This window comes from Triturus cristatus, chromosome 1_1, assembly GCF_964204655.1.
Source record: "Triturus cristatus chromosome 1_1, aTriCri1.1, whole genome shotgun sequence".
Lineage (NCBI taxonomy): Eukaryota > Metazoa > Chordata > Amphibia > Caudata > Salamandridae > Triturus > Triturus cristatus.
In genome coordinates, this window is record NC_140579.1 from 1177505034 (window position 1) to 1177649212 (window position 144179).

The 144179-nt window shown below is 44.6% G+C and overlaps 1 long non-coding RNA gene across 1 annotated transcript; it reads left to right on the forward strand.

The window, feature by feature from the left end:
- Positions 1-461: 461 nt before the first annotated feature.
- Positions 462-77244, forward strand: LOC146871814 (uncharacterized). The gene is made up of 3 exons (XR_014981109.1): positions 462-521; positions 27920-28026; positions 76710-77244. It is a non-coding gene; the product is annotated as an uncharacterized LOC146871814 (long non-coding RNA).
- Positions 77245-144179: the final 66935 nt, after the last annotated feature.

Genomic DNA, 144179 nt, shown 5'->3' on the forward strand with positions numbered 1-144179 from the left:
CATTTTAGGTTCACCAGCAACAGGTAGAAAATGTGGTGGTGCTGCAATATTAGGCATAACTGTAAATAAATGGTAATGGTAACGGTAATTGAAGTAAAAGGAAAAACTAGTTGTAACAGATAGTAGAATGGTGAGTGAGTCACCGTTAATGTAACTGAGTCACCATTAATGAAATTGACCCACTGGTAATCCAAGGTGTGTGAGTCACCGTGGAAGCTTGCTTACAAAACGAAGAAACGGGTGTGCGAGTCACTGAAAATAGTGTCGCAATACAAGATTTAGCAAATAAAGTATAAATGTACCTGAGGTAATGCGGTCTCAAACGTTGGTTGAAGACGCTTTGAAAATCGGCAAAAAATGACTCACTAAAGATGGCTGCCGTGCGTGTGGCGTCATGACGGTCAGTCCCACAATGCCCAGTGGCGCACACTACGTCACATCAAATAGTCAGGAAGAATGCCGATAAGATGAGAATCCCCGTGTTCTACAGGACTCTAGATGACAACAATGGATATGTTGACGTGAGTAATTATTCTTTGAATACTTGTGTTAACGGAAATTCATGCCCGGTAGCAGGAGATGTGTCAAACCATCCAAAACAGAGCAAAAGAAAAAAATACTTCCACAACAGTTGCGATGCTAGGCAACAGACGCCGAACTCCCGCTAGTGCAATCAAGACACACAACCCCAAAAAAAACAGCCGCAGGTGCAATCAGAGCACAGCAACATTAAAAGATGAATTCACACATTCACGTAGGTCTCGATACGTAGACTCTCCCGCAGGTGCAATCAAATCACTACAATATCAAGACAGCCGCTGGTGCATTCACGCACATAGCCATTATTAAAAAAAATACCTGTGATATCTAGTTGTCTTCGTTTCTTTTTTTTTTTTTTAAACCAATAGTGTGAGCGCTGTCTTCCTCCACGCTCCTGCTCGTCGCCAATCGTGAAGTAAGTACCGTGGACACAGCGTAGGTCATCAAGATGTATTTATTGGGAGGAAACAGCTTATACAACCACAGCATAGACATCTCTTCCCACTTCTGCCCAACCGCCCATATAGAATCTCCTTGGCAAGGAATGCAAGAACATTCCAAGACCGTGTTCCAACATGTAGACACTGGAGACACTACACCTATCATGTCCTCTGCTCATTTCTGAGGCTGCTAAGTCAGCAGTAAATTCAGAACTGCCCGCCATCTGAACAGCATCCTCTCCTGGACGCGGCCCAAGCAGGCTTCCGTCCTGCGCACTGAACCGAACCTGTCCTAATAGCAGCTCTTGATGATCCCGGCTTCATTTCCGTCTCAGGAGGGCCCGCAGCTTTGCTCCTCCTTCATTCCTTTCCACGGTGTCTGATACAGTCTCCCGCCCCAGTCTCATTTTCCGTCTCTGAGATCTGGGGCGACAGAGATGCGGTGACTTGGCTAGCATTATTTCGTTATCACCTTCATGTAATAACCGCATTAAGACCTTGCTATACATCACCTCAGATGGAACTTGGTGGAGCCCCACAGATGACCTCCCTGAGCGCGACTGTTTTCAGTCTCTATATGGCTCTCTTGCCACGCCTCATCAGAGCGCACCATTATCTGTTCTTCTGCTGCGCTGATGACGTCCTGCGCAGTCATCAATCATCATGTGAATCGCAGCCACCTGTACACTCAAATGTAAACCTGCCTTGTCAATATTGGGATGCAAACCTCTGTAAAACAAACACTGACGCAACTGAGCGCACCACTATTTGAGATGTCTGTAGACTCTGGTCAGACACCATTGGGGCTGTTAGCTAAGGCTGCCCACCATCCCTGTATCTCAAGCACACAAGCTAGAAAACATCTTACGAGCATCACCTTTCCTGTAAGCCACTACTTGCAGTCACCTTGATTGTGAATCAAGGACCCGCATGGATCTGCACCCTCTGCCATTGGCCTGCCATAAACTGTTACCAAAGCTCTTATTTCTGCTTGCCTCGATGACGCCATCTAATGCTCTTTCGATGAGCCCACCCCCAATATCTTTGAGACCAGTTCCTGGTCATTCAATGCAAGCAGTTTGCCTGCTACTGGGTCTTTAACGCTAAGACCCTATCTCTGTCTGGCTTTAGAAATATGCTCCCCCTCACTCCTTCAGTTCAGCCTCAACCAATCTTCAGGTTCCTTGTCACATTCTAATAATCAGATTTCGGAGGTGGCGGCAGAGACCTTTAGTAACAGACAGTCACATTGTGGGATTCCTTGCCTTCGACCATGAAGACAATTCCTGCCTCTTCTTGGCTTCCATTCTCCACTATGCCTTGTCCTGTGTGGTTACCCACTCCTTCTAGTACCGAGATACCTCAATAAGGTCACAGTTTGTGCTATATAAAAGCAGTTCCCGTCCATTCCCACATGTACTTCTGCTTGAAAAAAACGAATCCCAGGATATTACCTTAGTTCATCTTCTAAAACTTGATTAATCACTGCTACTTGCCTCATGGATTCCGCAGCGGAAAACAACTGGTGCCCTAGTCTCAAGACCTACTTCATGTCATTTCATGGGTTTAATCCCTTCTGCATTGGTTAAGTACATTTGTTTATATTTACTACATATGAAGAACAGCAAGGAATAAGCACATATATTTGTGCCCCTGGGGTTTCTGTTGCAACTTGGTATCCGTAGAAAAATTGAATAACTTTGCCCCCATGCCCTTGGCCAATCTGCCCCAAAGTTTAAAAATATAAAGTTCACTATACCGACCTTCATTTTTGCAAACTTTGGTACAGAATGGTGAAGAGGGGCAAACATTTTTGGAAGGGTTCTCAAAGAAAAAGTTCAAAAGGACTGAAAGAAAGTATGCCTGGTTGGGAAGGAGTGTAATGTTGGCTTCATTCACTACCATTTGCTTGTCTGGTGCACTGTCTCTGTACTGCCTCTCTGCCCATTCCAAATGCACTTGTTATGTATCTATCTGGCAGGTGATCTTAATTTTCCTAAGAACAAGCATTTGCAATGCAATAGGTCTCGCATTTGCGAGAGTTTAAGCTATTGGCATTGTAAATGACAATGCCTTTTATTTATGCTTTAAAAACCAACACGGAAATAAAAGGCATTGCCATTTACAATGTCAATAGTTCAAACTCTCACAACTGTGAGACCTATTGCATTGCAAATGCTTGTTTTTTTAATGAAAGCTGAAAGTGAATCCTTTCAATGAACAGACTGCATTTCAAGAGCTAACATGTACCATCAAAGAAGAGTGTTTTGAAAATGAGTCAGAAATGAAGCTCCTGTTGCAAGTGGTGAACTTGAAAGGCATACCCAGCAAAAATGTTGCATAGTAGATTGTTTTAACAAAGGCCCAGTATTAATATAGCATCTGTAAGAAAGCATGTGTTAGCACTGAGCTTCTCTTTGTGGACAAAAAAGCTGCAAATTTAACATCATCATGACAGCAGAGTAAAACAAATAAATGTGCCAGGGTGATGTGTGAATTACATTTTATCTTTAGGACATCTTAATTAATCTAGACATCGCATGCTTTCTAACCAAAAAACAGCAATTAACCCACCAATAAAAATGGCTGGCTGTACGTCTTATTGTACTTTTTGAAGAATTGATGGCATAAGGTTCTCCAAGCAGCAAAAGCTGTCACATCCAGACAAAACGTGAACATGGTCCCACTGAACCCCTGACACCGCCTGTTCCAATGCCTCAGGAAATGTTAAACTACAAACTAAGTTGATCAATTCAAATGAGAGGAAGATTAAAGAGTTTTCTGCAAGTTTTCGATGACAATTTTTAAGTTGGAGAAACTTCTTTCCCTAACCTGAAAAATAATCTCGTACAGGTATAAAGTACAACAATACTGGATGTTGGTTAATCCTAGTCAAGATCGATATTGTATAGGATAGAGTGTGTGAGTGAAATTATTCTGATGGACCGCAGGGAAGGCGCAAGGGAGCGGCCTTGAGTGCTTGGTACGGTAACTGCGCCCTGTCATCCTGTGCATAGTACTCAAAATTAGGATTGCCAATTTTATCAGAGAAAAATACAGCCCATTTGTTCATGATTTGAGATTCTGGTAGAAATCCCAGGAATATACAGTTTATGTTGGTAAAATACTAGCAGGTGTCAATGGAGGGCACACATTCGGTGGTGGCCTTCACTCTGGCACCAAAGTCCATGAAACCAAGCAGGAGGCTGGCAGGCACACATCCTTAGCTGAGAGCCACCAAAGCTCTTTGACCCACGTAATTTAGGCCACCGGCCCCCTATTAATGGTATTACAGGCACATTTTCCCAATATGGTGACTTATCCTTTACCATATTACTAAATATTTTAGATCTGCAAATTCTATTGTTCCACTGATTCTGTTTTAGTTCTCTACCTGCATAGTACTACAAATAGTACTATGTGCCTTGAAATACTCTGAGTACTAACTTTATTCCCGGCCCTACTAAGTGTACATTTCTAGAACCTCTTCGACCTTACCCCGCTCATCACAAGCACACTTTTTTTGTTTCTCCGCTGGCCCTCGTTGCCTTTGCCTACAAAAAAAGAGGTACTCAACAAGTGCAATAGGTTAATTTTGCTTTTCTTATTTCTTACATGGACATTCACGTTTCAATTTATTATTCTATTAAATACAAACCAGATAAAAATACAAAATTTCCGTAGACTATCCTTGGAGGCGTGTTATCAGCACACATGATTTTTTAAAGCATTTCTGTAGCCAAGAAAGACATTCATTAGGCGATATTGCTCTGAATTCCTCGCCCTCACTTAGGTGGAGCTAAATGGGATACTCATGACCCAAGGTGCTAGTCTTTCCAGCTAGTAACACTATACCTGCAATTTAAACATTTTTTAAATGCTCCCCAAATAACGGACTTGAAATGAAAACAGGGGTTTGTATTAACTTAAATAACCTAGTGATCTAAACAGTCTGTGAAAAGAACATTTCAGCCTTGGGACCTTCAAGAAGGCCTCTGTAACATAAGTGAGCCTCTGTTTTACTGGGCTGTCTTAAAACAATAATGCGTTTCCTGTGCAAGACATTAATTAAAGAGGTTATCAAAATAAGACAAACTAATATAATTTGTGATTGTGTAAAATGAAGGCAGTGGCGCACCACAGAGGCTTAGTGAATCACAGGCGGGAAACAGCCTCCTGGCTAAGCAAACACGAGGCTTTGCACACAGTCATTGAGTGGATATACAATTCAGCAAACCGGAATTCGCTCTATGTTTACATGGGTGAGATAAAGGCCTCACAGGAACCATCTGGGGAAAGTCCTGGAGTGCTTTACCTACTCCCCACAGAAGGGAACGCTCAAAGCGAATACCTCATATTCAGGCGGAAGCTCTTTTTAACCAACCAACTAGCTCCCTAAGGCATCCCAAATTAAGTATTCCCCAAAATTTACAGGTAAAGGGCAGTCAAAACAGTTAACTAACGCAACGCGCCTTTTCATAATAACAAACTTGTCTTAAAAAAAACATGGTTCACATCAGTCAAAAGCATACCTCATAATCCGAAATCCTCACTTTATAGGGACATACAGACTGGCCATATGCCTTCGTCCGGCGCTGTTCTTGTAATTAAGCGGACTATGGAAGGGTTTCCACGGCTCTGCCCTTCAAAGATCTCTTGCACCCACAAACACACATCTTCCCAATATATGCCAAATCTAGCAGAAGGGTCAGAGAGCTTTTTCAAATGACTCCAGTCCCGCTTCAAACGCTTACTTCACGGTTGACTTTTGTGTGACGTCGGTGTCAGATTGCAGCTTTGTTACGTCACGGAGGGTGCTTTAATGCAGTTATTTCTCCCGCAGTTCGCTGATACCAACCAGGGGTTCAGCAACAACGGATCATGTTACACTGTCTGCCCGGCTTCGAACATCTCAAACAGGGGGCGGGAAGTACACAAGGCAGTTACCTGACCTGAGACAGTAAAAAAACGTATTTGGACACTTTGAAAGCTCTGTCTGAACCCACTCACATTAGAAGCAGCGTGTAAAACAAGCACGCAAGTGGTGCGCGCACGCCACAGCGAGACATCTGTTTTGCATTATCGGGCATGACAATGCAAAACAGATGTCGGCCGTGCGGGTAACAGACACCAATAGGCCATGGGCGGGGCAAATGCAGGACATGTGCCCGCATTTGCCCAATTGCGTGCTGTCTTTGTTAGAAAGACACACGCAACGCCCAATAGCCTGCAACAATAACAAAACCACACGCATGAGCGTGTCGTCAGCTTTCAGAAGCCCCTACAAGAAGTCTCGCGCTGCGCGAGCAGTGCTACGCACTGCAATGCTAGGCGCAAGACCTAAAAATCGAGAATGTGAATCCTTGGTAGGAAACGGTGGTAGTTTCACTTGATCCAAGGGCAATCCCTACTTTTCATTAAACTCTGAGATGATCCTGGGAGCCACAGTGTCATCCCAGAACCTATGGGTACGGAAGAGAAAAGAGAGAGACAAACACAGGGCTAGAGTTGGGAATTGGGATGACTCTGGGACCCAGTAATCATGAGGTTTAATTCCGGAAAGAAACAGACAGCGCCTCTAAAGGAAGTGATGAAAAAAGTTAAGTATAACAAGTGACATACAATAAGTACTTATACAAGGGTGTCAGTAATGCACTCAAGGAATATCTCACCCACTCTTCGTAGTTGTATGCTCCGAGTCCAAAGAAGACCAGCAACCAACCTTGAACCTGGATGAGAATAAAAGTATGTGAACAAGCACAGTAAGGAAGGGAAAAGGAATAAACAGTTATTAACCAACAAAAAGGAACCAGAGGGAACCCAAAAAGGAGACGATAACAAAGCGAAGGGGAGCACAAAACACTGGAGGTTGCCAGGCACTGACCAAAGGTAATTGCACTCTTAATACTTTCACTGCCTTGATGACCCAGAAATGACTCAACAGCCTGAAAGTATAGCCCCATCATTCCACATGTGTCAAGAAACGCTTCAACTTGCCAATTGGGCTTGTCCCTTGTTCTGCCAGACACTATCATTGGGGAGTGTGTGACACAGCCTTGCCTGTGCTTGTTGCTGCAGTGGGAACCATTTCGCTCAGGGAATAATACTCTGCTAGGTACTTTTTCATGCGGATGGTCCTTTCATGTTAACCCTAACTATTCTGCTTACCAGTTGGTTATAAATACAATGACCTGTTATGTTATGTTAAAAATATTTGTGGGGCGCACGTAGACCAGATGGTTTCTTGGCACTAAGTGTAGAGGGTATCCTGCTGCTCGTTGATTCATTCATATGCCTGTTGAAACAGCCAATGACCTCTGCTGCCCGCCCCCCCTTGCGTACAACTTCCTCAACGCAAATAAAAAGACTGGGGTAGGTTCACAACAGCATTTTTGATTGCAGGAAGTCGTCTGATTTGGGTCAACCACAGGACACTTTTGGAGTAGGTTCTAAACAGGCTGTTTTGAACTCCTCTGATCAGAAGGGAATGGATTTTCACTCGTCAGCGAAGCTGGTTTTAAATAACTTGACTCACTGGAGTGCCTTGTGAAAACATCCTTAGACACCATGAGAAGAAAAATTGAAGACATCGACTCTACATTGAAGAATGTTTTGGTTTTGGCTAAGCCTTCATTGACTGACTCTAATGGGTATGACTGTGATCTTCAAAATAAGAGGCATGCAATCTTGTCTTTAGTTGAGCACAATGAAGGGAAGAGGGGTACTATAAATAGCGAAATAACTCAGAAAAGGGCCTCATAAGATCCTGTTTCAATATAGCCTGTGTGTCTCCATAAAGAGGAGAAAGAGAGAACCATAGAGGTTCAAAGTAGATTGCCTTTAGTACCTGATCATAATTGTCATTTGGGAGCAAAATATATATTACATTTACCCCCTGATGTAACCCCTACGTGCTAATATTGAAAGGCATTTCTCGCTGTATTACCTCAAGGCCGGAATTCTGGGGATATTCGAAAAACAGACAGCTGACTGGTTTTTGCGAAGGGTCAGTTCTGTGCAAGTTCTGTACAATGAAATAATTATGATAAGGAGGGATAAGTGGCTAGGCAATAAAAAGAAAATGACTAAAAGGTACTGTACTGTTTTCAACTTCCTTTCCCCTCTTATTGTAATTTTTTTGTTAAAAAGACTCCCTTCATCCCATAATATTTCCAGGAACAACAATATTGAGGTTGTCCTGCTGGGTATTTTTATAGACCGTGTCACCCTGAGGAGCTGCAAAACAATTATTCTCCTACTGCTAGAATCAACAGCCTTTTGCAAATTAAGGGTGTTAATACTAGCTATAGACCCCCCCCCACACCTTCCCAGAATCCTTGGGTAATATAGGTTGACATTTAAAATCAGTAATGAGGGGGGCTACATGATGAGTGGAGCAATATTATGAGTGTTGGTGTGCAATGTTTGAGTACTATGGCTTATGGCACTGGGGTAATAAGCAAATCATCTACTATTTCTACAAGGAAACCTACAAAGATTATAATTGTCTCGTAGGATGCAGTAGGAATCACTGGGAAAACTAACTTGTTAGACTGGCAGAAACGTGGATGCAGCCCGGGTAGTCAGCTTACAAGAAACTTGGTCCACTTACAAGAACCTTGGTCCATGGACCACATTTGTATAGAAGGATTAATTTCAGTGGTTACACATGCATCCCCATCAGTGGTGGGCAGAGCAAAAGGTGGCCTTGTAATTTTAGTATTGATCTTATTTTCTGGTTTCTCCCTTCTACCAATGTATTTCATTGACAGTAGAGGATATTCCTGACTTACTGAACATTAATATTTATAATAGTATTTTGGATCAGACTCGATGCAAGGTGATTCTTGGTCTGGAAAAGGATTTAGATATTTTTTATGAATAAATGCACAAGAGGCCATTTTATAATTGGTGAGATAGTTAATATTATCACTTTTTTCTATCCTGCTATGGAAGTATGTGGAGTAATTGATGAAAATGTGACGGACTTGTTCACTTTGTGCATAGTGATTATGGAGAATCTTTAAACTGTATGTTAACTAAATACAATGCGGAGATTGTACAGCAGATTCCCTCTCCCTCACTAACTCTTCTTCCAACAGTTATTGGTAGGAGTGCCTCATCAACAATAGATCATATCATCTCCTCATTGAACCCATTAATATCTTGTGTAGAGCTTCAGATTAAGGAGAACTGTATTAGCAACCATATTTCTTTGATACTGACATTACAGACTCTATTACGCCAGGAAACTATAGCAGTAACAGTTCAGAATACTGAAATACATGGGATCAGGATGAAAAGGTCAGGAGTTAATGCAGATGATTTTACAGGTACTATAGTCACTATTTGTATTCAGGATACCATGATCGGTTTAGACCTGGCTGCAGATTATCCTTGTGTAAAACAAGCTCTTGTAAATATATCGAGAGCAATTAATTCCTTCCTAACGATACGAGGACACCTGAGGTCCCAAAGGATGGTTTGATAAGACATGCACAACTGTTAACAGAAATGTAATTAGCACTCCACACAAAACCAAGTGAAATTTAATTATTAATATAAAAATATAAGCAAGTTCTTTTACCCAGAACAAATCAGCTACAGGAAGAAGTATGGTCTAAATTGTTGTAGGCCGTTGATAACAATGATTTTATTTTGTTTTGGAAAACAATAAACACCCATTTTTTACGAGACAAAGTGCTTTCTTCAATAGATTCCTTGATATCCTCACACAACTAGATAGATCATTTCACTATGATTTTCAACCCCTTGAATGAGGGTAATACTTTATCTGAAAATGACCCGCTACCCTTGGAGATTAAAGTTGTTTTTACAGTTAAGGAAGTTACCATAGCGTTAAATAAAAGTGCTAATGGAAAGGCCGCTGACCTAGACGGTGCCCCAGTGGACATATATAAAAACCTTCTTAAACTATTGGCTCCACTTTTAATCATGGTTCTAAATGCAGCAGGAGCAGGGTTTTTTTCCCACCGTCATGGTCAGAAACAGTAATAATCCCTATTTACAAGAAAGGTAACAGAGGAGATCCATCCTGCTATCGCTCTATTTTCCTCCTTGAATCTTCGGCCAAACAACTAGGCATGGTTACTCTTGAGAGGCTTGAGCTCTGAGCGGAAGATAAATCTATATTAACTCTAACCCAGATCAGTTTCAGGAAGGGATTTGGAACCACAGAGCAAGCATTGAATCTTACTTTGCTAGTGGGAAAATATATGAGACCCAAAGGTAGTACTCTGCATCTCTGTTTCAAGGATTTGAGTAGCGCATTTGACTCAGTCAATTATAATCTCCTGGTGAGTCAAACATGAGATCAATAGGAATGCGGGAGAAATTAGCTGTTTTATTCACTAGTATGTATGTAAATCTAACTGCAAGGGTACGCTTGGGTCCCAAAGGAGAGTGCACTCAATCTTTTGAAATAAAGAGGGACGTAAGGCAGGGTTGTGTGCTGGCCCCGTTCCTCTTTTCCCTTTATATTAATGGGGTGGATGGAGAACTTCAGGCCCTTACCTCCGATTGCCATAAAATGGGGTTGTGGAAGGTCCTTGTCTTACTATATGCAGATGATGCTGTATAAGTTTCGCAAACAGATTACAAAAGCTTATTGACAATTTCACTGCATAAATGGAGGACGGAGACCTATGGGTCAAATGAAAAAAAGGTTTTCAATGGTCTATGGGAAAGGAAGGCATAAGTCACGCCCACATTATATACATGGAGAGTACTTAGTGAGAATTTCAACATTCCTATATTTGGGCATTCAGTTCTCGGATTAAGACATGTGGACCAACCATAGGAAACATGTTAGTACAAACCTAACAAGATCAACAGAAGGAGTCTTCAGGTTTGACGAAAAACTAGGGTCTAAACTGATAAAGGAAATGCTGGCCATATACAGAAGCAAATGCCTTGCTGGGGCCCTATACGGAGCTTCAATTGGTTCTAAATGTAGCTTTATATATCTATACCCAGGTTCTGATGGAATCTTGATCTTAATGGGGCCCTATATGGGGCAGGTCTGTGGTGCTCCGGTGCAAATACGATTATTCAAAGGTAATAAAATAAGTTTCTTAGACGTTTATTAGCCTTGCCACATTCCATCTTTGTGTCCAGTATCCATAAGGATCTAGGTATGTCTCACATTGGAGATATTATGTATGTAAAACTAGCACTGTTGTGGAGGGCGGCGTGGTCTAAACCTGTGACCTTGTTTACTAGAGACATCATAAAAGATTGTCACACCTTGGAACATGCTTTAGAGATCCCTTGGCGTTGCAACATTTGAGCTTTTTTAAACAAGTTATATGATTGTGATTTTTCACGTACTCCAACGGCAATAGCCCGCTACTCAAAAAAACAAATCCTGTTAGATCAGGAGAGAGCGGCTTCAGAGCAGAATGATCATTATTTAAATGCATACCTTCCATTGAATATTTGGATGGAATTGAACCGTGTTTGCTTATGGTCAAGAATTTGCATCATAGATTTATCTTAACTCACTATCAAGAAGGCGTTATACATAATTTGATGGTCTCTCCTAAAATGAGTCAAAGGAACAAGGAAAAGCTCCCATGCCACTGTGATGGGACAATGATACAAACTACGTTGCACTATAATTCAATTTCGAAACTTTTATTTGAATCAGAGAAAATGTTTTTTAAATCTACTTTTTATTTCTAGAAACAGTTTAAATTATACGTCAGCATTTTTATATTTTAGTAAGCTGAATGAATTATTGGTATGTAATGCATTGGTACTTTAACTATTGTGCTTAATTCAAATGAAAAAATGTTTACCTTATTCGGAGTACATTAATTTTGAATCATTTGAAGTTCAATATTGATTGTCATACTAAATTTGTATAATTTATTGGTGGGTCATGAATTTTAATTCTTCTGATGTTTCAAATTGACTGCGTTCTGCATTTTTGATAATAGATTTTAATTATTTGTTTACCACTGTTCTTTCATGTTTTACCTACTTATAAACCGAATAAACATAAATTGAATTGAATTGAATGTTGGTAGTAGTTCTCTTTTACGAACCTTTGAGACTCAGCCCCAAAACTTTCAACCCTATATTAGTAAAAGTGAGAGGAGGGCACAGCCATTTCTATTTATACTAATTCTTTATGATTATTCCATGAACAGTCCCATTTTATTCCCATTTTAGATGTTTTGGGGGTAATTTACAAAGGCTTGTAAGCTTGTGTAAATTGTGATTATTACTCTGTTCTCACCATCTTGAAATAGTGATTGTGCACTCAGGGATTAAAAATAATATTATCCTCTGTTTTGCTGCTATCTTGCAATACCAATAACGAACATGTACTCAGCTGACAGAAAACGTTACTTGCAGTGATGGAGTTTCTACAACACAAAACGCAGCATCACTTGAAATTCGCTAGTTCAGATACCAATGGAACCAACCTATCTGCCAAACCTCACTGTGGGCTAATCAAGACCTCTCAAACCAGTGACATCAAGTATGACATCACTGATGTTGTCAAAATTGTTAGGAAGATAACATGTCACCACCAAAGGCAGTTTATAGAGTAGACGGACACCTTGCTAAGGAAAGAAAAGAAAATGCTCATATAGCAGGAAACCACTAATCACCTATAGACCACATATATGATTGCACTTTATTGACATATGTCAGGCATCAATCAATCAATCAGCATTTGTTAAGCGTGACTACTCACCCGTAAGGGTCTCAAGGCGCTGGGGGGTAGGGGGTTGCAGGTTCCAGTCCATCAAGGAGGGGGTCTGTCGAAGAGCCAAGTTTTGAGGTTTCTGGTGAAGATGGGGAGCGATGTTATCTGTCTGAGGTGGAGCGGAAGGGCGTTCCAGGCTCTGGCTGCGAGGAAGGAGAAGGAGCGGCCTCCCGATCTGGTCTTTCTGGTGTGGGGAACACGGCGTAGGAGAGATGGGCTGATCGTAGGGTCCTTCGAGGTGCGTGGAATTTGAGTTGGTTGTTCAGGTATGCTGGTCTGGTGTTGTGGAGGGCCTTGAGTGCGTGGGTGAGTATCTTAAAGGTGATTCTGGCCTCGATGGGGAGCCAGTGGTGTGTGTGCAGGTGCTGGGAGATGTGGCAGTGTCTTGGCAGGTTGAGGACCAGTCTTGCGGCGGAGCTCTGGATGTTCTGTAGCTTGCGGGTGAGGGTTTTGTTTATTCCGGCATAGAGTGCGTTGCCGTAGTCGAGTCTGCTGGTGACGAGGGCGTGAGTGACAGTCTTTCTGTGCTCGAGGGGGATCCATTTGAAGGTCTTACGTAGGAGGCGGTTGGTGTGGAAGCAGGAGGAAGCGACGGAGTTGATCTGGTGGTCCATTTTGAGCTCAGAGTCCAAGATGATTCCAAGGTTGCGTGCGCGGTCCGTGGGGGTGGGTGGGCTTCCGAGTCAGGGGGGCCACCATGTGTCGTTCCAGACGTCGGGGTTTGGGCCCATGATGAGTACTTCTGTTTTACCGGTGTTGTGTTGTAGGCAGCTGCTTCTCATCCATTTGGCGACGGCTTTCATGCTGTAACTTCTAAACTCTTGTACTGATGGTCCAACTATTGATAAATCCCCTATTGTTACTAAAAGTAGTCGCTCAATCATTCAAACACATGGACATAACCACACACTTACTATGTCATTGATATACGCGATTTATCTTTTATACCTGTTGCCAGAGCGGGATTTAAAGTGGTGGCATAACTTAAGCGCTATATATAAATATGATAGATTACAAAACAATATCTTCACTGGTAAATTTAATTTGTTTTTAGGTTTTTTTGTTCTAGACACTACACAACTCCAACTACTTCTTCAGGCTGCTCAACCTTAACTGAATTTTAAATACTTTTCCATACACACATAGATATTTTTGTCTGTGTATTTACAGAGACAGATACAAATAGAGAGGCCGTAATTACGCTGAAGACAATAATACAGTAATCATGGTGACAGACCGGGCCTTTGCAGAGCAATAATGCCCTGGGAGGGCAGCGGAATGCCCCTGGACGCTGACACCCCAGGGCATGATCTCACTGCTAAGAGCCTGTTGTGCAGGATCATTAGTGCCGTTTTAAATCTGTAAATAAAAATTGCTTTTGACAAGTTTATCTCTCTCCCTGAGTTCTCGGCTTCACAAAAGCGAGTTGCCACGGCAACCCAGCCTTGTTTACCTTATCAGCCGGTTTGGAGCCATCGGTTAGCCTGTGCACATCATAAAAGATTTATAATGGCACTTAGGCTATGTTAAATTGAATGTAAAAGCAGTGCGGCTACAGACGGGTGGGAAAGAGAGAATGAGGGCTCCTGACAGGGCAAGGAGGCAGGCGCAGGAAGCGGACTTCCCTTCTTGCTAATAGACGATGGTAAGCCTTTGACAGGGTGATAGGACTGAGGAAGAGTCAGTCATGACATGCCTGTGTCTCCGGAGAGCTAGACTGAGCAGGCGAATAGCTGTCAATAGTGCAGCAGGTGCAGTTGATGGAGCAAGGTTTCGTACTTAAAGAAACTTGCTTGTATGCAATCCTCTCAAATAACATGTAACCACGTAACCGAAAACGTTTTGTAAATACTAACATTGCATTAAACACGACATACAGTATCCAGGGCAAGCTTTCCTATGTGTATTACTAACCAGTAACCCGAGAGTCTTAATATGGCCGCCAAAAAACGCGGGTACTTCATTGCGCATGCGTCTACTGCATCTACGTAGTATGACGCATTCTGTCGCTTGGCAGCTGCGCAATAGCTTTAAATATGGCCGCTTGAAACTCACATATTAACGCATATGCTACTGCTTGAACTAAAACTCGTAAGTTCTACTAAACACTAATGCATAAGATTTAAATAAGTAAATGGGGATAGAGTAGAGATAAGTGGTATACAGTGAAATCATTTATTGTCACATTCTAACGTGTCTTTTTCTGACTTTATTATTAGTTCACGATTGGGCCTCGAAGGGTAACTGAAAATCCCTACCCACTTGATGTTCACGCAGGCGCACAAGAACCTACTGAAAACCCTGTGACAGCACCACTTGAAACTCAGTCAAGGCCACATTGAACTGAGACGCCTGGGAAAGGGAACTGTTGACGTGAACACAGGAAGAAAAGAAAATATTGTTGCAAAAATGTATTGATCATACTGTGAAATGCGGGTGGGAATAAAGCTATGGGAAAGTAAATTAAGGGGCGGAAACATAGAACAATGGTTCACAGTAAAATTATTACATTTAATATGGTGTGATGAACTCACCTCCTCGCCCTAACCAATTAGAATAGGGGAAAACACAAAAATTGCAATTCTGGGGGGAGGCACATGAATATAGAATAGTACAATTGAGGTAAGTTAGCTAGAGACTTTGTCAGACTTGTCAGATCTGCTATTCCGACTCGTCACCGACCCAACGTGTATGCTGCTACTCTCTCTGAGACGCTGTCTCAGATCCTGCTGTTGCCAGAAACTCTGCTCGGGAAATTGAGATACTGATCGCTAATCTAATCATCTAGAAGGGGATTTCGGATGAGGGACACCCGAGGAGAGTAGTTTCAGAGAGGGGTGTGACGCTGGCGTTGCACTTAGAAGAGGTCACCTTCTCAGTCCTGAATCTGTCCAATTCTCTATCTGCATCCTGTCCTGGCAGATTCTATTTGGCTTATCTTCAAAGAGTTGGGTTCATCTATCACCTTAGGTAAATATAAATCTGTGAAAACTGTCATTGTACCTGCTCTCTCTCTTTTCCTTTTTCAGGTACCGTCTTCATTGATCATTATTATGATTTGTTTGACTTAATTTTGCCTCTTGTAATAATGTGTTTAAGTTGTGATTGATTTTGACTCACAAAATTATTAATTTAGATAAAGGTTTTCCAAACTTTCTGAGGTTGTGGTTATTTCAAGTATAAGATAAATGTCATTTTCTACCTTAAACTATCTCAGAAACCTGATTCATCAAGAAAGGAATTATTAAGGAGATAAAATTGGTAAGACTTGGTAAAGGTGAAATTAAAATTGCAGGTAAAACTCAAAAGTTTATATCAGCGGGGTTTGCTAGCTCATTTGTTTGAATGATTTGGGCCCAGGTGAGTATTTAGGTATGTGTGTGTTTAACCCGAGCTGGTGACCCGTGCTCTATCAGTTTTTAGGTCTCGGCTAGCGAAGGCTGCGCTTGCGCAGTCTCGCTTGCGAGATTTGATGTTTTTCAGTAGTGTGGCTTGAACCCGCCCCTCTTCTCCATTGGCTGGCTTCCTAAACGGAGGCCAGCCATTGGAGGAGAGGGGCGTCTGTCCATTTAAGCTCCGTCTTTTCGGATTCGGGGGCGTGTTTTTTAGTTTCTTTCTCTCCTCTGGAATGTAAACATTCCAGCCAATGGGAAGAGGAGAGAAAGAAAAACATGCCCCCGAATCCGAAAATGACGCTGCGTTTCTCCGAGGCATTTCTGCTTGACCTCGGAGAAAGATGGTTACAAAGTCGGCGAGCTCCTGCGGGGTCCTGGGGTCGGTGTCAGCAATGCCTTCTGCACGGAGAAGCTTGTGGAAACTTGCCTGCCACATAATTCAACCGTCTCAAAGGGGCTGGGGCCGGGCCAGGCCTCTTGCAGAGCAGATGGTGAATTTGAATAGCAGGGCTCAGCCCTGCCTGCCCCCCTGATGGAGGTCTATTGACTCTGTTCCCCGCGCCCCCCGCAGTTCACCCCCAGCAGAGGCCTTTGCAGCTCCCAGGTTCCTGCAGAGACGTCATGCACACTGCAAACGTGTGTGTGGGGGGTGAATTATGGGCAGGATGAGGACAAAGGGGTGCTGAAAGTCACACTCGTGCACATACACACTTACAGCGGCGAGTGTGACACATTTGGCAACGACATCCGGAGAAATAAGCGCGGCTGCTCCTGCCCCCAAATACACTCAGCTTGTGATGACAACAGAGGGGGAGATGACCCCCCTCCTCACCCCTACAGGCTTCCCATCAGGGAGCTTCTAAGAGCCATGTGGTAAGCCCCGCCCTTCATTTGCATTTAGAGAGCGACAACCAATGAGGAAGCCGGCGAGGATTTATAGTGCCATTAGGTCCTTTCATTCACAAACCCCTACAGTGCGCGCTCCGGAGCTCAATAGGGGAGGGAAAGGGGAGTGTCTCGTCCCCTCCGGTCACCTCGAGGCTGCCTGTCTGCTCAGGGGAGGGCTCGCAGAAACCTGAAGGCGATTTTGGGTGTTGTACGGGGTCTTCTGCAGCCATTGCGTCCCCCGGACTATGGAATAAGCACCAAGGCAGCAACATGAAGGTCAGTGTGAGTACATGGTGTAGCATTTTTTATTATCATTTACTTCTGTTGATGTTAATATATATAGCGCCCGTCGCTCTTTCCAATCGCACCCTAGCGATACACCTTCGATTTTATTAATATAGTGTGGAATTTAAAGTTACGTATGCTGTGCCAGCTGTCAAGTGCCAAGAAGCAGTTCATTGTTCACTGTTCGACAACAATGTGCAAGTCAGTGTATATGTTTCTCAGTTGAGTTGCACAAAGGGGAACGCTCTTTCAGCCATCCATTTACGATGTGTGTATTTTTATTTTTAAGTATTATTATTTTATGTTTTCAGTTTAATCAGACTGAATTAGTTTTCCATTTAGGAAGATTCTTCCTACTCTGGCTGAAGCGCGCAGTTTCATTCTACCTGGGTTATTTCTGCTTCGGCGCAACTTCGTGCATTAATTACAACGTCACCTTTAAAATGCAGGCAAAATGTTCATGGGGAATTTGATGCAACACATTGCGCTTTGAAAGATTAAGTGCGTCTCGCAATAAAGTGGGTTCGCAAAGTGCTAATTTCTCAGACTAACGTTATCAGCACGGACTGATTCAGAGGGATGTGACTTGAACAGGTCTGTGGCGTGTGTCTGTTGGCGGCGTCTAGGAGTAGGTATGCGTGTGAAGTAAGGGACAAGCTTTGATTATATGCTATGAAAATGTGTATAGCGCTTCCTTCGCTTGGCGAGGCGCTGCAGCACTTTGCAGAAGGGGCAGTACGTTACTCTGCGTTGTCAGAGCTCCTTCCTCATTTACACTCACAAATGGGGGCTTTGTTTTGTGTTGCCAAGGCTGATACTAAGTTGTGTTGTTTCCCTTCCTTGAAAAACAGGATGTTACTACCTCCTGTCAGTTTCAGAATGAATGTCTTTCTTTTCTGGAGTGCTGTAAGAATTCTTAGAAAAAATGCTTTTATTTGTATTTCTTTACATCAGCAAAGAGATGAAAAGACGGTACTGAAAACTAACAAGACAGGAATCAGATGCAAAAAAAGTGCAGTTTAGAACTTCTGTGAAGTTTTTGGTGCAGGGATAGCTTAGTGAGTTTAGTGGCACTGCCGAGAGTGTACATGCTATTTTTTATGTAATCTGCTTGAAAAAGATTCCAATATTACATTTGGGACGGTTAAGGCTCCCCATTAATCTCGTAGTGATGTTGGTGCAATATGGTACCTGCAAAGCCATTTGAATTATGCAACAGGAAAGGAGCCAATTATGTTGCAGGATTGACTAAATTATGGGGCACTACAAGGCACATTATGCATCATAATGCGGTGCATTTTGTGATGGTATTGCTTAATTAGTTTGTCATTTTTACATGTTAAAACTGCATGGACAAAGGTTTTACACCATTAGTACCAGTTTAACATGCGATCACAGCCATAAGCAACAAAGAGACCAGTTAACATTTGAACAGGAGGTGAAGTGGGTGCCACCTCTGCTTTGGCTCCCAAAATCAATGTGTATGTGTCTAGATCTATGTTTGTGTGTGTGTGGCTCTATGTGTGTCTGTGGTTCTGTATGTGGGTGTTCGGCTGTGGGTGTGTGGCTGTGTGTGTGTATGTGGCTCTGTGTATGTATGTGTGGCTCTGTGTGTGTGGGAGGCTCTGTGTGTGTGTGGGAGGCTCTGTGTGTGTGTGGGTGGCTCTGTGTGTGTGTGTGGGAGGCTCTATGTGTGTGTGAGAGGCTCTATGTGTGTGGGTGGCCCTGTGTATGTGGCTCTGTGTGTGTGGCTCTGTGTGTGTGGCTCTTTTTGTAGGTGGCTCTATGCGTGGTGGCTCTGTCTGTGTGTGGGTAACTCTGTGTGTGTGTGTGTGTAGGTGGCTCTGTGGGTGGCTCTATTTGTGTGTGGGTTGCTCTATGTGAGTGGCTCTGTGTGTGTGGGTGGCTCTGTGTGTGTGGGTGGCTTTGTGTGTGTGGCTCTGTGTGTGGGTGCAAATGCAATAGGTCTCGCATTTTAGAGTGATTAAGCTATTGACATTGTAAATAACAATGCAGTTTCTTTAAATGTTTTAAAAACAAAAACATAAACAAAAATAATATCATGAGCAATGCCAATAGCTTTAACTTTAACAGTGCTGAGACCATTGCATTGTAAATGCTTGTTCTTTGGTAGCAGAGGCATGGTTAGGTTCTAGTTAGGTCGGTAGAAAATATTGTGGATTGAAATACTTTGATTTATGCATTAACAACCACTATTTGTTAAATGTTATGTATTGTTTCATGTTGTCTGGAAATTCCCGGGAATATTGAATAGTGGGTGGTGAATGGAACCCATACCGCAGTGAGGTTACTTGTCTGGATCAGGAAAGTGCTGAAAGTTATGCAGGACTAGAAGCACTGATATAGGGATTATTTTGTTTCGTATAAAAGTGAGAGTAATTGGTAGCAAAGGAGTCCACTGGTGAAACTTTGGTCTTATATCACCTATAATGGGTAATACTGAAGGAGTAGCAGGTTCTGTGATGCTTGCGTGAAGAGTAAGCGGAAAATTTTACTCGTAGTGTATGAAGAGTAAGCGGAAGGGTTTGACTCGTAGTGTGTGAAGAGTAAGCAGAAAAGGTTTGCTCGCAGTAAAAAGTTGACTATTCTTTGAATTTAGAAGATCAGACACAGTAGCGAATGTTGCTACGTTGTTGATTAATGAAAACTATATGAAGATTGTGAGAAAAATAAGTTTTCGTATTACCTTGCAAAGGAGGGGTCAGTTGCGGGTGCTGCACTGAAGTCACAGAGGGCCGCGCTGGGATTGGTTGAAACAGCGGGCGTGTGACTGTTGTGAAGAATTGTAAAGGAGCGGTCAGTAGTGAGGAGTGATACTGATGTCACTGAGAGTTGCGCTAGTATTGGCTAAACGCATAGCAAAACAGAATCTGATTGGTGAGAAGAAAAAAGAACCCGTGCTGGTATTGGTCAGTTATTAAATTAAAAGCAAACATTTAATTAGTTGAAAATAAAAGCCATAATAATAATTGATACTGGGTCTTGCATGTGGAGACACGATCCTACATTAATAGGGAATCGTCCAGACAGAAAGTATTTAGGTTTTGCCTACGAACAGTACATAAAAGAAAGATCACGCAAAATGTATGGAGAGAAAAGGAAATTGTCATTTATGTAGAGAATTAAGAATTATTTTAAAAAGGATGAACCCATTAAGACTAGAGAGGGAATTCTTATTCCTCCTCCGAAAACTCCCGCATCCTATATGATGGTAGAAAGAGGTTATCATATTTGTGTATGGATAGAAAATTTGGATAGAATATACAAAAGATGATGGAATATTGGCGTTCCCAGAGAACGGAACATTTAATGGAAGAATTTTGCATAACGTACGCACTAGAATGAATGAGTTAGAACCAAGACCCAGATTAACTCAGTCCTAGAAGAATGGGAAACTGAGGCATTTGAGAGAGATTGACTTAGGAGTGACAGAAATTTGAGCAGATATTATCCAAAGTTTCCATGTGAAACTCTAGATAAGCTGATGAAACAATGGAGACAGGCCGTTTTAACTGAAGGGTTATATCCTGTATTGGTGACAGAAGAACAAACAGGAGGCAAGTGCACAGAAAAGAAAAAGCATTTGACGTTAACTGGTTGCGGGGAATCAGAAGATGATTTTTTAGAAGATATTTTAATGAAAAATCCTCCACCTTATCAAGAAAGACCTAATAGAACTACCCCGAGTGCTCCGATTCTAGACACACCCAAAGTGCCACAAATAGTACATGAAAGAACAATGGAAAGGGTACTTCAGGAAAAGGAAAGAGAAGCGATAAATAAAAATAAAAACAAATTAATACAGAAAATAACACAGTTAAACGCACATCCCGAAGCTCTGACTATACCAGTGACCATAGGTCCTGTAGTTCCACTGTACGGGGATAAATCGAATTGTCCTAAAACACCTGTCATGACAACACCTAATATTGAGCCAAGAAAAGAGAAGTTAGTAATTGATGACCAAGCTAGTGATTGCGAGTCTGTAATTTCATTAATGGACTTACCGATAAGAGGGCAAATAAATGACCCTCCCAGAAGAGTCACCCCAAGTTGCTCAAAAGAGGTACGAATCGAGACAGCAAACCAGATCGAAAAATGTCACAATTGTAACCCCAGAAGAAATAGAAAGATGGGCACAAGAAATAGAGAAACCAAATTCACCACCGAAAATATTAGACATATTCAAACTGAAAGTTGAATTCGAAGAAATGATAGCTGGGAATGTAGGATTAGATAGGTTAAATACCTATAACGAGGAAGAATTGCTATCCATTTGCAGAAGCATAATACGAAATACAAAAACATTTCTTGAAAAATTGGTAAATTTGGCCTCTGAAATGGGAATAGAAATAGGCCGATCCACAGTATTGCAAAAACCTTATAGAGCAGAATTTTCTGATAAGGATTTAGAAAATATGAATGAATCAGGAAGAAAATTACAGGTTAAAGAATTAATGATGATGTTGCAGAAATGGGGAGATTTGGACAGGTGGGGAGTTCTGTGGTTGAAGAAGAAAGAGGAAGCCCAGGCAAATCGGGTCACATCTGAATATTTAGTAAAAGAAACAGAAAAGGAAGAAAAGTTGTACCCAATGAGAGAGGTTCCAGGAGGGGGATATGTACATGTCCCATGGACCCGACAGGATATGTTATCATTTACAAATGATTTTCCAAAGTTGAGAGAAAAACCAGTGGAATGGTATAGGGAAGTTGAAAGGTTTGTGAAAGTATCGAAAGTTTTGTTGAAAGATTTAGATGGTCTCTTTGATATAGTGGTGCCTGCTGATTTGTGGACTGAAAGTAAAATCACAGTTGATTGGCCTAATGAGGAGTACCTGAGAAACGAGAAAACAGGAGCTCCCTCAGAGGAGGTCATGAAGAAATATAACCAAGTAATCTAAAACAAATTAGATAAAAATAGATACAACAACTCAGGAAAAAGATGTGTCTGTATATGCGTATTATGAGCGCCTCCTACAGGTGTTCAAACAGTGGATTTGAGAGTATTGGGGACAAGGATATGACACATTTTGTGTATCGATTTGTGTCTGGGTTAAGAAAAGAAATATCTGAAATGATTAAGCAGCATATTTTGTGCTGGCAAGCAAAGCCAATAGACGAGATTTTAAGATATGCAAAATATTGTGGAGATGAAATTGACAATAGACGAAAGAATTTAGAAGAAAAAGTGATATGGGTGCAAGTGAAATTGGCAGAACAGCAAGAACTCCAGTTACAGAATCAGGCAGGAAATACTGGAAGGGGGCAAAGTCAGGGGGAAAATAATGGGGGTAAACCGAAAGGGCGGTTGAGTAGGGAAGAGGCCAAAAAGAGGTTTCCCTGCCATGGGTGCGGAAAATTGGGGCATTGGAAGAACGAGTGTAAAAGCATTCAAAATAATAATGGCCCAAATCAAAATTTAAATCCACAGATGCAGAATGAGGTGCTAATGAATCAACCCCAGCAGGTTATAAACCTACAGAGTCAATTGCCACCTGCCCCTCTGCCAAATTTTGTGAGTCAAGCCAAGTACAGTGCGGACACAGGATTCCAAGAAGGAAATGGTAAGAAAAACTGTCTTTTGCGGGATACATATTTTGGAGATCAATGACGGTGCCTGAGAGGAGGGGGAGAGGAGTGCGTACTTGGCGCATCCTTACCGGTAGATCAGTCAGGTCAGTACATTGACGGAAAGGTAGAAGGAAATGACAATACCTTTTTGTTGGACACTGGTGTTACCCGTTCTACTGTGAGAACAGCAGACATCCCAAACCTACCCCTCTCGGGAGAAGCGATCCAAGCAGTGGGTGTTTCTAATAAACAGATTAGGACCCCTGTTACAAAACCAATGGAAGTGTGTATTGGAAACGTTAAAGAAATGCACAAATTTGTAGTGTGCGATTCTAGTCCTGTAAATTTATTGGGAAGGGACTTGTGCAAAATTAATTGCACCATATTTTGCACACCGGACGTGGTGCCATTCAGACCCCTGATGAAGATGGAATATATAAAATTATGTTAGTCAAGCAAGGAACAGGGGTAGATGAATTATATTCAGTGATGACCAAAGACGACTTACCCGATGAAGTCAGCACAACAGTGAATCCTGAAGTATGGGATTTTACAGGAAGAGAAGTAGGGTTAATGACAGACGTAGACCCTGTTAAAGTGACTGTGAAGGAAGGTGCAGTCTATCCAAATACTCGACAATACAAGATGAGTCTAGAAGTAAAGGCAGGTGTTGCGGCAGAAATTGATTGAATGGTCGAACAGGGCATTTTAAAGGAAATCATGAGTAGTCCCTGTAATTCACCTATAATTGGCATTAAGAAACCAAGCGGAAAATATAGGGTAGTTCAAGATTTAAGAAAGATAAACAAGATTGTTGTGCCATGTTGCCCTATAGTACCCAACACTGCAGTGATTTTGCACCAAATACCATGGAACGCAAGATGGTTCACTGTAATTGATTTATGCCATGCTTTTTTCTCCATCCCATTACATCCTGATAGTCAGTTTTTATTTTCCTTTAAATTTGAGGATCGTATCTATGTTTGGAATCGCGTTCCTCAAGGCTACACAGAAAGTCCTTCAATTTTTAACCAAATTTTGAAAAAATGCTTTGAGACATTGATGCTGCCTCGGGAATCAGTTTTGGTGCAGTATATTGATGACCTATTGGTCGCATCTAAAACAAGAAGTGATTGTGTAACTGATTCCATTGCCTTACTGAACCATCTAGCAAAGGGTGGACATAAAGTGTCCTCTTGTAATTCTGCCAAAGCGAAGTAAAGTATTTAGGACACCAAACAGAACGAGGATCAAGAAGAGTGACCACTGAGAGAATAAAGATAATAAAGCAAATGAAACTACCACAGACACAAAAGGAAATAAGAATGTTTCTTGGTGTTGTGGGATACTGCAGGCAATGGATTGTAGGGTTTTCTCTACTGGCAAAACCCTTGATACAAATGACTAAGAAACGAGCAAAAGACCCAGTAGAGTGGGATGATCTGAGCATGCAATCTTTTGTAAAATTGCTAAATTGTTTATGTGAAGCACCTGCTCTAGGTATGCCAGATTATTCGAAAGAATTCGCATTGTTCTGTTGTGAGAGAGAAAACTGTGCCCTCTCAGTTTTAACACAGAGACATGGTCTGATGCAATGTCCAGTGGCATATTTTTCTGCTACCCTAGATCCTGTAGCATCTGCATTGCCAGGATGCTTAAAAGATGTGGCTGCAACGTGTGTTATTATAGAACAAAGTGAGTCAACTGTAATGGGGCATCCTGTTAAGGTATACGTCCCTCATGCAGTTGAAATTCTGCTAACAAGAACACAAACTCAGTATCTCACTCCGAGCAGATTAACCAAATATGAAAGGATCATATTGGGAGCAGAAAATGTGACCATAATCAGATGTACAATCTTAACCCAGCAACCTTGTTGCCAGACCCATACAATGAGGAAGTGAAAGATGAAGCTGAACACGAATGTCTTGATGTAACAGAACTCAGTACCAAACCCCGACCAGACATACAGTATGAACATTTGCTTAGCACAAACCTTTTGTAGATAGCTCATGTATGCGCCATGAGGAAGGAGGGTTAAGTGCTGCTTATGCTATATGTACATTGACTGGAATAGTCGAAGCATCCTATTTACCTGGAGTCAAGTCTGCACAAGTAGCTGAATTGATAGCTTTAATTAAAGCCTGCCAAAAATGGGAAAAATTGGAGAGTAACCATTTACACTGATAGTCATTATGGTTATGGGATTGTGCATGACTTTGGCCAGCTCTGGGTGCAGCGGGATATCCTGACTTCTTCAGGGTCTCCCATTAAAAACGGAAATGTTGTTAAAGAGTTGCTTGAAGCAATACAGTTGCCAAAAGAGGTGGCAGTGGTAAAATGTGCCACACACAAGTCAGGAAATGACCGTGTGACTGCAGGCAATCGATATGCTGACCAGGTTGCCCAACACTGTGCCAAGTTTCAAATGGCAGTAAACAGGAAAGTTGAAAATTGTGGAATCACCTGCCAACTTATGCTATTGTCAGGATTACAAATATGGAGAGAGATAAGAGAACTCCAAGATGAAGCAGAGACAAACGAAAGAGAAGAGTGGGAGAAAATTGGTTCTCAGAAAAGGGCAGAAGATGGTGTATGGGTTTACTTAGATGACAGACTTGTATTGCCAGACTGTATGCTTGCACCCATTGCTAGGATGTATCATGGAGACACCCACATAGGTAGAGATGCAATGATTAGACTCTTTAGATGGGATTGGTTTAATTCAAGGTTCAGGAACATTGCAGAGAGCTTTTGCCAAAGATGCTTAACATGTCAGCAAATGAATCCTGGCAAGAGAACAATGGTCTATACAGGGAAAATTGGAAAAGCTGAAGGTCCCTTTATAAGACTTCAGATTGATTTCATTCAGTTGCCTGTCTGTCGAGGATTAAAATATGTACTTGTCATCGTTTGTCTATTTTCTTTTTTTTTTGTAAAACATTTTTTATTATTAAGAAATCATCATCAGCAATACAATGACATTTCAGAGGAAGTAGTACATTAGGCTTCATGGGAACGGTAGGTGAATCACAATATTCAGAATAAAATGTGGAAGGTCTAGGGTGAAGGAGGATCTTCGATATTGGGAGTCAGGGGAGGTTGACATATGTCCCCTCGATAAGAGTTCCACAAGCCCCAAACACGAGTCCATTTTTTGGGACATACACAGTCAAAACATTGCCCAATCCAAGTCTTTTTCCCAGTCTCGCACTATAGGAGGGAGTGGTGCTCCCCATCGCTGGGCAATGTTTCTCTTGGCTAGCATTAGTTCCAACGTGACCCATTGTATCATGCAGACATTCAAATCTGTTGGCTCCCAAATGTTTAATAGGCACCTGGGGGCTTCCATACGAAGTTGCACGGACAAGACAGCATTAATGATGTCATGAATGTTGCGCCAATAGGATTGGATCAGCTCGCATTCCCAGACTATATGAAGGAAGATTCCCAGCTGGCCACATCCTCGTCTACAGTCTCCCTCGTCTGCCCACCCCATCCGCACTAATTGAGGCCCTGTAACATATACCCTATGTAAGAACTTTAGTTGGACAAGTCGGAGACGAGCTGGTATTGCCACCACTCTGGGAGAGGAGATAGCCTCCTGCCACTCCGAGAGAAGTCATTGAGATGGATGACGTCCATCTCAATGACTTCTCTCGGAGAGGATCCGAGATGATATTGACCAGCTTTTTGTATATCAGTGAAATGGTACTGTCAGGAATATGGCCGTCTAATATTCTATCTTCTAGTGGGGATGATACCGGTATCGTGACCCCGGGCTGTAGGTGAGTGCATAATGCGTGTCTGACCAGCGTGTAGCTGAAGCGTTCCTTGTCAGCAAACTTGTACTGGTGCTGCAATGCGGTGAATGACTTAATGTCTGATTTTTCCCCAGATCGCCTATATGGGAAATACCTATGAGATCCCACTTGTCGAACCCCTTACTCCTCCACAAAGTGCCCAGTTGTTCGGAATCTCATAGAAGTGTTGCAAGCGTTAGCTTACGCCCCCAACAAAGGCATTTAGTGGCCGCATGCCAGACGTGTATTGCGTGTTTAGTAGGGCCCGTAAGTGGATAGTGCCGGGGCCTGGAGTAGAGGGCTCTGTTAAAGTTCCCTCCAGAGAGAAGCCATCTATCCATGCTATAACCTGGGTCTCCAGGCCGGGCGTAAGTGCAGTGGTTAATGGAGGACAGGTGAGCCGCCCAATAGTACAATTTGATATTGGGAAGGCTAATGCCCCCGTCATACCAGTTCAAGGAAAGCTCACCTAGAGCGATACGTGGTTTGCCGTTCCACAATAGATCCCTTTGGAGGCTCTCTACTTCTCTGAAATAGAACGCGGGTATCGGGTCCAAGGAGTTCTCGAGGGCATACAAGAACCGGGGTAAAGACATCATTTTGAAGAGGGCAGGCTTCCCTAGCAGGGAAAGGGGGAGCGACTTCCATCTATCAATATCTTTACGTAGCATAAGCAAGGGGGGGCGGAGGTTGTGAGAGTAACGGAGAGAGGGATCAAATGAGAGGAAAATACCATTGTTTGTCCATTTTCAAAGTCGGTGGAGGCATACAGCACCAGAAGAAATGACAGCTTGACAGTGGCCAAACTCCTATTAAGAGAGTTCATACCGCGTTTCGGTTTTCCAGTAACTATTGAATCAGACCGAGGGTCTCATTTTAATAATGAAATAATTAGATTAATGCGAAGCCTTCAAAATTGAACAAAAGCTGCACTGTGCTTACCGCCCAGAGGCATCTGGAGTGGTAGAACAATTGAATGGCACAATTAAGTCAAGGCTGGGAAAGGTGTGAGCATCCACCCCACTGGAATGGCCTGATGCTTTACCTCTTGTTCTGATGGGACTTAGAAGTATTCCAGACAACAATACTGGATTGAGTCCCCATGAAATAATCATGGGAAGAACAATGAGGCAGGCATGTATACCAGGACACAAGCTGTTAAATATAACTGATGATTTGATACTGGAGTATTGCAAAGAGTTGGCTGACGAAGTATGTTCTATATCTCACCAGGTTGGAGAAGACACAGTCCACGGGCAGCCGAACCCAGCGCACGATCTGAATCCCGGTGACTGGGTTGTAGTGAAGAATCAAACTTGAGAATCGTGCCTAGCACCAAGGTGAGAAAAACCACATCAGGTTATATTGGTTACAACAACAGCAGTAAAATGTGCAGGTTTGCCTAATTGGATTCATGCAAGCCATACTAAAATAGTACCAGCACCAGACAAAGAAGAATCTCAACCAACTCAAGCAGGAGAAGGGGCGGAAGGTTATACAGCTGAAGGATCACGAATAATAAATCCTGAAGTTGTTGAGAAGGAACAACCACGCACCAGTCAAGATGACTGGATCCCAATAGTTTAGATACCTGAAGAAATTTAAAGGACAAGGAGCCAAACTAGATTAGCTAGTCATGAAAACAGCGAGGACCAGGTAGGAACAGAAGAACACGCTCAGGTAAGTGAAACCACGATTGTTAGGGAACCTGAGCAGGACCAAATAAGGAAAGAGCAATCTACTCAGACAGACAAAGTTGAAGTTACAGCCCCAGTGTCTGAGGAGGGACAGATAGGTCTTAGAAAAAATGTTCAGGCAGAAGAAAATTACGAAACAGAAAGACCTGAGCAGGACCAGACAGGTGAAGTCAAACAAGTTAAGGTAAAGAAAGAAGAAAAGCCAATTAGAACTGAACTTGAACAGGGTCAGATTAGGGAAGAAGAACTCATCCAGGCAGAAGACATCAAAATAAGAAGCCCTGGACAAGGCCAGGTAGAGAGGAATTCAGAAAACGAAAATAAACAAGTTGTGCAACAACTTAGTGAAAATAAAAGAACACTTGAAGAAAGTGAAAGCGCAGTGCAAGCTAAAAGAATCAGGAGAGGCGATAATTGGCCTAGTGTCATCAAGAGAGTGAAGTACCATTTTAAACCCATAACAGAGGAACCAGAACAAGTAGACGAAGTATCCAGTCAATCTGGACCGTCAACTGAAGTGCCAAAATGTAGAAGTCGAAGATTGAAAATAATAAATAACAAATTCAAGGGTCCCGAATGGATATATGTTATTCTTGAAGATTTCGAAAATTTGAAGATAATTGGAGAAGATGATGAAAGCTTAAATGCTGAACCAATTGATGAAGTGAGACCAACCTAAAAATAATTTCCCTTTATATTCAGTCACAAAGTTAAATACCAAAGTAAAGAAGTGAAATCTTCTTATCCCAATTGCTAAATGGCTGACAATAGAGCTGCTGGAAAACCGAATTGTGTAAAGAAATGTTGTAGAATATGTATAGGTATTATATTTTTAGTACTCATAATATGGTTAGTACTAACTGTGGCCATTCCTTATTTGATGGTTCCAAATGTACAAAAAAGCACTAATACCCATGGAAAGGTAGATACCATCAAAGGAGACAAAGTAGAATCAGAAGCACCAGATGAGTTAGATTCACATCACACTGTTAATAAAAATGATACAGATTTGAATGTTTTTACCAACTTGTTAGTACAATATGTAGAAACCATGGAGGTTTGTGATTGTTATGTATGTATGAAATTACCCGCATCCGTAGCAGAAGGAGTAACATATCATCATTTACCATTGACATATGGTATTTCATGTAGCGTTTCAGCTAGTTTATTTTATAGAACAGGGAAATTGCAGTATTATTATTCTAATGTAGATGTAATTTTTCTGAGTTTCCTATGCAAAAAAGCATGAACCCTGTCCTTAGTACGAGAGACTCACAGATTATGGGTGAATATTCTCTAACAATGAAAGCAATAGATATAGCCGAAGCACACAAGCACAATTTAACTTGTAAATTGCACGAAGAAGAGAAAATATTTTTGAATTTAGTTGAGGGAAGGAGACAGGATTTTCAAAAGAGAGCTGCTGAACCTAAACCTCAGATACCTAAATGGGCTGATGAGGAAGAGCATTATGCAAATGGTAAGACTCATGCTGCAATGTGTTTGGATCTTGAAAAGAAGGGAAAAATCTGTCTTCATAGGTTAAAGACTGAATATCAATCAATCAATCAATCAATCATGGTATTTGCAAAGCGCACTACTTACCCGTGAGGGTCTCAAGGCGCTGAGGGGGAAGGGGGAGTTGCGCTTCTGCTCGAAGAGTTCTTCTGAAGGCGAGTAGGTCTTCGGTCTGCCGTAGTTGGGTAGGTAGGGTGTTCCACGTCTTGGTGGCGAGGTAGGAGAAGGATCTGCCGCCGGAGGTTGTTCGTTGGATGCGGGGGACGGCGGCTGGCGGGTGGGGGTGTGGAAGCTGAGTCTGCTGTTCAGGTAGGCTGGTCCGGTGTCGTGGAGTGCTTTGTGTGCGTGGGTGAGGAGTTTGAAGGTGATCCTCTTGTCGACGGGGAGCCAGTGTAGGTTTGTCAGGTGGGGGGCGATGTGGCTGCGGCGGGGGACGTTGACGATCAGTCGGGCGGAGGCATTTTGGATGCGCTGTAGTCGTCGTAGGTGTTTGGCTGGGATTCCGGCGTAGAGTGCGTTGCCGTAGTCCAGCCTGCTGCTGACGAGGGCCTGTGTCACCGTTCTTCTTGTTTCGGTCGGGATCCACTTGTAGATCCTGCAAAGCGTGCGGAGGGTGTTGTAGCAGGAGGAGGAGACGGCGTTGACCTGTTTGGGCATGGAGGGAGGAGTCGAGGATGAATCCTAGATTGCGTGCGTGGTCGGTGAGTGTCGTGCTGTCCCGAGAGTGGTCGGCCACCATGAGTCATCCCAGGCCAAGGGGTTGGGTCCGAGGATGAGGACCTCCGTCTTGTCCGGGTTTAGTTTCAGCCGGCTGCGCCTCATCCAGTCGGCGATGGCCTTCATTCCGTCGTGGATGTTGGTTTTGGCGGTGCGTGGGTCCTTGGTGAGGGAGAGGATGAGCTGAGTGTCGTCGGCGTAGGATATGATGTTGAGGTTGTGGTGGCGGGCCACTTGTGCGAGGGGGGCCATGTAGATGTTGAACAGCGTTGGGCTGAGGGAGGAGCCCTGGGGGACGCCGCAGATGATGTCGGTGACTTGGATCGGAAGGGTGGGAGTCGGACGCTCTGGGATCTGTCGGAGAGGAAGGATGTGGTCCAGTCGAGGGCCTTCTCTTGGATACCGGCTTCTTGGAGGCGAGTTTCTAGAGTGCGATGGCAGACCGTGTCGAAGGCGGCCGAGAGGTCTAGGTGGATGAGGGCTGATGTTTCGCCGTTGTCTAATTGGCGCCTGATGTCGTCTGTGGCGGCGATGAGGGCAGTCTCGGTGCTGTGGTTTTGTCTGAATCCGGATTTGGACGGGTCCAGTATGTTGTTGTCTTCGAGGTGGCGGGTCAGTTGCATGTTGACGATTTCTCGATGACCTTCGCCGGGAACGGGAGCAGGGAGATGGGCCAGAAGTTCTTGAGGTCCTTGGGGTCCGCCTTGGGCTTCTTGAGGAGGGCGTTGATTTCGGCGTGCTTTCAGCTTTCCGGGAATGTCGCTGTTTGGAAAGAGATGTTGATGACCTTCCGTAGTTGGGGGGGATGGCTGCGTCTGCCTTGTTGAATATGTGGTGTGGGCACGGGTCTGTCGGAGATCCTGAGTGGATGGAGTTCATGACCTTGCGTGTCTCGTCGTCGCTGACGTTGGACCAGGAGGTAAGGCGGTTGGCGTTGTTGGTGTTCGGAGGAGGGGTGGAGTCTGGCGTGGTCGGGTCGGTCGTGGTGTTAAAACTGTAGTGGATGTCAGCGATCTTGCGGTGGAAGAAGATGGCCAGTGAGTCGCACAGTTCCTGTGAGGGCAGGATGTCGTTGGTGTTGGCGCTGGGGTTGGATAGTTCTTTAACGATGCGGAAGAGCTCTTTGCTGTCGTGTGCGTTGTTATCCAGGCGGTCTTTGAAGGAGGACCTCTTGGCTGATCTGTTGAGGTGGTGGTGTCTGCGGGTGGTGTCCATGTGGGCTGCGTTGTTGACCGTTGTACATTCGTGGAGCCATTTCTTCTCCAGTTTCCGGCATGCGCGCTTGGAGGCCAGGAGCTCGTCGGTGAACCAGGTGGCTCTCTTGCTGGCGTGGCTGTCGGAGGGTTTCTTCAGTGGGGCGAGAGTGTTGGCACAGTCGTCGATCCACTGTCTGAGGTTGCGGGCTGCGGCGTCTGGGTTGGTGGGGTCGGTGGGTGGGTTCTGGGAGAGGGTGGTGAGCAGCTGGTCTTCGGTGACTTTGCTCCAGCCGCGGCGAGGCAGCTGTTAGGTGTGGTGGTGCGTGGTTGGTTTTTTGAAGGTGAAGTGAATGCAGCGGTGGTCGGTCCAGTGGGGTTCGGTGGTGTGGTTGAAGGTGACGTGGGTGCTTGTGGAGAAGACGGCGTCCAGCATGTGGCCGGCGGCGTGGGTGGGTGCAGTGACGAGTTGTCTGAAGCCGAGGTTGGCGAGGTTGCCGATCAGCGTGGTGGAGTTCATGTCGTTGTTGTTCTCGAGGTGGAAGTTCAGGTCCCCGAGGAGGATGTAGTCCGTGGAGGCGAGTGCGTGGGTGCTGGCGAGGTCAGCGATGGAGTCGCTGAACTGGGCCCGGGGTCCGGGGGGTCTGTAGACGAGCGTTCCTCTGAGGGTGGTGTTGGGGTCGGTGTGGATCCGGAAGTGCAGGTGTTCGGTGGCGTTGAGGGTGTCGTCTACGTGGGTGGTGACCTTGAGGGTGGACTTGTGGACGATGGCAATTCCTCCTCCGATGCCGTTGGCGCTGTCCCTGCGGGTGATCTTGTAGCCTTCTGGGTTGGCAATGGTGATGTCTGGAGCAGAGCAGAGGAGTCGTTCCACCACGTTTTGGTCAGGAAGGCTGTGTCCGGGGCAGTGGCGTTGAGCAGGTCCCAGAGCTCGATGACGTGTCTGCGTGCGGAGCGGGTGTTGAGGAGTATGCAGCGGAGGTGGTTGGGTCTGGTCCTTGATGGTTTGGTGGTTCTGTCGCAGGTGAAGCTGCAGCTGCGGCAGGAAAAGGGTCCGTGGGTGCGTTTCGGGGCGGCCTGGTTGCAGCGTTGGTCTCGGCCGGTGTTGAGAGCGTGGAGGGAGTCGGCGTCGTAGCTGAGGCTGGGTATGGTGTGGTGGGGTGTGCGGGATCCAGGGGTTCTGGTGCGGGGCGCGGTCCAGTCGCGGACGGGCGCAGACAAGCTTGCCTCTGGCACTCCACCGGCGTGCCAGCGGCGCGGCCGCGCAGCGTCCTGCATTAAAAAGGGGTGGAGGGAGGGAGGTGTAGCTGGGAGGCGGGTGGCGGGAAGCGAATGGGAGAGGAGGGGGGCGGGGCCGCAGGGGACGCAGCGGCGGGAAAGGAATGCGGGGAGCACAGCAGAAGGAAACAGGCCACAAATTTGATAAGAATACGAAAAACAGTCCCTAAGGCAGCGCACAGAGAAAACAGGCAACAAATACAATAAAAGTACGAGTAACAGTCAGTAAAGCAGCGCACAGAGAAAACAGGCAACAAATACACTACAAATACGGGAGACAGGCAACAGATCAGACCGAATTCTTACCGCCCACCACTGGGCCACCAGGGATGAGGCGCAGGCGGGAGCCTGCGGGTGGAGGAGGGCCTCGACTTCCCGGCAGCAGCGAGGGGCAGCAGCCAGAGGACACAGCACCAACAGGGAATGCTGGGGCGGTGGGGGGAGCGTCCCGGCCTGAGAACAGGTCAAGGTTCGCACCCTCATCGCGCAGCGTCCTGCATTAAGAAGGGGTGGAGGGAGGGAGGAGTAGCTGGGAGGCGGGTGGCGGGAAGCGAATGGGAGAGGAGGGGGGCGGGGCCGTAGGGGACGCAGCGGCGGGAAAGGAATGCGGGGAGCACAGCAGAAGGAAACAGGCAACAAATACGATAAGAATACGAAAAACAGTCACTAAGGCAGCGCACAGAGAAAACAGGCAACAAATACAATAAAAGTACGAGAAACAGTCAGTAAAACAGCGCACAGAGAAAACAGGCAACAAATACAATAAAAGTACGAGAAACAGTCAGTAAAGCAGCGCACAGAGAAAACAGGCAACAAATACACTACAAATACGGGAGACAGGCAGCAGATCAGACCGAATACTTACCACCCACCACTGGGCCACCAGGGAGGAGGCGCAGGCAGGAGCCTGCGGGTGGAGGAGGGCCTCGAACTCCCGGCAGCAGCGAGGGGCAGCAGCCAGAGGACACAGCACCAACAGGGAACGCTGGGGCGGTGGGGGGAGCGTCCTGGCCTGAGAACAGGTATCAATATAACAATATGTTTATTGGTTCCAGTGAATGTGAACATAATTTCTTAGTAATTGGGGGATGGGGACTGAAAGGAGGGACGGATCCAGTATTTCCTGGAATCTATTATGTGTGTGGCAATAAAGCCTATTTTAGGCTGCCTGACCACTGGTATGGGAGTTGCTATTTTGGAATAGTATTCCCTAAAGTTTATCATATAAAGAGAATCACTGGAAGCAATTAAGGCAATAATGAACTAACACGTGTGTAAAAAGAGCTAGCTACATACAGTATCCAGGGGAAGCTTTCCTAAGTGTATTACTAACAAGTAACCCGAGTGTCTTAATATGGCCGCCAAAAAATGCGGGAACTTCATTGCGCATGCGTCTACTGCATCTACGTAGTATGATGTATTCTGTCGCTTGATGGGAAAACTTTGCAGCTGCGCAAGAGCTTTAAATATGGACGCTTGAAACTCACATATTAACGCATATGCTACTGCTTGAACTAAAACTCGTAGGTTCTACTAAACACTAATGCAAAAGATTTAATTAAGTAAATGGGGATAGAGTAGAGATAAGAGGTATACAGTGAAATCGTGTATTTTTCTGACTTTATTATTAGTTCGCGATTGGGCCTCGGAGGGTAACTGAAAATCCCTGCCCACTTGATGTTCACGCAGGTGCACAAGAACCTACTGAAAACCCTGTGACAGCACAACTTGAAACCCAGCCAAGGCCACATTGAACTGAGACACCTGGGAAAGGGAACTGTTGACCTGAACACAGGAAGAAAAGAAAATATTGTTGCAAAAATGTATTGATCATTGTTAGACCTGCCAGCCCTTTGGCTGCTCCCGCCTCATTTTATTTTCTTCCCTTACCCCCTCATTTTTTTTTCCCTGTCCACTAACTTCTTTTTGGTGTTGATGTAGAGGCTCTGGGCGCCCCATTCTCACTATCTGAGGGAGAGGCGCAAGGTGCTTCACTAAAAAAAATGGAGGAAGGGGGAGAGTTGTTTCACAAAATGGTGGTCCCAACTGTCGCCTCAGAGCCTGGGCCATAGACTGCCATGAGAGGTTCCGGAACCTTCCGGACCACTCTGGCCAGTCAGGCCCCAGGTTATAAATAAAGGTGAAGGGGGGTCGGCCATTTTAGGAGGTAGATGAGCTGTGAGGTAGACAGGAGTAAGGCACCTGAGTGGGGAGGTGGCTGCGCTAGAGAGGGAATTGACAGGTCTTAGAGTCTGCGTGACTTCCCTCATCAGCTGATACCACCCTCGACCTCTTGACCTGTCCCTGACTCCAGCCACTGATTTGGGGAATCATCTCTATCTTAGAGGCTTCTGTTTAGTCAGAATCCCGGAAGGAAGACCAGGTGAGGAGCCACCGTCCTGGACTACACCTCACTCCTCCCTGTTGTTGCCTGAGACTTTGAAAACATACAGGCCAAACGACCAACCACCGTTCTGGACGGTTCAGGAGGTGACTGTGCCCAAGTAACAAACGAGTGGTTGGCTTACTTGTCCGTTCCGGTGCGTACCTTGCACCCTTAATTTCAGCCCCCCCCCCCTTTGAGGAACTGGGAAGCGCTGTGCCAGCTAAGCGCTATACTGCCAGAACTTACAACTGTCCCCCAGCGCTGTGCCAGCGAAGCGCTGGGTAGCCCTACTACCTGATAGTGCTCCCCAGGGCTGAGTCCGCAAGGCGCTGTGTGCCCCAGGAACTGGATGTGCCGCTCGGCGCTGTGGCGGATAGCGGACGGTACCCAAGATTACCACCGTGGCCCCTGCACTGTAGAAGAAGAAGCACCACGCGTGGTAGACTCACCGCCGCTGGCCGGGTCTCTGCGTGCCTGTGCTTTGCCCCTGAGGAGCGCTGTGACCGAAAATCACCGCCGCAACCCCGAGATTGAGAGATCACCTAATGTCGCGGGGGAGTGGTCTGTTGTGAACCGGGAGGTCTGTTGAGAGGGTCGGGGCTCCCTGGTGTGGGCCGGCGAGGGAGTGACGCGTCTGAGCAGCTGAGGAGAGACGCCGCTAGGAAGAGAGCGTCGTGAGGCCTTGAAGCCGTTTCACCAGTAACTTGTGACAGGAGCCGACGCCGAAGCGCCGCCCCCCTGTTGCCAGTAGTAGTAGGAAGCTGCGCCTCCGCACGCTGCATTGCTTCAGGCGGCTGCGTCGCGCCTCCCAGCTGCTGCGGAGGGGGAACAGGACCGCGCCTGGCCTACGGAACCGAGTAGGGACCAGGAACGACTCTGCGCCAGTGTTAATTGGAACGGGAGAGCGAGGTTTCTTCCCGTGACGAGACTCACAAGCCGGGAAGTCCTTGGGGGAGGTGGTCGGTGGGTGTGCCCCATTTCCGCCCCCCTTGGTTGCAGAGATCTCCCCGTGTCAGCACAGTGAGCCCGTCTGTCCCGAGGAAAGTGGGAACTCGACTCAGGCTCCGCCGACCTTCCCGTGAGGAGGACTACGAGGTTGACAGTAAGCTGGGTATAATCAGAAGGGAGGAAATGCACGGGGGTTTATGAACTTAATGCCAGATACTAGGGTAAAAGAAATTACCAGTGCCATGAGGTACACACTTGCGAGGCTGTAGTAAATATATTGGGAACTCCCAGAATAGAGCTAGAAGTAAGGTTCAAATGTATTAGTCTGGTTCCCAGTAACAGGGAAGGTTTATGGGTAATGCTCAAATGGATTAGTTTGTCTACCAGTTACTGAAAAGCTTCAGGTGCAATGCTCAAATGTAACAGGTTGATTCCCAGAAACCAAATAAATCACCAGTATAGCGCCTAAGGTTTAAGATTGATCATATGCGATAGACTAAGATTCAGGAAGTAAAGCGTCTAGTGTAATCAACTGACTGAAGAGCCACTTGTGGGCCTGTTGGCCGTCTGAAGTTCTGTACTAAGAAAATGTTACGTGGGGCGATATATGTGGGGATTTAATTTGGCATACTAGAATCTAGGCGCTGGATTGACACATCTGATAGTATTTAGGTATTTGCTATACTGTAGTAAAGAAAGGAATTATACTGTTGTTCTGAATACCATGAAATGTTTAATCCTGAAATGTGATGGATAACGTAAATTGAGAGCACTTAAAAAGGAAAGATAAAACTTCTTTTCTAAACCTTTCCACTGTTTCGGTGTAGCGTCATTTTTGAGTGGTGAGGCGCTGAAGTGTGAGTTGGGTGTGATGCAAGCACGACATGCAATTTTGGAGAAAAAGCCTTTCTGCCTGAGCCAAGCTACCCCAAGGACGTCAGGTCCAACAAGTTGGTGTTAAGCGGTGGGTCTGTGCTTGCGCCACACCCTACACCTGATTGTTGTTTTTTTTTTTTTTTTATTGGAGTTTTCTCCAGGTGGTCTTCCTGATTGGAATTTTTCGAAATTGTTCTGTCCTGTGGTGTGACTTCTTTTAAAAGGAAGGGTCTCCTAACGTGAAGTTCTTTTCCGCAGTGTTGGGGCCCACCTGGCAGGATGGAGTTTGAGTGTAGGTTGGAAGAGTATACCGTAACCCAGCTAAAGGAATTCTGCCAGGAGAGGGGGGTATTTTTCAAGCAGGGGGCAAAGAAAATAGAACTCCAAACTAGCTTGAGAGCCTGGGTTATGGCCCACCCTAGAGGAAAACGGGAGGAGGAGGGGCCAGGACCGGACACCACAGAAGGGACAGAATCCCTTTTCCCCCCTGAGAGCGGCAATATGGATGTAGGACCTAGTGCCCCTTCAAGAGCGGGTAGTAGCGCTTCGGGGGGAAGCCTGTCTTCAGCTGATTTAGTCGACAGGAGGGAGGAGAGACAATTCAAAATGGATTTAGCCCGCTTGGAGAAGGAGAGGGAGGAGCGGAGGTTCCTCCATGAGCTCCATTTGAAGGAATTGGATCTCAAGGCCCTACAGTTTGGAACCCCCAGCAGTCCCGTTGGTGGCAGCGTACACAGAGAGATCACCAGGGAGCCCAGACCCTATCTGCCAAAGGATGTAGTCGCCAGTTACGGTGTCGGGGATGACATTGCTAAATGGTTGACTGCCTATGAGGTCTCCTTACGAGCCCATGGGATCCCCAAAGTTCAGTGGGGGGGTGGCCTATATAGGTATATGCCTCCGGTGGGGAGGGACGCCCTTTTAGCTTTGGAACAGCGAGAGCAGACCAACTACCCCACCATGAAGGTCGCCTTGATTAGTAAGTTTGGGCTGACCCCTGAGAAATATAGGCAGAGATTTCGGGGTAGTCAAAAGCTGGCCACCCAAAATTGGGTGGACTTCCTGGACTACGCCAAGAAGGCCTTGGAGGGCTGGGTACAGGGCAGTGAGGTGAAAGACTACGAGGGGTTGTATAACCTGATTTTAAGGGAGCACCTCCTCGAGAAAAGTTTTCCGGAACTGCGTCAACACCTGGTGGACAGCAAGCTAACTAATCCTAGGAAGCTTGCAGAGGAGGCGGATATCTGGGCAAGTACCCGGGTATCCTCAAAAGGGACTGGAGGGAATTTCCAGGGGGCTGGTCAGGGCGCCCCCTAGAAGAAAGAGGGGGGAGACAAAAAGAAGGAGTTCTCTAAAGGCCCCCAATAGAGTTCGCAAGGAAGGGGATTAGGATTCCCTCCTTAGGTCGGCCCCCACAAACCCCCTTATCCTGACCGTGGTCAGTAGCCTAGGGTTGTCCGTTGTTATGAGTGTGGTGAGATTGGGCACTACAAGGGGGATGCCAAGTGTCCCAAGAGACCACACCCTCCCATTGGAGGAAAGACCCCTGGGGTGGCGAGCGTAGTGCTCGGGGAGGAGTTGCCCCTAGATAAGGGAGGTGAGTGGGCAGGGCTAACATTAGTGTCCCTAGGGGATTGTGAGATGGTTCCTAAGATCCAGGTGCCCTCAAATACTACTAAGTACAGGCAATGGGTCACCATCAATGCCCAGAGGGTGGAGGCTCTGAGGGACACAGGAGCCAGCATGACAATGGTAAGGAGTCAGCTGGTGTCCCCAGAGCAGGTGGTTCCCAACGTAGTCCACCCGGTTGTGATGGCTGACAACCGAGAGGGTCACTATCCGGTGGCTCAGGTTCCCTTTGAGTGGGGAGGGGTTGCAGGTCCTCTACGGGTTGAGGTAAGCCCTGCCATGCCGGTCGACTGTCTGTTGGGAAATGACCTTGAACATACGGCATGGAAGGAGGTCGAGTTCAAGGCCCACATGGAAATGTTGGGAACACCCGAGTGGACTTGTGCCAGCACACGGTCCGTGACTGCCCGAAGAGGGGGTTCACAGAGGTTGGAGCCTGGGACAAAGGCCCAACCAGCTGCCAAGAGGGATAAACGGGGACAAGGAAAGCCGGCCCCGGCATCTGCACCTCAGAAGGTGGATGGGGCAACTGAAGTGGTCCCGGAGTCTACAGAGGGGGAGGTGACTTCCCTGGAGGGCTTACCTACCCCTGCGGAATGGCAGGTGGAGGGAGGACCTACTAGGGAGGAGTTATGTCGGGCCCAGAAAGAGTGTCCTACCCTTGAGGGTTTGCGGCGGCAGGCCGAGGCCCAGGCAGCGGGTAACGATTCGGGGAACTTCCACATATATTGGGAAGATGGTCTCCTCTATAGCGAACCCAAGGCTCCGGTGCATGGATCATCCCGGGCCTTGGTGGTTCCCCAGCGTTACCGAGCCTTTCATTTAGGACTGGCTCACGAAATACCCTTGGCAGGACACTTGGGACAGGACAAGACTTTTGCTCGGCTTCTCCCTCATTTCTACTGGCCTCAGATGAGGATTACGTCCGACACTTTTTGTAGGACGTGTGTAACCTGCCAAGCTAGTCGGAAAACAGGGGTGAAGCTGGAGGCTCCCCTGGAACCACTGCCTGTCGTTGGCATCCCCTTTGAGAGGGTGGGCATCGACATTGTTGGGCCATTAGATCCACCAACGTCTGCCGGTCACAGGTTCATCCTGGTTCTGGTGGATCATGCCACCCGGTACCCAGAGGCTATTCCTCTGAGGACCATGACTGCACCTGCGGTGGCACGGGCTCTGATGGGGATTTTCACCCGGATGGGGTTCCCCAAGGAAGTTGTGTCGGAACAGAGGTACCAACTTCATGTCGGCATATATGCGGGCTATGTGGAAAGAGTGTGGAGTCACTTACCGGTTCTCTACCCCTTATCACCCCCAGACCAATGGTCTGGTGGAAAGGTTTAACAAAACCATAAAGGGCATGATCAGGAGTCTGCCCGAGAGCCTGCGGAGGAAATGGGACGTCCTCCTACCTTGTTTGCTGTTTTCCTACAGGGAGGTACCACAGAAGGGAGTGGGCTTCAGCCCCTTCGAGCTGTTGTACGGACACCCTGTGCGTGGACCCCTCAGCCTGGTGAAGGATGGATGGGAAAGGACTCCCAGAAAACTTCCCCCGGATGTGGTGAGCTATATGCTGGCCTTTCGTAGCCAAATGGCTCGGTTGTGGAAGCAGGCTTCCGAAAATCTAGAAGCCAGCCAGACGGTCATGAAGGAATGGTATGACCGAAATGCTCATCCGGTGGAGCTGGAGCCCGGCCAGAAGGTGTGGGTTATGGAGCCTGGAGAGCTTAGCGCCCTCCAGGATCGCTGGTCAGGCCCCTTTGAGGTGATTGAGAAGAAGGGCAATGTCACCTATGTGGTGGACCTTAAGACCCCCAGGCAGCCCCATCGAGTGCTCCATGTCAACCGCCTCAAACCCCACCAAGAGAGACCAGAGGTCACTTTGATGATGGTGACTGATGGATCAGAGGAGGAGGACAGTGAATCTCTTCCTGATCTTTTTGCGTCCCAGGAAAAGGATGGATCGGTGGAGGGAGTGATCCTTTCACCATCCCTAACTCCCAAACAGCGGAGGGACTGCCGCCAGGTTTTGGAGCAGTATGCTTCCTTGTTCTCACTTATCCCGGGAAGGACTCATCTGTGTACCCATGATGTGGACACAGGGGACAGCCCACCTGTGAAGTCCAAGTCCTACCGTTTATCGGATAAAGTGAAGGCTAGCATCCATGGAGAAGTCACCAAGATGCTAGAGCTGGGAGTAATTGAACCGTCACGCAGTCCCTGGTCCAGTCCGGTGGTACTGGTACCCAAAGCTGCCCCGCCGGGCACTACCCCAGAACTCCGGTTCTGTGTGGATTACAGGGGACTGAACTCTGTGACAAAGAACGATGCTCATCCTATCCCGAGGGCGGATGAGCTCATTGACCGGTTGGGAGCCGCACAATATCTGAGTACCTTTGACCTTACATCCGGGTACTGGCAGATCTCCCTGACAGATGGAGCAAAGGAAAGGTCAGCCTTCTCCACACCTGAGGGTCACTACCAGTTCTGTGTGATGCCCTTTGGGCTCAAGAACGCCCCTGCCACTTTTCAGCGGCTGGTGAACCAGGTCCTCTCTGGGATGGAGGCCTTTTCGGTTGCGTACCTGGATGACATCGCTGTCTTCAGCAGCAGCTGGGAGGATCATTTGTGTCACCTTCAGGCTGTCCTTCAGGCTTTGCAGCAGGCGGGTCTGACGATCAAGGCCATTAAGTGCCAGATCGGGCAGGGGTCGGTAGTGTACCTAGGTCACTTGGTGGGTCGGGGCAAGGTGCAACCCCTCCAGGCCAAGATTGAAACCATCATGGCCTGGAAACCCCCCAAGACCCAGACGGAGGTCCGAGCCTTTCTGGGCCTCACTGGCTACTACCGACGCTTCGTCAAGGGATATGGAACTATCGTGGCTCCCTTGACTGAGCTCACTTCTAAAAAGCATCCTCGACGGGTAATCTGGACCGAGGGGTGTCAACAAGCCTTTGACACCTTGAAACAGGCAATGTGTGCGGCACCTGTCCTCAGGGCCCCTGACTTCTCCAGGGAGTTCATCGTCCAAACGGATGCGTCGGAGCATGGCATCGGGGCAGTGCTGTCGCAACTCAATGAGGAGGGTCTGGATCAACCTGTGGTTTTCCTGTCTAGGAGACTACTCCCCCGGGAACAGAGGTGGAGTGCGATTGAGAGGGAGGCTTTTGCGGTGGTGTGGGCTCTGAAGAAGCTGCGGCCATACCTGTTTGGCTCGCACTTCCTGGTTCAGACCGACCACCGGCCCCTCAGGTGGCTGATGCAAAAGAGGGGCGAGAATCCCAAGTTATTGAGGTGGTCCATCTCCCTACAGGGAATGGACTTTAGGGTGGAACATCGCCCAGGGGTGGACCACGCCAATGCTGACGGTCTCTCCAGGTATTTCCGCCTTAGTGAAGAGAACTTCCAAGGGATTGGGTAGCTCTCCCCACTTTCAGCTGGGGGAGACGCGTGTTAGACCTGCCAGCCCTTTGGCTGCTCCCGCCTCATTTTATTTTCTTCCCTTACCCCCTCATTTTTTTTTCCCTGTCCACTAACTTCTTTTTGGTGTTGATGTAGAGGCTCTGGGCGCCCGATTCTGACTATCTGAGGGAGAGGCGCAAGATGCTTCACTAAAAAAAATGGAGGAAGGGGGAGAGTGGTTTCACAAAATGGTGGTCCCAACTGTCGCCTCAGAGCCTGGGCCATAGACTGCCATGAGAGGTTCCGGAACCTTCCGGACCACTCTGGCCAGTCAGGCCCCAGGTTATAAATAAAGGTGAAGGGGGGTCGGCCATTTTAGGAGGTAGATGAGCTGTGAGGTAGACAGGAGTAAGGCACCTGAGTGGGGAGGTGGCTGCGCTAGAGAGGGAATTGACAGGTCTTAGGGTCTGCGTGACTTCCCTCATCAGCTGATACCACCCTCGACCTCTTGACCTGTCCCTGACTCCAGCCACTGATTTGGGGAATCATCTCTATCTTAGAGGCTTCTGTTTAGTCAGAATCCCGGAAGGAAGACCAGGTGAGGAGCCACCGTCCTGGACTACACCTCACTCCTCCCTGTTGTTGCCTGAGACTTTGAAAACATACAGGCCAAACGACCAACCACCGTTCTGGACGGTTCAGGAGGTGACTGTGCCCAAGTAACAAACGAGTGGTTGGCTTACTTGTCCGTTCCAGTGCGTACCTTGCACCCTTAATTTCAGCCCCCCCCCTTTGAGGAACTGGGAAGCGCTGTGCCAGCTAAGCGCTATACTGCCAGAACTTACAACTGTCCCCCAGCGCGGTGCCAGCAAAGCGCTGGGTAGCCCTACTACCTGATAGTGCTCCCCAGGGCTGAGTCCGCAAGGCGCGTGTGTGCCCCAGGAACTGGATGTGCCACTCGGCGCTGTGGCGGATAGCGGCCAGTACCCAAGATTACCACCGTGACCCCTGCACTGTAGAAGAAGAAGCACCACGCGTGGTAGACTCACCGCCGCTGGCCGGGTCTCTGTGTGCCTGTGCTTTGCCCCTGAGGAGCGCTGTGACCGAAAATCACCGCCGCAACCCCGAGATTGAGAGATCACCTAATGTCACGGGGGAGTGGTCTGTTGTGAACCGGGAGGTCTGTTGAGAGGGTCGGGGCTCCCTGGTGTGGGCCGGCGAGGGAGTGACGCGTCTGAGCAGCTGAGGAGAGACGCCGCTAGGAAGAGAGGGTCGTGAGGCCTTGAAGCCGTTTCACCAGTAACTCGTGACAGGAGCCGACGCCGAAGCGCCGCCCCCCTGTTGCCAGTAGTAGGAGGAGGCCGCGCCTCCGCACGCCGCGTTGCTTCAGGCGGCTGCGGCGCGCCTCCCAGCTGCTGCGGAGGGGGAACAGGACCGCGCCTGGCCTACGGAACCGAGTAGGGACCAGGAGCGACTAATTTTAATTGGAACGGGAGAGCGAGGTTTCTTCCCATGACGAGACTCACAAGCCGGGAAGTCCTTGGGGGAGGTGGTCGGTGGGTGTGTCCCATTTCCGCCCCCCTTGGTTGCAGAGATCTCCCTGTGTCAGCACAGTGAGCCCGTCTGTCCCGAGGAAAGTGGGAACTCGACTCAGGCTCCACCGACCTTCCCGTGAGGAGGACTTCGAGGTTGACAGTAAGCTGGGGATAATCAGAAGGGAGGAAATGCACGGGGGTTTATGAACCTAATGCCAGATACTATGGTAAAAGAAATTACCAGTGCCATGGGGTACACACTTGCGAGGCTGTAGTAAATATATTGGGAACTCCCAGAATAGAGTTAGAAGTAAGGTTCAAATGTATTAGTCTGGTTCCCAGTAACAGGGAAGGTTTATGGGTAATGCTCAAATGGATTAGTTTGTCTACCAGTTACTGAAAAGCTTCAGGTGCAATGCTCAAATGTAACAGGTTGATTCCCAGCAACCAAATAAATCACCAGTATAGCGCCTAAGGTTTAAGATTGATCATATGCGATAGACTAAGATTCAGGAAGTAAAGCGTCTAGTGTAATCAACTGACTGAAGAGCCACATGTGGGCCTGTTGGCCGTCTGAAGTTCTGTACTAAGAAAATGTTACGTGGGGCGATATATGTGGGGATTTAATTTGGCATACTAGAATCTAGGCGCTGGATTGACACATCTGATAGTTTTTAGGTATTTGCTATACTGGAATAAAGAAAGGAATTGTACTGTTGTTCTGAATACCATGAAATGTTTAATCCTGAAATGTGATGGATAACGTAAATTGAGAGCACTTAAAAAGGAAAGATAAAACTTCTTTTCTAAACCTTTCCACTGTTTCGGTGTAGCGTCATTTTTGAGTGGTGAGGCGCTGAAGTGTGAGTTGGGTGTGATGCAAGCACGACATGCAATTTTGGAGAAAAAGCCTTTCTGCCTGAGCCAAGCTACCCCAAGGACGTCAGGTCCAACAATCATAATGTGAAATGCTGGTGGGAATAAAGCTATGGGAAAGTAAATTAAGGGGCAGAAACATAGAACAATGGTCCACAGTAAAATTATTACTTTTAATATGGTGTGATGACCTCACCTCCTCGCCCTGACCAATCAGAATAGGGGAAAACTCAAAAATTGCAATTTGGGGGGGGGGGGGGGGGTACATGAATATAGAATAGTATAATTGAGGTAAGTTAGCTAGAGACTTTGTCAGACTTAGTTATCAAACAAAGGGATCCACCTCTAAAGAAATGGGGAAAGAATATATAAACCTGGGTATAAGTCACTAAGGTGGTGATGTGTGCGTGTCCCACTATGGTTGGACACACACTGTGCTTTCCGGGTGTGTGAGGGGTATTTAAACAAACACAGTGTGTGTCCAACCATAGTGGGACACGCACACATCACCACCTTAGTGACTTATACCCAGGTTTATATATTCTTTCCCCTTTTCTTTAGAGGTGGATCTCTATGTTTGATAACTGATTCTGTATGGAGGACGTATCCACCTCCAATGCCCGTGTAGGGTTTTTCCTCTGCACTCCCTAATCTTGTTATTGATAACTTTGTCAGACTTGTCAGATCCGCTATTCCGACTCGTCACCGACCCAACGTATATGCTGCTACTCTGTCCGAGACGATGTCTCAGACCCTGCTGCTGCCAGAAACTCTGCTCGAGAAATTGAGATACGGATCACTAATCTAATCATCTAGAAGGGGATTTTGGAAGAGGGACACCCGAGGAGAGTGGTATCAGAGAGGGGTGCGACGCTGGCGTTGCACTTAGAAGAGGTCACCTTCTCAGATCCGAATCTGTCCAATTCTCTGTCTGCATCCTGTCCTGGCAGATCCTATCTGGCTTATCTTCAAAGAGTTGGGTTCATCTATCACCTTAGGTGAATATAAATCTGTGAAGACTGTCATTGTACCTGCTCTCTCTCTTTTCCTTTTTCAGGTACCGTCTTCATTGATTATTATTATGATTATGTTTTGTTTGACTTAATTTTGCCTCTTGTAATAATGTGTTTAAGCTGTGATTGATTTTGACAAAATTATTAATTTAGATAAAGGTTTTCCAAACTTTCTGAGGTTGTGGTTATTTCAAGTAAAAGATAAATGTCATTTTCTTCCTTAAACTACCTCAGAAACCTGATTCATCGAGAAAGGAGATAAAATTGGTAAGACTTTGTAAAGGTAAAATGAAAATTGCAGGTAAAACTCCAAAATTTATATCAGCTGGGTTTGCTAGCTCATTTGTGTGAATGATTTGGGCCCAGGTAAGTATTTAGGTATGTGTGTGTTTAACCCGAGCTGGTGACCCGCGCTCTATCACAGTGGCACTGTGGCCACTGCAGTGTTGTCAAATTATATAGGTGATTTTTCAATATCAAACTGGGGGCGGGGAGCCCCTTATCCCTGTCCGCGTTAGGATCAATGGCGTCCTCACTAACGCACTGGGACAGTCAGTAGTAACTCAGGCGGCCGTGATCAAAATCTGATGGCGTCATATTTTTGTGCCTCACGTGGCAAGGGCTGCAGGCCTCGTTCCGGTTATCTGGCTCAGTGGCACCACCTTCTATAGTAAACACTATGGGGCTTATTTACAAGCCCCTTGCGCCGCTGGTACCTGACTTTTTCCTATATTAAAAGTGACGCACCAGCGGTGCAAGAGACTTGTAAATAAGCCCCAATCAGTGTAAGCATACCTGTAGCCGCACTAGCAAACCGTCGAATGGGCTCTGAGGCTGGCCATCAAACCCTGCTACGTCATTTACTACTCTAGAGACTGAGTGAGTTCAGTGAAATAATGGTCTCTAACATATCCGCGGACCAAACTATGTTTCTACACTAAAATAGCTGAAAACAGGCTTTAAAGTGATTAAAACGATTCTAACCGCCATGGAGACGCTCAGTCCGTCAAGGCAGCACTATGAGGACTGACTCTCTTCACAGGCAGTTGGTCTCACGCTTTCTCTTTCTCTCTCTTTGCGTCAGTCTCGTTCTTTCTCGGTCTCTCTCCACAGTTCCCTCTTTTTTTCTTTCTCTACCTCGTCTCTCGCCGTCTTTCCTTTTCGTCTTTTCTTTTTTTGAGTGCATTTTCTCTCCTTCTCTTCCTTTCTCTCATAAAAGCAATCAATTAGCATTGAAAGGGCAAATGGCTGAAGCAGCCCCACCCAAACAATATTTGACCATCTGGCCCTTGAATTACATGCAGATTTCGGAAGTCGGTGCAACAACCACGGCAATACACTGCTTTGACTGAAATTCCAGTTGACCAAGTTACAAATGGTGTTTACTCAGGGCTTTAAGTGGGCCAGGTCTCACCGGTGCTGAGCACAGGTAGTTTTTTAAAGGGGGCCTCGAAATGGGTCTCTATCGGGCTCTGTTTTGTACCCTGGCACTTTTTTACGGACTGCAGTGACAGCGGGAAAAAATGGACCACCTGTGTCAGGGCACAAAATAGAGCCCAATAGAGACCCATTTCGAGACAGCAGACACATCGATGTGCACGTGCTCACACTGCTCACTTCTCAGGAGTGGAGAAGTTACGGCATGACATCATGCCAGGGGAGCCTTGTAGGGGAAGGGAAATCCTTTAAAGACAGTCATTTTCTCTCTGGATTTCCCTTCTCTTTTTGAAACTCAGGTGCAGCAACATCATTGTGGTGTCACCAGGGCTTTAAGTGGATGCTTTTTCAATATTATATACAAGCCATAGTTGCTGCTTATTTGTCTTATGCAACGAACAACCATTGACAAAGCCAATTGTCATGAGTTGTTGTAGGTGCAGGGCTTTAAGTGGGAAAAAAAACTGGGGGTGCTCTAAAAGGGACGGAGCAAACCTCTTAAAGGGGTGTGGCCTGTCCAAGTAGGGGTGTGGTCTAAATCAAGATCACTAGCATTGTGTGCTTAAGAAAATCATACATTTTTATATCATTGCACAGTATAATGAATATCCTGAGGCACTGCCATCCATCTACCACACTGCATCAATGCATAGTGTAAGTCATATTCTACCTAACTGCATCACTACTCAGATAACCCTCAGCACTGCCATTCTTCTGCTTCACTGCATCACTACATGGAACACAGAATGCTCCTAGGAATTGCTACCCTTCTACCTCACTACTTAGAATAAGGCTACCCGGGCATTACCATCCTTTTACCTCACAGCACTGAACTGGGAAGCGCTCGGTTCTTTTTTTAATACACCAGGTTTGCAAAACCCAATTTCTGACGGGGGAATAACCACGGCAGGCATAGCAGAATAGTGGCCCAATTAAAGGTACAAATTAACTTTGAATTCTTATATGCTACCGTGTCGAACAAGTCTGAAAGTGTTTTAAAAACAATAGCGCTGACCCGGGGCTCTTCACGACCTTAAGCACACAGTTGGCATGAAAATTGCCAGATTCGTCCTAGGTTACGAGTGTGATTTTGAACCGGTGCTGGATTTTCATCAATTTGAACAAAGCATGCCTGGACCTGTAGAAGCTTTTTCGCCAATAAAACATGTGCCTGCAAGTCCCACCTTTCAGAGTGTTGTACACTGAAAAAGAGTGGCTGAATTTACCCTTATGACATGGAACCAGTCGACTGCTGTGTGCAGAATAATTTTTGCTTTTGTCTGCCACTCCCCCCGAACTAGCAAAAATATAAATCCCTCTCCAATTTTGCCTTTATGGATACATTTCATAAAATATGGCAAAGAATACTGATCTAACACGATGAAACATAAAATCACATTATTTAGATTATTTAGATTACTATACAAATGCTAAACCTTTATTTTTAAATAAGCATTAGTAACATTTAGAAGATAAGTACCTCCCTAATGGCTCTGCGCACACACGTACGTATTTGCTTTGACATTCAGCATACAATTAAGTTTGGTTTGTTTTCTTTTTTGCTACTGTTATGATGTGGCCATCGGCCATCTTGATTACCATTCTAAAAACGACCGATGTGTCTGCAAGAACTGGGAAGCAACATGCACGTGTAGGCATCACATGCATGTACATAGAAACATCACAACACATGACGGACATTTTTTTAACATTTTATTTTACCATGTCCACATCACCGTCAGCCATGCTGGAGTGCTAAACTAAAATAAAAAAATGTGTATTATGCAATAAAAAGTGATGCTTGCAGACATATAGGTCTTAGCAACTGTCAATCCCTCAGTAATTAAATAAACAAGCATTGGCCTAGCCAATAGGCCTCACCATTGGGACCTTATAAGTGTTTTAGCCATGCAACAGTTGATGTTGTTGCACCAAGGATATTGTGCAACATAACTAAATACTTATAAGGTTCCAAAAGCAAGACCTATTGGCTATGCCAATGCTTGTTTTGTAATAGCGTTTGACATAAAATATTGCAAAGAAATTCGATTGCTTGATCTTGTAAAGTCCCGGTGATGCTATATACGCAGCATACCATAAAACTCGCTATAAACTTAAAGCGCTTGTACTAGACAACATTCCCCATAGAAATGATCTTACCAATAGGAACCCCACGCATTGTACCTGTCCGAAAAACTTGATCCCCAATGACAGCTGTTTCATAGTCTAAAACCCATGGACAAAGCTCTCCATGGACAAGCAGGTATGTACTACTGATATAGTAGGATACTATATCAGTTATATAGAAAACCCAACTCCCGAATGCAGCACACCTAATAGTAGGCAAAGGGGCATCTTCTTGCAGAACCCCTCAAGGCTTGGGTAATGATTAGTGATGGGCAGGCCACCACATTCACAGGGAGAGCCGCACCAGTGGTCTGCTTAGTCTTAAGAGCCGAAGTCCGCGCCACGCCATCGTAACCCCAAATCCTCCCGGACAATCGCGGTTCACTTCCGCCTCTGATGGAAAATCATTGCAGCGTCTTTGTCTGGTCACAGGACGAGGCTGCGAGCTAGGTAACTGATACTGGAGACCAGGGGAGGGTGGGCCTGACCCCCCCCACCCCGGGGGCCTCCATGCAACATAACCTGATTAATGCGCTGCAGCTGTACGCACAGACCTCACCTTTGTGTTCGGGAATTCAATTCTACTTGTGAAAAGTAAAACCTGTCATCTATATTTCTCCAGTTCACCAGGGTATGAGACAGTGTTACTAGCTGGGGCTGCTAGTAGTATATGAAAGGTCTACAATCCTGCTGCTTCCACGTGTGTTTTGCAGGGCATCATAACTGCGGAAGGGGGAGGGGCGAGGGACAGGGGGCTGGGCACTGTGTGGAATTCAATGAAGAATTTATATTTTGTACTTACCAATTCCAAGCGATCAAAGCATATTGCTTTCAGTGCTGATATCTGTACTGCTTTGTGTGTTTTGTTTTTACTCAAAAAGCGATAACTCATCATCTGAAATGAACAAGCATTGGCCGCGCGGCAGTGAAAGTGACGCGGCCGCGAAAGTGATCGCGCACTGCGCTTAATGAGCATGACGAGGAAAGCCAGATGGCGCCTCTGCTCATAAGCGCGCGCCCGCGCGCGTAACCGCAAGCTCGAGGTCGGCCATTGTAGCATTTTCCGAGCCCACTTACTAAAAGTCTCGCCAGAGCAGCGCATGCGCTGGCTCAGGCGAGACCTAAAAAACAAATCTTGCAGACTGTGATGGGGGAATGGGCGGAGGAGCACTAAAAATAGCAAGCAGGGGTCCAAATCAAAGTGTAGGTCGATTTCAACTTCTAACTTCCTGGAGCTGTTAGGGCTGGGGAAGGATCACGCAGACTAGTTCCTCTCTCTGCGCTTCACTTGTTGCTGGATTACACTGCAGCCTTGACGCTCAGTGTGAAAGGTCAGGGCAGGGTCGTGCTGGAGCTGCCTGCCTGTGGCCATCTCTCCTATTCATCCCAGGATGTCAAGGCTGGTACCATGACGTTGCTCCTGCGCTGCTAAAAGAGAAGGGAAATCCTGAGAGAAAATGGCTCTCTTTAAAGGATGTTCCTTGACGTCATGCCTTGACCTCCACTACTAAGCAGTGAGCAAAATGAGCATGCGCACATCAATGTGCATGCTCTCACTGCAGACCAAGAAAAAAAAGAAAAAGGACTACCTTTGCGAGGCCCGAAAATAAAGACCCGTATCGAGGCCCCCTGAAAATAACGGCCGGTACTCAGACCTGGACAGACCCAGCCCACTAAAAGCCCTGTGTAGGTGTAATGTTACTTGTTGAATCATATATCTGGATACAATGACAGTGTTGGAAAACGAGGCAGCATCTGTGAGGCCTGCAAAAATAACATGACTACATTTGTCCTTCACTGGGAACCAAACACCCAATTGTAGCGCCTGACTCTCAGAAGCTAGCGTTGCAGAGCAGTCTGAGGCTTACTCAAGGGAGGTGGTGTGGGCTAGTAATCGCCATTTGCAGGTGCACAAAAATAACACTCAATAATTGATTGTCCAGTCTGTACTTTGCTTTATAGAAGTAAGAGTACATTTATTAAACACACACACCACTCAATACTATGCACCAATTTACAAATATACATAAGCTGTTGGAATTACTTTGTGACATTGCATAACATCTCCACCCCTCCCGCAGGGGGGGTAGGGTCTAGAACCACCACTCCCATGTATGCACATCAACGTGCCCCCAATGCAGTTAGTTGAACATAACCTGGAGCGAGGGCCCTGCGCACTGGCACCATCCCAGAGGCGACCCACCCCATTACCTCAACAGGCATTAAAAAGGGGTAAACCTGCCTTGGTGACACATGACCCTGACTGAGCATCTCCTACTGACCATAAAGTATGCACCTCTATATCTTAAGGGCTAGCAGTTTGGGGTCTTCACCTAAGCGCAGCAGCAAGAATCCATGTTTACGCACACTTTAGAATGACAGTACTCATCACCTTGGTTGATCATTTGAATGCATTGCAATTACAGCCCCTAAGGGCATCACAGATGAAATCACAGGATTGCGCATATAAAGCCAGACACCCTAGCAGGACTGTCTGGCAACATAGCCCCACTTGGCTTATGACATCTCCTTACACATGTGACTTACAGTCCCTTCAAAAGAAGTACTCCGGGCAACTACACTTCTCCTGCAGTGCGCCTCTTCACTTTAAAAGGAATCACAGGTAAAAGCATGAGATTACGTAAATACAGCCAGACCCCCTAGCAGGAAGGTCCAGCAACATAACTCCATTTAGCTTAACATCACCTTACACATGTGACTTACAGTCCCTTCAAAAGAAGTACTCCTGGCAACTACACTTCTCCTGCAGTGCACCTCTTCACTTTAAAAGGAATCACAGGTAAAAGCATGGGATTACGTAAATACAGCCAGACCCCCTAGCAGGAAGGTCCAGCAACATAACTCCATTTAGCTTAACATCACCTTACACAGGTACTTCACTTTACACGTGTGACTTTCAGTCCACCTAAAAAGAAATAACCAATAGTAAATGCATTTTGGTGCAATTACACCACTTCACCTCCAGGGGATGCCCTTCTCCAGACATCCCCAACTCAGCCCTTCACTCCATGATGCACTTCATAGTACACCCTCAGCTGTAGAACATAAGTTCCAGCCTAGAAGGTGTTAAAGGCTGGCTGAGCCCTTGAGGGGTTATTCTTTCAGATGCCCAGTGAAACTTAGGGGTGGACTGTTCTTCTTTATGCTGGGGGAGACTGCGGTGCTCCTGCAGCCCCCCTGCACCCCTTTTCACACATGAGGGTGACCCCCTCCTCTGGGGGCCACAAAGCACCAAAACGGCAGATTTCCAAATGCCTGGCGAGGCATTATGGGGCGCTTCATGCTCTTCTTTACCAGCCCCAGCCACTGGGAACACTCTCCTCTGCCCTCTGAGTCTCTGAGAGGGTAGATTCAGCAGTGTGCTGTCTTTACTGGCTCCCTGCTCCAGCCTTTCGTTAGGCTCTCCTTCTGGGCCTCTCTCCCTGTGCAGAGGCCCCTGCTTCTGTGCACCAGTCCTGGGCTCTTCTTCTGGTGCTGATAGGGTCCTGGGGGCAGTCAGGGGGTCTCTCCTTCTAACTGCCCATTGCGCCAGGCTCCAGCACCTTCACCTTCAGCAGACCACACCCCAGAGAGACCTTCTCTTCCTGTGCAAGCACTTTTTAAAAGTTGAGTAGGGGGCTGGCAGGAAGTCTCTGTTGGTCCTATCAAACAGCGACACATCACGTCCCTGCCCCTGCTCCCTCCTTCTTGTCCAGCCTCTGAGCTTGTTCAAAATGGCGTCGTCCAGGGTTTCTGCCACATGTCTCGGAAGCACCTTCCCCCAAGCTGCCTTCCCTCCTTGGTGCAGCCTGGTGCCTGGCACCCAGCGACAGCGGTTGATGGATTGGCCTGTAGCCCCACCCATCTTCTCTTCGTGGAGAGGAGGCCCTCGCTTGTGGAAGAAAGGTTATCAATCCATCCAGCTGAGGTCAGCCCTCAGCCTGGGTGTGGTCATGGCTGGCTCAGAGAAATATGACAGTTCTGGATGACCCAAAAGCAGTACAAATATGACTTTGGACTCTGCAGAATACTTATTTTCACATTCGCTACATTGGACTTAAGTGCGTGTCTGGAATCTGTAGGCCTAACGGAAGTTAATCTAGCCATGGGCCCCACATTCCCTTAGGGGAATAATGAAGTGAAAACAGTAAAACACACTGACTTTCTCTGGCATGTTTCTTTCCAGCCTATAAAGCCTATTCCATGTACACACGTGTCTGCATATAACCAGCCCGGTGTCCCTTACTGCAGCTGCTGCGCAGTGGCCTGGTCAAGCCAGGGGAACACCAGTAAAATCCCCATGCAGTCTCTTACATCCTGAGTTCACTGTGGGTGAGTCCCAACTTATGAGGCTCCCCCACAGTAAAAGCTCAACAATTAGGTGCTCAAAAAACGAAAAATCCGGGCGGCCCATAGTGTCAGAACCACCTTCTAACAGACAGAAACAGCAAAATACAAGTCGGGTGGCACACTATGCTAACCACAGATTTTTAGCTTACATGTTTTTAAGCCACGTCCTTAATTACATTGGCCACACCCCTTTGAGAGACCCTCAGTTTTTTCATCCCACTTAAAGCCCTGTGTTTACTGGGTCCCGCAACTGGCTCGTGAGTTTTCAGGCTAGTATCAAACTGCTTTGGAGACAGCCCCCCCACCCCCGTTGAGATTCTAGTAACATCGTGCCAGTGGAAAGGTGCACATTGATAAGTTGGTATTTGTATTTAACAAGTAACGTGCTCGGTTTATGTCAGCTGGTCATAAGTAACCCAGTGTCCTGTCCACAGATGCTTGTAATGCAAGTGGGTAAAGTAGAGCCTTTCTACTTAGCGCATTTGAATCTCACCCTGTCAATTACTCTGCCGTACGTGCATATTAGGAATGAGAGCGCACAGTTTCCCCGCGCCATTCCTGGAGCCTTTGAATGATTTCTTTGTGTTCCAGGCTATATTTCGAGCCGCCCCCGCTTTTCCCGCCCTCGTCCCTCCCTGGACATCTCTGATGCTCCGGGTCACATGAGAGGAGATTGCTCACAGGATATGTCTCTCTTAGTAAATAGAGCCTCGTGACTCCTGATCAAGCAGAGCATGAAAGACACCTCTGTTGTCTCAGGTTGATCATATCACCATGGCATTAGTGACAGGGCCTCCCCAGCTCCTGAGGGCTGCTGGGAATAAAAAACCGACTACAAAACACCCAGGACGATACAAGCTGGGCTTTCAGAAAGATGTATATGATCTGCAGCCAGTAATCTGAGAGAGATTCGAAGGGCTGGTGTAAATCAGTCACAAGCCAGTCATGCAGCCCGGAATGCGATTGACATAACCCCAACCCTGCCAGCCTTTCAGAGGCCAGGCTTGTCTGGAATGTTTACAGATTTGTTAGGTGCTCCCACCCCATCACTGTGTGGACGATCCTTATTCTACTTCGCTAATCACCTTCCCAGTAAGGGACCTTTCTGACAAAGGCCCCGATGAAAAGCTCGCAAGGCCCACAGCGTGACAGACAGCAGCGCCATAATACAGTTGTGAATTGTCAAAAGATACTGCATATATTGTGAGCTCTGGTCCGGGGAGGCAGATGACTAGGCAACTAGGCCTTTGTAGTGCAAGGCCAACTCACAGGCAATTTTAATGGATATATATATCCACCACTTGCTTTTAGCAAAGCAATTCATAATCTTGTTATGGCTTGTGAATTTGTGATGGATGTGATTCATTTCTCTTTATAAAGCATCATAATATGCAGACTTTAAATCATTTCATGTGACTAAGATCAACGTGCAAGGGTAGTATTCATCTATTTCCCCCCTATTTCTGTACTTTATGATCTGGTCTCTCACTGCTACTCTAGTTCTCTAGTTCAGGGAGAGCATGCCTCCCACCAGGCCCACTGTTACTCTAGCCTGTCTTCCCCAGATGCTCAGTGCTGTCCAGCCCTTCTGGACCCTCAGGGTGCTATTGTCCTACCTTTATCCCTGCAACAACATTGTGGAGTTTAACTTGAGTCTCAGAATCCACTCTTCCCCTTGGTGTGTGAGTTTACACAAGGATCGCCACTTTATGGGTGAGTTTATGTTCTACCCCAGGATCCGTCTTGCCCCATGATAAGTGGGTTTATGTTCTATACCAGGATACATTCTACCCCTTGATAGGGTGTATATGTTTTACACCAGGCTTTTTCTCTGCCCCTTAAAGTGCGTTTAAGTGAATTTATGTTTTATACCAGGATCAGATCTGACCCTTGATAGGTGAGTTGATGTTCTATAACAATTTGTTATCCTGTCCTTAACTGCCAACAGGATTGTGGGGTTTAAGTTCTCAGAATCTGCTCTTCCGCTTGATAGGTGAGTTTATGTACTATACTAGGAACCACTTGGCCTCCTGATAAGTTCATGTTCTATACAAGGATCTGCTCGTCCTCTTGAGAGGCGAGTTAATGTTCTGTATTAGGATCTTCTCTGCACTTTGGTAGGTGGGTTTATGTTCAGTTCATGAAACCACAAATAAAGGAGAGGAGAAGGGTGTCACACCGAACATCCCTGCATTGTCTTAGCATAAACACACAAATTAGTACGGTGACTGTTTTGGAGGAAACTGTGAAGTGTATTTCCTATATCTATTTGGTTAGTACAATACACGTTTACAGATTTCCCTTAGGCGTAAAACGAAACTTTTGTTTTTAAGCTAGGAAAGGACATCCTTAATGGAAGAGGAAACCACACACACTTAATAGTGTCATGCTTCATCATAGGGATCCTCTCCCCACCCGGGTAGGGCAATACCACAGAGGTGGATTCAACCTCCTCGAAGACTGTAGCGGAAGAAGGGAGTTTTTAAATAAATCTTACTGGACAAAACTGACAGGGAAGGGGATCCAGATTGAAAATGAAAATAAAAATACCTTAGTGTTCCCACGGCAATTCCTTTATTTGACGGGACACTAGGTAAGATTAAAACCTAAAACAAATGGGTATATGGAGATCAATGACTCACACCCATTACCTATCTGTCAACATGTTTCTGCACATCTATGTTAGCCTATGCGGTCTGGGCATTCTTCAGGACATATGGATCCCTAGTGGTCATTTAAAAAAGAAATTATGTGTACCTTACTATCATTGGATGTTCTTGAGTGGAAGTCTAATTTAAGTAATACATTCAGGTGGGTCCTACCTGGTAATTGATGAATAGGAACTTGATACCCTAGGTTTTAGGGGATACCGGCATCTTGGTCACAGAGGTGGTGGTGTCCTTTGTAGTCTTACATTCGTTTAAAAGGTACGCCACTCCATACTACCTATGCACAGCCCACTCTGTGCCGTCACCATACTAATTTGTGTGCTTATGGGTTTATGTTCTGTACCAGGATCCGTTCTTCCCCTTGATAGGTTTCTTTAGATTCTGTACCAGGATCCCTTCTTCACCTTGATTGATTACTTTTGGTTCTACCCCAGGATTCGTTCTTCCCATTGATAGGGGAGTTTATGTTCCACACCAGGATCACTTCTTCCCCTTGATTGGTCACTTAAAGTTCTGTTCCAGGATCTGTTCTTCTCCTTGATAGGTTACTCTATGTTCTCTGCCAGGATCTTCTCTCCCCCTTCATAGATGAGTTTATGTTCTACACCAGGATTACACTCTGCCCTTTTATTGGTGAGTGTATGCCCTTGCATAGAACCACTGTAATGAAGGGTAGTGGGTTATATGTTTGATTCAAGAATACACTCTGCCCTACAATATGATTTTTATGTTGTGTCCCAGAATTCATTCTCCAGAATTATAGGTACGTTTGATCTCAGTCCGCTCTACCCCAGATTGGTGGAATAGAGTTATGTTCTGTCTCAGAATTTTGCTCTGCCCGGGACCGGGGAGTATAGTCATTCCTCAGAATACTTTCTAAGAATTTTGAAGTTTACGTTTTGTCCGTTTTCAAACCACAAAAAATAATGCATGGAACTGCTTGAGACAACTCTTCCTAATTCCCCTAGGCAGTATTCATTTCTAAAATTGTGTTTAGAGGGAGACATATGCAGTGACCAGCCTGCAGAAGGGGGGAGAGTCACAGATAGTGAGAGGCTTGCAGGAAGAGAAAGAGTCACAGGCGGTCACAGGCATGAAGAAGGTTGGGAAGCCACAGGCAGTAACAGGCCTGCAGGAGAAGGAACTGCAGGTAGTGAGTAGCCTGCAGGAGCTGAGGGAGTCAGAAGTAATAGCCGACCTGCAGGAAGGTACAGAGTCACATGCAGTTACAGGCCTCAAGGAGGATATGAAGTCCCAGGCAGTGACCGGTGCAGGTGAAGGAGTTGCAGACAGCGAGCGGCCTGCAGGAAGAGAAGGAGTCATAGGCAGCGACCAGCCTGCAGGAGAAGAGGGAGTCAAAGATTGTGAGTTAAAGTTAAATTCCCTGAAACGTTTGTGCTCCGGGTTCAGAAAATCATATATGTGGCCCTGAATATAGGGTCTGTCGCCAAATGTTTGTACCGGGACTCACTACACATTTACTAAAAACAAACTTTGACAAAGTCTATAGGTCTGTAAGTCTATAAGTCTCGCCTTAGGGCATTGGCTTTGCCTCTGCCTTTTGACAATATTGTACAGAATCGGCAAGATGAAAGACGAAGAAAAAAAAAGTCACAACGATGAACATCCGCGTCATTTTGTAGGTGTGCGCATGCATGAAAAGGTGTGTGCTGGTATTCTTCTAAGGCATGGGAGCAAGAATCAATTTGCTACCTTCTCCTCCTCCCAACCCCCCCAAAACAATGTAAAGGGTTTTAAACAAGCATTTGCAATGCAATAGGTCTCGCATTTACGCAAGTTTAAGCTATTGGTATTGTAAATGACACTGCCTTTTATTTATGTTTTAAATTAAAAAATAAAAGGCATTGTTATTTGTAATGTTAATAGCTCAAACTCGCGTAAATGCGAGACCTATTGCATTGCAAATGCTTGTTAATATTGTAGTGCAGCAGCAGTAGGCTAGCGTTAGGGCAAATATTCTCTGATACCCTCCCATTTCTTATATGTGAGGTCCTGTTTTAATGTAAAAGAAAGTTTTTTATGGATGTTGCACGAAACAAACAATATTTCCCTGCAAAATGTCCACGATACACTCACACATCACCCACATTAAAAAATAAATAAAGGTAAAACAGTATTTCAAACCATCTATCGTCAGGGTAAGCCTCTGTGCAGAACAGAGCTGGCTAAATCAGGGGCCCCCTGAAAGGTAGGGGCCCCAGGCCAGAGCCCACTTTGCCCATGCCTTAAGGCGTCTCTGGTGGCCGCCATAAACTGAGCTCACATTCAGTAAACACAGCTGGTCTCCACCCTCCCAAACCCGGGCACCTGAAAATATACAATAAAGGAGTGCCCAGGAAGGAATGGGCACGGAAGGAAGCCGCTGTGCTCTCCTGCTCCCCTGCTGCCTTTTCAGCCTCTGCAGCCCCCACACGGCCTGTGGAGGCAACACAGTGCAATGTGTCACCGTCGCTGCATCCATCCATGCTGGCGTCTGTTCAACCAACATGACCCTCTCGTGCCAGCCTTCCCCCACAGTGGGGGGATTGGAGTGAGTGTATGACATGGGCAGTGACACACTTCATACACCATCAGAAATACCATTGAAGGTATACAGGATTTAGAGTTCTGAAAGCATTAAAGACAGACGGGGCACATGCAAGGGACCTAAGAAATGAGTGTATTCAATGAGATCGAACAGGTGGTTTTCAGATTTCTCTTAAACGATGCACAGTAGGTTCTCACAGAGCCAGAAGTTTTCTAAACGGTTTGAACTAACAATTCCTGCGAGCAAGGGTTGTGTCTCCTCAGATTACGTGGTGTCTTTACCTGGACGTGTTGTAGTGAGTAAGGAGGGGGGTTCTGCTGTGACCAGGCCGATTTTACTCAGGGGATAAAAGCAACGACCAGCTCCAAGTGCAAGGGTCAGAAAAGGGCCTTTAATTGAGAAGTGAATTAAGTTGAGTGATCTGTGTGCTACACCTTTACTTGTGTCTACCTAGCACAGAGTATCGTGTAAATGGGGCCAGAAGCCAACTGGCTTCCTGTCAATCACAACAGTGCGCACAGTGACCATTCACAAAGCCATTTACGACCCTAACTTTTAAGCAGGATTGTAAATGTAGTGACACCCATAAATTGACTTACTTGCACATATTATGCAAGGATGGTGTAATATTAAGCTATAGCAATTCTGCTCTCAGCGGCAGAGAGAGGGTGTTTCAAGGTGGCGAGGCCATGCAAAGTTCAAGAACATCCTCAAACGTTTTCTTGGCCTATCCCCAACTCCGATACGGTTGGAGATTTGCAACTGGTATGTGTGGGAGCAAGTAAACACAGAAGGTGAGCATGCGGAGGGAACACCTCCATAACAAAGGGGACCTAGTGCCAGGATTCAGCATGAGCAAATGCACTTTTGCCAAGCACCAACACATTGTGTAAATTCACACTCTGGGCAATTACAAATATGTAAATACTTGCACACGTGGGTACTCATGGAAAGGTATGACAGTCAAAGCTTCTCAGGAGTACTATTGCATTTTATTTTTCTTTTAATAAATGCATACGTCTACTCCAAGAGCGGGAGCAGATGGGAGTAGATTTATGAACGTATTCAACAACTTTGCAATACACCGTACTGTTGGTGCTCTTCTTCACTATCCCGGCTATTCTATGGCATATTTCGAACTGCGACATTTTATCTGCCCTGCAATTCTTACCAGGCAATGCACAAATACAATAATATTGATCCCTTTTGTACTTTAAACCTTTTTAATTTTCAATGTTTGCACCTTAGCCGACCTGATGCACCTCTACTTACCTGTCTGTACCTTGTATACTGAAATCTGCTGTAAACTCCTAACTAACGAGAACACCTTTTCTTTATGTCTCCAGTCAATAAAAGCTTGACCACTGCCTGGGTTTCTTCACTCTCTTATTGTACAGTGCTCCGACACTTTGTTGGATGAAGTTCGCGCTACACAAATTAAATAAAAAGACAATAAATACATTTGTCCCAGGAGTTTAATACCTGTGATATGGTAGGTAGAAAACCCCTTTATTGTATAGTTACTGGGGCGGTAACCGCACCCACTGTAGAGATGTGTGATTAACCTGCAGAGGTAGGGTTTGACTTCGGATCATGTTGGCCCACTCAACTTTGATCCTTTCATGCCTCAGGTTTGACTTTGGTTCACCGTTAGCCCCAGAAACCTTTAACCCTTGTACACATCAGGCTTGACTTTGAATCAGGGCTGGCCCACTCAACGTTAACCCTCTCATACCTCAGGTTTAACTTTAGATCATGGCCGGCCCAGTTGATCTTTGACCCTTGCACACCTCAGGCATGACTTTGAATCACGACTGGCCAACTCAACCTTTGGCCCCTTCACACCTCAAGTTTGACTTTGGATCATGGCTGGCCCATTCGACCTTAGACCCTTGCACACCTCAGACTTGAGTTTGAATCACGGCTGGCCAACTCAACCTTTGACCCTTCAGAGGGCCGATAAACTCAGTACCGCTGAGTTGGGTGGTAGCAACGCCTTTTTATTGCACTCCCAAGCTTTATAAACCGGTGCCAACATCTACACTAAAACTTCCCTATTCAGTTTTTTACTGATTTCTTAAAACCCTCATTCATTACCATAAAGTCCTCAGCCTCGTGGCAAGAATAGATACGTGATAGTCAAGCTGCAGATGCCCATCAATTAACAAGTGCTTTGACACCTTTGATACTTGAGCGTAAAGCGCTATCCAAAACACATGTACACACATAGTCGAAGAAAAGTAGCAAAGCCAACTATAAATGTATCATGAATGATGTTAATGTGCAAGGAAGCCCCAACAGCGAGCGCCTTCATGTGATCGTCTTTTATGTTCAGTTTCTGAAAATGCAGGAAAATGTTACTCATTCGATTACTGCAGACGGAGGTAGCTAGAAGCTGTTGTCTGTTTGAATGGCCCACTGGTTAGAGCTTAACACAAACCGGAAATAACACATGTGGCTACGTTTAGTTTTAGTTCAGTAAGAATGATAGAAACAGCACTGCCTGCGTGTTGAAGGCGTGCATATTCCTAACACATTCTCAAAACTTACCCAAGTACTCATTTTTAAGATCAATAAATCAAGGGCCCCGTTTATGTCCTTTCATATAAATACAAAGATTTATGGAAACATTTGCAGTGAATTTATTGCCACGATTTGCCTTCGCATGGCGGCCGCAAACTATTTTTACATTTCCTATTCTCAATTACTCAGTAGGAAAAAGAACACGTTTAAAGTTTCCCAGCTGGCGACAGAATAGTAGAGCTTTCTTAGAGTTGCTCCGCGAAAGCTTTCCCTTGTCCGCCATTTAGCCACAAAGACACAGAAATAGGCACGTCTGTCTACAGTACAGAAACCAACAGGAAGTTTCCAACCCAGCACATCCCATTTAAACAAGCTTGTGCCTTGTATAGTTGCAGTGCGAAGCTGAATCAAGCGCGCTGTGGGAGCGTGTGAGGCAGAGGAGACGCCATGCGCGTGCACATCGCCTGTCCATGCGTGCACATGGTTTGTCTCCCTTCGCGCACCAAACCCACAACAATAGTCTTGCCAAGGCGAAGCACCGCATGCGCTGCGTTCGCTAGGCGAGACCTAAAAAGACAGTAGGCGTTGGGAGCAATGGATGAGTGGGTGAGAAAAGCAACAGGGAGTGGGTGAGGGAGAGAGTAACACAGGGGGTGCGGGGAGAAGAGCACAGTGAAGAGTAACACATCATGAAGGCGGTAGGGAGTTTGGTGCACGAGAGAGAGCTTGCAATGTGAGGGAGTCAGCAACACGCTGTGTGGGGGCAAGGGTATTTGGTGGGAGAAGAAACGCACGAGGGAGGGAGCTGAAAACACATGCGTTCGCATGGAATGCTTAAGCAATAATTAAAGAGTAGTTCCCCAAAAGTGAGCTGTGCATGGGAAAGATTAAAGCCAGCCAATCAGAGAGATGGTAAAGAGGCTATTTTCCAGGGAAGCGACAAACAAAAAATAGACAAGGAAGGACAAGGAAAGCCATTGAAAAAAAGCAAGCAAATGAGAGTAATGATGAAGCCGACCAATGCTAAGCCGTGGGCAGGCTGTAAGCTCCTGTAAGTTCTTGGTAAGCTCACAAAAAGTATTTTTCAAGCAGACAGCTACTCTCTCTGGTAGGCACAGCCTAAAGAATGAGTTAAACTAAGACAACCCAAGCGATTTTACACCAATCGCAGGATTGCAATGCTCATTAAAGTGCTAGGAAGAATAGTTACCTAATAACTTCAGGAACATATGGACACCACAGATGTACTGGATACCTGTATGCTTGGATTTTCGCCCCCACCAAGGCAAGGAAACAATTTTCCACATAAATGTTATTATATCTTCCTTGGCACCAACGTTGTCTGTCTCTGCTCCTATATGAGTTGATTGCTACGTTTGGTAAGGAGGCTGGTCGCACTCACTCAGTGACCTTATCTGGTTAGATAAACTGCAAAGGGCTGCGTTAGCATCGATGTAATCCTTCCGCAACAATGGCACCAGTAGCACATATCCTGAGCCAGTCATAGCCTCATCTGTTGAGCTGTCCTGCGGAGCTCACAGGAGATCCCTACTTTCCCCTAGTCTGCGTAATGCGTATGTGAAAACGCAAATTAAAATGCATGGTGCTGAATTTCCACTCATATCGTCAGATGATAAACAGAGCATTGTACACCCAGAGGGACTCTTGACCAATTTGACAATCTTCTCAAGTGACTACAAGACAACATAATCTTTGTGAAATGTAGTTTCTTACAACTAAACACTGCCAAACTGAGAGTGAGCAACTCCCTCCAGTTCATTACATACACTGTTTCCAGTCCTGAACATTCGTGTGATAAATCTAATGCATTTTGGGTGTTGTAGTCTTGTTGTGTTTTCATTGGGCTAATTAGATTAGCACACCTCAAATCAACGACTCAGGACTTAAGAGACAATGTCTGTTGTGTTCGAAGGTGAGGCGGTCACCCATCTATAACTGAAGTCATTATCTTTATGAATAAAATGAAACCTGCGAATGAAACTTATATTAATTATACAATATAATTATGTATGCCCTGCTGCTCTTGTCATTCGTCCTGCTCAGGAGAGGTACGTCATAAGATTTCTGGTAGGTGTGCTACCTAGATTTGGTAAGGTTGCACCCCAACAAAGTTCTTGACTCTTCTGGAGATTGGTGGCGGTTCCCCCAAAGGGAGTCTGCTTTGAACATGGGTGTCTACCATCCTTATGGACAAGTCACAATTGGAGCTGGCGACTGCTCTGCATGAGTACTCTGAGGCCACTGCAGGGTGGTGAGCAGTGCCATGGAAACTTCCAGAACAGATGAACTAGCTCTGGGGTGCTTGATGGGGGCAAACATGTCTCTGGTCAGTGAAATGCATGCCCATGCAGTGTTAGCGCATACATGAGGCCAGAGAACCCAAGCATGTGTGAAGTCGTAAGTTGTGGCTTGCAATTAAGACACGTGCAGGCCTTTCTGATAGCTGCCTCCCCTCTGACCCTCGGCACGTCACCGTGCCGCTCATCCTCTTTTCCCTCAATGCACAGGCCATTGGAGTCAGGTGGTGGTGCTTCTGTTTAGGAGCCTAGAGGAGTCCTTCGTCTTCACCCCATTGGTTGGAGCAGTTTCCAGCAGGGCTGTCTGCAGCCTGTAAGAAGAGACACATTCTCAAAAGAAGAGACCGAGACCCGAAGCAGTGGCAGTTGTTGCCAGGTGATACAATCCCTCGTGTCTCGTGCAGCACTTGAATGCTTGCAGGGAACCAACCAATTTCAAGAGCCCTTTATATTGCACAGTCGAGTGCCTTGGTAACCAAGCATCCCTAACACACTCTCTCAGAAGCCATTGTGCGGGCAGTAAGGATGCACATTCACTTCAGGCAGGGCACAGCCCACAAGAGGCTATTTCTGGGCCTGGACATAGGTGCAGGGAATAGGAACAGTATGTCTTTGTTACAGGGGACAGCAGCTGGGTCGTAACACAGGCCCCCCGCAGCCCCCCGCGGTGAGGGGGGGCCCCCTCACTCTCAGCGGAGGGAGACGGCGCGGCTTCAAGCAAGCCTCTTCAGACTTCGCAAATGGTGCTTCTGCGCGCACGGCCTCCCCAAGTCCCAATAAATTAAACTGTGCGCGCACACCACGGTGACGGCCTCTAAGCCACTCTCTTTCTGTCTCGCTCCTCAGCTAGCGAAAACCGAGACTCCAAGAAACGGGTATTACCCTCTCTTTCCTCCTTTCGTTTATTTGCTCCCCTGTGAAATGGATCCAAAAAAGATTTTTTTTTTGCTGAAAACGTTGTCTTTTTCTGACACAAGTGCAGCCTCGGGGTGGAGAGAAATAAAACATTCCAAATGTGAAAAATAACTAATTAAAGCAAGAGAGAGTGATTGCAAGGTGGCCAGATTGATTTATTTACACCTTAACACATTAGCGCCACTTTACAGTGTTTCCCAGTGAAGTGCTACTTTTGTTTTCGCCTCTCTCTTTGAACAACATAGTTTTCCCTGTGTGGGAAAGTGCACCTTGCCTGGAGGTACTGAAATACCTGCTTGATGGGTGAATTGGAAAACAAAATGTGTACAGCCACTGTGTGTTTACGAATGTGGTCTTTTTAAACCATACTGCCTATGTTTTGAAAGGATATAAGCAATGGGCACTGAAACGGGTCCCTTCCGAGCAGAGGCGCAACTAGAGCCACATTTCGGGGGGGGCTAACAAAAAACTTCGGGGGGGGGGGGCTGAATCTTTAAGCAATAGGCAGAGTGGAGCTGATTCCGGTGGGGGGGGGGGGGCTGAATCTCTAAGCAATAGGCAGAGTGGAGCTGCAGTGGCTCTTAGAAGGGGTGAAACAACAGCAAGGCCTCATTAACATGCAAATGGTCGTTTAAATACCTGTGAAGTGCTCGGGTGCAGCTGTGTGTGTGCCTGGGAAGCTGCCTCATCCCGGACGCCACACACAACGGGGGGGAGCTGAAGCCCTTTGAGTCCAATGGGTGTTGCGCGCCTGCTTCCGGGCCCTATAGTCATGGCCTTACCTTTTCATGCAAAAGCACTCACTAACTTCAGAATAATGAGTGTAAAAGGAAAAAGGTAACCATGTTGTTCCTGCTTACATTTCACATGCTTTACTTAATCTTGTATTCCCTATGAGTGTTTGCTTTTTCTAGGATGTTGTTAATTTTTTTAGGCAGCATATTGCTCTTGTGTAGTGCGTAGTTAGAATTGAGTCACATCCAGGTGTTTATAGCGGCAAGGCGCTGTTGGCTTAAAAATCCAGGCCTGGTTGGCGGTGTCACACGTGACGATAGAGCCATTTGGAGGCAATGGTGAATCTGTAATTTAGCAGGCCTGTCTATACTCTTAGTAAATTGTAAATACCACCTGTGTTGACACACTGAGGTCTGAGGCCTCTGTTTGTTATGAAGTAAGACCCAGTCTGGTTGTACAGGTCAGTCCTTGTGAGGGAAGCTGCTGGACTTGTTTTTACCATGCACTTTGAAAGTATTTTCACCTTGATGCAAGAAGAAAGTTGTATTGTTTTACAAAACATGCTTGATTTTAGTATATTGCTGGACTGGTGATTGCTTTATTTTGCAGTTTGAAAGTATTTGCACTTTTTCTTTTGCTTTACCAACTACAGTTTGTATAGATTGTCATTAAGTACTTGCTGATATGGTTTGCTTTTATTCTACATGCAGGGTTATTTATGGTGTTGCTTACACTTGTCGGTAATACGTGTACCTTAAATCTTGTATTTAGCATTGTTTACACTACAGAAATGATAAATTAAAACAGACAAACATCTGCATCAATGTTCTTAAGCATCCAAACAGTTTTCTTCCTCAGCCTTGTTTGCCTGCCTGTTTTGCAATGCTTACTAATAAAGACATTATGATTGAAATTGCTTCCTCAGTTCAGGTTATTATCATGCACAACCCTTGACAGTCGCTAGTGTGTGGCATGCAGATAATTCACCAGTCTATTTCTCTTGACTTTCGCAGGATACTGAGTTGTAGCTTGTGTACTTCTCATGTATATTGTCAGTCGAGTTTTTATGGAATTGCGGGTTTGGGTTGTTCTTTCAAAGTTTCAAGGTATTGGCAATTCTATTTCAGACCCTTCATAGTTGTTCTTTGTTCTTCAACCATAGGCAGTTCCTGAGACAATAGGATCGCTCCTTGGCATTGTTCTGATTGCTGCCTCAGTTAAATAATCTGCTTTTGACAGTATTGTCACAAATGGCATATCTTGTATGTTAAGAGTGTTTCCCACTTTCTCATTAGAACTTTGAGAGACAATATAGAGGCATTTCATTTAAATGTTGGAGGTTTCAAATCAAAATATACTAGATTTCTCGGTGGTAGGGCAAAGTGGTAGATGGTGGGCCGCGCCGCGCCGCCGGGGGAGGGGGAGGCCCCCTCCATGTGCTTTGCAGGGGGGCCCCCTCAAGTTTCGTTACGCCACTGGACAGCACTGGCCATGCTCTTTACACCGAATGTGTTTGTGAATGACCACAAATTACATGTGTGGGTGTGCCCAGACTCAGAGGCCGCACCCTCCTTCCCAGTAAATCTTCATATGAGTAAATCAAGTGTAAAACCAACCTGTGTGAATGGCAAGAGTGGGTTTGCACTTGTAAATACCCTGTGTGCATGTGTAGGCCACATTTACACACACAGATGGCTAGCTTATGTGAACCAGGCCCACTGTGTAGCGCTCAGTACCAGAGAACTCCCATTCCTCCCTCCTCTCAGGCTGTCACTGCCTGTGACTCTTGCTTTCTGCAGTCACTGCTGGCGGCCGCCTCCCCTCCTGAATGTCTGTCACTGGCTGTGACTCCCCCCTGAAGGTCTGTCAGTGCTTGTAAGTTGTAACCTCCTCCGAAGGCCTGTCACTGTCAGAGTCCTCTCCTCGAGAGGCTGTCACTGCCTGCCCCCTCTCCCTCGAGTCCGATTGCTGGTCACCGCACATCTGTGATTGCTATCACTTTTTTGTCCTTTCAAGGTCAGAGCTGCTACCTTCCTGTGCCTGTCACCGTCCCTCCTTCAGGCACTCTGCTAAGATAATTGCCAGGCCTTCCTTTACTATATGTGACACTCCATTAGTCTACCTTGTCCAAGATCACACAGCCTGAGGCTCAAAGGAATATTAAGCATTTCGAGGGTCAAATAATGCAGGGCCAGGTGATGCTGTTCTTTATAAAAAACAGTAAATCTGTACCCAACCAACGTGGCCTTGCCACGTACCACGCCTGCTTGTGAGCGAAACACAAGCGGAATAAAGTGCCCACCGAGCAGTGCACGGGCAGAGTTGTGTGTGGGAGCCAGTACTAGAGCAGGGCACGAGGAGTGAGTTAGGGTGCTGTTGAGCTGTGTAGAGTATTGGATTAGCAGGGTCTGCATGGCACGATTATAGAACCTGGGCACATGTTTGTGTTTCAGTACTGGAACAGTAGGTAGTGGAGAATAGGAGAATGAAGCTGCATCGGCGAGATGTCTGTTTGACCATTACAAAAACAGAGTGAGGGTGCATGGCATGAAGGAGGTACATTGGCAGAGCTTTGTGCATCTCAATACAGGAACAGTAGATGGCAGTGCAGATCAGATTTCACGTGTATATGTGGGGATCCTACCACTAAAGTAGCAGTGGGTACATCAGGTGGGGAATTTTGCTTCCCGTACCTTACATCGTTGATTCCTGGGCACCACTGCCTCTCCTTGAAGGAAAGTTACAATATTAAAATTAAGAGTCTGACAGGAGTAGTATTTGGGGTTCCCTTTGCCACGCCTGGATGAGCGGCATTCTCCTCATATCTGTACCCCAGAACGTCTGTGTTTGTCATACTCTGCGATTAGACAGAAAGTGTAGTATTTTGTAGAAATTGATGGGTGCCCTCAGGGTTGCCCAAGAAGAGGTATTATATGATAATAAACACTAACAAAGCAAGACTTTTTGAAAATATTTTGCCAAAATAAAGGGAACAGGTTGAGGCAGCAGCAGCTAAAGCTTCCCTCAAATACAGAAAAGGTACAACTAAGGCAACAGCAGTGCGTGCCTCAATTCCCCCCCACCACCATCCTCCCTAAACATGTATGAAATGCAAAGTCGTTTTCCAAGAACTTGTTAGAACTGAGTAAACAACGGGTGCAGCAGGTGCGGTGGCACCGGGGGCCAAGGGATGTTTGAGGCCCACTGCTCTCAAATTATGGCGGTATTTTGTTTCACACCCAGAGGATGGGGTGGCCCATTTTCCTTGCTTGTACCAAGTCATGTGACACCCTTGTCACGCTAGCAATCATGGAAAGGGAAACCAGGAAGCAATCTCAGAGTAACCCGGGGCTATTGATAAGTCCCTCTCAGTCATCAATGTTCTGCTGGATTCAGCCCTGGCTTCTAGTGGCCATTCATTCGTACTTTTTAAAGCTTCACTGATGGCGCTCTCCAAAACCTCTCGCCCAAAGCAAGGGCACCAAAGCAAAAAAGAAACAGCCCTGAGTCAAATGCCTGGTCAGGTTCTAAGTGTAACGCCCTGAACGTCTCAGGATCGTTTAACAGACACGACAATGAGGACGCAACCACTAGTGAAGGGTTAGTTGTTTTAATGAAGGCAAATATAATACAAAGAATAAACAAAAGTTATAGTCACTGGAATCCTCCAGGCTAAGTACGTTACCAGCCCACAGCACGGATGGTCCTAACCGTCCTCTGCATATACGCCGGTCCCGGCGTATGCCAACAGAGGGCAGAAATGAAATGGCCGACAATGCCAATCGGTAGGCTGTGAGGGGCACGAAGAGTGTTGGGGAGAATCGAGGAGTCAGGGAAACACCCAGCCGGGGTCTCTACCTGAAGGGAGCAGCCGCTCAACCTCTTCCTCAGACTGCACCGGGACGCGGAGTCACCTCCTGGTGATGCGTCACCGATACCCCAATCACAAGCAAGAAGACTGAACCGAGAGCAGCCGCTCGATCGATCCTGTGGACTTCCGAGTCTGTAACGCGGCAAACACCTCCTGGTGTGCGTTACAGCTGGCAGTCCCTGTATCTCTGGTCGGGCTGGGAGTTACGACTCCAACCAGCAAAAGCGCCACTGCGCTTTGACTCAGCCGAGTCAAAAAAGCGAAGCTCAATGGTAGACCGGTAGAGCTTCCGGGTCCTTCACAGGTGACGATGGGACAAGACACGGCCCAGGGAGTAACGACTCGACCTACCTCCGTTCTTGCCTTACTGGAGCACCACTCCGGAACACTGCTCTTCACGAAGCAGGTACGTCGGTGTAAACACAATATCCGACCGCGTTGTACCTCCCGGTTCCTCCCTTTATAGGGAGTGTTTTCCTTGAGTTATGTAACAGCTCTCCTGTTTACATAAGGGCGTGTTTCCTTGAGTTATGTAACAGCTCTCCTGTTTACATAAGGGCGTGTTTCCCTTGAGTTATGTAACAGCTCTCCTGTTTACATAAGGGCGTGTTTTCCTTGAGTTATGTAACAGCTCTCCTGTTTACATAAGGGCGTGTTTCCCTTGAGTTATGTAACAGCTCTCCTGTTTACATAACCTCTCAACCGCTAAGCATCCTGGGAGATGTAGTCCATTTTCGCCGGTTACCGTTTTCCTCCCCTCGTATGACAGGAATTCTTGACACTAAGTAACACACAGTGCTGGAGAACTGTCAAAGAGTTAATCCACCTTGCATTCAGTTTTTTCATAGAGATTCATCTTTATTTGCAGAAGCTTAAGGTTCTTCCAGTGAGGCTCAGTAGCTGTGCCCAAAATGGGCTACTTCATGTGTAGGAAGGTGGAATCTGACTACATGGTTGCCCCCACTTTCTTCCTGTTGTTTGAATGGTTTTTGACTAGTCTGGCTGGGATCCTGCTATCCAAGACCCCAGCCTATCTGCTTACTCCCTTAAATGACTGGTGTGCATATTAGATGCACTAGTGATTGGATACTGTGGTACCTTATGAGCCCCTAGTATATGGTACCTTAGGTACCAAGGGCTTAGGTACTTAACAGGACTACCAGGGGCTGAAGCATTTATAATGCCACTCCTGGGAAGCAGACTAAATCTGACACCACAGGCCTGCTGCTGCAGCCTGGGTGAGGTAGTGTTAGCACTCCTCACTGAGGTATAGGTTCCTATATCTCACCATACACACACATATAAACCTATCAGTCACCTCTAAGGCAGGCCCTATCAATCCTGAGGGCAGGGTGATTTGTTTACAATGTGAGGGGGTGCCTCTGCCTGAGCAGGGCCACTCTGCAGCTGGCAGAGTCTATTCTCTGTGGCTGTTTGTGGATGCGGTTAAACCATATACTCTTAAGTGCATTATAACCTACCGGTAAATGCTAACTTTGGAATGACTTCATCAAAACATGACGTGTTTGGTGTCAAACAACTTGGAATCATACCCCCACACCAGTAACTGGTGTGGGAGTATGATCCCACCCTTCTAGAGGGGACGACGTGTACCTACTGTGGGAACACGGTAGAAATCTGAAAGAGCCCTGGCATCACAAAATGGATGCCACCAGCACAGACACTGGGCTGCCCTCCTGCTGCTGACTGAAACTCGCAGTGGAGGAGGCCCAACAATAGGCATCCTGTCACAGGGAGGTGTCACCACCTTCCAGACAGGATTTAGTGTATTGGGGCTGGGTGGGTACCCTCCTAGAGTGCTTTGAAGTCCTGCACTGGGGGAGCAGTAGGCTCCACTGTGCATATGCCAGCTCAAACCGGTTCAGGGGCTACCTGCCCCTGCTCTGGCGCGAAACTGGACAAAGGGAAGTGGGTGTAACCACCCACTCCCCTGACCCTCCCAGAGGAGTGGTCATAGAGCTAGTCCCTCCCTTTTTTCACTATGAGATAGGTAAACCTTGCCTTTGCAAGATAGATATCCCTGGACGACGCTTTACAAGAAGAATCCTGGCCCTTCGACATTCCACTACCTTTGGAAGACGGAAGAATCTCCCTTGGAGTCAAGGAGTGACTCCCCTGCTTGGCAGGCACCAAAAACTTGAATCAACGGTCGCAAACTTTCCCGCTCCCGCCGGAGTCCGATGTTCCCACAAGCTCCGGAAGTGGATTTCCTGACTTCTCGACGGCCATTGTGAGTCCCCAGAAGAGCTGAGGTGAGTGGACCCCACGCGTGACGAGGAACTGCAATACCTGAGAACCGTGCACTATTGTCGAGTGCAACCACTTCACGACGTTCTACGAACTTGTGCTTTGGACCACGTGCGGCCCAAGCCTCCAGCAGGGTTTCCCTTGAAAATCAGAGGCCTACCTCATCCCGAGTGACCGTGGGCTCTTGTGAAGCGAATCCTCACGAGGCGTCTTTGCGATCCCTTGCCGGCTGGCTTGTGGGTCCCCTGAAGACTTCTTCATCAAACCAAAGGGCTCCCCTGGTTGCTCCAGGCCTGCCCTGACTTACCCTTGCTGGGTGAGTCCCACAGACCTTGCTGGTCTGCACCGCTGACTTTTCTTGAATTCCACGAGACTTGCTGTTGCCAAGGCTTGTTGGCTCCAATCCAGTTGCCGACACCTCAGTAAGCTGCAGACTTTGTGGAACACTTCGAATCCAGCTCCTGGCCATCGTCGACGCCTCCTGGTCCTCGTGGTGGAAGAGTCAAAATACCCTTGATCACCTGAAATCACCCGACTTCTGTGGGCATCCATCTTCCTGGCCCCGGGTCACTGGCAAGTGACTGTGAACACTGTCCCTTCTGCTTACAGGTCATCTTCATCTTGAATTCAGCCTTGGATTCCACCGGACACTTCTTCAGTCTTCGCAAGCAGCAAATCTTCTTCGGCTTCCATAGAAAACAGCGACGCGACCCGACACCAAAAGACACCTATGCACCCGGCTTCCCTGGGTGAGGTAACTCGTGCACTCCGGTGCCCTAGTGTGTGTTGGCCCTCGAATTACTTACCTTGTAAGTGGCTTGCTTGTAGACTTCCTCGAAGTACCCTAAAACTTAAAAAATCCAACCGCGACTTGCTCAATAGGGAACCCGCTGTGTTCTCACACTGCACGCGTCTCCCGTGGGTCTTTTACTTACCTGCCTTGGGTGGATTAGTGAAGCCCCAGCGATTCTACAGGCCCTAGGCCTTGTCCCCTTGCAAGTCGACTTTCCTAAACCTCTTTTTTAGTATATGGTCTGGTACGCCCCTAGGGCCCCAGCCATATTTGTGCTTAACTTATTGTGAAACGTTGATATTTGAATGTGCTCCTGACTTCTAATCTCATAAAGAGATTAGTAGAGTGTGTCTAGAAATAAATACATATATATTTGATATTTATACCTGTGTGGTGTCCTTTCATTTGGTAATTCAAGAGATTATAGGGTAAAACAAGCTGCTTTACATTCCTCTGAGACTTAGCCTGAAGGCTGCTCTCCACAGCCACCACTAGGATAGCTTTCTTTAAAAAGGTTGTCTTAAACCTATCTACCATAAGAGTCGAATTGGACTGGTGCAAGGTGGCCACTATAACTAGTGACCAGCATATGCCAGGCCAACTTCTCACATCATGTCATGAAGGTCCCCTGCTCTGACCATTTTGAATGTCTAGCCGCTGTTGACCTTGACAATCAAACGGTTTCCTATTGTATATCCGCATGCCTGCAAAGACTTGTGGGCCCACTGGGATACATTACGTACTATCAATAACCAGAATGCGAAAGCACCAGCGTGCAGTAGCTGAAATTTACCAGAGCACCAATATATTGCCTCAGGCTTAATTAGCCCTAGAGGTGGCGTCCAACTGCGTCTTCTGAACAATGACCACCCACCTCCTTCTCCATTCTGTGATTCGGTAAACCCTTAGTCAGTGGGTCCAGGAAAGAAATTAATTTACACCAGTCTTCTACGAGCCACTTGGGCAAATGAGTTCCTTGGCTGATGTCCAGATTTTCTGTCTTTTGCTAATATAAAATCAGACCTAAAATAAATCTGGAACAACACGAAGAGCCTGTACACATTGGACCCTGGAACTCTGATAGATGCCTATTATCAACATGGTCTGATGCATATAAATGCGAGCTCGAAATGCAAAACAACCAGGGTTTACCAGGCGCAGGCAAAGTTTTACTGCTCCGTCTAGCCTTTTTTGGACATAACGCAACCACAGGGATTAGCTAGGCTTTAAAACGCAACCACAGGGATTAGCTAGGCTTTAAATGGATGTTTAGTGTGTTGCTAGTTGTCTTCATTGTGGCTCTGGGGTGTTCAATATGCACTTTACAAGAATATGCATATATTTTTCCATGACAATCACCAGTCGCTGCCCGTACTCTGAAACAATGTTTTAACTGCTTTTATCTTTATCATAACCTTAATTCCTTATGATATGTAATTGTGATATGCATTTCACTGAGTGGCTGTGCTAGCCTGATTATGTGGAGTGAATGAGCTGTGCACATTGTGCTTTTAGCATGGTACTATTCTGTTCCTCACTTCTGTTTCTCACTGTTGGTTGATGGTTTATTCCTCTAACTCTGCCTCCTAACTAGAAACCCTCATAAGACATTTTTCATCCTGGTGCTGCGGCTGGCAACACTGTGCCTGTGAGGTGCCAATCCACAGCTAGGGTGGACTCCCCCAAGTCAGTTTTTTCCTCATGCTCCCCTTTCTGTACACACCTATTCGATTGTTTCTTGTTTAGCCTAACTCTTGGTGGCCAACAGAGAAACAAGATGGTGCTTTTCTTGTACTTTGAGGATAAGCTAACTTGGGACCAAGAGCTCTAATGACTATCTTTCTTGTCCCCCTGACTCCCTCTGCAGCTCTGCAGAGATGGGATCTCTCATTAGCCAGAGGTGGGAGTCTGAGTGAAAGCAAGGGGCAGAGTCCATTTTTACTCCCCTTTCTGCCTGGGCTCCCCAGCTCCCTCCGGGCAGAGCAGCTCCAGAGAGAAAGGCTCAGCTTCCCCACCTGTGCTGGAGAGTTAGGACAGCAGGCTCTCTCCATTGACCGATGTGGTGTGCACCCCTTCACCTATGGGTGTGTAACAGCTGAAAATACTCTGTGCTTTCTGTCTGTAATTCTAAGGTAATAACCAATAAGGATGGATCACGAGTCAAGACTGGGTTGGGGAAGGGGCATCTGTCAAAATCCAATTGTGAGAAACAAAATGGGAGCAGCGGCTGAACTCAAATTCCGATATCATGTAGCAATTGAAGATAGGGATAGGGGGATATGGCAGATGCTATCAAGTGTGTGAATGAAATAATGAAACAAGAAGCCATTTTATGCACGGAAGAGACTGAAGAGCTGGAGGTTGTGATAGGAGAGAAGAGGGGGAGACCCAGTGTCAGAGGATATGAGGACACAAGAGTACAGCGATCATGAGTTGGCCAAATTCAGGTATGAGAAACGTATCTTGTTATTTAACATTTCCATGACAAATGAGGGCCAAAAAACTAGGAGAGAACCAGCTTCACACAACTTACTTGGCATCTGCAATCGAAGTTCACGATGGTTGCAGGGGATTGGGTGATATTTTTAGGAGCTACACGGTATATTGTTCCAAGAAATAGCTATATTGTCAAAAGATTGGAATTTACGAATATTTCCCTAGTTACTGCTGTACACTGAGAATATGCCATCTCCTGACCTGTCATTCCCTTACCAGGGTGTTTGACCTGAACATTGCTGCATAGTGAACAGCAGCACCCACACACACAAAATCTCAATCCCATAGTTTTTGAAATGGGAAAACACATGTATTGCATTGCTAGGAATACAGAATCTACGGGATCACCAAAGACTGGCAAAAAATATGACAAATAATATTCATTAATAAGGTTGAAGTAATCTTCATAACAACAAAGCTGCTGCCCAAAAGTTACTAAATCGCTGCACTCTTACTTCATCAGAGTAGACCCATTAACTAAATCTTTCTAATAAGAAGTTTAAGAGACACAGCTAATGTATGCTAAAAAAGCCAGCGTCCAACAACTATAGCGAAATTGAGGTATTATAGATATAACAGCCTTTATAGCTTTAACACAAGAACAAGTAATTCCCTGGTCACTGCACTCTAGAACTCCAGACAGTTAACGAGCTGAAGTTGAAGGGCTCTTCTCAATGATAATGTTAATTTGACATAAATGATCATTGCAAGTAAGCATTTAAATAAAATAATCACTAAAACAAGGTCATTCTAAATATATTACAGATGTGCAGTCGGGCATGTGTAGTTGAGAGTGACACCACAATTCACAGAGAGTCACACTTTTGCATCATTAATAGCTTTCCTCCCACTTGGTCAATTTGTATAAACCTTTGGGGAAAATAGCGTTTACTAGCCAATGTTTGAGTGTGGAGCAGATTGGTTGAACAGGTGAAAAGTTAATAAGGGAGGTCCTAAAATGTATCACTTTCATAGTATTAGCTCTGCCCAGTTGAACGTTTCTCGGAATGTAACTATGAAACTGGCAACGTTTTATGGTTATTAGGTGTCTTTTCTTAGTCTGTTTACATTCGGCTCTTTTGGGAACATAAGCAAAAACAATGTGATTGCCTAGTGCTATGTGTATATTCATAAATGTTTGCCATCATTGGGAAATTAATGTAAATAACGAAAACTACAAAAAATAGGCATGTACCGTGCTGGAAGGGGGTGCATACGCACTGGGCATGCAACATGCCAGACTCTTCCAATGTTTGTGACTATTAGGAAAATGGTTCTCTCACTTATGTAGATTTCTTTGAGAACTCTCCTCCACCCCAGCGAGAAATGCAACAAACAAGCATTAGCAAAGCCATTAGGTCTCGACTTTATGCAAAAGCATTTTCTTTTAAAGCAGATGGGCAGCTCAGGAGAGCAACACGGAGGGCGAGGGGCAGAAGCAACACAGGGGCGTGGGTGGTGGAAAGCAATACAGGGAGCTGAAGGGGTGGAAGCAACACAGAGGGCGCAGGTGGAGGATGTGGTGATGGAGCAGGGTTTTTACTCCAAAACGGAATATCTGTTTCATTTTCGCATGTTATAACTAAAAGTACTACTGATTAATTATTAAAATATTAAAAGTTTGTTGAATATTGACTAATCAACCTTATTAACAAGAGAATTACACGTGGGAATGCTATTGCATGGCTAAATAATAAGTGAACTAAGTTGGTGAGCAAACTGACAGAAAACGATGTTGCTTATGTGATGTTATGGTGTTTTGCGCTTATAATTAATATGCATTAATGGCTTCTGATGTCGCAAATGGCTAGATAAATACATACACATAAGGGTATTAGCAGGGGAATAACACTGTATAATCATTTCTATGCAGTAATTCTGTTTTTATGTCTACTTTGCTTTAAGTTGTCCATTGTGGCCTGCCACAAAATGGCCGCCACCTGCAGCCTGCATTGGAGTTGCTGGAAATTTACAGAAAGGCTTCGCTCTGCCTGTGACCTTGCACCTCTGGTGAACTGAAAAGCCATAAGAATGATGACAAGTCTGGGACGACAGCCAAAAGCCCCTGAAAGGCAGAAAAGTTGATACGAACTGAGCGTGAACCCATTTTTTGCAACAAATTCAACTAATAGAGACATCCGTGAATGTTGCGAATTAGTCATGAACATTCAATTTGCTATTCATTAGTTGGGACAATCTATGTGAGAACCCTCCGTAAAATATCGAAAAAGTACCGAGATGACATTATTTCCGCCATTCATCCGTTCTGAATAAAGAAATGATACTGTTTAGAATGTAAATTTCAGTATAAAAGTAAGTAGACTAGAGAGGTCTAGCGCCACTTCTTCCCGAGCTGATGATGCGAGGTCCCTATGCTGACGGAGAGGACGATGACACTACATGACGACAGAAGACTCTAAATTTTCTTCAGAGGACCGGTTCTGACTTAGGATCTGACATTTAGACAGAATAGGTAAATATGAGAAAAATGAATTTGCATTTTCTTGAAATATTAGATAAATGAACAATCGGTTTGAATTCCTGTCTCGGGTGATTATTTCTGGTCATGTTTATTTGATTTATTGTATATTCTTTGAAATGTATTTCACTAGATCTTCAGCAACTAGCTGGTCGCATTGACCTCAAAGTATAGGCAGATTAGACAGAGCATATGTGAAAGGTGTTTTTCTCCTCTACAGGGCACGGATAGGGTGCATTAGGGTGAATGTTGGTGTAATGGGCCCCACCAGCGTGTGATGTGTGTATGCGTGTGTGACTGTGAAATCATTCCGTCCGTGGAAGTAGAGGGGATTTGGAAGCTCTGATCTGCACCAGTTTCTTGGTAGCAGATTGATGGTTAGCTATTGTCTTGATCTAGCGAAATTGCGTGTATATAGGCTTATTGATTATTGATTGATATTTGTACTAACACTATATGTTGAAGTCGTGTTGAGTTCTATGTATTGTGAATGGCTTCTGGGATGTAGGAAGTCAGTGACAGTTCCGTAGTAGAGCAGAGGGAGTGTTGCTCTCGGAAAAAGGCGGGATTGTTGGCCCTGTATGCAGACAGGGGAAAACGTGTGACAATTGAAGTTGCGCGTCGCATTGTCTGGGTTCGACAAGGTAGCATCGCCGTGTGTTGCCATTAGAAACGTTTTCTGTGTGAGAAAAGTGTATATGATAGGAAAGGTTATCTGTGAAACTCTGGTCTTAAGTCCCAGGGATCCGTAAGGTTTTCCGTTAAAGCTTACCGCTGGAGAAGTAATAGGTATTCTCGGAGCTTGTTAGAAGGAGAGGGCAGAGGTAAGCGCTGCTTTGTTAACGTATGATATAATTCTGTAGTAGGACAGACTTTTCGCTGTTCTCGGGAAAGACAGAATTCTGTGTGAATGTACTACATTTTCTGGTGTGTAAGTGTGTGAATGAGAAGGCATTCTGGTTAATTGTGAAACTCTTAGGAGCATTCCGAAGGGAAACAGTTAATTGATGCTTGTTAGAAGGGTAAAGTAGAGGGATGTGCTACTTTATCAACGGAAGTAACGATTCTGTAGTAGAGCAGAGGTAAGCGCTGTTCTCGGGAAAGGCAGAATTCTCGTGGGAAAGGTCTTTTGCTGTTCTGTGGCTAGCGAAGCAGACAATGGAGATGTCTGTATGTTGTAACTAACAGACTCGTAGCAGTTGAAACAAAGTCTACCAAGTAGTCTTGTAAAGGAGGGGTAGACGGAAGAGGAAGAGACAGGAGCAGAAGCGACTGCAGCGGCTGCTGACATCAGGAAGACCACGCTGTGATTGGACAGTGGGTTAGAACGGAGGAAGCGCAGAGATTGGTGTGCTAGTGTACGCCGCGCTAGGATTGGGAGAAATACAGGGTGACGTAGACGCTTCAGGATTGGTACGTTAGTGTGAGTCGCGCTGGGATTCGCGGACTGAGTCAGTGACGTAGACGCTTCAGGATTGGTGTGTTGGTGTGAGTCGCGCTGTCATTGGACAAAAGATTGTACAGCTGTAGTAAGAGTAAACAGCTAGTAGAAAATAAGAAAGATGTATTACCATGCTGAGGAAAAGAAGAAAAAGTCCTTGTTCAGTAAGGTTAAAACCTGGTTTGACAAGGATAAAGACATAGTGACAAGGGAAGGACAGTTATTGCCCCCGATAAGAACCCCGGCATCCTTCATGGTTGCGAAGTATGGGTATCATACCTGTATTTGGTTAGATAACTGGGTGAAATACACTAAGGATGACGGAGTGTTAGCATTCCCAGAACATGGTTCATGTAATCTGACCATACTGAGGAACTTACAAGAGCAGATGATGAACCTAGAGCCTCGACCTAGGCCGACGCAGTTTGAGGCATTAACTGAATGGGAAGACGAAATGCATGAACGAGAAAAGCAGAGGGGTGGGGGTAGCTACCGATATATGTTCGGGCGAAAGTATGATCGCGAAACCCATCATGACCGAATGAGAAGGTGGCGAGATGCCAGTATGACTGAGGGGTTATATCCTGTAAGAACAGCAGAGGAATCGGGAGGGAGAAAGTGTACGGAAAAAGAACATAATGTAGAGACCAGAAGATATGGGGCAAATGAGTCTGATGATGATATCTTAGAGGACATGCTCTACAAAAGACCACCCCCGTATAGAAGAGAACCAGAGGTAGGGACAGCAGTCACCCCTTTGAGAAACACCCTGCGGATTATAAAGACAGAGGCTACAGCCCCTGAGCTGAAAAGCGGTTGTTCTCTGGCGGAAAGAGAAAAAGAGAGAGAAAGAGAGATAGAGAGAGAAAAAGAAAGAGAAAGAGAGAGAGAGAGAGAGAGAAGAAGAGAGAGAGAAAGAGAGAGAGAAAGAGAGTTAGAGAGAGAGAGAGAGAGAGAAAGAGAGATAGAGAGAGAGAATGAAATTGAAAATGAAAAGACCAGAGAACTAGCAAGAACTACATCTGAACTAACAGAGAAAATTAGGGAGCTGACTAAGAATCTTGAGGCTGTTACAGTGCCTGTGACAATAGGCCCGGTTATGCCGATTTTTGACAAGCTGAGGACGGATGAAAAAGGTTTGACGGTGCCATATGTGGGAAATAGGTTGATTGTACCTCCGGAACAGGTAGAAATGAGAGCGGGAGAAACACAATGGAGAACAGGAGGAAATCAGTGGAGACATACTGTATGTGGAGGGGAAATGAGTGTGCAGACTAACTCAAGTTTGAATTCTGGATGTATGGAAGGGACCAGTGGATCAATTTTGGAACCGCAGAGGGTGGCAGAACCAGGGGGTGCGGAAAAATCTGTGATAACTGCTGAAGATTTGAATGACTGGCTGAAAACATTACAGAAAAAGGAGAAAGAATCACATGGAATGGATGTAGCTAGGCTACGTGTGGAAATGGAAGAATTGATAGTAGGAACCATACCTACAGATACACTGAAGAATTACCAGGAAGGGGAGATTCTCTTTTTATGTAAAAGTATCACATGGAGAGCAAAGAACATACACAACAGGTTGAAAGGAATAGCCAGTGAAGTGGGAATTGACATGGATAAGGTGAAAGCTTTACAGAAAACATACCGAGTGGATTTTTCAGACAAAGATATTGAGAATCTGAACAATGCAGGCCGAACAGGACAGATTAAGGAAATGATTGCCTTGTTAAGGAAATGGGGAGATGTAGAAAGATGGAAAGACAGATGGTATCGAAAGCGAGAGGATGGAGTGGATAGAACCTACTCAGCATTTCCCCTGACAGAAAAAGAGAAGGCAGTGACAGCTTACCCCATGAGAGAGATTCCAGGAGGAGGGTACGTACATGTCCCATGGACCAGACAGGATATTTTATCATTTACGAATGATTTCCCTCGACTAAGGGAAAAGCCTGTGGAGTGGTACAGACAAGTTGACAGATTTGTAAAGCTGTCAAAAGTACTGTGGATTGACCTGAATAGTCTGTTTGATATAATTGTACCAGCAGACCTGTGGGCCGAATGTAAAATAGTCATAGACTGGCCTACTAAGGAATACCCGAGAGATCCAAAAACAGGAGCTCCAGACTCAGAGGTCATGAAGAAGTATGAGCAGGTTATGGCCTTCTTGAAGAATAAAGTACCCCCCAAGGAGACAGACTGGGTTAAAATAGACTGAACACATCAGGAATTGAAAGAATCAGTTCATGCTTACTATGAAAGACTGATACTAGCTTTTAAGCAGTTCAGTGGAGATGAACACCTGGGTGACAAAGATCTGAGTCATTTTGTGTACAGATTTGTGTACGGTTTGCGGCCTGAAATCAGTGAAATGATACGGCAGCATACCGTGGACTGGCAGAGTAAGAAGATTGATGAGATTTTGAGACATGCAAAATACTTCAGTGATGAGATTGAGGCAAAGCAAAGAAAGCTGAAAAAAAGGCAATGTGGGCACAGGTGAAAGTTGCAGAAAGACAGGAAGCTCAGCTGGTTGAACAGGCAAATAACCCAGGAAATAAACCCAAGTATGGTCCAGGAAAAGGGAAAGGGAACATAGAAGAGGTCAAAAAGAAGTTCCCGTGTCACATCTGTGGAAAATTGGGGCACTGGAAATCCAAGTGTAAGAATCCACCATCCACTAACGATGATAATTCATCATTGAATTCGCAGGTGCAGAGTGAGGGGTGTGGTCAGCATCGACAACAGCAGAAGGCTGATAAGCAGCAGAATCAGATGCCAAAACCACCCTTGCCACAGAGAAAAGGATCCCAGAAGTACAGCCAAGAATCGGGGTTCTACGATGAAGAGCAGGTAATCAAACCAAAACGCGCAAGCGCTGTATCTCAGTACTGGCTGAAAAATGAGGGAAGTGACTCTGAGGGAGACTTCTGACGATGCCGAAGAGAGGAGGAGGAGTGCGTACTTGGCGCTACTCTGGAAATAGACCAGGCAGGATCGTTTGTAGATGGGAAAATTAATGGTGAAAGCATCACTTTCCTAGTTGATACTGGGGCTACGAGATCAACTGTCAGGTCAGCTGATATAAAGAATCTTCCTCTCTCGGATGAAGCAATCCAAGTGGTTGGTGTGTCCAACACACAGATCAAAACACTGCTTACTGAACCAGTAAAGGTTAGAATAGGGAAAGTTTCAGACATGCACCGATTTGTGGTGTGTGACACCAGTCCAGTGAACATATTAGGCAGGGATCTGCTGTGCAAAATGAATTGCACTATTTTCTGTACTCCAGATGGAATAACCTTGGAAACACCTGATAAGGATGTGCTATACAGAATGACCATGGATAACAGAGAATGTGAGGCTTTGGGAACATATGCAATATTTAATCCTGATGCATTACCCCTAGAGTTGAAACAGAAAGTGAAAGCAGCAGTTTGGGATTTTACTGGAGAAGATGTGGGCCTGATGAGAAATGTAGATCCAGTAAAGATTACTGTAAAAGAGGGAGTGGTTTACCCAAACATACCGCAATACAGATTGACACCTGAAATAATTGAAGGGATAACACCCTTAATTGAGAAGATGATCCAGCAAGGGGTGTTAAGAGAAATATTGAGCAGCCCATGTAACTCACCGATAATGGGACTGAAGAAACCTAATGGAAAGTTCAGAATAGTAGAAGATTTGAGAAAGATTAACAAGATTGTTGTGCCATGTTGTCCGATTGTGCCAAATCCATCAGTGATTTTGTATCAGATTCCTCATGATGCAGAATGGTACACAGTGATTGATTTGTGTCATGCTTTCTTTTCAATCCCATTGCATCATGACAGCCAGCCAATATTTTCATTTAGATTTGGAGAGCGGATTTTGGCATGGTGCCGAATCCCACAGGGGTATACAGAGAGCCCCTCAATATTTAATCAATTGCTAAAGAAATCTCTGGAAAGTCTGACAATGCCTGAAAATTCAGTCTTGGTCCAATATATTGATGACCTACTTGTGGCATCAAAAACACGTGAAGCTTGTGAAGTAGATAGCATTGCATTGCTGAATCACTTGGCAGATGGAGGATTAAAAGTATCTCCAGCCAAATTGCAGTTCTGTAAGAAAGAAGTCCAGTATCTAGGACACAATATTGAGAAGGGCCTGAGGAAAGTGACTATTGACAGAATCAAAATCATTGGGGGAATGAGAGCCCCAATGACACAAAGAGAAGTGAGAATGTTCCTGGGAATGGTGGGTTACTGTCGTCAGTGGATAAGTAATTTTTCCCTGATTGCCAAACCATTGATTAAATTGACCAAAAGTGAGGTGAAAGACCCATTAGAACTAAACCCAGAAGAAATGGCTGCATTCAGAGAGCTGAAAGACAGACTTTGTGAAGCTCCCGCCCTAGGGATGCCTGATTATGAAAAGGAATTTGAATTGTACTGCAGTGAGAGAAATTGATCTGCACTTTCAGTGTTAATCCAGAAACATGGACGTCTGAGAAGGCCAATTGCCTATTTCTCAGCAACTCTTGACCCAGTAGCTGTGGGTTTGCCAGGTTGCCTGAAAGCAGTAGCTGCTACCTGCAAAAGTTTGGAACAAAGTGAGGGAATCATAATGGGATACCCTGTACGGGTATTTGTACCCCATGATGTGGCAATCCTTTTAACAAGGAGCCGGACACAGTTCATGTCTCATAGTCGGCTGACTAAATATGAGAAAGTCATTCTTGGTGCAACCAATGTAAGTCTGGAGAGATGTGTAAATGTGAATCCAGCGACACTGTTACCTGATGCTGAATGTGTGGGAGTGAGAAATGATGTTGATCATGATTGCCTGGATGTACTTGATTACTGCACAAAACCAAGGCCAGACATAAGAGATCTGCCATTGCCTGAAAGTGATCATGTGTTGTTTGTGGATGGATCTTGTCTGAGAACAGAGGAAGGAGTGTTGAGTGCTGCATATGCTGTGTGCAAAGTCTCGGAAGTTGTGGAAGCATCACCCTTGAAAGGAGTTAAATCCGCTCAAGTGGCAGAACTGGTGGCACTGACAAAGGCATGCAGGATTGGGAGGAGTGTGAGAGTGACTGTGATGACTGACAGCCAGTATGGCTTCGGAGTTGTCCATGATTTTGGCCAGCTATGGCTACAAAGAGGTTTCCTGACCTCAAGTGGAACTCCCATAAATAATGCTGAAGTGGTTGGAAAACTGCTAGAGGCGATACAGCTGCCTAAAGAACTAGCAGTTGTAAAATGTGCTGCTCATGGTCATGGTGACGATTTTGTAACAGTTGGTAACAAGTTTGCCAATGACATAGCACAATATTGTGCAAGGAACAATCACTCAATTAACAGGAGCAAAGAACGGGAAATGTCTTCTTGTTCATTAATGTTTACTAATGAAGTGGGGACATGGGAGGAAGTAAAACAGCTGCAGGATGAGGCAGAAGATGATGAAATGAGAGATTGGGTGAAGGCAGGTTGTGCACCTAGAGAAAAGGATCATGTGTGGGTTTACAGGGATGGAAGACCAGTCATGCCTAACAGCATGCTATCAACAATGGCAAGGATGTATCATGGCCAGGGACACCTGGGGAGGGATGCTATGATAAGAGCCTTTAAGCAAACCTGGTACAGTCCAAAGTTCAGACTGATAGCAGAAAGTCTCTGTCAGAGATGTCTGATATGTCAGCAATTCAATCCTGGAAAGAAAACAGTGGTGAGCCTAGGAACAATAGGCAGAGAGGGAGGACCCTTCACAAGAATGCAGATAGATTTCATTGAAATGCCCCCAGTCAACAGGTTGAGGTATGTCCTGGTGGTGGTCTGTTTGTTCTCAAGGTGGGTGGAGGCGTACCCGACAAGAAGAAATGATGGGATAACAGTGGCCAAATTACTGTTAAGAGAGTTCATCCCAAGGTACGGGTTCCCAGTAACCATTGAATCAGACAGAGGAGGACATTTTTATAATGAAATCATGAGTCTAATTTGTGAAGCATTGAGTGTACAGCAGAAGTTGCATTGTGCTTACAGACCAGAGGCTTCTGGGGTTGTTGAGCAGATGAATGGCACTATCAAAAACAGAATTGGCAAAATGTGCTTAGCCACAGGAATGAAATGGCCCGATGTCTTGCCTCTAGTCCTGATGACCATTAGGTCTACTCCAGACAGAACAACAGGTTTGAGTCCACATGAAATTATCATGGGACGTGCTATGAGGCATGCATATGTACCAGTGAACGAGCTGATGACTATAACTGATGACATGATTTTGGATTACTGCAAAGGCCTGGCTGACGCAGTTCATTCTGTGTTTCACCAGGTTGCAGAAGACGCCACCACACTTGAAAAGAAACCAGCCCATGATCTGAGCTCAGGGGACTGGGTAAGGATAAAAGTCCACAGAAGAAGGAATTGCCTGGTTCCAAGGTGGGGAAGGCCAAGACAAGTCATCTTGACCACAACGACTGCTGTGAAGTGCGCTGGTGTGAAGAATTGGATACATGCAAGCCACACACTGAGAGTTCCAAATCCAAGAGATGGTACTGGAAAAGAATACTTTGAAGAATCAGATTCCAGTGATGGTGCAGACAGTGAGGCAGTAAGAAGGAAAAAGAATCCTGAAAGTGGGGAAAGTGAGTCAAGAGAAGCTTTCATCCCACCAAAAGAGGTTCTGAAGAGAACAGTGCAAACTGCAGAAGCAAGCTCAGACTCAGAAGAATTGCCTGAGGTTCCAATTGACAGTGATCAACACAAAAAGAAAGAAAGAAAAGAAAAGAACATTCCAACAGAAGAGACACCTGAGTCACATGAAGGAATTGGACAAGTTCCACCTGAGATAAATTGTGAAGAAAAAGGGACAGACAAAGACAGAGAGGGACAGATTGCGGAAAAACCCCGAGGAGGTGTAGGGAACGTCAACAACAAGCTAGGTGAAGGGACAAGCAGACAGCAAGAAGATTGCGTGTCGGAGACCCGAGGAGGGACAGAAACAGGGAAATCTCAATTGGTGGGCAAAGAGACTGTTGCTAAAGAAAATGAACCAGTAGCAAATGAAACAGAGTCTGATGAAAGTGACAATGAGACACATGGAGGACGAGTTCTGAGAAAGAGAACTTGGCTTGGAGAAAGAAACAATAAAGAAGGAAAGCAAAAGAGAAACGCTAAAGGAGATCTTTGGCCAAATAAGATAAAGAGACTGAGGTACAGACTGACACGAGTTAACTCTTCGAGAGCTGAGCAGGTGAACGAAGTGTCAAGTCAAAACCCAACCAAAGAAGAAGAAACAAAGATACCTGAAAGAGCAAAAAGAATAAGAAAACCAAACCAGAGGTACAAGTCACCGGAATGGACGTATGTGGCACTGCCTGAAGAAGAAGAAGAGGCGGACAGCCAAGGAAGTCCAGAGGAGGCTTTACTGAAGGAGGTTGCTGAAGAAGAAGCTGTGGGAATCCTGAGAGTTATCTTGTCCGATATTGGAGAAGAGACGGGTGTTCAGGACCTGATACAGTTTGATGATGATGAAGAGACAGTGAAAAGTGATGAAAATCCAAATTGAGTGAATCCAAGAAAAATCACTTGGAGAAGAGAAGAAGAAGTAATACTAAAAATTAGTAGAGTGTAATAATCTGTTGGGTACTTGCTGCCCTTAAAAGTTCAGTAAAGGAGTAGAAGAGGCTAAGTCAAAAGACACGGTCAAATTAACAAAATGGCTAACACTGAGAAGAAAAGTAGATGTACCTTTCTGAAAAGATGGTGCAAAATGTGCTGCTGCTGTACAGGTTTATTAATGCTGCTTTGGAGCGTGCTTGCTCTACTGATTTCATTTAGAGTCACTATAGACACTTTAGAAGGTCATACTGAGAACAAGACTAATATAGGGAAGAGTCCATTAAAGGTAGTTCCGACTAGAACTAGTAATGTACATATTCACAAAGATAGGTCAATTAACGATTTTTCTAGCAATGTTTTTTCTAAATTGTTGTATAAGTACGTAAAGACAATGGAAGTAAGGGATTGCTACGTCTGCATGCAATTACCTGCCTCTGTTTCGGAAGGAGTGACTTATCATCATCTTCCGGCTACGTATGGAATTTCCTGTAGTGTGTTGATTAGTATTTTTTATCAATTAGGGAAATTAGATTACAATATGTCTAATATAGATAATATTCTTGGGCAGTTGCCTATGAATAAAGCACTGAATCCTGCAAAAGATGCTAACACTTTAGGTGAGATTTTTTTAGAAACCAAAGAATTAACCTTAGATTAAGTTTTTAGAAACAATTTAACTTGCAAATTGAAAGGAGAAGAGAAGAATTTTCTAGACATGGTTGAGAGAAGAAGGTTGACCATGCACAAGAAAGCAGAAGGGCATAAAATAAGTGACACAATGTGGGATATTGAGAAAGAAAAGGAGTTGAAAAATGGAGCCAGTCCAACTATGGCTATAGATGCCCCACAGAAAGGAAAACTGTGCATTACCAGGAAGAGATCCCAATATGATTATTATTTCATAGGGACTAGTGAGTGCCATGATACATACTTTATTGCAACCGGATGGGGATTTAGAGGAGGAGAAGATCCAGTTTTTCCGGGAGTGTATTATATTTGTGGGAACAAGGCTTATTACCGTTTGCCCGACCATTGGTTTGGTACATGTTATGTTGGCCTGGTCTTTCCAAAGATTTTTCACATGGATAGAGTAGATGAGGCTGAACATTCTAACACATTAACACGCTATAAAAGAGAAACATGGACAGAAATTGTAGGAGATATTTTTGGAGCTTTAATTCCAGCAGTGGGAATTTCTTTAAATGCATATGGCATTCGGAAACTGTCAACAGTGGTAGATCGCTTGTCAACAAGCACCGCTGGAGGCTTTCTTTTGGTAAATACAGAAATGGTTGCTTTGCGCGCTATGGCGATGCAAAATCGACTTGCCCTTGACATTCTTTTGGCAAAAGAGGGTGGAGTCTGTGGAATGCTGAAAGTTCAACATTGTTGCACTTACATTCCTGACGAAAGTAAAGATCTAAAGGTTTACATCAAAAATATTACTGATTTGCATGAAGAATTAGTACCACTGGAAGCTGAAAGTATCTGGACTAAAATGGCTAATAAGATGATTGTTATTAAGAATTTTGTAACTAAAATAGGTAGTACCATATTTGGTAAGATATTATTTCCATTAACTTGTGTAATAGTTGCATTATTGATTCTTAGATTAGGATGTATGTGTTGTAGATATAGAAGAAATAAAAAGAAAATCATAAAAGAAAATGTTAAAAAGAGACAAAAGAAATCAGAAAGAGATCCACAAGAAATAGAACTAGAAGAATTAAGAGAAAGCATGTATATAGAAACTAAAAAGGAAGATGAGATGGAAACTAGGGTCTAAAAACAAGAACAAGAAGACATTTCAAATTCTTCTAAAAGGGTCAACTAAATTTTTTTTTTTTTTAGGTTTTGATTTTTGTGGTGTTTATATATCACCAAAGGGTGGATTGATGGAGCAGGGTTTTTACTCCAAAACGGAATATCTGTTTCATTTTCGCATGTTATAACTAAAAGTACTACTGATTAATTATTAAAATATTAAAAGTTTGTTGAATATTGACTAATCAACCTTATTAACAAGAGAATTACACGTGGGAATGCTATTGCATGGCTAAATAATAAGTGAACTAAGTTGGTGAGCAAACTGACAGAAAACGATGTTGCTTATGTGATGTTATGGTGTTTTGCGCTTATAATTAATATGCATTAATGGCTTCTGATGTCGCAAATGGCTAGATAAATACATACACATAAGGGTATTAGCAGGGGAATAACACTGTATAATCATTTCTATGCAGTAATTCTGTTTTTATGTCTACTTTGCTTTAAGTTGTCCATTGTGGCCTGCCACAAAATGGCTGCCACCTGCAGCCTGCATTGGAGTTGCTGGAAATTTACAGAAAGGCTTCGCTCTGCCTGTGACCTTGCACCTCCGGTGAACTGAAAAGCCATAAGAATGATGACAAGTCTGGGACGACAGCCAAAAGCCCCTGAAAGGCAGAAAAGTTGATACGAACTGAGAGTGAACCCATTTTTTGCAACAAATTCAACTAACAGAGACATCCGTGAATGTTGCGAATTAGTCATGAACATTCAATTTGCTATTCATTAGTTGGGACAATCTATGTGAGAACCCTCCGTAAAATATCGAAAAAGTACCGAGATGACATTATTTCCGCCATTCATCCGTTCTGAATAACCAGTGGCACAACATAGAGAGAGCAATACTGAGTAGGGGAAGAAGAGAAGCACATGAGCGAGAGACAGCAACGTGGAGAATACTCAGGCAAGAACGTAATTGGGGTGGGGGAAGCACATGCGTGAGATGGCACAACACAAAGCTGTAGAGGGGTCAACAGAAGCACAGAAGGAAGTTAACTGCAAAAAAACACATGCATTTTCAGAGAGTGTTTAAACAAAAAGAAAAAAAGTGGCATCTGAAAAGTGAGCAGTTGAAGGGCACAAGTAAAACAGTCATGCTTCAAGGGATGGACAAACACACGGAGAGGAAGTAAAGCCCGCACAAGCCAATGAATAAGAAGCAAGCAAATGAGAGTGACAATAAAGCCAACCATTCGTAAGCTGAAAATTGGTCTTATCCATCAAGAGCTTCCAAACACTCCTGAGAGTTCTTATCATGATGATGATGTAAAATGGAATGTGTGATGATGAAGTGAGCAGTTAGCAGCGGGAGCAGTTACATGTAAGCGCTCTGTTTACTGCGTTTAGTACTATACTTTAATTTTGCACTGTGCACAATATCTTTTAATTCACTCCCCCAACTTACCTGATTGTTTCACATTGTCATTGGTCCTCGGCTGCCTTCCCTCGCCCTGGTCCAAAGCGGCTGAACGTCGTTTGAGTGGAGGGCATTCCAGGAAGCAGTGGGGCCATTCACGGGGCATTTCCGGTCTTGGAGAGGGCAGAGCCACGTTCCCGTGCACTCCCCTATATCAGCCTGTCTGCGCCCATCCGCGCCCGTCCGGGGCCAGGGGGAAGGACCCCTGCTTCACGCAAATCAACCCCAAGTATTGGTCATCGCTACACAAGAAACACACTTCTTGCTATCTCCCAACATTTAGCAATTGGCAATGCATTCTGCATAAAAGCCCATCCAGGGCACACTGAGGGCCCGATTTCCTGTCTAGGCTGCCGATGGAGCAGCATAACACCATCAGACTGGTCCTATCAAGAAGTGGACCGGTGTAAACTGACATGCATTTACTTTAATGCCAGGTCGGTATCAAAACACTCCCTCGAAATTTGGGACACCCTCAATGAGAGGAACCCCGACCTGGCCTTCATAACTGAAACCTGGGTGGACGAAAACAACTCCCCTGACATCTCTAATGCCATACCGGCAAATTACAAGATACTAAAACAAGACAGACATGGACGGAAGGGAGGAGGGATATCTATCATGTTCAAAGATTATTTGACCTGCGTGGATGTCCATGTGGAACAATTGGGAGAGCATGAAATACTACCATTTCAGCTATCCAAAGATGGCCACACGATACTTGCTGGAGCAGTGATCTATAATCCTCCAGGCTACCAAGCCGAACTCAGCACTAGATTAGTCACCCAACTTCTCCCGGTCTGTCTGAAATATAAAAACTACCTAGTAATAGGGGACTTTAACGTCCACTTTGAGAAGGCGAACAATCCTGCAGCAACACACTTGGAAAGTGATATGCAAATTCTCCAACTTAAGCAGTGGATCATGGGGCCCACACACATTGCAGGGCACACACTAGATCTATTATTCTCTAATACTGAATCCACATTTATCCAGGAGATAAAATCTCTATCCTGGACAGATCATTCTCTTATATACTTCTCATTCAGTCTGCCGGCAAAATCAGTAAAATCGGGCAAACCTCCACAGGTGGCCAATAGAGCTTCGAGAAAAGTTACCCAAGACCCCGTTCAGACCCACTTCACCTCCCAATAACATGAAGTTTCAGAGTGCTCGCCCTGTGAACATGGGAGCAGCTAACCTTGAAACGGCATCACAAAAGTGTTGGACCTATGCGCCCCCAAATTAAAACCTAAGTCGACAAAAAGTTCCCAGTCTGAGAAGTGGTACACATCCGACCTGAAGGCACTTAAAAGAAAGTGTAAAACGACAGAACACCAATGGACAGTCCAAGCAGGAAGGTACAAGTCTGAGCTTAGGACCTATAACAACGCCATTAGAAAGGCTAAGAAGACCTACTATGCGCAACAAATTAATGAGAACGGTAACTCAGCAAAAGAGCTGTATAAAATAATAAGGGAACTTAGTAAACCTGCAAGCATGTCCCAAACACTGCCCCCCTCAGAAGAAGCCAGCGAAAAAATCTGTAGATTTTTTTCTGATAAAATCAGCAGAATCTATTCTTCTTTCAGCCCAAACACCAGGGCAGATTCAACTAATTGGGAACACAGGACTCCTCGCCCTGCTGCTCCATCTAGCATGCGTAACTTCTCCCCTCTCACAGAGGACTAGGTCCTAAAAGCTATGGGGGAAGTGAAATCAGGATCTCCCTTAGACCCCTGCCCTCTCTTCATCTTTGCTCGGATCACAGGAGTATTATGTCCCTATGTCGCTCAGCTACTCAACCACTCTCTTAACTCTGCTGCCTTTCCTGAGGCCTGAAAGCAGGCGGTAGTGACCCTGCCCCGTTGAAGAAAGCAGGAACAGATGTGCACAACCCTGAAAACTATCAGCTGATTTCTCAGCTCCCATACCTCTCCAAAGTTTTGGGGAGGTTGGTAAATAACACAAACACAAAGACCTGTTCATCCAAGGCTCCTCTTTTTGAGGGTATACATATAAGTAGAGGCGGGAGTTCCATCACTTTTTTCCTATCACTCCTCACTTTTATAAGAGGTAGTGTCCTTCCACTCTATTGCCTACATTTTATAAAACAAAGTTTTCGCAAATGACAGTCAATACCCACATGCCCCATATATATATATATATATATATATATATATATATATATATATATATATATATATATATATATATATATATATATATATATATTCACTGAAAAAACCATAGGTTTCACACATGTTATAGTTAGCTGGACATTTCACTCGTGAAAAACCAATGAAATTCCCCCGTTATAGTTAGTTCAGCTAACTATAACTCACGCACCCGCAATCCACTGCTGATGACGTCACATATTACATCACTCATGACATGGTCAGTGACATCACTCATGACATCACTGATGACATCTCAAATGACATCACTGATGACATCACTGATGACATCATCCAGTGAATGTGTGTTTTTCTGAAAATTAAATATGTTTTATATATGTATATCTCAAGGTCGATGGAAGAATAAATGGGTATATAAGTGTCTAAATGGATGATTTGTTTTTGAAAAATTGATTATGTGACTGATTAAGTGTATCATAGTGAATACATGGCTTTGTGAGTAATGTTTAAATATGTAAATATCTGTATCAGTCTCTCACTTTGTGTATAGGTGGCTGCATGGGTTGGTGAGTAGCTACATGGGTGTCTATATAGGTTATTAGTTGGTTTTTTGAGTATCAGTCTGAGTGTGTGCATGGTTCGGTGGGGGGTATTACGTAGTGCATAGGTGCATGAATGAGTGACTCACTGTTTGTATGTGTTGAACACAGCATGTGTGCAGGACTGTATGGGTGGATGAGTGTGTGTATGGGTGTGTTAGTGAGTGAATGACTGTCTCAATAGTGTCTCTATGAGTAACTTCATATGTTTTAAACTAGTATATGTGACTATTGGTGTATATAAGTGAGTATATGTGAGAGTGAGAGATTGAAAGAGTTCATGTATGAATAAGTATGTATTTCTATAAGTGATTGTTTAAAAGACTAAGTATGTGTAAGTTTCCGTAGAAGTAAGTGTGGTGGTGTGTGTATAACTGTATATGCAAGTAAATGTATGTTTGATTCTTTATTAGCATGAGTGACTATGTGTGTGAGTAACTCTATGGATGAGTGGCATTGTGTAACAGGATGTATAGGTGTATGAGTACATATGATGAGTGAGTACATGTATGAGTGACTGTATAGGACTGTTGGTGAATGAGTGGATTTGTATGTGGATCTTAGAATTATTGAATAGGTTGTTGTAACTGGTATTGGTATGTCCATTGTTTTGAACATTGTAGTTTCTACTTTTGAATGTGTGTATCAAAGGTTATATTAGGGTGAGAGGAGGTCTGCTACTCAATCACAAGGATGATGTCATCAGTGATGTCATTTGAGATGTCATCAGTGATGTCATGAGTGATGTCACTGACCATGTCATGAGTGATGTAATATGTGACGTCATCAGCAGTGGATTGCGGGTGCGCGAGTTATAGTAAGCTGAACTAACTATAACGGGGGAATTTCATTGGTTTTTCACGAGTGAAATGTCCAGCTAACTATAACATGTGTGAAACCTATGGTTTTTTCAGTGAATTTGCAAGGTTTTTTAAATGCTAATTCCTAACTATAACGTGTGTGAAACCTTTGGTTTTTTCAGTGAATTTGTACGGTTTTTTAAATGCTAATTTTTGTATTATTTAATTTAAAAAAAATTTTTTTTATTAAAAATAAAATTCCTATGTATTCATTTATATATTATCTGTATCTTTTTATTTATTTATTTTTTTTTTTTTAAATTTCAATTAGGATAAAGTTGATTATTTTTTTTAATTTTTGCAATTAATTTTTCTCCACTTTTTTTTTTTATATATAAATTCTTGAGGTGCGCGCTCTGGGCGCGCTCCTAGTACAATTTCGTAAGTTTTTTATGAATACCGTCGTACGTTATTTACGTATGCAAATATACGTCATAGTGCGCGCTGGGAGCGCGCACCCAGTACGTATGCGTACGTACGTACGCATGCGTGCGTGCGTCCTACGCGCTCCACGCGGTTTACTTCCGCATACGCTAAAATTACGCGCAATAATGGTCGCGTATACGCGTGTTCAACGTATGCGCGCTAGGTACGCGCATATGACGTATGCACATGCGCTCCTACGCGTTCGCGCATACGTAATCACGAGGTGCGCGCTCGTAGCTTGCGCAGTGCGCGCACCTCGGGTTTATGCATAATAAAACAGTACTTCTTATTGGTTATCATTACTTTCAGTTTCTAATTGTTTCAATACCACACCCAATCCCCTCATGGCAAGTCATGTGATCAAGAATCATCACTTTTGATTGGTTTGAAGTACTTTCAGTTCCAGATTCTTCCCAAACCACACCTACTCCCCTCATTATTAGTTCTGATTCCTTTGGAGAAGGAGCTATTCTGTTGTTGAGAGACAATGGCTGAACAGCAACCATCTTCAGACAGTGATCTGGACACTCTTGAGAGGCAGAGGAGCAGGAAGCAGAAAGACAGCTTTATATGGCAGTTTTTCACTTTTCCAGAGGGACAAAAAAAGGTAAATGCACCTAAAGTTACATGTGAACTTTGTGATAAAGTCTTATCTCGTGGGAATCCTAACAAGAAATATTCTTTTAGCATTCACACTATGTTGAGACATGTTAACAAAATGCATCCAGTAACTTTTCGTCGAGCTTCTGGAGCAAACCCTCCACCTGCTCTACCGACGACATCTGCAGCAGCTCAGCCGAGCACATCTTCGGCAGCTCAGCCGAGCACTTCTTCTGCAGTGGTGCCTTTGCCTTCTTCCACACCTCTTTTTGGACCACCTTGTTTGGCTAGGTTGTCCACACGCTGCACTGATTGCGGTAAACTTATTTCTGTGGGTGAGACCAGTCTTGATCTCATTCAGAGAAAATTTGATGCCCATGAGTGCAAGTAGGCCATAGATGTTTTTTCTTTTTTTTAGTTTTTCTCTTCCTGTTTCACTCCATTAACTCAAGGGCTCTTTTAAGAGCCACTTATAAACTAAACCCCCCCAAAAAAATTTTGAGGGATTTTTTTTGTATTTCTTTTTTAGGTGCGCGCACCCTGCGCGCACCCAAGGTTTTTTTAAATTTTTTTTTTTTTTTTTTTTTAAATTTAATGTACAAAAAGAGGTGAAGAAATGGAAGCATGAAAAGGGAGGATTGAATAATACTAATATTTTTCACTTATTTTTTTTAAAAAATTAATTTTTTCTAAAAAAAAAATTTTAAAAAGTATTTTGCAAGGGAACAGAATTTTTTTTTTTTTTTCTTTCCAGTTCTGCAAAAAAAGAAAAAAAGTATTAATATTCAATCATACATTACAAAAAGCATTACATGTTTTTACATATTTTACTAAGCAATTTTTTGCCCTTTTTTTGCTGTTTTCAGAATTTTTTATTTTTCACTTAAAATAGTGAAAACAATTGTATTCATCATTTAACAGCGGGCAAAAAAAAACAATCTGAAAGATTGCTTAAAAAAAGCCCCAAAACTATCCTCACTAAAATATACCTTGTTAGAAATATTACATATATATTACAACTACTTCTCTAGATGAATAAAAAATTTCTAGACAAACCGTCTTTAAACCTTGTCGCAAAAGTACACATGCCAAAATAATTTCTGTCAAAGGAGTCCACAATTGTTTTTAATACTTTTCCTTTAGGCCAAATAGTAATTTCAAAATCCTTTTTAAGTGATATCTTCAATTATAATCCTTTAAAATTACAAAAAATGCTTCCTTCAGATGCAGTTTTTAGTTTTCAAAATTTAGGTTTCAGAAAAATTAAGTAAGAATTGGGTAAATCATAAGGCAAACGTTGCTTGAAAATCAATTGGGAATCATTACACAGTGTCCAGCCTTTTTCACATTTAAGATAAACTGTGTAATGTCCAGAAGTTACAGTAGGTCCTTCATGAAAAATTATTGCAACTGTAACAAAAGTTTTTCCAGAAATTAATAATTGCTGTCCTGTAAACTTCTTTATTAAAGTGTCCAATTTTGAACCATCAGTTCTACAACGTTGCATCATTAAAATTACATACTGACCATATTTCTGTAAAAATAATGTAGAAAACATGTCTGATTTACATTCAGAACATTCCATGTTGTGATTGGCATCTTTAACTAATTTACTAAAAGTCACTGATTTACTTTGTGGTAATGGTAAAAATATGAACCTTTCTGAATCAACATTACTACTACATGTGTTCATACAGTTTTCACAGCAATGTTCCCACTTGTAAGAGACACCAAATAAGTTTTCTACTTCTACTCCTTCATCTTCTAGTACACTCAAAATATATATTAAGAATTCCTGAGCATCTTGCTGGACATTTTCTTTAAACTGTGTAGAACCAGAACATACATCTAAAAGATTTCTAACATCAGTAGCACTTTCTATTTCAGTTTTATCAGTACTCAGCTTCTCAAAAAGGAGACTCAGCAGAGAACACAATCTTTTTCCATGATTTACTATTATCTGTTCTAGCAACTTTTCAAGATAAAATACAACATTCAGCACTACATTTGCATAGCAGTTGACACCAGAGCTATTTTCAAAATGGCAACCAACAACCTCTTCAACACTGTCCTTTTTCTTTTTCCTTGCTATCACATCACTGTCCTTTTTTTTTTGTTCTGTTCATCCACATTACAGATATTCTCAAATCTCCTTTTCCGAGAAACAACATGTTTTTCAATCACAGGATACTGACCTAAATGAGGAGCATAGGTTCTTCTTAATCTATTATACTCCTTTACACAGTTTGTATCAGCACTAACTTTTGAGTCATCAAAGTCTATCATAAATAAACCAGATAATGTTTTTACTCGTGACAGAGCAACATATGCCATACCTTCTTTGAACACAGTAGAACCAATGTTTACAAAAGCACTATCTACAGTCAATCCTTGATACTTGTGAATAGTTACAGCATATGCTAGAGAAAATGGAAACTGCTTTCTACGCACATATAAGTCTTTCACAAGCATGAAACGAACTGAACAACGACAAATGTCTTTAACTTCTTCTATCTGATCAAATTTTATTTTTAAACATTCAATTCCTTCTTTTTTCTGATAATTAATAAAACCCACAACTCTTCCCATAGCTCCATTCACTAAACCTTTTTCTACATCCAAATTTCTCCTTAAAATCACTCGACAATTCATGCAAACATATAGATTTTTTTCTAATCCAGCTGTTTTGGAAATATTCTTCTCTAGTGAATCCAATTTATTTTTCAGTTTGCCTGTTAATGTAAAAGTAATTCTTTCATGCTGAATTTTGTCCTCTGCTTCCATTTTCTTAATCTCTTCGTTTTCCAATTTCAAAAGTTCCTCATTGAATATTGAGCACTCACGTAGTGTTGGCATTAAGCAGATTACAGTATTTTTTTCTGCAATGTTCTGGTATATTTTCTCTGCAACTATTTCTTCATTTGGAAATAAGTTATGTAGCAACCGACTCTGTAATGCTTTTTTACCAACTTCTGTGAGTAGTCCAATTCTGATATCTTTCAGAATACTTGCATAATCTTCGTCGTTTGCTTGTCTCATATTGGTAGTGAGTTCTTTGTACTCAAAGAACGACCAAATATTCGCATTACCAATGCTTCCTAATGACTTCTTCGTGTCTTCATGTGTCACAGTATTAAACACTGGTTGTCCTTTAACTGGAGTGAGCTGCAGAAGATCCCCAAAAACTATGACGTGTTTACCTCCAAATAACACGTCATAGTCTCTCTTTAGAATTTGCTGCATTCTTAAATGCACAAAGGCAAGCATTAAATTTGAAACCATGCTCACCTCATCAATAATGAGAACTTGCATCTTCTTCAACACTCTTGAAACTTCGAGGCATGCTTCTCCAGTTAGTTTGTGGTATTCTATTTTGTTCTCATGCTCCACTGGTAACATTAGCAAGCAATGTAAGGTAATTCCTTTTATGTTATAGGCTGCTAACCCAGTTGGAGCAGTTACCACACAAGACAAATTTGAAGCTGTTTTTTGCTGTAGGTAGCTTCTGATGACTTTTATTAAGAAACTTTTACCAGTTCCAGCTTGTCCACTCACATACATCCTGATTGGTTCAAATGATGTGCATGAGCACTCTTTCTTTTCATGTAGTAATCCATGATCAATTTTTTTGATGACTTCTTCATAAATTTCTTTTTGTTCTTCATTCAGTTGTTCTTCCAGATTTAGTAAGTCAATTGAATCTTCCTGTGCTTGATTCATAGCCGTTTCTACTTCAGTCATGGCTACTGCAGCTTCATTTTCTATGATCGGTTGTCCTAGGGGATCTTGACTAAGTGTTCCTGAACTTTGGCTGTCTTGAGAACTGTCTCTAGCTACTTCAGCTGCAATTTTTGCTTCCTGTTCATTTTCTTCATTTAACATTTGGACATAAGTTGTGAAAGTACTGCATTCTATGCTGTCTTTGCTAGCATTAAAAGAATCTTCATAGCTTTGAAATTCTCCCAGTAGTTCGTCCTCTGAACGCCATGGTTTAAAGAGCTGTAAAAGAGCCAAGTAGTAAAATTCCTTTTTGTCAGTAGTGTCGCAACTCAGCTTCCTGTGATTTATCAAACTTCCTTTTGTTTGCTTCACCAAACATCCTTCCTCACCAATGACTTTATATTTTCCATTGTTGATGTCTTCTGTGGCTTTCCGTGAATAAATGTAGTTCTGCAGCACTTCATAGAGACACATGTTCTCAAGATGATGACTTCTCTTTGGGTAATATGTGTCCAACATGTTTGATTTCAAAATATCTGTACTTTCTGGGTCATTCTCGGCCAAATATTCAATTTCTCCAACAGATTTCAGTACCCGATTTCTCATTCCTGCAAGGCCTAAGCTTACCCAAATTATTCTTCTGGATTTCGAGTAAAGACTTGCAGATGATAACCTATCTGAGCATTCGTAGGATCCAATTTCTCGATGCGATAACATCTTTAAACTAAAACTGTACAGCTTCTTACTGACAGTCTTCTCGTGAGAAATCTCTTCCCACATTTCCTTCAATTCTGTTTTCTCAGATTTAGTGATGTAAGATGTCACATACCGAGCAACAGCAATAGAATTGTCTGCCACATACTGAATATCCATGTTAGCATTCCACATGGATAAAATCACTGGGTTGAAGTCATTTATAAATTTTGACTCTTCATTTCTTTTTAGGTTGTAGGTATTTTTGGGAGATTTTCTGGTTATAGTATGTCGCACAGCTGACATAAAACTGTTGACTCTTCCTTTTGAAAGAACAGGTCTAGGAAATCCAAATCGACACTTTGTGTAGAATTTATCTTTGGTCTTGTACTTCCGTCGACAGTATTTTCCACACCGATGACTTTGGAAACGTAAAACTTGTTCTTTTAACTTTTTCTCTTCTGTGCTTTTAGGTATAGCACATGTTGCATATTCTTCAATGAAAGATAACCCTGCTTCATCAGTATCTGTTCCAAACTTTGGGGCATCCTTGATCCACAACAGCATATGAATATGAGGAGCACCTCTTGCCTGGTACTCTTTTCTCCAAAAGAAATCCACTACTTCTCCAAGAGGTGGATTTTTTTTATTGCAGATGAAGGACATCATAGCCTCAAATCTATGATTGAAATATCTGCAAACATTAACTGGATCCAAAGAGCACAGTTCTCCAGCTGTCTTGTATTCAATGTTTTTAATGTTTGAATTTGCCGCTCTTAGAAAATCCAGTAAATCATCCCAAGCGTACTCGGCACAGCTTAGGGTAAGGAACCATGTTGGAGTTAAATTCCGTAACATGCATTTTAATTCACCATGGCGTCGGTACCAATATTCATTTGTCCCACGCTGACAAGCCATCAGATTGATCAGTTGTGTTTCCAAATGATCATCTCGGTGCTGCACTTTCTCCATAAAATCCTTAGCAGACACATTTTGTAAATATACTCCACTTTTTAAAATGTGATTTACTGCATATGATAATGCAGACAAGTCGCTTTCAAATAAAAGATGGAACAAATAAGGAATACTTTGACGAAATCTTGGATCTTCTGCATATAGTCTTGTAGTCCGATACGCAGAAGCTGGAATCTGTTCTGGACGTTCATCGTATCGTCCTCCTTTTCCTGTAGGAAACAGCTGGGGAAAACATCGAGCTTCCAAGCTCTCCTCCCATACACTCACGGGAGTTCCTTTTGCTTTCTTCATCTGAAACAGATCAATAGTGTCTCCCATAACTTCTTTTGAATGAAGAGGATGTATGCTAAAATGTTCATAAATTTCTTCTTCCTTTGACTTGTCCACTTTTTCAATTTGACCAGTTGGTGTTTCTGTGTCTTCTTGTAAATCTTCTTCTTCTTCTTCTATATAAATTGATTCATACCATTTATTATTTTTTTTCAAATACAAATTTGCTCTTTGTACTTTTCGTACATCCACCAGCTCTTGCCAAATCTTCTTATTCTTTGTAGGTACACCATTAACCAGAATTACTAATGGTTCAGTTTCCAAAGTATCTGCATCAATAGTTTCCATATTTTTTTTCAAATCCAAGGGCAAATACACCACTCTTCCTTTTAAACCTCTCAGTAAATCAGAAGGAGGTAATTTACCAGTTTTGGGCTCCATACGTACTATGGTCTGGAACGGATGAACACATTGAATAAGTATAGACTCATATGTATTTAATTCAGAAAGTTCGGCAGGAATAGCATCCAATTCTAAATTATTATGTACAGCTCTGGTCGGCATTCTATTTTCTTCTAATTTATTATAACAGTATTTACAAATACGCTGATCTTCACCCAATTCAAAACAATTTTCAAGAAATATATATGTTGCAAAATCCTTCCACTTATAATTATCTTCATTTTCACTTTTTTTATACAGATCAACACTCCTTGTTTGAATTTTATAATGACTTCTGCGGCAACAAATACAAGTAATATTTGGTGTTTCATTAGAGGTGATAGTAAATTTTGTCATTTCATCCTCAAAATTTTTAGTAATAATGAGTTCTACATTCTGTTCCTCATTTTCCTCATTTACTGTGTCCATTTCTGCACTTTCTTGTTCTGGACCAAAGTAACAAAACTGAATCTCATCAGTAACCTTCACTACATCTGATACAGATCCACGGAACAGAGCATTATTCAACTCATTCAACTTTACTGCTGGACTTTTAGCAAAATACAATGTTCTCACAAACTTTCTCATTTCAGTATGATGAACAGCCAGCATCCTAAAATGATGAAAAACACTTTTACACACTTTTCTAGATAGACAAGCCAGAGAATGTCCCTGCAAACCAGTATTTTCTCTCACTCTGCATGGATCTAGTGTTTGAAGCACCTTCATCTTCTGTTTTACACTCTTTTTACTATATTCTCTTAGAAAGTCACGTAATTTATCAATAGATTCCTGACGCACAGTACAAATACTACTACAGTTCCAAGTGTACACTGGGGCTTTTGGACGTCTCCCCATAGCCTCAGCAGCCATTACTTCTTCCTCATTTCTAGGGACCATTTTCTCTTTTTGCATCACACAACCATCCTTAACTTCATATGCTCTACCATTAGTGTCAACTGCATGCAACAAACTATTACTTTGAAGATAACTCTCTTCATTAAAAAATGGTTCAATACTTGAACTGTGTTTCCATTCTCCCAAGAACACTTTACAAAAGTTACTTTTTTTCACTTCTCTTTTCCTTTTGCTTTGTGACTTCATTGCATTCACTAATTTTTCTAATCTACGCATCCTATTCAAAATTATAATAAAAAGTTTTCTTTTTATTTCCAAAGCCTTACTTACAATATTTTCTATAAAAAAAAAATTCTTAATAAATTTAGATTTTTTCTTATATTTTTTCACATCCTTTAGCAAATTTAACATCACTCTTCTCTGAAACATTTTTCGACGAATGTTTTTAAAATCTAATTTTCGTGTTAAATCTGTTTGACATACTTCTGATTGTACATTAGCTTTTTTTTTGCTGTTGACTGTGTTGTGGCTTTGTACATAAAACTCTCTTTGTTTTACAGTTATTTTTGGCATTTTTTTGTTTTTTGAAAATCTTTTTTATGAAATCTCTGCTCTGCTTACCAGTAGACTTTTTCTTTTTGCCATCACCAGCTTCTCCTGCTATTTATTTTTCCCAGTTTTGTCCAGATATACTTGTTGTTGCTTTTCTTTCCTTTTTCTTGTCCTTAAAGGCATTTTTTTTTCACTGTTGCTCAGCAATACCTGCAAGGAACTAAAAAAAAATCCTTTTTGTAATTATAATTCATTTAAATATTTTTTTTTACTTTTCATTTATTTCAAATGTTTTTCCATTTGTCTCTCATTTGTGATTTACTAATTTGTGCACAGTACTAACCACCACAGTTGAAAAAAAACAAGCTGCCCCTTTCCTGCAAGTGCATTTTTTAACAGAACAACTGCAACACAAATTATATCTGTGGCCACAATTTCTGTGCACACACAGCCTCATGGTGTGCTTCTAAGCAGAAAACAGAATTTGATTTGCAAATTCAAAGCACATTTACTACTCTGGTAGATCAAGTGATAATTGCTGTTACAGCCTTACACATTTTACCTGGAAAATCACAGAGGCAGAAAAGAGCACATTTCCTAACAGCTACTTCATACCATAAGTATCTGCAACCTGGCTGAGTGTTTAGAGCAGAGCAAAGAAAAAGAGGCCTTGGTGACGTTGAATGTGTTTGCATTACACACAGACCTGAGTAGTACGCATGGGAGTGTTGGAGAAGCTGCTGCGTGTGTCCCAAGAGTGTGTTTCTGCAGACTATGTATTGTCAGCTGCAAGAGACATAAGCAAGGAGATTTCCAGAACTGCATGAAGACTACAGGGATGTACGTAACAGTGCATGTGTGCTAAGGGATAATTTGTGTAAACACAACAGGCTGCCCCTTTCCAGGAACTGCATTTCTTACTGAACAACATCTTCACAAATTACATCTCTGCCCACAATTCCTGTGTGCACACAGACTCATGCCATCTTTTTACGCACATAACACAGGCTGCCCCTTTCCTGGGACTGCATTTCTTACTGAACAACATCTTCATAAATTAAATCTCTGCCAAGAATTCCTGTGCACACACAGACTCATGCTATGTTTTTTGGAACAAAACAGTGTCCCTGAATAGTACCAAATTACTGTTACAGCCTGATACATTTCCCTTATCATTTACAGAAGCAGAAAACAGCACATGTCCTAACAGCTCCTTAAAACCTTGTCCATGTGTTACAGGGTGAGTAATTAGACTAGATCAATTTAAATGAGGCCTTGCTGACGTTGAATGTGTTTGCATTACACAGTGCTATCTGAAACAGCACACAGAGCTGAGTACTACACATGAGAGTGTTGGAGAAGCTGCTGCGTATGTCCCAAGAGTGTGTTTCTGAACACTGTGTATTGTCTGGTGCAAGACAGATGAGCAAAGAGACTTCCAGAACTGCATGAAGACTGCAGGGATGTATGTAACAGTGCATGTGTGCTAAGGGATAATTTGTGTAAACACAACAGGCTGCCCCTTTCCTGGGACTGCATTTCTTACTGAACAACATCTTCACAAATTACATCTCTGCCCACAATTCCTGTGTGCACACAGACTCATGCCATCTTTTTACGCACATAACACAGGCTGCCCCTTTCCTGGGACTGCATTTCTTACTGAACAACATCTTCATAAATTAAATCTCTGCCAAGAATTCCTGTGCGCACACAGACTCATGCTATGTTTTTCGGAACAAAACAGTGTCCCTGAATAGTACCAAATTACTGTTACAGCCTGATACATTTCCCTTATCATTTACAGAAGTAGAAAACAGCACATGTCCTAACAGCTCCGTAAAACCTTGTCCATGTGTTACAGGGTGAGTGATTAGACTAGATCAATTTAAATGAGGCCTTGCTGACGTTGAATGTGTTTGCATTACACAGTGCTATCTGAAACAGCACACAGAGCTGAGTACTACACATGAGAGTGTTGGAGAAGCTGCTGCGTGTGTCCCAAGAGTGTGTTTCTGAACACTGTGTATTGTCTGGTGCAAGACAGATGAGCAAAGAGACTTCCAGAACTGCATGAAGACTGCAGGGATGTATGTAACAGTGCATGTGTGCTAAGGGATAATTTGTGTAAACACAACAGGCTGCCCCTTTCCTGGGACTGCATTTCTTACTGAACAACATCTTCACAAATTAAATCTCTGCCCACAATTCCTGTGTGCACACAGACTCATGCCATCTTTTTACGCACATAACACAGGCTGCCCCTTTCCTGGGACTGCATTTCTTACTGAACAACATCTTCACAAATTAAATCTCTGCCCACAATTCCTGTGCGCACACAGACTCATGCTATGTTTTTTGGAACAAAACAGTGTCCCTGAATAGTACCAAATTACTGTTACAGCCTGATACATTTCCCTTATCATTTACAGAAGCAGAAAACAGCACATGTCCTAACAGCTCCTTAAAACCTTGTCCATGTGTTACAGGGTGAGTGATTAGACTAGATCAATTTAAATGAGGCCTTGGTGACGTTGAATGTGTTTGCATTACACAGTGCTATCTGAAACAGCACACAGAGCTGAGTACTACACATGAGAGTGTTGGAGAAGCTGCTGCGTGTGTGCCAAAAGTGTGTTTCTGAACACTGTGTATTGTCTGGTGCAAGACAGATGAGCAAAGAGACTTCCAGAACTGCATGAAGACTGCAGGGATTTATGTAACAGTGCATGTGTGCTAAGGGATAATTTGTGTAAACACAACAGGCTGCCCCTTTCCTGGGACTGCATTTCTTACTGAACAACATCTTCACAAATTAAATCTCTGCCCACAATTCCTGTGTGCACACAGACTCATGCCATCTTTTTACGCACATAACACAGGCTGCCCCTTTCCTGGGACTGCATTTCTTACTGAACAACATCTTCACAAATTAAATCTCTGCCCACAATTCCTGTGCGCACACAGACTCATGCTATGTTTTTTGGAACAAAACAGTGTCCCTGAATAGTACCAAATTACTGTTACAGCCTGATACATTTCCCTTATCCTTTACAGAAGCAGAAAACAGCACATGTCCTAACAGCTCCTTAAAACCTTGTCCATGTGTTACAGGGTGAGTGATTAGACTAGATCAATTTAAATGAGGCCTTGGTGACGTTGAATGTGTTTGCATTACACAGTGCTATCTGAAACAGCACACAGAGCTGAGTACTACACATGAGAGTGTTGGAGAAGCTGCTGCGTGTGTGCCAAGAGTGTGTTTCTGAACACTGTGTATTGTCTGGTGCAAGACAGATGAGCAAAGAGACTTCCAGAACTGCATGAAGACTGCAGGGATTTATGTAACAGTGCATGTGTGCTAAGGGATAATTTGTGTAAACACAACAGGCTGCCCCTTTCCTGGGACTGCATTTCTTACTGAACAACATCTTCACAAATTAAATCTCTGCCCACAATTCCTGTGTGCACACAGACTCATGCCATCTTTTTACGCACATAACACAGGCTGCCCCTCCTAGTTTCCCCTCCCTTCCCTGGTTTGTATTATATTTTATGGCAAACACCGGTTACACTGCACATGAGTGTGGGTGAAGGTTATTGTAAACGTGATGATTGATCTCACCTGAGTGGACACTTGTACTCTGCGATATTGTCATCCAACAATGATATGTAATGAAATTACTAACAAAAGCCAATAAAAACATGTTTAAAAAATAAAAATAAAAAAAAATAAAAAGTAAAACACAGGCTGCCCCTTTCCTGGGACTGCATTTCTTACTGAACAACATCTTCACAAATTAAATCTCTGCCCACAATTCCTGTGCGCACACAGACTCATGCTATGTTTTTTGGAACAAAACAGTGTCCCTGAATAGTACCAAATTACTGTTACAGCCTGATACATTTCCCTTATCATTTACAGAAGCAGAAAACAGCACATGTCCTAACAGCTCCTTAAGACAATGACCATGTGTTACAGAGTGAGTGATTAGACTAGATCAATTTAAATGAGGCCTTGCTGACGTTGAATGTGTTTGCATTACACAGTGCTATCTGAAACAGCACACAGAGCTGAGTACTACACATGAGAGTGTTGGAGAAGCTTCTGCGTATGTCCCAAGAGTGTGTTTCTGAACACTGTGTATTGTCTGGTGCAAGACAGATGAGCAAAGAGACTTCCAGAACTGCATGAAGACTGCAGGGATTTATGTAACAGTGCATGTGTGCTAAGGGATAATTTGTGTAAACACAACAGGCTGCCCCTTTCCTGGGACTGCATTTCTTACTGAACAACATCTTCACAAATTAAATCTCTGCCCACAATTCCTGTGTGCACACAGACTCATGCCATCTTTTTACGCACATAACACAGGCTGCCCCTTTCCTGGGACTGCATTTCTTACTGAACAGCATCTTCACAAATTAAATCTCTGCCCACAATTCCTGTGCGCACACAGACTCATGCTATGTTTTTTGGAACAAAACAGTGTCCCTGAATAGTACCAAATTACTGTTACAGCCTGATACATTTCCCTTATCATTTACAGAAGCAGAAAACAGCACATGTCCTAACAGCTCCTTAAGACCATGTCCATATGTTACAGGGTGAGTGATTAGACTAGATCAATTTAAATGAGGCCTTGGTGACGTTGAATGTGTTTGCATTACACAGTGCTATCTGAAACAGCACACAGAGCTGAGTACTACACATGAGAGTGTTGGAGAAGCTGCTGCGTGTGTGCCAAGAGTGTGTTTCTGAACACTGTGTATTGTCTGGTGCAAGACAGATGAGCAAAGAGACTTCCAGAACTGCATGAAGACTGCAGGGATTTATGTAACAGTGCATGTGTGCTAAGGGATAATTTGTGTAAACACAACAGGCTGCCCCTTTCCTGGGACTGCATTTCTTACTGAACAACATCTTCACAAATTAAATCTCTGCCCACAATTCCTGTGTGCACACAGACTCATGCCATCTTTTTACGCACATAACACAGGCTGCCCCTTTCCTGGGACTGCATTTCTTACTGAACAACATCTTCACAAATTAAATCTCTGCCCACAATTCCTGTGCGCACACAGACTCATGCTATGTTTTTTGGAACAAAACAGTGTCCCTGAATAGTACCAAATTACTGTTACAGCCTGATACATTTCCCTTATCATTTACAGAAGCAGAAAACAGCACATGTCCTAACAGCTCCTTAAGACAATGACCATGTGTTACAGAGTGAGTGATTAGACTAGATCAATTTAAATGAGGCCTTGCTGACGTTGAATGTGTTTGCATTACACAGTGCTATCTGAAACAGCACACAGAGCTGAGTACTGCACATGAGAGTGTTGGAGAAGCTGCTGCGTGTGTGCCAAGAGTGTGTTTCTGAACACTGTGTATTGTCTGGTGCAAGACAGATGAGCAAAGAGACTTCCAGAACTGCATGAAGACTGCAGGGATGTATGCAACAGTGCATGTGTGCTAAGGGATAATTTGTGTAAACACAACAGGCTGCCCCTTTCCAGGGACTGCATTTCTTACTGAACAACATCTTCACAAATTACATCTCTGCCCACAATTCCTGTGTGCACTCAGAGTCATGCCATCATTTTAGGCACATAACACAGGCTGCCCCTTTCATGGGACTGCATTTCTTACTGAACAACATCTTCACAAATTAAATCTCTGCCCACAATTCCTGTGTGCACACAGACTCATGTCATCATTTTAAGCACATAATACAGGCGGCCCCTTTCCTAGGACTGCATTTCTTACTGAACAACAACTTCACAAATTAAATCTTAGACAACAATTCCTATATACACACAGACTCATGCTGTGTTGGTAGGCACAAAACACAGGCTGCCCCTTTTCTGGGTTATCAATTCTAACAGAACTAATGCTTTTTTCAAATGTGCTGCCATTTTCCTCTCTTTTCTTTCAAAGTGATTTCTGCTAAATGCTAACCATCACAATTAAAAAGAAGCTGTCCTTTTCTTTCAACTGCAAGTCTTACTTTTCAACAGCAACACAAATTAAATCTCTGTCAACAATTCTTCTCTGCACACAGACTCATGGTTTGATGGTAGGCACAAAACAGTATTCCTCATTGTTACCAGTACACATTAACTTATGGTGAAAACATACTCCATAATATTTTACATATTCAAAACAGTTAAATATCTCGCAAAACAGAAAATGTAAATCACAACTTTAAACAAATAATCATAATTCTTTTATTTATATCAAAATTAACCACAAACACCCCCTCTCAAACTCATAACTCACCTTTAAAATTAGTTAGTTGTGAAAGAAATGTGGCAGTCACACAGCAGTTTATCAGACCAGAATCTCTGAGCTGAACACCTCTCTCCTCTCAGCAGAACCAGTTAATGGCACAGTTTCCCTCTCTTTTTTCACACATATACATGTTAATTTCAAATCTCAGTGCTTCCCACATTTTTTCAAATGAAATCACACATTTCTATTGGTTGAAAACTTCAACCCCTTTCCAAATGTACCCTTCCCCCAACTTGACTTCTGCCTGCTACCATAGCAACAGGTCATGGAACACAGGTGTGAGCAGAGAGGTCAGAAGTTCAACAGACAATGTTTCATTTCCAAAGAGCAAGAGTGCTTGACTTTTCAAACCTAACAGCAAATCCAAACTAATGTTCTTTGTTCACACATTTTTCTGAACCAATACAATACATGCTTTTTAAAATTTAAACATACAGCCTAGTTTTTAGTGTAGAATGGTTTGAAACAGCCAATGAGTTCTTTTTATAAAAAAAAGTATGTGTGCCCCCATTTTTCAACTGTCTTTCATTTCTTTTTGCCTTTCTACTGAAAGACACCTCCTGAGTGCATCCAGATCTCCTTTGAAGATGTTCACAGTGTGGATTGTAGGTCACAGCTATGTCTTCTGAAGTGAAAAATTTGCAGAAAAAAGAGGTATGGTGAGAGACCTTGCTTTGCCAAATGTAGACATCAAATGGATTGGTCAGAGAGGGTTAAAGTGGCACCAATTAATGCCTTTGGTGAAAACCTTTCTACATCTCCCACAGCCTAACCTTATTATTGTGCACTGTGGTGGAAATGACCTAGGCACTTTAACTGGGGTAGGTCTGGAAATGCTTATTAAGGACACCTTTGTGCAATTGATGTCACTTTTTCCACAAACTGCCTTTGTATATTCTAACATATGCCAAAGGCAAAAGTGGAACTGGTCCAACCAATTTTGTCCGCAGATTGACAAAGCAAGGAAGCACGTCAACAAATCTATTTCTGCTTTCCTCAGAGACTATGGTATGGGTTCAATATACCACAACAACTTGCGTTACAACATGCAAGACATTTATAGAGGAGACGGTGTACACTTCACTGATGAAGGCAACAGAGTCTTCCTCTTGAACTTTAGACTCTGCATCGGTACTTACTTGTAGGTACCAAAAACCAAACAATAAACACAAGGGCTCTTTTTAGAGCCACCTTATATCTAAACACTTAAATGCGATTTTTTATTATTTTTTTTAAAAAGTTTTTTTTCGGGTGCGCGCTGGGTGCGCGCACTCTGCGATATTTTTTTTCAAAATATAAATCTTTTTTTTTTGCCCTACAAGGTCCTACTGTGACCCCCTTACAATGCCTAGTGGGTCAATATCTCCCCACTCTGCCCCCTTTTCAAGTTCTCCCCCTTTGTTTATCACCCCCTCTTTATGCGAGAGACAAAATGGCGGCCGCCGCTTCCTGATTTCCACCGATTCGAATGTTTACTGACATCTAACAACCAATCAGAAGTGCGCTCGCGCACGGCAAGGTGCGCGCACAGTACTTGCTCAGTGCGCGCACGCTGCGCGCTTACAGATATATATATTGATTTAAATGCTAATTTCTCAGGAAATACTGAACAGATTTACACCAAACCTGCAAAAGGCACTTCATGGACCTTTTTGCTACCTCTCTGCCAAATTTCACATAATTCTGTTCAGCCGTTCGGGCTGTAGCTGCGACTAAAGTCCCTATGGAAAAATGCATGGGGAAAACGCGTTTTGGGACCCCCCTTTTTTCTCGGCCCCTGCTTGACGAATCACCCCGAGACTTTCAGGGTAGGAGCTGAGCGGAGCGCCCCATTAGTTTTGAAAATTTCGCGAGGATTCGTCAACCGGCGCCAAAGTTATTCAAAATAGAATTTTGAGATTTCCTATGGAAACACGGTCCTAACTATAACTACCTACTGGCGACCGCCAGTAGGTTATATATATATATATATATATATATATATATATATATATATATATCCTGATATTCCGTTTCCTATGCACAATCCAGCGCAAAAAGACCAAACGGATACGGACCACAATTCAGTGCTTGAATTTTATTTCGAGTGGTTAGTTGCCATGACGCGTTTCAGCCCTTCCCACGGGCCTTGATCACATGACACAGTGAAAGCAATGCATTGGTTTAAATAGTTTAAACAAGACGACATATTCATTGGATACCAAAGCATGTGAGCATGATACAAATAGAAGACATATTCACTTTGTGAACTACAAATCAGACTTGTTTCCTTTCTAGCTTCACTTTACGTCTTATTGGAAAGCAAAAATGTGTAAAATATCACAATAGAATCTCAATTGAGAGTCCATAATATTCATAGTTACATATATGACTAAATCATACACAATTTCTGATTTAACTTAACATCATGCATATCAATACCCTCAATGTCATCCATAATTCAATCAATGCAAAAATAATAGATTTAAAGTGCAAATTTGTGCAAAATAGTGCAAGTGATGAATAAAATATATACAAGGTATATTTTTCGTATTTTTCTCTTAAAGCAGCATAAATGCCAATACAAAGCTCATTTTGGCATGGTATAAAAAGACCAGTATATCTGTTTAAATACATTTTAAAATATTGCTGACTGATGTAACACCAGAAAAGAAAAGAAGAAAAAAGAAAAAGGAAAAGAGAAAGATTAGAAAGGGAAGGGAGAGGGAGAAACGGAAAGAAAGAGAGGGTTGGGGAAAGAAAGAAGGGGAGGAAAGAGGGAGGAATAAGGAACCGGAAACGTGAGTATAACTGAATACACACTGGATCCCCAGTGATGTGTTAATCAAAAAACAGTGGGACTCACGTAACCTGATAAAGTGCAAGTGCAATACCTATTGGTAGATGGCGGTGGTCTCACTCAATTTGAGACTTCATAGATTGACGGTATAAATACCTAGAAGCTCATTATAGGTAATATGATATAATGCAAATATAAATATAAATAATGATCATCAAATCACAGGCTGGAGATGAAATATCCCTCTATTGGCCTTGAGTAAAATAAGAAACCTACACAAATATGTCACCTAATATATACACAAGAAATATTAAAATAAATAGATATATTAAACCTAAAATTGATTAAACATACTAGATATTTACATTTATAAAAGGTCATATAAAATTGTGCAAAATGGTTACTAAAATACTCATAAATAATCATTAAATATAAATATAAAATTCAAAAGGAGGCCCATAAATAAATTGCAAAGAGCTATAAAATGGTCCTTATTAAATCTCATAGTGCAGTGCTGTCAATATTCTAGAATGTTTTTTGATACTAAAGGCATGTAAACAAATCCTCAGTAACGTTGAGACCATTCGGTTGTTTTGTATTCAACTCTAAGATGTATCTGGTCTCAAGTTGGCGCAGTTTTTCTTCTCTATTGCCCCTTCTTCTACTCGCAGGCACACAATCGATCACAAAATATCTTAAATCACGGCTTCTAGAATCATGTTTAGACTTGAAATGTCTTGCCACCGGATAAGTATTTTCTTGATTATTTATCGCCCTAAGATGTTGCAATATTCTTTTATGTACTTGGAGCTTCGTGCTCCCTACATACAATACATTGCATGGGCATGACAGTACATAGATGGCAAATTCTGTTTTGCATGTCAGTAATCTGTTGATCTTGTGATCTTTTTGATCAAACAGCGTGAAATAAAATGTTTTATTCTCACCGTGCTGACATGCTTTACATGATTTACAGTTGAAGAAGCCTGTGTGCGTTTGTAACCAATTCGCAGACTCAATCACTTCAGGACATGTTCTAACGAGTTCGTCTCGCATAGAACGTCCTCTGCTGTAAGTTATAGAGGGCCTTTTAGGTAGTCTGGGGCCTATTGTAGGGTCACTTAAAATCAAAGGCAAGTTTCTCATAATGATGGATTCGACCTTCCTGTGTTGTTGGCTATACTGGATAATGAATCTAAATTCCTTTTGAATTACAGCTCTATTAACATCGCTACTGATGTCTGTCATGTTATCAACTATACCTAGTAGTTCGAACCTGTTTCTGTGCATGGATTTGGTAAAGTCATCGATGAACCGTAACCATGTCTTAACATTATTTGTCATAGCATTCTTGTGTTCTGTCATGAGGACCAGCTCCTCCCACCAGCCCATGTGTAAACATGCGTAGCTTGGGGAGAAGCTGGTCCCCATCGCGACACCTCTTAACTGTCTGTAAAGAAGGCCCTGAAACATAAAGATGTTGTTATTCAAGCAGAAATCAACCATTTCAAGTAACATCTTTTTGTGATTCAACATTTTACCCATATATTTATCCAAAAAGAAGTCAAGTGCTCTCAACCCATCTATATGTCGGATACTTGTATATAGTGAGCTGACATCAAGGGCAATCATTAAAAAACTTTGTTCCCATACAAGATTCTTAATTTTGCGTAGAAAGTCACTCGTGTCACTCACATATGATGGGAGTGCTTTCACCAGACTTTGAAGAAAGAAATCCACATATTGGGATGCGTGTTCAAGGCACCCATTTCTCGCCGAGACAATGGGTCTCCCTGGCGGGTTTACCGCATCTTTGTGTATCTTGGGTAAAAAGTAAATGGTTGGTACCACAGGAAAATTGTTCTTTAGAAATTTAAACTCCTGCCCAGTAAGCAGACCCTCTAATTTCCATGTTGACAATTTTTTGTATAAAGTTGTATACATTACCTTTAAATCAATTCCATTACATCTCGTGTAGCACGCTCTATCATTTAGCTGATTGTAGGCTTCTTTGATGTATTTATCTTTAGTCATTAGAACGATATTTCCACCCTTGTCTGAAGCTCGGATTACAATTTTGTTGTTTTTCTTCAATTTAGATATTAAAGTGACATAATCCGCTTTTTCTGTTATACTTTAATTTACCTCTGTGTGTCTTTATATTGAGTTCCTTCAGTTGTTCTGTAACTTGATCATGGAACAGGTCAATCGAATCCTTTAACATAATTGGATTGAAGGTTGATTTGGGTTTGAATTGAGTTAGAGGATACCCCATTGCTGTCGATATTGTATTAGATTCAATGATGGATTTGTTATGTTCTCCATTAGAAACGGTCAATCTGTCACTAAATTGTTGTGAGTCCCATAGCTCCTGCATCTCATCCAAGAAAGCTTCCTCAGTTCTAGGAGCTTCCATTGTATCAATGCCTTCCAGGTTTTCTATTGAAGCGGACACATTTTTGTTTGCTCTTGGATTTAACAGATGATATTTTTGTAACTTTAGTTTGCGAGTACTCTTAAAAACATCTAATCTTGTTTTTACATAATTAAAGTTGTTGGCAGGGTAATAAGACAGACCCAAATTCAATGTTGAAATTTCGTTATCACTTAATACTATATCCGACAAGTTTACATATACATATATGTATAGGGGTGTAGCTTTAATAGTGTATCTAACACAGGTCACAACAATATATGTGTTGCCTTTACAAAAAATTGTGAAAGAGCAAGATGGCACCTCACGTGCGCACCATCAGTCGAGCTTGCTGATTGGTACTCACCAGCTGTGCTCACTTTTCTCATCATTGGTAACCATCTTGCCTTAAAAAAAAAATGTGTCCCAAAAATTAGTGCAGAAAATTATAATACCACTGTGATGTGTACCTCACGACTACCACACGGACGAGACCCCATGAAAATAAAACTGAAGTAAGTAGCACAATTGCCAACTTTATTCTCTCCTTATGCACTTATTCAGAATTTAAAACCGGCTGCATTTACGCAGACCATTTTATTTCTCAGCCAACATGTTTCATTGCCAACATTCCTTCAAGGCAATTTCGTCAGGGCAGGGTCATCAATCAAAATCTTGGACACTGGTGCCGTTTTATAAAATGACTGTCAAATGTAAAAACACAAAATGGCCTGGTTACTCCAACAGAATTCTCACTCTCCAGACTTAACCGTACATCACTGCTGGGCATGACATTAATTATCTTTACCATGTGGGAGCTCTCCACTCCGTTGCACTAAAGACAACTCCAGACGAGAGTTCCTCTTTTAGGCGTGTACTCTACTGTAGTACAGGTTCTAAACATAAAGGAAAACGGGTGAATATCCACACCCCTCACTTTTCATTTCATCATCATCACTGTAACTACCCCTGCGTCTTGATTATACCATCTACAAAAGCAAGTATCACATCTTGGCATCACCTTTAAATCGACTGTGCATAGTGTTTCAAACCAACCTTATCGTGTCGATACCTCACTCTAGACCTCACACGCACCGCCAGCAGCCTTACCGCCTTCATTAACAAGGAGCGCGTTCCATCATCCCTCACTCCCGGCGGAAAGGTACTGCAGTTTAAAAACACACCGCCGGCTGCGTCTCGCGTCACGGTGATTATGTCATGTGACTTTCATCGCACCCGGGGTGGCCATCTTCGGTATGAGGACTCCCTTTACACCATTAGTTTTCACAGCGGCCATCTTGGATTGGGCATGTTCTCTCAACAAACTTTATTGTTCCAATATGCTAATCATACATTCTTCTATAGTGTGCTTGGGCTTCCTTTCACATGCAAAAACAACAGTTAATGGACAGAATGCAGAACAATGTCATACATTCACCCCAGTACAGAGATCTGGGCCTAAATCCATCATTTTTTGCTCACCATGCCATTCCAGTTTGAACCCAGCCATATGCAAATCAGTCTTGACCCTGTGCCTCATGGGAACAGTCCAGCCCGAACTGCCAAGCCAGGTCCTCCCTGGACTGGAACCAAGCATCCTAGGACCGGTTTCAGGGTTTCACCCCTCTTCAGCCAGGATAGCTTGACTCCAGTGGCATGGAGAGCACGGACCCATGTCTAGGCATACCCGTCCCACTCGGGTGACAAATGCAAAAACAACAGTTGATGGACAGAATGCAGAACAATGTCATACATTCACCCCAGTACAGAGATCTGGGCCTAAATCCATCGTTTTTTTGCTCACCATGCCATTCAAGTTTGAACCCAGCCACATGCAAATCAGTCTTCCTTGGGGTTTATGTATTTTAGGCAGGATATAGAACGCTGGAGTTCTTGGCTTATTGTTAATCAGAAACTCCACTTCTTTTGTTGTAATCCATCTTTTTTCTTTAGCGGTTCCTACCATTATTTGGCTAAAATACATAAACCGCAGCGCCCCCCCCCCCCCCCCCCCCTGGTTGACCCACTGTATCTGGGATAAAGTCGGTTTTAGAACCGCTATCTCAGTTCTCCGATTTCTTTCTCAGGGAATCAGTGGTGAATCAACAATCATTTATTCAGGACACTACAGATGTTTTAAATGTACTGGAGGTCACTAACTTTGACTCTTCATGCGAATTCATGGTAACAATTGACATAGAGTCACTGTACACCTGTATACCTGAAGATGCTGCGCTGGTGGCAGCAGCGCACGCCTTGAGGGAACAGGAGTGGTTTTATGATACACCACAGTCTTTCGTACTACAATGTATCGAAGTGGCATTAACTCGCAACTACTTCTGCTATAAAGATGACCTATATTTACAAACTACGGGTACATCAATGGGCGTAACTTTTGCGCCCAGTCTGGCCTGCATTTATGTAGGCCAGTTTGAGGAAAATTGCATTTACCATCTGTCTAATCCCTTCCAGAGGAATATCAGCCTTTGGAAGAGGTATATAGACGACGTACTGTGTATCTGGTCTGGTGGAGAGGAGTCTCTACTGGAGTTTCTTAACCGGTTGAATGGCCAAGATACCAGTTTATGTTTTACATGGACTTACAGTAGTCAGGGGGTTGTGTACCTTGATTTGGATATCACGGTGGAGAATAACACACTATGTACAGGGGTACATCAGAAATTGACTGACTAAAACTCCCTTCTACACTACCAATCGTACCATCCAAGGGCTCTACACGATAACCTGCCAGTGGGTCAGTTCCTGCGGTACCGCAGGAACTATTCCACTACAACATTATATTTGGAACAGTCGGAGGGACTGTGTGAGAAATTTAGGCAGAGAAGTTATCCGCGCAGAATTGTGAATCAAGCGAGAAAAAGAGTGTTTAATACTCCCTGTAGTGCCTTATTAGAGAAGAATGTAAGGACTAAGGATGAATGCTTGCCAGCTGTTATGACCTTTGACCCTTTGGCAACCCAGATTAGACAGTCAATAAGGAAACATTGGGCCCTACTGTCTACGACCGATTTTAAAATGCCCCCTCCAAGATTTGCTTTGAAAAGATCAATGAATTTGAAGGATAAATTGGTGCATTCCCGTCCTAAACCACTCCAGAAAGAAACCACCATCCCTCCTGAACATTACCCTTGTGGTACATGTTCAGTATGTAATCTGACAAGAAAGACTTTGGGTGTGGTCTTAAATTCTGGGAAAGTCTGGCATTTGACCCACTTAAGCAACTGTAATACGATGAATGTTGTTTACAGATTGACGTGTGAGTGTGGACTGCAATATATAGGGCTCACTACACGTAAAATCAAAGTGAAAATACAGGAACATTTGAGTACTATTAAAGCGGGCAAACTCTCAACCAAACTAGTACAACACTGCAAAGAATATAAGCACTCCTTCACATGGGTAGTGTTAGAAATAGTAGCTTGGGACTCCTATAGTATAGATAGGGTGTTGGCGACTAAAGAGGCACGCTGGATTTTCCAAGAAAAATGTGACCAAATTGGATTAAACGATTTTATTGAATGGAATAAAGTGAGAAGTTAATACATCTTGTATGATCCATTCATGAAAGGTCCGGTTCTGTTGGTGCCCGAGAGGTTGGTAGCTCTTTTCGAGTTCGCATTGAGTGGCCCTTGTGAGTGCTTTAGGCTGTGATGGGAAAGGAAGCCCAAGCACACTATAGGAGAATGTATGATTAACATATTGGAACAATAAAGTTTGTTGAGAGAACATGCCCAATCCAAGATGGCCACTGTGAAAGTTAATGGTGTAAAGGGAGTCCTCAGCATATTACAAAAGTTGGGGTTTTGTGTGTTATGAGGTGTTCTTGTCTCTCAAGATATGTATATGGGCTCTGTGAAGAAAATATCAGAGGTGTTTACTAGAATACATTACACAACTCGTGATTATCGGAAATGATGGGTGAAGGAACTCGGACCACAGTGGAAAAGGTGGCAGAGTTATTACAATGTTTTTTACAGGAAATAGGAGAAAAATAAGAGAGAAAAGACTCGTTTTAGGAACTCTGAGACGGGCGTTTGGATGGCTCTCGGGTTGGGCTGTGTGATATCTAAGATGGCCACCGCGAGTGCGATGAAAGTCACATGACATAATCACTGTGACGGGAGACGCAGCTAGCGGTGTGTTTTTAAACTGCAGCACCTTCCCCCCGGGAGCGAGGCATGATGCAACGCGCTCTTTGTTAATGAAGGTGGTAAGGCTGCTGGCGGTGCGTGTGAGTTCTAGAGTGAGGTATCGACACGATAAGGTTGGATTGAAACTTTATGGACAGTCGATTTAAAGGTGATGCCAAGATATGATACTTGCTTTTGTAGATGGTAAAATCAAGACGCAGGGGTAGTTACAGTGATGATGATGAAATGAAAAAATAGGGGTGTGGATATTCACCCGTTTTCCTTTATGTTTAGAACCTGTACTACAGTAGAGTACACGCCTAAAAGAGGAACTCACGTCTGGAGTTTTCTTTAGTGCCACGGAGTGGAGAGCTGGATACGAGTGACTCGGGCTCCCACATGGTAAAGATAATTAATGTCCTGCCCAGCAGTGAAGTATGGTTAAGACTGGAGAGTGAGAATTCTGTTGGAGTAACCAGGCCATTTTGTGTTTTTACATTTGACAGTCATTTTATAAAACGGCACCAGTGTCCAAGCTTTGTGATTGATGACCCAGCCCTGATGAAATTGCCTTGAGGGAATGTTGGCAATGAAACATGTCGGCTGAGAAATAAAATGGTCTGCGTAAATGCAGCCATTTCTAAATTCTGAACAAGTGCACAAGGAGAGAATAAAAATGGTAATTGTGCTACTTACTTCAGTTTTATTTTCACGGGGTCTCGTCCGTGTGGTACACATCACAGTGGTATTCTAATTTTCTGCACTAATTTTTGGGACACATTTTTATTTTAAGGCAAGATGGTTACCAATGATGAAAAAAGTGGTCATAGCTGGTGAGTACCAATCAGCAAGCTCGACTGGTGGTGCGCACGTGAGGTGCCATCTTGCTCTTTCACAATTTTTTGTGTGCTGCCTTGTGCAGCACACATGGGAAAAGCCTTGGATTGTTTATGTACAGGAAGGTCCCCCTTCCTGTACATAAACAATCTTTTTTTTTGTTTTTTTTTTTTTTTTTTTTTTTAATGCCATTTGTGACTTGATTTCCATGTGTGCTGCATTAAGCAGAACACATAGAAGTGACAAAATGGCATTTACAGATTCTTTATGTACAGGAAGGGGGACCTTTCTGTACATAAACAATCTTTCCCTTGCACGCAGACAACCTTGTGGTGCAAGGGTGCCTGCATTGGCGCTACACTGCTAAGTGTAGTGCCAGCGCAGGGGTAAATGCAAGGCTGCACCATATCATTGTAAATATGGTGCAGCCTTGTTTTTCTGAAGTGGTGGAGTGAGGCGTTAAGCCATGACGGCTAACGCCTCACTCCGCCACTTCCTTGAACATATGCCCCTGAATTTGTGCTTTTCCAGTCCAACGACTCTTAAACTATATTGCCTACCCGTATGGATGACATGCGACTCCTTCACCTTGCAGGCCTCTGTCTTATGTAACATTTCCTATACACTGATTTACAAACGTATGATTGTCTCCGTGCAATGTAGGTGTGATGTAAAGTGCTCTGACGCCTTAAACTAGTATGAGCAGTGCTATAAAGCTAAATGAATCTAAGAGACAGTGGTTATGGAGACTTGGGGGGGCACTGTCAAATGGTGGTAGTGTGGGGATCCGTAGCGAGGTGGTCATTGGGGGGGGGGGGGGGCATCAGCAAACATTGTCGCACAGGGCGCCACCAGTGGTAAAGCCAGTCCTGAATGCCCCCTTTTGCATGTCATAAAACAGCATCAAATCAGCCGTGACTTCCCCCCTCCTTCGCAGTGCGCATAATGGTGAGGGCCACATAAGAATGAGGCATCTGCCAGCTTACCCTATTCCCTATTAAGAACTGGAAGTAGTTGAAGGTGCAGCTGTCACATCCCTGGGTGATGTCCTCCCATATGTGAAGATAGCAACACAGCAGCTGACAGTCTGCCTGAAAAATGTTGTTATTCACCCCACACATTTGAGCATGGCGAGCATTAGGTATGGGTAAAAACTAAAACCACCGGCCAAGGCGGGCAAAGTGGTAGCTATTGTAGCATAATACACGTCTGCACTGTTGAGCATGGTGGTGGCTTAAGGTCTCCAATGCCTATCTACCATAGGCCACACAAAATTCCCATGCAGAGTTGGTAGCAATGAGTCTAAAACACTTAATTCCAAATTTTGTATCCCTTGTTCACAACCATTAGTGGGAAAATTGAAAAGAAACAACCTTCCCTTTGCCTTTTGGCAAGGCAATGGGGTTGGAGGGGCGGTGAAACCAAACATCCACCAGATTATTGGCTCAATTAATGTTTGCAAGCAAACATTTCTGCCCAAAAAGGAAATGTACAATTTTTCGATACAAGGAAAACTGGCAACTGTCTGCACTGCACCACTTTTGCACCACGTAAAGTGGCACATGAGTGATGCAGGGCTTTCAGAGATTTATGAAGCCACGCAAAGCCACCCTGTGTGGCTTTGTGTGGCCTTATAAATCATGAGTAAGTCGATGCAGTGCAAATCGATGCATCACCTTGCTTTGCACCTGGAAGGCATTTCATGGGTGGTGCAGTGGGTTTTCCCCCCATGTGATCTGACACCACATTAAACTGACATAGGGATGTAAACCTAGGGAAGGGGAAAATCCGCAGGCATCCCAAGGTGAGGCGTAACGGGGAGAAATATTTTTATTTCTCCTCGTTTTTTGCTATTTCCATGTGTCCTGCCTTCTGCAGCATGCACGAAAAGAGGAAAACTCCTCATAGGATTTTTTTGTGTGGGAAGTTGCACTTCCTGTCCCAAATCAACCCTGCCTGCAACGGATGCACCCTTTCACCCGTGCACCATGGTGTAAGAGTGCCTACATTGGTGCTAGGCTGCCAAAACAGCAGCAGCGCAGGTAGAAAAAACAGGAATGCATCATTTTACTTAAATACAGTGCATTCCTGCCCTTTCACTTTGGTGTAGGGCAGCACAGCAAGGTCTTTTACTGCGCTATCCTACGCCAAAATGCCATAATTGAGGCCCAGGATGTGCTAGGAGTCAGACAAATAAGTTAAAGAATCTCTTATCCACAAGTAATGATGAAATGGATCCTCTAACGTGTACCCCTTAAATCAGTTAGCACACAAAATAAATGCTAATATACAGTCATCTAATTTGTTATTATGTAGTATTTATCTAGAGATCTTGTGTATCAGATTGATCATAATCATTTTAAACAATTAAGCGAATACTGTGCAAATTATGTCAAATTTCATCCTACATCCCTAATATATTAGACTATTCCTTCCTCAAAAGTCTAAACTGTTATCAGCCATCCAACTTATATGGCTGTAGTAATTTACTTAGTTTACTTTAGGCCAAGGCATGTATAGTTTCCCTGCATGCATTATGTTGTCGCTGGAACAGCAGTGATAGGGACTCAGTCATTCAGTTTCTCTCCTCAGCAACTGGCCCTAGTGTCCCACCCACTCCTGCACCACTAACTTATACACCTTTATTTTTAATGCGGTATTATGGACTGAAGAGGAGTCTCTCACGCTTGGCCCCTACTTTGTTGAATATCTGTGTAAAGAAGGTCCTTTTGCATATGGCATACTCTTCTCCCTCCTTTCTTCCAAGATGGATCTCTACAAGCTCATCTTTCCTTGCAGCTGTGATAGCAACGTATGCATAAGAGAAGTGGAAGTTTTGCTTCCCTGCCTTGGTAGTTTGAATGGTATCAAAAACATGGAATTTCTAAACAGAAAACATGGTGGTTAAGCAAACATTTCAATCAATCAATGACATTTATAGAGCGCACTACATACCCGTAGGGTCTCAAGGCGCTGGGGGTGGGGGGGGTGCCGCTACTGCTCGAACAGCCAGGTCTTCAGCTTCTTCCTGAAGGAGAGGTGGTCTTGGGTCAGGCGCAGGTCGGTCGGGAGGGAGTTCCAGGTCTTGGCGGCCAGGTAGGAGAAGGACCTTCCTCCTGTAGTCGCTCTTCAGATGCGGGGGACGGCGGCGAGGGCGTGGTTGGCTGATCGGAGGTGGCCTTTGGGAGCGTTGAAGTTGATTCGGCTGTTGAGGTAGCTCGGGCCTTGGTCGTGTAGGGCTTTGTGTGCGTGGGTGAGGAGGCGGAAGGTGATTCTTTTGTTGACGGGGAGCCAGTGAAGGTCTCTCAGATGTCCGGAGATGTGGCTGGTTCGTGGGATGTCGAGGATGAGTCTGGCTGAGGCGTTCTGGATCCGCTGGAGTCTCTTCTGGAGCTTGGCGGTGGTACCGGCGTAGAGGGCGTTGCCGTAGTCCAGACGGCTAGTGACGAGGGCCTGGGTGACGGTCTTCCTGGTCTCGGTGGGGATCCACCAGAAGATCTTCCGTAGCATGCGTAGGATGTTGAAGCACGCCGAGGAGACGTTGTTGACTTGCCTGGTCATGGAGAGGGAGGAGTCCAGGATGAAGCCCAGGTTGCGTGCATGGTCTGTCGGTTTGGGTGCGGTGCCCAGGGCGGGAGGCCACCAGGAGTCGTCCCAGGCGGAGGGTGAGGAGCCCAGGATGAGGACCTCCGTCTTGTCCGAGTTCAGTTTCAGGCGGCTGGTCGTCATCCACTCGGCTACCTCTTTCATCCCTTCGTGCAGGTTGGCTCTGGCGGCGGCGGGGTCGTTGGTCAGGGAGAGGATCAGCTGGGTGTCGTCGGCGTAGGAGATTATGTTGAGGTTGTGTTGGCGTGCGATGGCCGCGAGGGGGCTCATGTAGACGTTGAAGAGGGTGGGGCTCAGAGAGGATCCTTGAGGGACGCCGCAGATGACTTCGGTGGCCTCTGACTTGTACGGTGGTAGACGGACTCTCTGTGTTCTTCCGTCGAGGAAGGAGATGATCCATTCCAGCGCCCTGTCCTGGATTCCGACGTTGCTGAGGCGCTGTACTAGGGTGCGGTGGCAGACAGTGTCGAATGCCGCGGAGAGGTCTAGGAGGATGAGGGCCGCTGTTTCTCCGTTGTCCATCAGGGCTCGGATGTCATCGGTGGCGGCGATGAGGGCGGTCTCGGTGCTGTGATTGGCTCGGAAGCCGGACTGTGAGGGGTCGAGGGATCCATTCGTCTCGAGGAAGGCGGCCATCTGCTTGTTGACGGTCTTCTCGATGACTTTGGCAGGAAACGGGAGGAGCGAGATGGGGCGGTAATTCTTGAGTTCGGTGGGGTCCGCTGTGGGTTTCTTGAGTAGAGCGCTGAGTTCGGCGTGCTTCCAGCTCTCAGGGAAGGTGGCGGTGTCGAAGGATGTGTTGATGATGTCTCGCAGGTGGGGTGCGATGACAGCGTCAGCCTTGTTGAAGACGTGGCGAGGGCAGGGGTCGGTCGGTGATCCAGAGTGGATGGAGTTCATCGTGCGGATGGTGTCTTCGGTGCTGATCGGGGTCCAGGCGTGGAGGGTGGTGGTGGGGGGTGGTTGTTCGGTCTTGGTGTGCGTTGGTTGGTTGTTGGCATTTGTTAAAACTACCTTTCAAAAAGTTAGTCTTCTTTCTAGGCCCTATGCTTACTACAACCATAATTGTAAATGCAGTCATGTTTGCATATAATCAGGCCTATCTTGTATTTAACATGCTTTATTACCATGCAAAAGCCCTACCACACGTGACACGAGGGAAGGAAATAATATACCTCAAGGTCCTTTGGCAAGAAACGGGAGGGCTAGACACCATTACCCCTTTGGACAAGTGGGTGAAACTATAACCACTCTCAGCCATGGCACATTAATTCGCACTACCCACCGGGAGGATAGAACACAGTGTTCCTAACACAGCCCTAGGATACAGAAAACGACAGGAAAACTACTCAGAGGAAAAGGCTGGAGTAGTACTTCCCAATACTGAGGCTGTACATACAGCTCATTATAAATATTAAAATATCAATATGGGAATCAATCACCACCTAAATACCATGTTTTCTTACCCTAAGGCCACACCCACTGTGGGACTCTGCTTGGTCCACTTCCTGTGCTGTTCTTGATAATAGCATGAGCCCTGGGTGTAAGTGGAGGCCAGGGACTGAAACTGTCCACAGAGCAAAGAAACAGGGTGCTGAGGTGGCAATGAATACTTAGGGCCTTATTACAAATATGGCGGTTCCCCAATGGTGCTGCCACCGTGCCGTCCGCTGGAGGACCGTCAAGGCCGTAGCACCCGCCAACCAGATTTTGGGTGCAATCCTTGGCAGGCGGGCGGGTGGTGGTCTGACGGTGGTGGTCTGCTCATGGGAGAGCCTAACATGCATACGGCCAATGTGAAAGCGCTTACTGCACATTCGTGCACAGTGTGGTATGCATGCCACACCATGCAGGAACTGAGGGTACAAATCAATGATGTCACAACAGGTGTGCCACTGCATGCACCCCCAGGCCCAAGAGCGGCAGGGGGCACTGTTAGGGACCCCTTTGTTGCCTCTCCGCCACCCTTTTCATGGCGGGCTCACAGCCATGAATGGAGCAGCAGGCAGGTAACCTGTAATATGCTCGACGTTGCCGCAGTTGCACTGCTAGCATACTGCAGCTCCCTGACCATGGGCTGCAATCGTATTAACAGACAAGGGAAAGACCCTAATGCCAAGTGCCAGCAGTGTGCATAGTCCTTCTGTAGAAATAACACTCTGTGAAGAGAATACAAATCAGGGCGTCCTCCCCACAGGTTCTAACCACCACAGTTCAGGGTATGGGAAAAAGCCAGAGAGGATAAAAAGTAAATAATAACTGAGCAATGGTGTACCGCAAACTCAATATAAGGAGTGAGAAAGTAACTTGCAGCAGAGCAGCACAGAAAGAGATTGTCTTACTTATAACTTGGGACTTTTTGGATTGTGATTGACTCTGTGTTGATAGAGCCATTGGAAATGTAGTTTGATTTGTGATGTTTCATTGAGGTTTTGGAAAGAGCGCATAATCTTCCTCTAAAGTCCTTATATAGAATTGTATCCTTTTATATGTGCATCTCCATGTGTTATAATAAAATATATAATTTGTGATGTTGTATATTATGCAATGCAGTATTTAATGTGCGAAAACATGTTTGATGTTGGAAAGAGAATAAGGAAAGGTTGGGAGTTATGGTGTTGCTGATTATAAATTCATTTATATTTTTTGACAAATTTGCTGACAACTACTCTCACCCTGCTACATGGCCGTGTAAGCATGGGGCGAAGCCGATTGGGAAGTGGGTAGGGATTTGATACATTTCATAAACAGTTTTGGGAAAGTGCCAGCTCTGGAGACCAGGGACAGGTCATTGGGTTTCACTCTCCCAGCTGCCCTGCAAGAGAGGTCAACATAATCTGAAGAACCTGCTTTAATATTAGTAACATAATTTATTGGTAAACTTACTAGCAGAAGTGGCCCTCGATGTAAGACACTCTCTGCTTGCCATCCTGCCCTCTCTACAACTGGGTGTATGTCTCGGAGACAGAGCTATATATTTATATACATGTGTGAAAAGCTTACAGGTTAGTTATAGTTAGAAACACTTAATTCATTATTTCTATAGAAGAAAACCAACCTAAACTACACAAACCTTACAAATGATAAAGTTTTAGTTATAACTTACTGTTCTAATCTGTGCCCCATCTGAAACATGCTATAACTCTTAACACCTCTGTACACAGGAGATTATTTACAAGCCTGGTGCACCACCGGAACGTCACTTTTTGTGACATTACGATGGTGCACAGGGCTTTGCCATATCTACAAGGCCACGTAAAACCACCCTGCGCAGCTTTTCATGGCCTTGTAGATATGGAGTGGGGCAACGCAGTGCAAGTCGCTGCGTTGCCTCGCACTGTGCAGGGGAGGCATGGCATGGGGGTTGCAGTGGGTGTTCCCACGCAATGCCCATAGGTTTTGACACATTCCCAGATTTGCAATATGTCATGAATCTGGGAATGCGCTAAAACCATGCGCCTCCCCAGGAGTGGTGTAACGAGCAGAAATAACATTCTTTCTCCTCCTTTTTTCCTCTTTCCATGTGTGGTACATTTTGCAGCACACATAGAAAGATGTAAACACCCTTCTGGCACAAAAAAAATCATCATCCACTATAAGGGGCATAAGAGGGAATTGATCAATCAGGTGGCCCTCCACTCAAAATCGAACATTATACTAAATAGACCTGATTGCTTTTGGACATATAACAACTTACTGGGATCCTGAAGGCGGGATACTAATATCTCTGCCCAAACGCTGACTTCTAACAAATGCCAATTAAGTCCAATCCTCAATGTCCAAACTTTTTGTGTTTACCAGTCCACCCCACTTGTACCCCCACTTAATAGTGTGTACAAAAAGAAAGAAAAAGTGTGTGAAGGTCAGAAAGTACCTTACGTAAGCATCACCAAGGGAGCTACTGGCGGGTGCTCGCCAGTTTGCTCACGTTTCTCATCATTGGTGACTTTCATGACCATGAAAAATGAATACAGTGTCTAATGTAGTATAAGAGGTGAAGAAAAAATATGTATGTGAAAGATTGCACAAGAAGTGCTTGTGTCGATCTATCCCAACTAGACCCTGTGGTGAGAGAAAGAATAACCATGTTTCTCCAGCCTAAAATAGAGTTATGACTCACTTGCACACAATCCTACTTTTATTGGCTGCTGTGAGCCCACTCAAGATTAAAAACGAACAGCATGTTTCAGACCACTTTAGGACAGGCCAACATGTTTCATTGGCAGAATACCTTGTGTCAATTTCATCAGGGCTTGTGGACAGTCTTCACCTCACTGGACTTCCAATTTAAGCCAAGGGTGACTGACAAACAAAGAACAGAATGATTGTACCAACAAGATAGGACATCTTTGAAAAGTTAAACTGTCACCAAGCGTGCTTGTCCAAGAGGTAACATATTTAGAATGAAAATCATAGTATATTTACCAGGTGGTTGCCACAGAATTCGTACCGGCGCCCCACCTTCTATGGAGTGTCCTTCATTCGTAAGTTACACATCCCCTGCAGGCACACGCAGTTGCCGCCCGTCAACCTGTGGATATATGCACATATGTAATCAGTGGTCGAAGTGGGGGGGAACGGCAGGGCACGGCGTGCCCCTACTTCTTCAATTCCAGCGATTCCGTTCCCCTACTTTTTTATTTTGAAAATGCGACCCGGGACGCAAGAAATCACCATCGCCTATAAAGCTCAGCGTTCCTGGCGTTCGAGGACTGGCGGCAGAGAAGTAACAGGCAATTTAGAGGATTTTTATAATCTTAAATCATTCACTGAAAGGTGTACTTTTTAAATGCAAGTCCACATCCCACCGCTGCCACCAAATGTTGGAAGGTGGGTTATTGGTAGGGGCAAATGTCGGTCTGCCACTAGCAATAAGGCCACCAACACATAATAGGACCCAGCATAGGTCTTAGAAAATTATTCCTATGCTCAACCCTTGGTAACGTGGCTGCGAGCAGACAGGCTTAACTTCAAAGACAGGTATGTAAAGCATTCAAAAACACCATTTCAGTAAATAATTAAGTCACAACACAAAATAAAAATCCAACACCAATTTATAAAAATATATAATATTTTTATCTTTTAAATGACACCAAAACGAAAACAATCCACTGTAGGGAACCAGAGATATGAATTTTTAAAGATTAGTCACTTTCTAGGGCTTAGAAACCAACAGTGCCCCTTTTTAGTCATTTCGTTTTCTCTGACAGGGACACACCTTTTGAAACGGTTCTGGAGAATATCTCACCACTGTGTAGCCTTCTCCAGCAGGCTAGGTCCAGTTAGAACTCCTTCCTGAAGTTCTGCTTGCGGGTCCCAAAGTATCCAACACACAGTCCAAGGTTCTGGAATCTCCGAAAGGGTCCTTGAAAGTGTGAAACTTCAATTCCGCAATCCACTTGAACAAAACCCTTTCAAATCCACTGGCACTCCAGGCTGGGGATTCTTTGTGGGGATGTCCAGGTGAGCTCTGTTAACCTGTAGCTTGCAGGGAGTCTACTTCTTAGTCCTTTTGTAGCAAGGTAATCCACAGGGCTGCAGTTTTCAGATGGCGCAGTTTTCAGAGGTCAGGCCTTAGAAGTCTTTGCACAGCAGAACTTCGCAGCAGGGCACGTCTTGCTTGAAGTAAGTTTCAAGCAGCAGATCTGGAGGGCTCTGCCCCTCTCAGATACTTATTCACAATTCTCTGGGTCAAGCCACAGGTCACTTCTGACCAATGAAAGCAGGGTAACTCCTCATAGTTATGACCACATCCGGCAGAGTGTGGCATTATGTTGTCCCAGAGTGCATCTTTCTTCCAAATCCATAATGGCTGATTTTCCAGCAAGGAGGTAAGAGCTGGCTAAACACACCCCCTGGGATGGCTTATTTCCATGGACTCACCCCCTACCATCTGCACATACCTTCCTTAAGCCTAGCCCTGACTCTGGGTCAAGAGTGTCAAAGTGAAACTGAAACCCAGGCCTCCCCTCTGCCTTTGAAGAGCATAGTTTACGACTCCACCTCCTGGCCTGGCATACATTATAGACCAGCACACTGCCCTCCCAGCAGAGTGGTTCTTTATCACCTCTTCAAAGCAGCCTGGCTAATCCACTTATCTCTGACCAATCAGGGCAGACCACTGGAAGGCTGAATTTGGACTACAAACAAGAAAGTCTTATAACTTCTTGTATGTACACGTTAGCAGAAATTCAACAATATAATATTGTTGGATTTACTACTACCATTCTGGGAAGTCTTTGAATGGTCCGGCTAGTCCTCTCCTCTCAATATTTATTAATCAATAACTTCCTACCATGTTAACCTATGGGCCATGGGGTTTGCAATGGGGAAAATGACTTGGGTCAGTTTTCTAGCACCAGGGCTTATAAAAACATATTTTATAAGTATTTCCCTAATCTCTACAGGACCCCCCACCCCCTGTGCAACTAAGGGAGACTTTAGGGGTTCTGAATCTGCAGAAATATTGCAGATCTTCCTTAACCAGGTTTTTTAGCATCAAAGTCGAATTTGAGCAGCTCTTTACTTTTTAAAAGCAGTCCTGGCAACCAGGGCTGGTTTTAAACTGACCCCAGGCTTCAGCAGAGCACACATGCAAGTGCAGAAAAGCTGCTGGCCTCTAAACTGCCGTGCCCCAGGATACTGGGGACCTCTAGGTAGTTTCAATCCCCTGCCATATTATATATAAATCTAATGTGTTCCTTTCAGCTTGGCACTGGCCCTGGGCCTGGTTAGGCAGAGCCCAGGGTCAGTCAGTCAGTTACCACCAGTTCCAGTCAGCAAAAAGTTGGGGGGTGCCCAGGGCACAGGATGACTTTGGAACATAGCCCCCCCCCAAACGAAAGGTGATGGGTTACTAACCTACACCCTGGTGGTCCTCATCAGCTAAGTGGAAAAACCTGGAAAGTCCATCTGCATTGGCATGGGCAACCCCAGGTCTGTGCTCCACTGTAAAGTCCATTCCCTGTAGGGAAATGGACCACCTTAACAGCTTGGGATTCTCCCCTCTCATCTGCATGAGCCACCTGAGAGGTCTGTGGTCAGTTTGAACACGAAAGTGAGTCCCAAACAAATAGGGTCTGAACTTTTTCAGTGACCACACCACAGCAAAAGCCTCTCTCTCAATGGCACGCCACCTCTGCTCTCTGGGAAGAAGCCTCCTACTAATAAAGGCAACTGGCTGATCAAGGCCCCCTTCATTTAGCTGTGACAACACTGCCCCAATCCCTTGCTCTGAAGCATCTGTCTGAACTACAAATTCTTTTGTATAGTCAGGGGCCAGTACACGGGTGCTGAACACATAGCAGCTTTCAGAGTGTCAAAAGCCTTCTGACACTCTGGGGTCCAAATCACCTTTTTGGGCCTCTTTTTAGAAGTCAGTTCTGTTAGGGGCCCCACAATGGTCCCGTAATTTTGAACAAACCTTCTATAGTACCCTGTCAGTCCAAGGAATGCCCTGACCTGAGTCTGGGTAACAGGAGCTGTCCAATCCAAAATAGTTTGGATTTTAGCTTGGAGAGGCTGTACATGGCCCCCACCTACCAGGTGGCCCAGGTACACCACAGAACTCTGCCCTATTTGGCACTTGCTTGCCTTAATAGTCAGGCCTGCTTGCTGCATGGCCTGAAGCACTTCCCTTAGGTGGTTTAAGTGACCCCCCCCCCCCCAGGTAGAACTGTATACAGCTATATCATCCAGGTAAGCTGCACTGAACTGTTCCAACCCAGACAAGACCCTGTTCACCAACCTTTGGAAGGTGGCAGGTGCATTCTTTAATCCAAAGGGCATTACCTTGAACTGATAATGTCCCTCTGGGGTGGAGAATGCTGACCTCTCCTTTGCTCCATCGGTGAGGGCAATCTGCCAGTAACCTGAAGTCAAATCAAACGTACTCAGGTACTTAGCAGCCCCTAACCTATCGATGAGCTCATCAGCTCTAGGTATAGGGTGAGCGTCAGTCTTTGTGACTGCATTCAAACCTCTGTAATCCACACAGAACCTTAACTCCTTGGGTCCCCCCTGAGGATTAGGTTTAGGTACCAGCACCACAGGACTGGCCCATGGACTCTCAGACGGTTCAATTACCCCCAGTTCCAGCATCTTAGCAACCTCTGCTTTAATGCTGGGTCTAACATGGTCAGACAACCTGTACAGTTTATTTTTCACAGGTAGGCTGTCACCAGTGTCAATGTGGTGCACACACCACTCAGTGATGCCTGGGGTCAAAGAGAACAGGCCAGCAAACTGCTCCAGCACCTGCTTACAGTCTCTGTGCTGCTGGTCCGTCAATTTGGGAGAGAGTACAACTCCCTCCACTGACCCATATTGCACATTAGTGGAGAGGAGGTCGGGCACAGGCCCAGTTTCCTCCTCCACACCCTCATCAGTGACCAGTAACATGGTCATGTCTGCCCTGTCATGGTGGGGTTTCAATCTATTCACACGCAGGACCCTGTGAGGGTTCCTGGGGGTGCCAAGGTCAACCAAATAAGTAACCTCACCCTTCTTTTCTAAGATTGGATAGGGCCCACTCCACTTGTCATGGAGGGCCCTGGGAGCCTCAGGCTCCAACACCCACACCAATTGTCCTGGAGTATACTCCGGCATAGTAGCCTTTTGATCATACCAGTGCTTCATGAGCTCCTGGCTGGCCTTGAGTTTCCTGTTTGCCTTGTACATGTACTCCGCCATTCTAGATCTCAGGCCTAGCACATAATCAAACACATTGTCCTTTGCTTCCTTAAGAGGCTTCTCTAAAGACTCTCTCAGCAGACTCAATGGCCCCCTCACAGGGTGTCCAAACACCAACTCAAAGGGACTGAAACCAACCCCTTTCTGTGGCACCTCCCTGTAGGCAAACAGTAAGCATGGGAGGAGAACATCCCATCTCCTCCTGAGTTTCTCTGACAACCCATTGATCATGCCCTTCAGGGTTTTGTTGAATCTCTCAACAAGACCATTTCCTTGTGGGTGATAGGGGGTGGTGAACTTGTAGTTGACACCACACTCATCCCATATAGCAGTCAGATAGCTGGACAGGAAGTTCGTGCCCCTATCTGACACCACCTCTTTTGGAAAACCCACTCTGGTGAACACACCAATCAGTGCTCTAGCCACAGCAGGAGCATCAATGGTTCTAAGAGGTATGGCTTCAGGGTACCTAGTGGCGTGGTCAACTACCACTAAGATATACCTATTCCCTGATGCAGTAGGTGGGTCCAGGGGACCAACAATGTCCATCCCCACCCTTTCAAAAGGAACCCCAACCACTGGCAGTGGTATTAGGGGAGCCTTTGTCTTGCCCCCTGCCTTGCCACTGGCCTGACAGGTGACACAGGAGCTGCAAAACTCCTTTACCTTTTCAGACATAAGGGGCCATTAGAAATGGTTCACCAACCGGTTCCATGTCTATGTCTGTCCCAAATGTCCTGCCAAGGGGATATCGTGACTCAGGATGAACTCTCTGTACTTCTGGGGCACCACCAACCTCCTGGTGGCCCCCTCCTTGAGGTTTCTGGCCTCAGTATAAAGCAGTCCATCTTCCCAGTAGAGTCTGTGAAACCCACTGTCATCCCCCTCCTCTTGCTTAGAAGCAATCCGCCTCAAGCTCTCAAGGGTGGGACAGTCACGCTGTCCCTGACTGAACTCCTCTCTGGAGGGTCCACCTGCTCCTGTCAGTTCTTCCAAATCTGACAGCTCTGGCAGGGATGGAGTCCCTCCCTCAGAGGCCAGATCCTCCCCATCAGGGTTAGATTCTTCCTGCACCTCTGGAGTTCCCTGGGCTGGCTCACCAGGCCCAGTGCCCTTGTCCTTGGATGCTTGGCCCTTTGTTCCAGGGTCCAAGTGTCCAGCCCCTCCCTTCTGGCTAGTCTGTGACCTAGTCACAGCACATACCCACTCAGGGAGCTCCAATATGGAGTCCTCTCTCCACCTCTGACCACACAGAGGCTTCAAGATCATTGCCCAGTAAACACTGGACTGGGAGCACCTTTGACACAGCTACCTTCATAGGGCCTGTCACACCTCCCCATTCCAAATCCACCACAGCCATAGGATGGAGTTTGGTAGTGCTGTCTGCATATGTCACCTGGTGAAACTCCAAACACAATAAGGAGCTATAGGGGCAGAAAACAGGTCTTCCCCCACTCTGAGACTTATACACAATAAATGACCTGTTCACACGGTGATTAGCACCTGCTAAACACCCCCAATATGCAAATGCCTCAGCTTCGGTTTGCGTTCAAACGATCAGCCAACATCCGCGATCGTTTGGTACATACTAGACCCAAACAAGAACCACGTGAGACCAATGTCCCGCAGGGATATTACCCATGCGGGAGTTGCTCTGTATGTGTATTTACATCTCCCACAAAAAGGGTCACTCTTGCTAACAACACAACCTGGTTTTTAAATAAATTTAGCAACTGTAATACAACAAATGTTATTTACAGATTGACATGCCCGTGTGGTTTACACTATATTGGCCTCACCACCAGGAAGGTCAAAATAAGGATACAAGAGCATCTCAGCACATTACGGGCAGGGAAACGTAGTACCAGATTGGTGCAGCATTTTCAAACTCAAAAACATGCCCCTAAGGATGTTCGTTGGGTGGTCCTCGAGAGGGTGATGGGGACCAATGCAATATGGAAACAAGATTGAGCACCAGGGAAGAACGGTGGATTTATCAGGAGGGTGTGGATCAGTCTGGACTGAACGATCTTATCGAATGGAATAAGGTTAATGTATAATCCATTTAGCCACAAGGATCTTTTCATGAATGTGTATACCCAACTCTCTATTGAATCCGCTGTAGTCGGATATACAAAAGGAATACACAATGTTGATCGAACATGATTTGACACTACCTTCTGTCTTACCGTGCTGTATATTTTTCTTAGTGCAGTCCTCCTATGCGAGGAGCAGCTAAGGATAAACAGGGTTGCTCTGTTCGTTTACGTAACATTAAAAATGCCCCTTGTTGAAAATTGCACTCTACACACAGTCTTACCTAGAGTGCACACTTTGGAATCAATAAAGTTATCAGACTTTGAACAGAAACCCATACTTCTAGTAAGGGCTTTGATGTTTGTTTGTTTGACCTTGATAAAAAGCAGTTTATATACATCGAGCCACAGCGCTGTAAATTATGACCTTTAGATAGGGCTGTTGTATATGACCATGTGGCCCCAAAATTTTTTTTATGTCTAATTGTCGGTAAGCGTATGATAAAGCCTACATTATTGACACAGATAAATAATTCACCTACTGTTGCCAATTAACGCTATGAAAACCGCTCCAGTCTGTGTAAATAAATCCTAAAAAACAAACTCTCTAATGACAACCCCTCCATTCTAATATGGCACTAACAGTAACTGGATGTGCCGACCGACGCCTTCATTGAAGGCGGGGACGACGGGGCGCGGTCACGTGCTGAGCGTCAGTATGTTTATATTCACGGAAGCGAACAGCCGAGTAGACATCGGTGCTGAGTCAATACCGGACACGGACTCGGTCACGGTAAGACTACTTTGGGAGGTCTGCTTTGAAAATAGGCTCGACGAGCGTGAGGCTTTTTAAGGAATATTGATAATTAGTACATCCGCTAAGTAAAGTGCTCGAGGGTAAAGGTAGGCCCATGATGGGCTACATCCCGGTAAATTTTTAAGACAAAAATCAGTAAGGGCAGTTTCACATACTGTATTACGTTCTTTGTGACTAGATGCCAACTAATTTTGTTATGTGTTGTTTGTCTATCTTTTGTTTCCCTGTGTCTCTATTAGAATTGTTTTTAATAGACAAGTATTGGTGCAGGGTGGAGCGATAAAACCCACGCCCTGAAGAAATTGCCGTGAGTTTATCCAGTGGCAATGAAACATGTCCGCGTTTTAAATGAGCAGACACACAGCACAGAATAAAAGATTGAGAGCAAGTGTGATCTAGCTCAGTTTGTATATAGGGACATGCGGAGTGATTTCCTGATCCCCAGGTCCTAATTGTGGGCTTGTATCTGGTGCACAAATTATTGCACAGCTATCCTTCATCACACACCCTAGCACCTTGTCTGTTTGGGTCTCTACCCATCCCCCCTCTCTTTCACTTTTTCCTTTCGGAGTGGTGGTAGCTGATGATGAGACCTTGAGGTAGCAGGCGAGTACCTTCCTGCTTTATCCTCCCTGGTGTTGCTACAGTGAGGCACCACCATTCCATATATTACATCTTTTTCACCACATTTAGGTTTTCAGAGACACAGGTCACTGGTTACAAAGATAGCCTCTAATTTTTAGTAATCTCTTTCTCATTCTTTGTTGGTGATCCGCTCATTTAGAAGTACAGATGGTGTAACCACTGACTCAATAGATTGTCTATATATATATATATGACAACTATGTTAGGAGTACGAGCTGTGACATCACCGTGTGAACAGGTCATTTACCTGGTGAAACTCACCAGGTAACAACCTCACTGGAGGCACCAGTTCATCCAGGACCATAGTTACACTAGCCCCAGTGTCTCTGATAGCCACAACCTCAGCCCCATTCACTTTAGGCCTCTGCCTGTACTTGTCCATGTTTGGAGGTAAGGCAGCAAGGGTTGCAATATTCACCCCACCCAGGGACACTAAGGTTGCTTCCACCACATGACTACCCCTCTCTGGGGCACCACTCTCCACCCCTACACTGACACTGGCAATCCCTGTGGATGGCCCCTTAGGGGGGAGCTTCTTGGCGCAGACAGCATCTCCCTGTTTGTGCCCTGGCTGGTTACAGTCAAAGCACTTACCCACCTTTGAGGGATCAAAGAACCTACCAGGCTTTCCCTGATACCCCCTCCCTTTCAATTTGGGTTGGCTCGGGGGCCCCCCCCTCCTTGTGCAGGTTTTTGTGGGTCTTTGGAGGACTCTTGGTTTTGACCTTCCTTTCCCTGGGCTTTCCCAAGGGGAGGGACCTGTCCTCCTTTCTTCTGGTCACCCCCCTGGTGCTGAATGGAAACCCGGGTTCTCACCCACTCATCAGCTGCTTCTCCCAGCTCTCTGGGGTCTGTCAGCTTAGAGTCCACTAGATACTGGCGTAACTTCTCTTCTGCACAATGAGTCAAAATATGTTCTTTCAAAAACAAATTCTACAATCCCTCATATGAGCCAACTGTGTTACCAACAATCCAGCCTTCCAGTGCCTTCACTGAAATGTCCACAAACTCTACCCAAGACTTTCAACTCAATTTCTGGGTGCCTCTAAACTTCACCCTGTATTGCTCTGGAGTCAGACCAAATCTCTTGACTAAGCATTCCTTCATCTGCTGGTATGATTCTGCATCCTCTCCCTTCAGGGTCAGGAGCCTATCCCTCCCAGCTACTGGAATCAACTCCCACAGGAGTGCACCCCAATACCTAGAGTGGACCCTACTCATTTTAAGGGCCCTCTCAAAAGCTGCTAGCCACTTGTCAATATCATCCCCCTCAGTGTACTTGGGTACTATGCCCTTGGGAAGTTTAGGTTCAAATCTACCACCCCTGGACATCTCAACATCCTCTTCACTTTCGCTGCCACCATTCCTCTTCTCATCCTCCCTCTCCCATCTTCTCTTAGCCAGTTCGAATTTCTCCTTCTCCAAGGCAATCAGCTCTAATTGAGCCTGAAGCTGTCTCTCTGCAAGGGACAGTAGTGGTACCTGAGTAAGGGACCCTTCCCCACTCCCCCCACCACCTTCATTCACCTGGCTAACACTAGTCACAATGGGAGAGGTCTCATCCTCGCCCCTCTCTCGGGTGAGGTTGGGGGGAACATCCTCCCACCCCCCTTGCGTCTCCTCAGCTACCCCAGCCCAGGCCATTAGGGACTTGAGCAACGCTGTCTTCTTAATCTTGTTGGAAGCAGGCAGCCCCCTAAGCCTACACTGTACCCTAAGATCACCCACTGCGAACTGGGACAGTTTAGCCAGGTCCAGCTCCATGGTTCCCTAGTTTTGGGTCACAAAAAACTAGGCACAACAGACTTAAAACAATTTGGAAAAATCAAAACAATGGATTAAAAACAGTTTAGTCCAAATTCCAAAAATCAAACTCAAAAGTTTTGTTCTAAGGCAATTTAGAGGATTTTTATAATCTTAAATCATTCACTGACAGGTGTACTTTTTAAATGCAAGTCCACATCCCACCGCTGCCACCAAATGTTGGAAGGTGGGTTATTGGTAGGGGCAAATGTCGGTCTGCCACTAGCAATAAGGCCACCAACACATAATAGGACCCAGCATAGGTCTTAGAAAATTATTCCTATGCTCAACCCTTGGTAACGTGGCTGCGAACAGACAGGCTTAACTTCAAAGACAGGTATGTAAAGCATTCAAAAACACCATTTCAGTAAATAATTAAGACACAACACAAAATAAAAATCCAACACCAATTTATAAAAAATTATAATATTTTTATCTTTTAAATGACACCAAAACAAAAAAAATCCACTGTAGGGAACCAGAGATATGAATTTTTAAAGATTAGTCACTTTCTAGGGCTTAGAAACCAACAGTGACCCTTTTCTCTGACTGGGACACTCCTTTAGAAACGGTTCTGAAGAATATCTCACCACTGTGTAGCCTTCTCCAGCAGGCTAGGTCCAGTTAGAACTCCTTCCTGAAGTTCTGCTTGAGGGTTCCAAAGTATCCAACACACAGTCCAAGGTTCTGGAATCTCCAAGAGGGTCCTTGAAAGTGTGAAACTTCAATTCCGCAATCCACTTGAACAAAACCCTTTCAAATCCACTGGCAGTCCAGGCTGGGGATTCTTTGTGGGGATGTCCAGGTGAGCTCTGTTAACCTGTAGCTTGCAGGGAGTCTACTTCTTAGTCCTTTTGTAGCAAGGTAATCCACAGGGCTGCAGTTTTCAGATGGCGCAGTTTTCAGAGGTCAGGCCTTAGAAGTCTTTGCGCAGCAGGGCACGTCTTGCTTCAAGTAAGTTTCAAGCAGCAGATCTGGAGGGCTCTGCCCCTCTCAGATACTTATTCACAATTCTCTGGGTCAAGCCACAGGTCACTTCTGACCAATGAAAGCAGGGTAACTCCTCATAGTTATGACCACATCCGGCAGAGTGTGGCATTATGTTGTCCCAGAGTGCATCTTTCTTCCAATTCCATAATGGCTGATTTTCCAGCAAGGAGGTAAGAGCTGGCTAAACACACCCCCTGGGATGGCTTATTTCCATGGACTCACCCCCTACCATCTGCACATACCTTCTTAAGCCTAGCCCTGACTCTGGGTCAAGAGTGTCAAAGTGAAACTGAAACCCAGGCCTCCCCTCTGCCTTTGAAGAGCATAGTTTACGACTCCACCTCCTGGCCTGGCATACATTATAGACCAGCACACTGCCCTCCCAGCAGAGTGGTTCTTTATCACCTCTTCAAAGCAGCCTGGCTAATCCACTTATCTCTGACCAATCAGGGCAGACCACTGGAAGCCTGAATTTGGACTACAAACAAGAAAGTCTTATAACTTCTTGTATGTACACGTTAGCAGAAATTCAACAATATAATATTGTTGGATTTACTACTACCATTCTGGGAAGTCTTTGAATGGTCCGGCTAGTCCTCTCCTCTCAATATTTATTAATCAATAACTTCCTACCATGTTAACCTATGGGCCATGGGGTTTGCAATGGGGAAAATGACTTGGGTCAGTTTTCTAGCACCAGGGCTTATAAAAACATATTTTATAAGTATTTCCCTAATCTCTACAGGACCCCCCACCCCCTGTGCAACTAAGGGAGACTTTAGGGGTCCTGAATCTGCAGAAATATTGCAGATCTTCCTTAACCAGGTTTTTTAGCATCAAAGTCGAATTTGAGCAGCTCTTTACTTTTTAAAAGCAGTCCTGGCAACCAGGGCTGGTTTTAAACGGACCCCAGGCTTCAGCAGAGCACACATGCAAGTGCAGAAAAGCTGCTGGCCTCCAAACTGCCGTGCCCCAGGATACTGGGGACCTCTAGGTAGTTTCAATCCCCTGCCATATTATATATAAATCTAATGTGTTCCTTTCAGCTTGGGCCTGGGCCTGGGCAGGCAGAGCCCAGGGTCAGTCAGTCAGTTACCACCAGTTCCAGTCAGCAAAAAGTTGGGGGGTGCCCAGGGCACAGGATGACTTTGCAACACATGTGTACACGTCAAAATAATAAAATATCAGAAAATATACTGCATTACGCTGCAGCCTTTTTTAAAATGCATAATTTAGTCAACACTGTGGCATAATTTTGTCCTCCGTTGCGGCATATTTAATTCCAGTGACCCCACAGCAAGCAGCACATGTTAAAAGTGCTTGTGAATGAAGCAGAGAGACTGTGAAGTTTGCAAACTTAGTTTGGTGTGCGTGCAAATTCTGCATTGTCAATCCCTGGTGAGTTGCAGCTACTACTTCTGAAACAAGGCCAATGGAGCTAACTATGGGTGAGGCAGACTGGCCTCAAGGGCAGGGCCGGTCTTAGCACTGGTGGTGCCCTGTGCATTAATGTTTGTTATTACCCTCTAATGGCCACCTCTGTCATGGATTCCCTCACTACCACCCTTTAACAGTGCCCTTCAAGTCTCCATAACCACACTCTCTCTCAGATGCATTTAATTTGATTTACAGCGCCACTCATACCAGTGTAGGGTGTCAGAGCACTTTACATCACACACATTACTCAGAGACAATCAATATGTGTGTAAATCACTGTATAGAAAATGTTACATAAGACTAAGGACTACAAGGTGTAGGAGTCACATGATAACCATACTACTAGGCGGTATAGTTTGATAGTGATTGGTCCGGAGAAACATAAACTCAGAATTTTAAAACTTAATACCATGGTTGGGGGTTCTCTTTAATAAGCAGAATTGATTTCTGTCCAAAAGAACACTTTTTGCAACATTAGTATAATCAAAGACTGGGGGGAAAAACATAACGCTCTAATTTATACCTTGCAGGTTGTATGCAGCTCTTAGATGATAGTTAATAGCTCACTGTTGTATGTTAGGATTTTAACTTATAAACTGCAAGTAACAAATGGAGCTCTCTGACAAAAGCAGTAGCCCACTGACCTATTTACATTATGTGCACTTTGTGATCTGTGTAGGAAGGTGGAATCTGACTACATGGTTGCCCCCACTTTTTTACTGGTGTTTTGCTGGATTTCGACTTAGGCTGGGGTCCTGAATAGCAGGATCCCAGGCAGACTATCTGCTTTCTCCCTTAAATTGATTACAAGTACTATAGGTACACTCCAGATTGGATTCTGGGGTACCCTTATAAGTCCCTAGTATATGTTATACTATGTACCAAGGGCATAGGTACCCCAGAGGCCTACCAGGGGCTGCAGCATGTATTGTGTCACCCCTGGGAAGCCTTCCAAAATGACACCACAGGACTGCTACTGCAGCCTGGGTAAGGTGGTGCATGCACCCCTTACTGAGATATAGGTTCACTATATCTCTCCATATCACTGCACATACAAACCTCTCAGTCACCACTATGGCAGGCCTTACAAATCCTGAAGGCAGGGTGCTGGGTTTTATGTGAGAGGGTGCCCATGCATGAGCAGAGCCCCTCAGCAGCCTTCAGAACCTTTATTCTGGGGTTGTTTGATGCTGCCAAACCATACACTCTTAAGTGCATTATAACCAAACGGTAAATGCTAACTTTGGAATGGCTGCACGGAAACCTGTTGTATTTGGTGTCAAACACTTTGGAATCATACCCCCACACCAGTAACTGGTGTGGGAGTATGATCCCAACATTCTAGAGGGAGAGACATGACAGCACCGGTATACCCGGTACCAGCTAACAGAGCCCTGGCATCACAAAATGGATGCTACCAGCCACAGACACAAGTCTGCCCTCCTGTTGCTGGACGAAACTCCGGCAGGGGAGGCCTGGACAATAGGTTTCCTGTCACAGGGAGGTGTCACCACCTCCCAGAAAGGCATTAGTGTATTGGGGCTGGGTGGGTGCACTCCAAGAGTGCTTTGAAGTTCAGCACTGGGGGCACATTTGGTGTCCCTGTACATAGTCCAGCTCAAATCGGTTGCAGGGGCTACCAGCCCCTGCAATGGCGCGAAACTGGACAAAGGAAATGGGTGTAGCCACCCCTCTTTCCTGACCCTCCCATAGGTGGGTCCCTAGAGTTTGTCCCACCCCTTCCTTGGGTATATTAAAGGAACCCCTGGCTACAGGACTTTAGATTACACCTGGACGAAACTCTGATACTGAATCCTGGAACTTCAACGATCTACATTGAACTAGATAAGTAAAGAATCTCCCTTGGAGTAAAGGAGTTACTCCCCTGTAAGGCAGGCACCAAAGACAGATCTGACCGGTTTGCAGCTCCTAAGCTCCCGCCAGACTCTGAAGAATTTTGCAACACAGGAGGTGGGTTTCCGTGGTCTTAGAGGTCGAACAGTGCCCACAGCAAGGCTGAGGCCCGTATCCCTCGTGGCGTGTGCAAACCGAACTCCTGGACACCACGTCACTTTGCAGAAGCATCAGCTTTCCAACAACTCCTGCAGCTAAGCTTTGGATTACTTATAGCCCTGACCCCGAGCAGCATTTGCACTGAAGATTGCCCGCCTACACTCCATGAGTGTTCCGTGAGCTGGCCCTTTGTGTTTTCTCTCGAGGTCCCTTCGCGATCCCTAGTCCATCGACTGGTGGGTCCCTGTGAAGGCAACTTTACCTCTAATTAGGCTTACCTGATTGCTCCAGACGTGTCCTGACTCTCCATTGCTCGGGGAGTCCCCAGGACCTTGCTGGTCCGCACCAAAGCATCTTTTCTCTTCCTGCGTGGGTTGCTGTTGCCAAGGCTTGTTGTGTTCAATACGCGGACCGACACTCAAGCACTCAACATCCTTTGTGGGACAGCTCAAATCCAGCTTCTGGTTGTCGTCGACGCCTCCTGGTCCTCGTGGCTGCAGAGTCCAGCTTCGCCTCTTCGCACTTGAATCACCCAACATCGGTGGGCTTTCGTCTACCCCTGGTCACTGGCAAGTGACCCAGACTCTGTACCCTCTGCTTTCAGGTTCTTCTGATCTTCGATCCAGGCTTGGATCACACCGGACACTTTTCTCCTTCCCGGCAGCAGCACTTTGCAGTAGATCGCCATTGAAATCAACGACGATCTTTGACATCTATGCACCTGGCTTCCCTAGGTGAGGTAACTCAAATACTCCGGTGCTCCCGTGGGTGGTTTCTTGGGGTCCCAGCGATTCTACGTGCTTTAGGCACTGTGTCTAGTCAAATCATGGTTCTTATACCACTTTCTTAATATATGGTTTGGTCCGCCCCTAGGGCCCATTGTATATTGTGCGATTTACTGTCGTTTTAGAACTGTATTATTGTGTATCTTGGACTCTAATCTCATAAAGAGATTAGAAGTGAGTGTTTAGAAATAAATACATATATTTTATATATACCTTGTGTGGATCTCCTTTCACTTAGTAATTCAAGAGGTTATAATCTAGTAAACCAAGCTGCTTTACACTCCTTCAAGACTTAGCCTGAAGGCTGCTCTCCATAGCTACCACTAGGATAGCTTTCAATAAAGGTTGTCTTTAAACCTATCATCAATAAGGGTTGTTTGGACTGGTACAAGGTGCCCACTATAACTAGTGGACAGCATATACCAGGCCAACTTCTCACAATCTGTATAGTACATGTTCTTTGCAGCAGGCACATTAACCCTCTGAGCTACCTTGCCATGAATCAGAACTTCCACTAGACAAAATGATCTCTCTAGGAAGAACATTAAACACCAGAGTCATCATGACATTTTTATTGTTGCCGAAAATTGCTGGAGCCCAGGAAGGAGGCAGCAAGCACTTTTAAAACCTTAATATACTTGCAAACATAATGCCTCCACCCAAAGTCAGCACCTGGTGCGGTCACACCGGTTGCACTGCCCTAGAGCTGGCCCTTCTCAAGTGTCCTGTGACCTCAGTGACCGAGTCACTGTCGCTCTAGGGTGTGCTGCTTCATAGGCCTGTCTGCAAGACTGGAGGTGAACTTCAATATGGATTGTGGTGGACAAACCTTGAAGGTTAACCCACACTTGCCACTGCTAGGGTCCACCTGCTGGTGCTAAGACACCAGGGCTTCTAAGGTCTTGCTAAGCCTTCTAAGGTCTAGCATGGGATTATGCTCTCTCAGGAGAGTGGTCTGGTGGACTGGTTATTAAGGCTGAACCTGGTTCCCCAGTTACAAATTCAGTAGCTCTGGCCATAGTGCCACATCCTCTCTCCCACTAAACACCATACTGCTCCAATTAGAAAAACTCACACTGCCTTCAACTACAACCCAATTGTTGCCAGCTATAAACACCTGGATGCGGCTCAATTTAAATGATGCAGGGCAATATGCAGCCTACAAAAAAAAAAGTGACAACATCCTGGAACAAGCATTTACAATGCAATGGTCTCGGCATTGTTAAAGTTAGAGCTATTGGCATTGCTCATGACATTATTTTTGTTTGTTTTTGTCTTTAAAACATTTAAAGAAACGGCATTGTTATTTACAATGTCAATAGCTTAATCACTCAAATGCGAGACCTATTGCATTTGCACCCACAGAGAGCCACCCACCCACACCCACACACAGAGCCACACACCCACACACACACAGAGCCACCCATAGAGCCACCCACAGAGCCACCCACCCACAGAGCCACCCACACAGCCAGCCAGTGCACTCTAGGGCAGTGCTTAAATTGTATTAAAAAGAAAAAGTGCCAGGGCTCTTGACAAAAGGCCATTGCAACTTGCACCACACATTGTCCCTGACATGCTGCTAAAGATTATAACAACACTAACTAACCATAATTTCCGGATATTGTAATTGGATAAACAGTGGTGGTAAATAAAATACCCAGGCTGGGTGGCCTACTCGCGTGCGGGCCTGAAGGGCGGAGTCTCTTACCATCCTCGTCAAGGCGCCTCGTTAATCCACGACAGCTGCTCAAAGCGCTACACTTGTAGCGTGGAGTATAGTTTAGTTTAGAATAACACTGCTAGCTAATGAGCAGTCATGAAACTCTGCCAACCCTGTCAGAAATGCTAGTATCTGCAATAAAGTTACGCGAGGACTAATAGCGCTGCAACGCCTATAGCACATTCTTAAGTCTGCCTGCTCATCGTGGCAAAAATAAACATGAGGTCACACTTTCCTGTGTTATGTACTCACATGACGCCACCACATGGTAAGCGTTACAACAAACAAATGATGGACGGAATGCTGACAATGCAGACATTCTCCCCCAGTCAAGAGATCTGGGTTAAATCCATCGTTCTTTTGCCCACTACGCCACCCCAGTTTAGACATGGCCATATGCAAATCAGTCTTGACCCTGTGCCTCATGGGAACAGTCCAGCCCGAACTGCCAAGCCATGTCTTCCCTGGACCGGAATCAAGCATCCTAGGACCGGTTTCTGGCTATCAGCCATCATCAGCCAGGATAGCTTGACTCCAGTGGCGTAGTGAGCACGGGTCCCACGTCTGGGAATACCAATCCCACTTAGGGCGAAAAGCGTTACAACAAACAAATGATGGACGGAATGCTGACAATGCAGACATTCTCCCCCAGTCAAGAGATCTGGGTTAAATCCATTGTTCTTTTGCCCACTACGCCACCCCAGTTTAGACATGGCCATATGCAAATCAGTCTTGACCCTGTGCCTCATGGGAACAGTCCAGCCCGAACTGCCAAGCCATGTCTTCCCTGGACCGGAATCAAGCATCCTAGGACCGGTTTCTGGCTATCAGCCGTCATCAGCCAGGATAGCTTGACTACCACATGGTAAAGCACAACTCACTTCCGGGTTCCCACTCACACTGTAGAAGGATATGGAGCAAACCAAGTCTTTAGTCTGGGGGGGGCGTGCACTTGGGCCGCTATGCAGTAAGTGCACCTCACGTGAACTCTTGACGTCAGAGATGCCAGCCCAGAGTATCTAGTGCGGAATCTCGTAGTAATTAAATCGTAACAGAGCTGTGGTCAGAACCTGGTGATGAATGCACCCCGCATCGTTTGTTAGCCCACATTTTCTGCAGCGGGGAGTTTCAGCGGAGGAGAAAGGTTATTCCTTCGTCTTTTTATTAAAGAGGTCGTTTATCAGCAGTAAACGCCTGGGACCGGAGCCTTCCCGGGCTCGCTCCAGATGAAATATGCCCGCAGCATAAGATAACTGCTAAATTCATCACTTCTGAGAAAACTGGACATCACTGCGGAGGCACCAGGCCGCCTGCCGCAAGGGATTCTGGGCCAAGCGGACAGCGAGGTCAGAGGTCAGCACTGCAGAGCGGAGCTTTTAACTGGCCAGGGGGTGAGGTTACCAGCGAAGGCCTCTGTGCCCGTAGATGGTGTGAAGGTAGGCACCTAG